This window comes from Colius striatus, chromosome 5, assembly GCF_028858725.1.
Source record: "Colius striatus isolate bColStr4 chromosome 5, bColStr4.1.hap1, whole genome shotgun sequence".
NCBI classification, from domain to species: Eukaryota; Metazoa; Chordata; class Aves; order Coliiformes; family Coliidae; genus Colius; species Colius striatus.
In genome coordinates this window covers 14,093,909-14,202,125 of record NC_084763.1, presented here as the reverse complement: position 1 = coordinate 14,202,125, position 108,217 = coordinate 14,093,909, and the positions used below count along the sequence as shown (strand labels likewise).

General features: G+C 43.4%; 2 protein-coding genes across 4 annotated transcripts; one reads left to right on the top strand and one right to left on the bottom strand.

Moving 5' to 3' along the window:
* Positions 1 to 15,628: 15,628 nt before the first annotated feature.
* Positions 15,629 to 68,080, top strand: SH3BP5 (SH3 domain binding protein 5). Its single transcript, XM_061996884.1, has 9 exons — positions 15,629 to 15,747; positions 17,864 to 17,926; positions 28,363 to 28,491; positions 49,861 to 50,025; positions 57,609 to 57,739; positions 61,441 to 61,483; positions 63,358 to 63,577; positions 65,771 to 66,031; positions 66,628 to 68,080. The coding sequence occupies exons 1-9, from the start codon at positions 15,667 to 15,669 to the stop codon at positions 66,807 to 66,809; spliced, it is 1,275 nt and encodes a 424-aa protein (XP_061852868.1). The 5' UTR covers positions 15,629 to 15,666; the 3' UTR covers positions 66,810 to 68,080.
* Positions 68,081 to 68,657: 577 nt separating this feature from the next.
* On the bottom strand, positions 68,658 to 104,221 carry CAPN7 (calpain 7). Of its 3 annotated transcripts, XM_061996361.1 has the most exons (21): positions 104,044 to 104,221; positions 99,431 to 99,539; positions 97,743 to 97,900; positions 95,407 to 95,474; positions 94,203 to 94,397; positions 92,662 to 92,748; positions 91,606 to 91,732; positions 90,760 to 90,845; positions 89,794 to 89,887; positions 88,083 to 88,229; positions 86,309 to 86,415; positions 84,676 to 84,796; positions 84,286 to 84,430; positions 82,412 to 82,511; positions 80,885 to 81,020; positions 80,363 to 80,438; positions 77,179 to 77,324; positions 76,472 to 76,534; positions 73,464 to 73,594; positions 71,566 to 71,658; positions 68,658 to 71,484 (listed from the first exon to the last, which is right to left on the bottom strand). In XM_061996361.1, exons 1-21 carry the CDS (start codon positions 104,143 to 104,145, stop codon positions 71,340 to 71,342), a joined length of 2,436 nt encoding a protein of 811 aa, XP_061852345.1. In that variant the 5' UTR covers positions 104,146 to 104,221; the 3' UTR covers positions 68,658 to 71,339. The 3 variants fall into 3 exon arrangements, with proteins under 3 accessions (XP_061852345.1, XP_061852348.1, XP_061852347.1); XM_061996364.1 differs by lacking the exons at positions 77,179 to 77,324; positions 80,885 to 81,020; XM_061996363.1 differs by lacking the exons at positions 99,431 to 99,539; positions 104,044 to 104,221 and having other exon boundaries at positions 97,702 to 97,836.
* Positions 104,222 to 108,217: the final 3,996 nt, after the last annotated feature.

The following is a 108,217-nucleotide window of genomic DNA, read 5'->3' as shown; positions in this document are numbered from 1 at the left end:
TGTTAGAAACACCTAGAAGAGAGATCATCTCATCTGAGAAACAACATAGAAGTGCAATCTCTAAAGCAAGCAGCATAGCAGAGAAAATCAGCATCTTTTGAACTTCTTGCTGACTTTTAATTGCTTGCCAGTCTGTGTAAAACAGAGATCAGACTCTTTTAATACATCTTTGGGAAGGAAGAGGAGTTTTAAAACTCCAGTGTTGTTTGTTTTTCTGCGTTTGTTTTTCCCCTTTGGGGCATACAGGTGTTTCTTCACTGTCTCTGAGCATGCTCATACAGCAATCTTGTGGCAGGGGTGGCAGCAGCAGCCTGGCTCTGTAGAAAGCACAGGCTGAGGTATCTAGTAGATATACACTTGCTCTCCACCTCTCTTTTCAAGCAGGCAGTGGGATGGCTCTAGCCAAAACAGCCCTCCAGTTAGACAGTGTAGATTTCTATTTGTGAAAAGATAAATTTAAAGTGCCTGACCAAAACCCATGATTTACTTGAAAAGTATTTCAATGCACTAAATTGTTCCAGTGTAAAGAATTCTTGTAGTTCTAAGAATAACGTTGTTTTACATAGCTTAAAAACACACCCTACTGTTCTCTTTCTACTTTTTTTTCCAAGCAGTTTCTTGTTGTAAAGTATGCAACTTTTTTAGAGAAAGTGTTTCTATTTTCCTACTGAATAGAAGAATCAGTGTTCTCTGTTGTGAAATCAGACTGTAAATATGTAACTCCTGAAAGTTTAAAGTTTATCCCTTGCATGAGAACACAAATTCCTGAGTCCAAATTTCAAAGTTTTCTATGTGTACATTTATCTTATGTTTTAAAGGTCAGGATTGTGGAGTAGTAGGAGGATAAGGACTAGTAACATCCCAGACAAGACTTCTGAGCTCTGAATTTGGTGTCCATCACCAATGTCCAAGTTCATAAAGTTTTGCTTAGTTTTAAGCCATTTATTTACTTTGTCTGTAGTTGAATTATCATAAAATAAGGAAACATATTAGTCAGACATCTGTTACCAGAGTGATTCCATCAAAGCCTAATTGCTGTAATTTTAAAAATCAGATACTGTAAGTGAAGTCTGTAGCATCCGTTTTCATCAGGATAAAAAGCAGCACTTCTTTTTGAAGAGGAATTGATCTGACTCTGCACACTTGGATACCAATTAGGAATGAATTTGCACTGTAAAAGCACAAGGAAGAGTGGGCAGAAGGTTGTACATCTCTTTAGAAAGGAACTGAAATAATAACATATGAATCGCAGAATATACGATATCGTAAACACATGCTTTTGGATGTGGGGAAGGTGCACCTGAAAGCAAGCCATAATTGGTGAAAGAGTGCTCCAGCAACAAGACACTGTGAAGTATTCATGCAATTGCATTTTGTCATGGTTTAGCCCAGCTAGCACAGCAGCGCCACGAGTCTCTCGCTCTGTGCTCCCATTCACCCCCACCCTCGTTAGGATGGCAGAGGCCCCAGCAAAATGGGAGTAAAAAGATAAGCAAGGTTGTTGTGGATTGAGACAAGGGCAGGGAGGGCTCGCTGCCAATTACAGTTCTGGGCAAAACAGACTCCAGTACTCGACTTAGAGAGGAAAGTAGGAAAGTTTATTCTACAAGAAACAGAACGGAATAAAAGCAAAAAGGGAGTAGGATGATGAGAAAATTACAACCAGCACTTTAAGATCTCCCTCCCTCATCCCTCCTTTCTTCCCGGGCCCAGCTCACTGCTCCCAATATCTCTACCTCCTCTCCACTCAGTGGCTCAGGAGGGCAGGGAAGGGGGAATGTCGTCAGTCTCTCACAGATGGGCTCTGCCACTTCTGTCTTCTCAGATGAGGATGACTCCTGGCATTCTTCCCCTGCTCCAACACGGTGTTCCTCCCCTGGAACACAGTCCTTAACAAACTTCTCTGGTGTGGGTTGTTCCCAGCAGCTGCGGCTTCTGCTGATACAGGTTCCCTCACACGGGACGCAGTCCTTGGTGAATATCTCTGGTGTGGATTCTTCACCACGGTTGCAGTTTCTGCAGTTACAGGGTCCCTCTCTCGGGACTTGGCCTCTTCTGGGCATAAGTTTAATGAGCTGCTTTGTTGTGGGTTCCTCCCCACAGTTGCAGCTGTGGATATTGGGTCCCTTCCACGGGACACGGCCTGCTCCGGCCATAGTAATAAAGAGTCCCTCCTTTGGGACACGGCCTCTTCTGGCCATAGTTTTAAAGAAGAAAATCACTGCCCCTGGCTCGGGGTCTGCAGTGAAGTGATAGGGTCCCTCCCACGGGACACGACCTCCTCCGGCCATGGTCACGATCCCTGGCTCTGGGCCTTTAATGAAGTGAATTGCTGTCCCTGGTCCGGGGCCAGCTTTAGCAAAATGAGTCTCTGCCCCTGATACAGGCTCATTAGCAAAATGAGTCTCTACCACTGATGCGGGGTCTTTAAAGGAATGAAAATAAATCTCAGCTTCACCAGTTCTCTCCATAGAATGCAGGGGAGTCTCTGCTCCAGCACACCTCCTCCTCTCTTTCATCACTGACCTTGGAGTCCACATGGTTGTTTCTCTCACTGTTCCTACTCCTTGCACCACCACCAGCCAGAGAAAAAGAAGGAGCAGAAGAAGGAAGAAGATGGAGGAAGAAACCTCCTCTTCTGGCTTCTTCTTAAAAAGTGATCGTGGAGGCATCTAATTGGCTCAGCCCCAGAAGTGGGTCTGGCTCTGAGCTGGGGAGAGTTGCGAGCAACTTCTTACAGGAGCCATCTTTACAGCCCCTTCCCCCTTACCAGAAGCAGCTATCATGTCAAACCATGACACATTTCTTATAGGTGAATGTGTGATTTGCAGAATATTTGTACCCACTTAGGTATTTTTGGTAGAGATCTTTTTTCCTCCCAAAACTGCTGCAGTTACTGCAGCCCTGTGTGAATGGCATCATTAGCTTAAAAGGAGCTTAGGATGATGTTGCTGTTTCCCATATGGATGTCAGGTTCGGTCCATTGTGTATGTCCTGGATCAGACTTAGGTACTGGAGTCTCAGCCATGCTCTGCTGTGTTGCTTTCATCTCCAGACTTGTGTGTGACTGGGATGGAGGAGAGGCTGCAGTGTTATGGTGCACCTGGGTTAGGTTTTGGAGCCAAGAAGGTGATTTTCTGTCAATAGCTTCATACCATTCTTGCTCCATCCTGCAGTTGGGAGCCAACCTCGTGCCCTGCCATGTGATGCAACAGGTGAAGCCTGGAACGTTGGACTGAAAGAAGGTGGGAAAGGTCTTCACCCTTGTGCACATGGGCTCACATGGGCAAGCAAGCTATGGCACGTGGGTGGCTCAGCAGCAATTGTCTGTGGGCATACTTCTGTCCTTCGGGAAACATGGTGGGAATTTGAGCTAGTTCTGCCATTCTTCTACGTGTCTTGGTCTATAGAAAGGCAATTGTACTCCATTATATACTTAATTTTGCATGTAGGCAAGTAATGACTAAATCCCTTGCTTCTGTATCATAATATTGTGCCTGCTGAAGGCAAAGCTATAGGCAATCCTTCCTCTCTGTAAGTGACCCGAAAGAGGTTACTCTGCACTGTCACCCTTCGTGGCTGTCCTGTCCCCCACAGCTCTGGTATGTTGGACTGGCTTTTCAGCCAGGGAAGTAGCACAGCTCACTTGAACGCAGTGGAGCTCTGCTAATGTGGGCAGTAGATAGAATCCATTATTGTTAGTGTTCCCAACGGGTGAATCCTGTCCAGATGCTGTTACTGTAGGCAGGGGATAAGAAGCCACAATTTTGTCCTTAATCTGTATCTCTGTTATGCTGTCATGGAGGAAAAGGTGAAGAAGCATTGTGCCTCTTCTCACTTCTGCTAGTATTTACTCATGGATGTGACAAGCTGTCATCTTCTAGTTTGTGTGAAAAGTGACACTTAATTTCCCTTCCCCCCATTGCAACATTGCCAATGTATTTGCTGCACGCAGATATAGATTTGTGTTCATTTCCCTAGCAGATGTCACAGTGATTCAGTGCAAAATCTGCTTGGGGACATGATTATAATTGAACTGTTCTCCAGGAAGGGGAGATGAATGCATTGGTATTTTCTGCTTCTGTTATAATACTAGAGCTTTGTTTATCAGATCTTTGATTCTGAGTTTGAACTTTCAATTTTGCACAAGAAGGAGGAAATGTGTACATTTGCCTTAAACACTTCAGAAATTCTGTAGGACCAAATATAATGATGAAAGTACCCAATTCTAAAACTTGACTTAGATCTATGCTGATTTCTATGATGAGACTCTGAATGTCCAGGCCGTACCATATAGTGCAAGCTGCTATTTCTAAGGTGTTTTGTTCAAGTCTGGATGAGATGTACTGACATATCAATGTCAATTCAAGATGATGTTTCCTGCATATTACCTAAAGGTGTTTAGGAACTGATTTTGTATTCAGCGCTACTGTGAAGTGACAGGTTTTTTGGTATTTAGGTGCAAGAAAATGTCCATGAGCAGAACGTGAATACTACTATTATTCAAAGTAAGCTTTAAGTATATGCAGGCTCCTATTACAATTTTACTGAGAATGCCTATATAATTTCTTTAACTTCAGCATCCAATTTACACAGAAAAAGCATTCTCTGCTGAGGAAGTGGCTCCAAAAGGTTTGGCATTCTTGTAATGACAACCCAGGGACACTGCTTCCCCCTTCAGCATACAAGTTAATTATATAGCTGCAACAAAATAATACAAGAGCCAAATTTAAAGAGAATAAAAGGCAATTATTAACTGCTCACATTGCTGCTGCTATGCTGTTGTTTGACAGCTATGTAATTGATGTATATGGCTGTGATATTCAATCTCCACTTTGTGTGCATGCTTGATGCTTATATATTCTTTCAGGAGTTCCCAACTGCCTGCTCTTTTCTGTCCTTACAAGTGGATGTTTACATAGCAATGCATCTCCAGCTGGCTCTTGACCAAGCCTTCTCAGGGCTCGTGGAAATACCTCTCCTTTAATGAAGTTAATGTCAGTGGAGGTTGCCCCCTTCAACCATTTTGATATCCTTGGCACAAAGGAAATTCTGTTTCCTCCCTCTGGAGGATTAGACAGCATTAAAGCTGCTCTGTCTGTGAAGATTAGCACACTGCTGGGTGGTTGTTTTTAATCCCCTTCCCCTCCTTGTGAAGGAATTATTGCTCTGAAGGTGTACCCACAAGGGGAGAGCTGTACTGCAGACTGCTTGACATCTGCTTTGTTCCTTTCTCTCTCTCTACAAAACACCTGCATCTGAAAATAATTTTAATCTCCTGCTGCTTGGAGAGGGTGTTCCTGCACCTGAATCCCACCATGCACCCCAGCACCATGCATCCCCAGCACCGTGCAGCTGCCTTCAGACCGACTGCACTGCTGCAGCCATTGCAATGCTGCGACTCCTGCCCGGTCCTGCTTGCTGAGACTGCTAAGAGATGTGGTTGCCAGACCAAGTTAAAGCAACTTTTATCTCCACATGTCAGAACTGCATTTGCACTGCTGACAGTGTTCTCAGTTTTCTGAAATCTCAGAGACAGGCCTTTTGGGTCCCAGGGTGCTGAGTGAACCCTTCAGAGTGAACACTGAAGACTTTCTTGTGATGGTGACCAAGGAGGCAGATCCATCTCCTTTCTAGTACACTTACTCTTGAGAGATTCATGTGTCAAATGTATCCTCAGAATATTTTGCAATCTGTGGATTCTTCCCCAAACAAGGGCTGGATGATGCTTACACGGCTGTCAAACACAAACCCCTTCAACTACTTTCCTCCTTATCTGCATTTTGGCTGGTGACCACACTGATTTCCTGAGCCATTCAGTATATTCACTGAAATGGTCCTGGCAACAAGCCACCCAGGCATCCTTTCTTTTCTTAGACATAGTGCCTGGACACCTCTTTTTTACAAAAAGCAATGTGAAAAGCTTAGGAAAATTGAAGCACTCTTTCAGATCAAATTTTGAACATATAAAATCCCACTGTCCTACCCAGAATGTGCCCCAGGTATTCATCACGGCTACCATCTCCAGGAAATTCAACGTTGCTGGTACCTTGGCAGCTTGTCAGAAGTGTGGATGCAGGATGTATGTATGGCTTCTGATGCTAACAACTCATTTGCAGGAAGTTACCCTCTGGGAGGATGGGAAATGAGAAGATGGGAGGAAAATGGAGGAAAGGCCAAAGGAGCTAAAAGAGGAGTTCAGGTGTCACATTTTAGATGAGAGGAACATAGTACCCAGTGTGGAGCGATTTGTGTTCACCCGCATGTTTTGCGACCTGATCTAGGTGAACCTGCTTCTGCAGGGGGATTGGACTAGATGATCTCTAAAGGTCCCTTCCAACCCCTACCATTCTATCATTCTATGATTCTATGTTAATGAAGGACAATCTGTCATGGTCCTCTTGGGCAGGATTTTCTGAAGGGCTGAAGCATGCTGCTGTATCTCTTGCTGCTGTTCTGGAGCTTGCTCCTGTAATAGGCACTGCCTGTTGCAGCTGAGAAATGGCCTGCCTGTACATGTGAGTTGGAAAAGTGCTGTTCTGATGCAGTCACTAGATGAGAAGAAAGGAATTGTCACCTTACCTCCTTGTGTCAACAGAACAAGGGAAACAAAAAACTTAATGGCCTTTTGGGATGAAAAGGAGCAGATTTTTTAGTTCAGTTACCTGGCACATAGCAATCTTATGCACACCCCACTCTGGAGGTCTAGAGGGCATCTCAAAAAAAACCCAACAAAAAAGTGAGTTTCCTGAGTGTTGCAGGGACTTCCAAGGTGAACTGCCTCACTTCTGCACCTACAAACCCTTGTTCAGTGGGATTGTAAAACTGCCCTCGTATTGGAAAGGTTTCAGTGGTGAAGAATTTGCAGCACCATACCTTAGTCTTTCCTATGGTTAAGCATGTTTTCCGTGGCAAAAGAGAGTCATCTTTTCTGAGGAGGATCAACCTACTCTAGATGGTACTGCAAAAATTCTTCAGTTTCTGCAACAGGCAAGCAAACATGACCCCAAAATGGGAGCTGAAATGACGTAGCTGCATCATTTGAACAAACACTAGTGTTGAACTGTAGCTAATGGCAAGTACTATGAACAAAAGACTCTGGTTTTGAGAGGTTTTTATTACCATAGCAAGAATTACTCTTTTTGGAGTTATGTAACTAGTGCTATGGAAATTTTAGTAAGGTTTTTTAAGGACTATGTAGTAGGGCATGGCTCCTAAAATAGGTAATTCTAGTTCAAAATGAGAAAAGGTCTTTTTCAGAACTAGAGGAACAGAGCAAGGGTGAAGTGTGCCAAAAAGGAGAGTCTAGGAGACAGGTTAAACTCAAATTAAAAATAGTGACTCTTGGGGTCTGCTTTTGGCTTTTGCTAGAAGAGTCTTTTGTGCCTTTTTGCAGTCATTTGCCTTTTTTACATCTTCATGGCTTTGTCTGAAAAGTAGATAGAACAATGCTACTAGTACAAGTGCTCGCTCAGTCTCTTACCCAGAGCTACTTCTGTTGGCGTTCTCTGGTCCTGCGTTTGCTTTTACCATCCAGGAGACACCACTGCTAGCCTGGCCTCAGAAACAGATTTTTGCTGATGTATTGAATTAATAAATTTAAGCCCAGGTTTGGAACTTGTCTGTACCTGCTGATCAAACAGAATAATTTGAAGCAGTTCAGGGAACAGTGAGACCAGAAGCATGTGATGCAGGTGTCTGTAATCCGGTAGTTCTAAAGGTGTGGTCTGTGCCTTCAAATGCCCTGAAGACTTTTTCCCCGTGCCCCAGTCCTGCAGATGTATGCTATGCTTTCCAGTCATAATGTCAGTTTGTAGAAGCTGTAAGGATATTCCCTAATCCTCAGAAGTCCCCAAAGCAGTCTTGCTGCTGCCTCTGTTCCTCCCCAGGTCCTTCAGGCAGCCCCAGCAACCTTGATGCACGCTGAGGGACCTGTGGGGAGGAACTGAGGAAGGGTGGATGAAGGTCAGCCTGAGGACTGATGTCTAATCTGGGCTGCAATGCTGAGAGAGTGCTCCTGAAAATATGTTTTGGTGGTGGAAAGTTGGTAAGGGGAAGTGAATGAGAGATGGGGTGAAACAGAGAAATGAAAATTTTCAGCTGGGGCAAGTGGACAGTAAATTCTGCTTCCAGGAGAGGCATTTACAGGATGTAAAGTTGGGGACATCAGAAGAAGGGGAAAAGGTAACTAAGGGCAAAAACAAATTAAGGAAGGAGGGGAGCAATAGGTTAAGTGATAGGAAGGCAGAAAGAAGGGGAAGGTATTAAGACTGTGGCAAAAAAAAGAGGCTAAGCTTGGATGGTGAAGGAGAACTAGAGATGACAAGAGCTGAGGGATAGGGAGCAGAGGTGAGAGGAGAACCTGTTATCTGCATTGCAATCCAAAAGTGTTTATTTAGCTCTTGGAGATGTGAAGCACTTGGTCAGATGGTGCTGGCAGCAGGGTTGTGGCAGTGAGGCTTCACAACCTGCCCTGGACTGGGGCAAGTTTCACAGCCTCGATGCTGCTCAGGGCTGCTGTTGGGCACCAAGGTGGAAATGCAGGGATGTGGCTCTGCAGCAGCCTGTCCCAGCAGATTGTGGCATGGGGGAAAGCAGGAGAGGGAACACAGATAACTGCTACTTCATCTCCTGATATATAAAGTTGGGTGCTAAAGCAGGCTCTGCTTCCCTCCTACACACAATGTGCTCAAGTGCTCGGTTTTTATGTAACGGGAAGTACCGAAGAGTATGATTTTACCAGGCAGTGGGTGGAGGGCAGAAAATCTTATTAACAGTAAGAGAGGGAGAAAGAAGCTTTGCACACAGGAAGGTCCACTTTTCCAGTGGTTTCACTTATATGAAGCTGAGACCGATTTTTTTCAAGTAGTATTATTCAAATATTTTAAAGGCTTGTGGTTTTCCACACATATCTGGAAGGAGACCCTTGAAGTATGGAGACTTAGGATCTTGCAGGCATCAAACTCAAATTTGTTAAAGTGACTCTCTTTTCTGTGTCTACATACTTGATACGGTCATATTGTCTAGCACAAGGTAAATTAGGCTACAGTGGGCCTGGAATGGAAACTAAAGAGGAGGATAGAAAAAACATTCCCTGTTTCTCCTGTCACTGCATATGAGTCAGCCAAACGTGGTTAGGAAGCAAAGAAACTGTGCAAAGACTCTTCTTAATACCTTGTTAATGAGGCTTGGCTGTGGAAGGGCCCATCCCCATCTCTGGATTTCCCAGCTGTTTCCCTCACTCAGAGGCAGGAGTTCCCCTTTGGTTTCCAGTCTCCATGTTTTGTTTCTCTAGATATAGACCAGAGTTCTGCTTTGTCTCTTTGCACTTGAGCTGATCGTGATGATAATGAGGTCCCTAATCTTTCCATAGCCATGTGGTCTACTCAGTCCCCTCTTTGAAAGCTCATTTTGACCTTCAGACCATCCTTGTACTTCAAATGTCTATGCCATTGCCCTCTTATTTAATCACTTTAGCACCTGTAAGAAACAGGATTAGGATAGGAAATCAAAGGGAAAGTTTCCCTGGATTGCTAATGCTTGAAGGAATGGTCTGAGGTCCTCTGATGAAAGGTGTTTCGGAGGCTCATGTTGTTAATATTGTGCATGCAGCAGCTTAAAATAGGATATGGGTGAATTTCCTGTCTGGCAGCAAGGTTACTAAGAAGGGAAGTTTGTGGTCAGATAGCTTTCGGTAGTCACCAGGTTGCTTTTGCACAGAGCTGTGCTCCAGCCCCCATGCATGCAGTAGTTTTACTTTGCAAGAGATAACCCAGTGGTGGTCACCTCAGGAGCACTGCCCGTGACTGGGAGGCATAAGGAGCCCCTTTTGTCATGAGCTGGAGTTACTCTGTGCTGAATACATAGAGCAGCTGTGCTGTGTGAGGGAAGGATTGTGGAACCTTTCAGCAACCATTCATGGCTCTTACTGAAGCACACCAGACACATGAATACTCTGAACAAGACACAAAGGGGCTTCACTACCTGGAGTTTCTTGTTTGGCATTATATTTTCATAGTGCTGTGTTACCTTCATCTACCAGAGTTGTGTTTGGTATAGCAGTGTGGGCTGGTGGCGAGAGGTCAGTGAAAGGATTTTAACCTTTAAATCTACCACTGAGAAACCTACTAATTGGGTTAAATAGCCACAAACGTGGAATCAGTCTGAACATTAAGCGAATGACAGATGAGAAAAATGAGATGTATTATTGCACATGGCTAATGTTGTTTGGGAATTAGAGATAGTTCTTCAAATGAATGTTTTAAGTGTGGTTTTCGGAGATGTCCAAGGATAAAGAATAAAAGATGAGGGTGAGTGTTTTTGTACTGAATAGCAATGATGTATCCACACCAATGCAGAAGCATTATTGAATTGTCAGGCTGGGTAGGAGAATGGCAATTACAACTCATTTTGGCTCTCACAAGGCACCACCTTTTGTCTAAGGCCTAACAGACTAACATGTTTGCATTTGATCCTGCTTCTGTTGAAACTGATGGGAGACTACTTATCAAGAAAAGCAAACAACAGAACTGGGAACATGAGTGGATATGTTCAACTTAAAAGGGTGCGGTATAAGGTTTTTTCCCCCGTTCAAGTATCAAGCACTGTAAAAGACATCTTCCTTATCATCTGAGGAAGAGTCTCATGTTTGTTATTTTCCAAATCTACAAAAGCAGCACGAGCTGTATTTTGGACATATGAGGAGTGGGATTGTTCTGCTTCTCTGCAGATATAGTGTTGTTGTACTGATGATTTCCAGTGGGAAATTCCACCCACCACCCACCTTGTCAAAAGACAGCTTGGAGGAGCAGAAAATAAGCCTTGTGGTGATGGTGGTTCTTTCCCAATGAAACAACAAAAAATAGGGAAATCCATCAGTCATATATTTCTTATGTATATCTCATAATACATGTGAGTGTGTATATATTTATATATAAACTATATTGTTCTCACACTATCTGTATAAAACATCATCAATATCAAGCTTCAGAAAAGTAGCTCATGGGATATAAATGTATATCCAGTAGACATTGGCCCAGCAGGTGATTTTGCCAATAATTTCTGTATTTGGTTTTTATGAAAAATACTGAGATTAGTGTGCCTAGAAAATAGATTGTACCTCTTTAAATGAGCCTCTTTTCTTTGTAGCCCTGTGAAGCCTAGAGGGTATTTTTAATCAGACTTAAATGGTGCTTGTTAAAAAGAAGTAAAATTAAAGAGTATTTTGGGATGTAGCGCTTTTTTAAAATACATTCCTTGTAGGTGGGGAAATCTACAATTGTTTGTGCTCAAATTCCATTAATGTGTCTTTGGGCACCTCGTTTGTATGTGACTTCATAAGGCGACAGCATCTTACAAACTGGTGTAAAAAAGCTAATTCATTTTTAGCTCTTCCTGAAACGCAGAGCACAACCATTGTGAGAAAGGAAATGTGAAAAATTGCTTGAGAAATAAGCCAGGGGAAGTTTTGATTCCAGCTGCTTCTGAAGTGTTTAATACCCTGCATGTGCATCCAGGGAATTTAAAATCTTCCATAAATGCAGCACAGATCCTTCAGAAAATGCGTGCGCTCAGCATCTTGTCAGAGATTACAATGTGGAGGACCATGTCTTTAAATGCACCGTGACTGTGGGTGAGATACTACGTAATGTTTAAAAATGTTTCAGACACATGTAGACCAGGAAAGCCAATGGGTTTTGAATATTGACAGAACAATGTCTTTGCTGCACTTTGGAGGAGGGAGATGGCTTTGTTTTCAAATGAGACATTCCCCAGGCTAAACTAATTTCTGGTGTAACATTGCAAAAGTCAGTCACTTTTTTTTCTCCTTAGGATTGGACTGTTTATACTTCCTCTGTGTTTGGTGGCAAGTTTTTCAAAATGAAACCGCAGCAATGCTTCAGTATTTAAAGCCAATTGAAAGTTTGCCTCTAGCATCATAAAGAAAGCAGGAAAGGTTTTCAAAGCAGAACTGTTTCTCCAGTGTTCTTGAGGAGAGGGGCATTATTCTGTAAGCAAGACTGTCTCCCAAGCTATTTTCTTCACAAAGAGAAAGAGTTCATTTGCCATGGACTGCAAATGTGCCTTCAATAATCAAGTGTGCATTTAGTCTTGAACTCTGCTAAATATTCCATCAGTGTTCAAAAAGAGGAGATACTTGTTTCTGAGGAAGGAAATGCAACTTTGATTTGTATTTTAGGCCCTAGCCTTTAATGCTTCATCAGAAGCAAGCTTTGAGGGCAAGTATGAGCAGGAATTTGAATCTAAGATGAGCTTTGGAAAAAAACCCCAACCCTTCCTTAAAATCCATTTGGAATCCACCATTATCAAATATATGTAAAATTACACTTTCCATTCACTTTGATTTTTCCCCCCTAATGGCTACCATCATTAGTATGTTTCCCCAAGCAGTTCTTCACTGATGCATACTTCTTCCCAGCTGATTTTATTTGAAATGCAACTTCCAGTTCCCTAATGTCTACTCAGAGATGTAATACCTAATCTACAAACCATCCTCTAGAAGGAGGGTGAGAATTCCTCTCTGTGCTCCTCCTTGAAAGTACAGAGGTTACTCTCTTTGCCTTGCCAAATGTTGCCTGTGCGCTGAGGACCAAAAAATGAAGTAGCACTGCTCTTGGCCAAAGCATCCCCCTTGCCCTGGAGTTTCTGTACTCCAGGATCTGGTGTTAAAGGCTGTACTCCAAACACCTGCTGTCTTGTCTCAACTCGGGGATGTGACTAAACTGGTTGTTGAAGTAACCTGGATCATAGGTCTTCCTGCACCATTACATCTCCCTGTGCTTTTTAGGTGAGCCACACCATCTCTGGCATAGCTCATGTCAAGCTGCAGCCCAGCCCAGATCTTGGCTAATTCTCTGCTGCAGCTACTTTGGAATGCCATTACTGAAAGAGCAAGCTGTTTCTTCCTGTCTAACTTCACAATACTTAGTTCAAATATTGAACAGACGGTGTTGGTCAAGCCTTGTGCAGGCCTTAGGCAGCCACCTGGGTGCATGTGGGACCTGTGGGGGAAGGAAAAAAGTCAGTAGGACTGGCTTTCTGGGAGCAGGGTGGGGCTGGGGAGGTGTCTAGCTTGTAATAGATCATGTAGGAGAGATTTGCTGGGATGAGATCACTCCTGACTTGGCAAAAGTAATGCCCAACCACCACCGTCCACAGTTGACTTCCTGTCCTCTGTTGACTTAAGCAGAGCACAAAGCTTGCCTACGTGCTGTGCAGGATTGCGCCTTGGACACTCCCGGGGCTCTGCTGCCCCTTGCATGTGCCAGTGGTTTCAGCCAAAACTGTTTCACAGGGAAGAGAAAAAACTGAGTGTGGAAACAATATTCGAGAGTCTTTTATTGATCATGATGTGTACTGAGTAGCCTCCCTTTCCCTTTTGCGTCAGTTGTTTCCCTTAAGGCCACTTTTCTGTTTATGCTTTAGTGACGTCTGCAGTGATGACAGATGTATGACCTGTGCATTCTGCAGTGATTTTTGTCTATACATAAATCTTTCTGATGTATTAGTTTGATATAAAATGATCTCAATGGCTTTGGGGCTCCGTGTGAGATTTCAGAGCCATGGGGAAAGGGGCCTGCATGTTTGCAACGTCCCTTGCACAGCGCTAAGCTCCGCAGGCAGTTCTCCCAACAGGCTCACTCCACTGCACGACTGAGGAAAGAAACAGCTTGCTCTGCCTTGATGGCAGCAGATTGATGAATTTGGCTGCAGGTTTTCTGAGCTGTGACAATCGTGAGGACTGTTGCGGTGGCAGTGGAAGAACAGGGTCCTTGTGCAAACGTTACAAATCCCTTGGGGAGTGCCTGTCTGCACGGGAGCATTTCTGCACCCCAAGCAGCGGGCGGTGCTCTGCGTGACACTGCCGTTGTCCGACTGGGCCGGTTTTGGAGGAGCACAGCACAAATGCACTAGCTGTTTTACATAGCTTTGTTTTCTGGAGATATAAGTGATAACAGTGGGATTGCCAGCATTAACTCTTCCATATGCTGCTTGTGTTTCCTATGCGCTTTTAGCATGATGCCACTACTGTGGTCTTGGCATGAGCCACAGCACAGTGGGGATGAGAGATGCCAGGGCCCTGGGAACTGCTGGCTGTGTGTACACGTTGAATTCCCTCAATGGGCAGCAGTCAAACATTTGGCTTTGACTGATTTGGGTTTGTTATTTTCCACTTTACGTCATTTCTTCTGCTGGGAGAAATGAAGATGTTGCAAACAACCCATCTGAGATTTTGCAACACCTCCTCAGTTCCTTGATTATTTTAGTTGTTGGTGTCACTTTGCATGTTTATACTACTTTCAAATGTTTGTGCCACTCTCCTCTTACATATTTTTTCCTGGTTGCTTTAGTGTTTGGAAGACACTGATTGCTTTTCTTTGTCTCCCTTTTTACCTCAGTAACACCAATTTTTATCTTCTTGCACTTTACTGAGATTGGTTTTCATCTTCAGTCTCACAAAAGAAGCTTCTTCACCACAACTAAACTTTTGTTTCAGTCTCTTTGTTATCCACACAGAGAGAGTGAGGAAGTGACCCAGTGTGGTGTGATTTGAGGAAGAGCCTCCATGCAGCCAGTTGCCACTTCTTGCCTTGTCTTGCCCGTCCTAGATGGGACACCTGGCCCATGTGCTTTGGTGGGATTGACCTCTCTGCGTCTTGAGGAAGGAAAAGACAATGCATGACTTTTTCCTTTTCAATGATGAGGGAACACTCTGTTAGCGTCTCTTACTGGTCACTGTGAGGAGGGAAGAGAAACCAATTGTTTAAAATTGTATTTCTTTGCTGCAGCTCACAGTAGGGGTTTCAGCTATGCCTGAGGCCATCGAGAGGCAGAGAGGCTGGAGCCCATCCCTGCTAGTCAGAAGGGCTGCCCACTCTTTGCCCATGGGTGTCAAGTCTGGCCACTGCCCCCATGATCAAGGAAACCCTAATCTGCAGTACTCTGCTAGCCCGGGACCAAGCACAAACCTAGTATTGGTGTTACTGACAAGAAGTTCCTTTTTACTGACAACAAAAAGACATGTCTTCGGTGTGTCTTTTTCTGCTGCATCCAGTAGGTACACTAGTCCCTTGCCTAACTGCCACACAATAGAAATTTGGGCTGCATTTGAATTGTCAAGGTTCCTGAAAGTGTGTTTATTATTTTTATCTCCTCCCTTTCTTGTCTCCTCCATAGACACATCAGCCCACGGCAGAGCATGAAAAAGAAGAAAGATAAAAAGAAAGCGGGGGACGATAAAAACCAAAAAGGGCACAGAAGGCATCGTTAGCGTTTCCCTCTGCCTGAAACTACTCATTTTGTTTTCACGCAGTGCAGTTGCGTGCACTTGATGTGCCCGGCAGGGAGGACGGCGGGGCGAGCCCCAGCCACGCCAGAACGCGAGCACTGACACCCAAAAAAGGGGCGGCAACGGGGAAGGAGGCTTTAAAGCAAAGAAAAAAGAGAGAGAGAGAGGAAGAAAAAAAGGAACCCCCACAATTTTGCGCCCGTTTCCTCCTTGCGGCGCGAATGCACAAAGAGACGCGGGGCGCTGCGGGAAGGGAGGGGTTCCCCGCGGAGGCGGGGCCGGGCGGGGGCCGGGCCGGGGCGGCCGCGGAGCCGGAGGAGGCAGCGGCGGAGCGGGAGGCGCCGGCAGCCGCCGCCATGGAGCCGGGGGGCAGGCGCGGCCGCGCCGCCGAGGAGGGCCCGCGCCCCGAGGAGGAGGAGGTGGACCCCCGCATCCAGGTGAGCGCCGCCGCGCCTTGCCGGCCTCGCCGGGGGGGCTTCGCTTTGAAATACGTTTTGACGTGTACGCAATTGTTAGAAGGAAAGCGTTTTGCTTTTTCCCTATTTTTGCTTTTTCATGCATCTTTACATCCGTACGCTTATCTGTGTAAATAGACGCAGCCACAGAAGCTCACGCACGTACATGTGTGTATATACACATGTCTGTTTGGCTGTGCCGGGCGGCGGTGCAGCGGGTGCAGAGCGGCCGCGGGTGCCTGCGCCCGGCGGGGGCGCGGAGAAGCGGCCCCGGAGCGCCCCAAGCCCTTTGTTACCCCGCGGCTCCGGGCGCTCTGCGCTGGGCTCCCCGCGCGCCCTTCCTCTCCTGCTCAACCTCCCCTCTTATTTTTGACCGTGACATCGTGACCTTGCTCGTGAAACGGGCTGACGCCCAGAAATTCATAACTAGGAGGGGGTAAAGAGACTGTTAAATTATTATTCTTTTAATATTTTTTTCGGTTTAAGAAAAGAGCTTTAACGAAAGGTGGTGTTTCCTCTCCGTGAGAGCCTTCTGAAATGCTTTTTCTTCTCCCGTGATTTATAAGCAAAGCTTTTCTTCGCCAGATCATCTCTTGACCAATTGCCTGGTGCAAACTTTAGCACGCTGTTGTCCCTGAAATGAAATGTATTTTTAGGTCTCTGCAGATTTATGGCTTTTGCCTCCAGCATTGCTGGGACAGTTCATCGTGAGTGAATATAAGCATGTGTGTGCATTCCTGAGAGGATGGATCCTTGGTGTAGGGCCCTCCTTGCTGTAATTGCCATTCTTTACTTCTATCATGAGTATTTCTTTTCCAGGACTGTGCAGAGCAATTGCAAAATCCACAAAATATTGTTATACAGAGCGAGGCCACCAGCCAAAAGCTGGTCAGTTTCTACCCTGGTTTTGAGAAGCTGTTAGTGCTTATTGCTCTAATTTTGGCCTTAGGTTCTTCAGCTTGCAAGGTGTTTTCATGTAACCAATTCACATATTGTTGTCAAAACAGTATTTTTGTTAAGTTTTCTGCTTGGTTGAAAGAATAGGCTGCTGTGTCTGCCTTCATGAGAGCCTTAACATCCAGAGCCTTCCAGTAACAGGCAATTAGGTAATTTCTGTTCGAGCCTGTGTTACATATTTGCATATCCATGTATTCTGAATCTTCCAAATCCTAGGAGCTGGAAATGCAACTTGACCTCCGTGGATATGAGGACTAAAGTGTTGCAATTAATTCCTTTCTTATTGTAACCAGAGTAATTCTTGTAATCTAGTGGGAAATGGCTTAAGTGACAATCAATTTACAGTGTTTGATTTATACCACTAAACATTTCAAGGAGGATTCTGTTACACTGGTTGAAAATTGAATAACATTTGAGTTAGAGAACACTCTGGTTGAAATTGTAGGATCTCACCTGGAGTAAAATGTTGATTGAAGAAGTCTGCTCCTGAGGGTTGTTTTTTGTGGTATGAAACTCATTAAGAATGAGCTTTGTTTTTACAGTAACTTCATTCATGCTAACACCACCTCTAGTAAATATTTATTCAAGGGATTTAACACTTTTGGTTTTGCTGTTACGAGATCAAAATGTTGGCATGAAGGCAGACTAAGTAAACATAATCATATGTCCCATTGACTGCTTGTGTTATAAAATGGTTTACCAGAATGCCTCTCGTGCTGCAAGACCTGTTTCTTATCGATGCTGTACTTTCACTGTGTGTCTCCTGTGATAGTACTAACTTTATGTCAGTCTTTTTGGGGAGGAATATGTGTATGTATCTCACTGGAAACTAACAGATACTGACTATACTGATTAACAACTGTACCTTATATTTATTTTTCGTAGTGAGGAATGAGCCAGAACGGGAAATATAGTGCCTTAAATAAAACTATAGAGCTTCTCCGATTGTTTTTCTTGCAAGTAGCAAAATAGAAGACCAGTGGCAAAGTTACTCTCAATGTCTCAAGGTTTCTTCTTTTCCCTGAATTAGTAAGCCCAGGCCTCATGAGCTCTTGAGTGGGGATGCTGAATGAGTCTTCTCAGATACTTTTTTCCCCCCTCACAATTTCTTCAAATGTGTCTGATTTTTCTTTCTTTCTAGGGGGAGCTGGAAAAACTAAATCAATCTACAGACGATATCAATCGCAGGGAGACGGAACTGGAGGTACAGAAATTCACCCTTACATCTTCCTTTTGTGAATGTTGGATTTTTATGAGCAACAGAACAGTATTTTTGAGTAGATTCCCTCCTTAATTGTGCCACTCTGGTAATCTGGCATCCAGTTATGATTTTTTTAAAGATGTGACTTGAGCTAACAGCTGGGATAGAAAGGGAGAAGGTAGAGGAATGCTGGCAGTGTAAAATCCCTATGTGGAGAACCCCCCATTGCCAAACCCTATTTTTAGGTTTTGAAACTAAACTTAGACAAGTCCTGGTTTTACAAGTCACTGTTTTAGGTTTGTGTTGTTGTGATTATAGACAGTATAAGTTTGTTTGGTCAAGAAGTCTTTGCCATACAATTACCTCCCAGGGTCTCCTCCTTGGTGGCTTTTTTTTTTTAGCTTGTCAATTTTGCCTTTTTTGTCCTTCCTTTCTGAGTAAGGAGAGAACAAAGGAGAGTTGAAGAAAGAGACTTCCTAGGTGGAAAAGGAGATTTTCTTGCACAGTTTGATAGAAAGTTCTGAAGAAATTGTTTCTGAAGCCCCAAATGTGAGCTCTACCTACTTTGTAGATGTTCTGGAAGGCTCAGCATTATGGATCTAATTAGAAATCAAAACAAACTGTCTTACTTGTGTGTCTAAATTTTCTTTTGTTAACTGCAAAACAGAGCAGGTAGAGCCAGTGGAAGTATTCACGCTGCTAAAGGAAAAGAAGCATAAAATGCTGCTTCATGTCCTAAATAATCTTGATAACATTACAGTATTTTGAATACTGTATCAAAATGTGCTGAGATTGCAGGGATGAACATACTCTAAAATGCCATCTCTTCTTCATCTTCAAACTATAAAAGTCTGTGTTGGATGATTTTTTTTGTTCCCCCTGTCCTCCAGTATGTGTGTTTTCATGAGATGTGTACCTGGAGAATGGAATAGTTCCTGGTAGTACTGTAAAATATTGGAGTACCCATGGTATGTACCAAGCAGAATATAGATTTAGGAATGTCATAAGAAGAAACCACGTCGCTATTTTCTTCTTCCTGGTTGTTTGATTTTTCTGTGCTCTGTGCCATGTAGATTGTGAGTTTATTGGTGGATAAACTTAGTGGAATGGGGAACTATTGGTTGTGGAAAATTAAACTATATTTCAGCTGTGAAAAGTATTCAGTGTTGGTAGCTTGATTTTAAATTTTGAGTGAACTTTAAAAATCTGTTTGCATCAGTAGTTTGCTAGTTTGCAACAGTATCAGTTAAATGGGCTTCAGGACTCCATGTACATATTAAAAGTCATTATAAATGTATCTTTTCAGTCTCCTTATTTCATGCTGATGTACTGAAATTGAAAGATGGTGCTATGGATAGTAGCCTGGATTTCATTATTCTTGTCATAACCTTGCACTGAGTATATATTATGAGGAGATAGAATAGTAGTAATAATGCAAATGCATACTGCTGAAGTAAGTCCCAATGACTTAAGATGGGTTTTTACTGTGGAATTACAATTAATGTGTTCAAGTATTTGTAGAGCCTGGAGACTCGTAGCTGCTGTGTGTGTGACACATGCTGAGCTCTAAAGGCCAAAAAGCTCCTGGATATATAATTGTAAATAGAAGTGTGGTGTTTCCATGTTACCTTGATCTTACATTGTTGCTTACTTAGTCTAAGAAGCATATGATGTCAGTGCAGAGAATGATTATTCGATGCTTTCTGTCTTTATATGGTCAAATGTTTACTATAGATTTGTCTGTAGTACTTACTGTAAGTGATTTTTTTCATGGAATTAAGTTGAAGTTTTAGTCTAGAAAAGAGGAGACTGAGGGGATGTTATTAATATTTACAAATATCTAAGCGGTGGATGTCAGGAGGTTGGGACATCCCATTTTTCTATGGTATCTATCAACAGGAAAAGGGGTAATGGGATGAAGCTGGAACACAAAAAGTTCCATTTAAATATAAGAAGAAACTATTTCATTGTTGAGGTGAGGGAGCCCTGGCACAGGCTGCCCAGGGAGGGTGTGGAATCTCCTTCCTTGGAGGTCTTCAAGACCCGCCTGGACACATTCATGTGTGACCTGATCTAGATGGACCTGCTTCTGAAAGGGGGTTGGACTGGATGATCTCTAAAGGTCCCTTCCAACCCCTACCATTCTATGAAATATCATCAACTGTGCTCACAGGAACACCTCCTCTTTTCATCTGAGAATCATACTGGGGTTGGAGCCATTTTGCGGTGTCACGCAACACCGTAATTTTTAATCTGCAAAGACTTTCATTACTTGCCATCTGCTTAAATTTTGAGGACAAATGCATTTGGACAGTGTAAGCGAGGCTTAATTTATAGACATGTTGATAAATGCATTTTAAATGAACTTAAGACCATTCAGAGGAAGAAAAGATATTTAAAAAAACCTCAACAACACTTGTGGTTAGAAGAAAACCTTTTCATCCATATTCTGAACAAGAAAAGAAAGCTTTGCCAAGCAGCATTTTAGTATAAATCCAGAGTTTGGAAGGAGGAGTTTAGACCTGGGATCATTCTGCTTCAAAGACTTCCAAAATCCTTGAATGCTGCTGAAAGCAAGGGCTTCTGGGAGAGCCATGCTGAGTTTGCCTTTGAAGATTTGCTATTTTGGCTGTTATTAGCTGCTTTGGGTCTCTCTTGCTACCCCTTACTAGTTCGTAGTGTAGCTGCTATTTCAAGATATTTCATTAAAAAGAAAATGTGGAGGTTTTTCAGACAGACAATGGTATTGTGTTTGCCCTATTCTTCTATCATTATTTGCTTTATCTTTTTAATATCTGGTTATAGTTTACCTCAGTGGGAAGGTAGGCAGTGTCATTAGGCCATTTACAGCTCAAGATGCTGCTTGCCAGCTTCCTGTAGCATTACTTTATGGTCCATACATTCCCACTGTTGACTTTTTTTTTTTTCCCTAGAATAATCTGGGAAAGCAATGTGAGTAGAAGGTGTATTTCTTTGAAGGAAGTTCAGAAAAAAGGGCATCCATATTTTTGAGACTTGATGTGCCCTCTGATAAGCAGGAAGAGTGACCTTATGCCATAGAAGTTTAGGCGAGCCCGTCTGGACTTCCTGTAGCTTTGCACAAGTCACTCTAAATGGGACTGCAGACTGTTTCCAGTTCCCATTAACTGGAAAAAAAAGGCTGCCAGTGGTAAATGCCTCTAAACCATGTACTTTGCTCTTGTGCCTCAGATCTCTATCTGAAAAATACAAGTAAAAATGCTGCTTTACCCAATGGAAATGTTATGGGGCTGGTATCAGTAGGAGCTTCTAGGATTTTGGGACTATATTCCTGGGTATAGCCACGGATGTGTTTGTGAACAGTGTAGAAAATGCTGGTGGTTGCTGCTCACAGAGGTGATAAGGTGGAGAATTCTGTTTTAAGTGATGAGCCTGCCTTTTTTTTAGAGAAAAAAACCAACCCTACACCCAGATTGTCAGATGATCTGTTTTAAGTTCATCAACCTGCTTTTTTTTTTTCATCTTTTAAAACAAGTTTAGCACCTGAGCGACCTGTGAGAGGGGTGGATTTACACACGTGCCATGACTTGAACAGGCGCACTGAAGTTGGCTACATCTATTCTCGATATAATTACTCATTTTTTGCTCTTTTGACCTATGCTATTAAACCCAGGAGAAATAACCTGATCTGATGATGCTCACAGCCTGTTCAGGAGCTGCGGAGGAGCTGCTGAAGGGCATAGAGTGGCTCGTAGTTACATGTTGTGTTAATGTATTGCCTGTTAATGAATCTTTGATTAGGCTTGATTTAAAATCCATAATGTTGCTCATATTAAGTGCAACACTGAGCATTACTGACACAGCAAAAGGATGATAAGGATCCTCCAAGGGATTTAACACTTGGCATTGCTAATGTCCTTGTTTATGTTTGAGGTGTCTGAGAAGAGGTGGGGGAAACATCTTGCAATGGAGATACAAGCATGTTTTGGCCAAATGCAAGTTAGAGTGGTGCCTTGCTATTTGAGCTTTTTTTCTTGTTTATTGGAAATACATCTCCATTTCAACTCACAGCAGGAGTTGCAAATGTACTTAACAAATGTGCACACTGTCTTTCCAGCTAATACATATCTTTGGCTTCTGAAAGTATATTCAGATTTAACACCTTTACCCAGGGACCCTCTCGCAGCATTAAGGGAGGGGAAATACAGCACATACCATTAAAATTACCACTGGAATCCCAGCCATCCCGAATGTGGGTTTTTTTTAGAGTTTTTGTGTTGCCAGAGCTGTGAGTTTGCCAATGTTTAAGGGGAGGTGACTGCACCTGAAAAGTCACAGTGCTACTTTCAGCCATGCTTTTTTTAAGTAGGGCCTGGTTATATACAAGTGCGATCGTTCTTGTATGCTTACCTAGATCCTCTAGTCCCAGTCCACAAGACTTTGTGTTACTTTTAGTCCTGGATTTATCCTGAAGGTCACCTTGGGTTGGTGTTGGATAGAGTCTAAGAAAAGAGATGTATCAGCTGTGGTGCTCTTTCACTTGTGAGCCTTGTCAGAATTTGAACCCCTCTCAGAAAGGGAAAGACTTTCTTATTAGAGATGCTCTTCTTACTTCCTCATTAAAATACTTGATTTTGGGGTAAAGCTTTTGATTTTCACATAGAAGAATTTAAAGTAGACTTAAAGAAAAAAAATCCTTAATCTTCCAAGTTCTGGAAAAATGGCCTGTCAGTGGCAGGAATCTCATTCTCAGCATTCCGGCTTGGATGTGGAAACATCTGTGTGTAGAAATGTCCGCTGCCTTATCAACATCCCCGTGCAACATTTTCCAGTGTCTGTAAGAATACACAGATAAGGGAGAAGCAGCTCACTGGCTGATGTTACTCCTGGTTTTTGGAGCATGATATACAAGCAGGATGAATTCATCCAGCGTTACTGGGACAGCTCATAAACTCTTTCAATGTCTCTTGTTTCCATAGGAAATGGCTCCTTTGTGTGGATTGCTTGGGTTTTTTGTTTTTTGCCTTTTACTTTCATCCATGGATGAATAAGGAAAGGCTCCTTCCTTTGCTGTGGCTCTGGAAAGATTTTGTCACTGAAGTGAGTCAAAGGGCTTTACTTGATTCAATTCTTTAAGCAGAGGTGGGTTTCTAGCCTGAGGGAGAGAGGACAGGTTAGATGGAGAAATCCTATTTTGGAAGGGGCAGCCATTGCCTTCCTCTGGCTGCTTTTCTCTACCTTCTTCTAAGACTAGGTGATCTCTAAAGGTCCCTTCCAACCCCTACCATTCTATGATTCTATGACTAAAAATACCATTGTATTTGTAGTCTCAGTTGTTACTATCTGCAAGCAGGAGAGAAGCTTCCAAATTCCAATTTGTATTGTTCTCAGATGGCAAACTAGCAGCTGTGTGGAAAAAGAGACTTTTGAGATGTTACTTAATCCCTTTTATGCACTTTGTTTTTAAAGCAGTCAGTCTGGTTTTCTTGAACTGCTCAGGCACAGAATAGATGTCAAAAATGCCATTTACCTGTTTGATGCTCTGAGGTAGGTTTCTCAGCACATGAATACGTATCTCTCAGGTGTGTTTGTAATTGGGAAGCCTGCCTGCTTTCACACTTGGACGTTGTTGATACAATATTTTAACTTGGAAGTGAGTTTTTGCAGCTGGTAGGTCTCTGTAGCAGAGGAAGGCAGATATGGATACTGCTTGCCTCTTGGAAAAAGATGAAGCCTGTCTAATCGATTTCACTTCCCATGCCCCTCTAAAGCTGGTGTAATGGATTGTTGGAGGTCTGCACACCAAATTATTAGAAAGGTCATAGGACAGTCTTTGTGAATGAAATGTAGATGAGCATGGTACTAGGATACTTCATACCTGGTTGATGCATTAAGTTCAATTTAAAAGGAAAATTGTTTGAAAATACGTGCTTCATTTGATGGGCAGCAATAGTTATTTGCTTGTCATCTGGCATCTAACACCAGCTCATCACCATCACTCACGAGAAAAGAAATCAAAAAACATACTTCATTCTCCAACAGTGTTAGTGTAAAATTGTATTTCAGTTTCCACGTTGGAAGGTGAATCTCCAAAATGATGCTGTAGAGGTGGCCTGTCAGTGTGATCCCTCGTTTGGTGCAGTAGCACATAGCTGCCCAACAGCAAGTTACTGGAAACAAAGTCTGCTTTTAATAAGGAACTATTTCAGTAAAACCATATATGAGGTAGAAGTCTGGCATGCTTCCTAAAACTGTGCTTGTGAAATCTTTTGGGGGAAATGTGCTAAGGATTTCCAGAAAGTAAGTTAGTGAGAGTGGAGCTCTTGCAGCTGTAGAACAAGATGTTGAAAACTGAAGTGCAGCTGCTCACGTGATACATTAAGTGCTATGCCTGCTAGAGCATCTCTATGACAAACGCCTAGGTAGTGAGAATCTTCTTATTAAGACTGTAACTTAAGTGACAAGTTTTGACTGGTACTTTTTTTTTAATCTTGTGACATGCATTGAGGGTAAAGTGCCTTAATCAGCTTTTGTCCAGCTTTAAAAAGATTTATCATCATCTCAATAAGCCAAGTGGGAGGAAGAAAAGATTGGAAATGTTAATCAGTCCTCTTTCAAGCTCACCTTTCTCTTTGCAAAATCAGTAACAAGGTGTTCTTAAAAATGGTCACAGAAAACTGAGAGGAAAATGCACTTTTGAATGCTGTGTGGGTGTTTGAGATGTCTTTTGTCAGATGTATTGCTTGTGTTACAGTTCATCTGGTCTGTGTGTGTTTTCAGTGCAGTGATGAGAAAAACAAGCCCGTGGTTTTTTGTGGGTTTTTTTTTTTTTCAAACAAAACCCCCAGAAATTGCAAGTGTGACTCAAAGGGTTTGTACCTCAGGCTGCATACTTGCTTTTATCAATAACTAGTGTTAATGCTGGGCAAGCTGAAATACAGAAACTGGGAGTTGAGAGCTGTACTAGAAAAGTTGCACAGCATCTGTTGCAGTGCCTTGGTTTTGCGCACGGCAGCGAGTTGCCACGAGCAATTATTGTCTTTTCCTTTCTCTGTTATCCGTGTGTGCTAAGTGAAGGTCTGAATGAAGCAAGAATTTGGCAGTGAAATAGTAGCGCTTGTTGAGAGGTACATCATGCCACCAGATTTGATAAGCAAGCTGAAGGTGGTGTGATTATCTTCCTAACACAGGTGTAAGGCTTCTGTCATGCTGGGGACCATGGATGAACTGCACTGCTGTGGCGTTCTGGAGCCTCTTGAGTTTCTGATGTGAGTTTTCTTGCAGGAAACACTGTTAAGAGGATTTATAGCTTTGAACCACTTCACACGTGGGTCAGAGTATCTCGCCGACAGTAGCATAGGACTGGTCACAGAGCAGGGAATTAAATTGTTTCCCAATTCATTGCCTTGACTGCAGGCCCATCCTTCCCATGAACCCTTTTCAAGTCATGTAAGTAGCAAGTACACCAAGCCCAGTGCTTCTGATGCAATTGCCTTGGTGTTCTGACCTCTGTGCTTCACACAGAGAGTAAAAATAGCTGCTGCACCTGTAATTCTTTCTTAAACTTCCCCAGGGGTATTTTGCATTGTCCCAGGGGCGATGACTTTTACAGATGCTCTGCCAGCCGTGGCAGGGCTGACACACTGAGCTGATCCTCTGAGTGTGGCTGCATGCCTCCAGGACCGAGCTGTGCCCCTGCTCACAGGAGATGTGGCTACAGTTCCCAGGCAGGAGCTGTGGTCGCTGAGACCGTGAGAGCTGGGTCGATTTGAATTGGTTTCTGCAGGAGCACATGTGGTTTAGATACAGTATGGGATTGTTTGCTTTTGTAGCATAGTTGGGGCTAATGAGGAGTAAAAGTGGTGCATGTGGTGTAGGACAGGGCATGGGTTTGGCATTATACCACGTCGGAGATCTTAGCATCTTGCTGCTGTGTCTGAAAGGGATGGCTGGAAACCTTTGACTGGGGGACTGTTTGCAGCAGAGTATGAGCATCTGCTTATTTTCTCATGCAGAAGGTGGCAGAGCCTGAAGGCTTGTGTTCCTGAAGGCTTGTGTTCTTGATAGTCAGGAGCCTGAGAATAAATGTCATTTGAAATCAGTAGAGTCATGGATGACATGGATATAAAATTCTGAGGTGTTTGGTTTTCATTATTGTTCTTCCCTGGAAAACATGAGGATGGTTGGACCCAAATAAAACCTTGAAATAGAAGCAGGCATCTGCTGTTGGGGGAGATGTTAAACTGGAAGTACACACAAGTATACTCTTCAGCTGAAGCTCCCTGTTCTCTGTAACTACTACTGTGTGAAGCTGTGTGAAGTGGAGCTGTGCTCATGGATAAACATGTGCATAACCATTTGCAAGAGCTGTGCCTCGGGTGCCAGTTACAGAATTAGTAACAGTTTAGTAATTTGTATTTGCTTCATCTGAGTTAGTGGGAGATTAATGGGTGCAGAAGTTGCTTTTAGTGTGACTGCTCTGTCCTTGGTGAGTTTTTTGATTTCTTTTTTCCTTTTTTTGAACTCCAGGTGGATACTGGTCTCCTTCCTGTTGGATAAGTGTGTGTAATTATTACATGAGTAAATTTGGAGTAGGTCTCTAAGCACAGACTTGGTAGTATTGTTTTCTTTGTTCCAAGGGCTTGTCCTACAAACATGGGAACTGAGTTTTTGGTGAATGACTGCACAGGGCTTTTTAAATGAAGGTGAATACATTTATGCTTTTCCTAAATATTTGCTTTCTACAACTAGTATCTTAATATGCCACTTTTCAAAGAAAGCAAAAACCAAACCTTCTTACGCTTGTAAGATTTTTTTTTTGGTTAAATATACTTCAATATTAATGTTTTAAATGCAATACAGTCATTGCAGTCTTATTTCAGTTACTTGTGAAACTCCTTTTGAGCAGTGAACCATATAGCATCTGGTACTTTTAATTGGAAATACTCAAACTTCTCTCACTGAGAAAGTCATAGGCTCAGTACTTACTGATTGAATGATACATTTCAGGCTTTCAGGAAGAAATGAGATTATTGACTGGATTGGAGTTAATAAAATAATATGTTCATGTACATTTAATTCTCCATTTTTGACCTTGTTACCCATTTGAATACTTCCTTAGAATAAACTGGTGTACCTCATGAATCTAAAGCTATTTGCATTGGGCTAAAATGCTACCAATGATGAGTAAGAATTGAGGTCACACTAAAAAGAAGGTAAAGAAGCTTTTTATTGAAGCACGTTGCTTTTTCTGTAAAAATCAATGTATTGCATTTTTTCCCACTTCTGAGGGCATAGTGGTAAGTTCCAATGTATTTTAATTCTTCCCATGAATAAACAGTTTTGCATTCTAGAAATTCTTGACAATGACAAATCTCCTGAATTAGCGCACTTCTTCAAGCCAGCTGCTTCCTGATAATCAACATGTCACTCTAGCAGTCTGAGTAAATGCTACTCTCTAATTAGAGTTGCAAAGCTTGTTGAGAGCTCACATGGCCCTTCCTCTTTGAGTCCTTAAATCCTTGGCCAGGTCCCAGCCTGAATTTTCATCTCTTTGCAATAATTCCATCGATTTATAGAGTCTGTGAGATGCTGAGATCAAAATAGGAATCGCTTTGCTTAAAGGAGTGGAAATTTCAGTGGAGCAGAGAAAATATTTTCAGTTAATTATGTAAAGAGAATGACTCATCCAGTTTGGAAATATCTGGAATTCACTTAAATGTAGTAAATAACAACAATCTAACAGGAAGTAAGTGTCCTTACCCATTGGTGGAAACCGTAGCCGTTTTTATGGCAGGAGGTCTTGCCACCAGCACCTGGAAGCAGCTATCAAAGTCAGTAGAGTGTGCTTGTTAAAGGAAAGAGGAGCACACTTGAAAGTATAGCATGTGTCAAGCGTCTGGTTCTTCCTGCAGAAAGCAGATCCTGTCCATCCTTGTTTGCATTGTGAAATGGTGTCTCTGAGGAGAACAGTCCTAGGGGTGTGACATGCTGAGGTTTAGCAAATGCTGATGCTAGCTGATTTGCCAGCCTGCTATGGGGATTTGGCCTGCCTGCTAGCCCCATTCTTGTGTTGTCTAGGTGAGATGTCTTTGCCATTGAGCTCCCTCTCAGAACTTGTTATGCTGTTGTTTACCTCCTCACTGAGCAAGTAATTGCAAACTATTCCCCTGTGAGAAACCCTGCCAGAGTTGACATCTAGCACAAGCTATTGCAGGCTTTATATAAAAGCAGCCTCTGAAAGACAGATTTGGTGTGCAGGATGCCAGCTTTCAGATATAGTTCTGGGTTCCTGATATTACCTCTGCTGAGTAATTCTGCTTTGTCCAGATGCCAGTAACTATTTTGAATGTGTCTGTGAATCTAAAAAGCAACCTGAAGGTAGCAGCAAACAGGTGGAAATAATTTTTAAAGCTCTAATCTCTATTTGTCCTTTCTTTCCTTTCTGCAACGTTCTGAAGGATGCACGCCAGAAGTTCCGTGCTGTGCTTGTCGAAGCAACAGTAAAACTGGATGAACTGGTAAAGAAGATTGGAAAAGCTGTAGAAGACTCTAAGCCTTACTGGGAAGCTCGGAGGGTGGCCAGGCAGGTGAGAACTTTCTGCCTTACAAGCTTGTGCTGGTAGTTGGAAAGCACATACTGATTGCATTGCTTTCCTGCTATTAATAATGTCAAGCATAGACACTTGGCTGACACTGGTCAATGTCTTGAGTTGCATGTCAGCTGTGTGAATCGATGGCAAAAATGTGTTTCTTCATAGACACAGCTGCACACATTCTTCAGTCCAGGAGCAGCTACAGCAGACACAAACAATCAATAGCAATAGACTAGTTCTGTTTTCTTCTCATTATCAATGGCCTTGCAGAGCAGTGTTCTTTCATGTCAGTACCTGCAATTATTTGAAAATTCAGTGTAGACTTTGCACCTCTGCTTTTTCTTCTTAAACCAAAATGCTCAGCACCTAAATGGCTGTAACTGGAAGCTGCTGGGAAGGAGTCTGGAGTGGAAGATACTTGGGGAAACCTGCAGGGTTTGGTGCTGATTAGATTAAGCAGGAATGTGCTAAATGTGGCCGTAAGGTGTGTTGATTGGGGGAGAAACTGAGCTTAGCTTTCTGGACTGTCAACAGGACCTTCCCTCCCTTGCCCCAACTACTACTTGATTATTGATAGGTGTGTGTGTCCAAGGCAGGGAAGGATGAGGCGTGGAATGAAGGTATGATCTTCTGGCCTTAGGAGAGCAGGAAAGCCTGAGAGATGTCAGGCAGCCTCTCACTTCTGGGAAAAAGTAGCTTTGAGTTGAGTGTGTGGTGGTTTGTGCAGGGTTTCTGCTTGTTAATGGTCTGTAATGAGATTTATTGGTGCCTGAAGCTTTTTTTGGGAGACAGTTCCTGGGTTCTACTTCTATTTTTCTCTTGAGGCAGGGAAAAGGCAGAAGTAGATGAAGAGTTGCCTATAGTTGCTTGGCTGGAAGGATGTGTGGGGTGGCATCTGTGGCAGAGTAGTAGCCGGGATGTGATGGTGTTCAAGGGAGGAGTGAGTGATGAGGTAGCACGTGGGAAATACCTGAGAGTTACAGCAGGACTTTGTGAAAAATAGGAAGGGGTTGAAGGATGAGAAAAGCAGTGTTAAGTGTAGAGTGCCAGAAGGCAGAAAGTAAACCCACAGGGTAAGAGAAAGGGAGAGAAGAGAATGACTACGTCCTCAGCTCAGGGCATAGGAAGGGGTGGCACGAATGCAAACTTTATCACTTTGAAAGCTGATGAAGCAGGAATTGTGTTGGAGTGTAGCAGGCAAGATAATATGTGACCATGTTCATCCTTTAAATTGCACAGCGTTGTTTTGGACCCATTGTCTCAGGATGTGTAGGGGTTATTAGGCTTAATACTTCAGATTAGAAGCAATGTGGCAGAGAGGTAAACTCTGCTTCAAAGCTCAGTAAGCATAGTATCTGTAACTACTCTGAAAGCAAACCCTGCTTGTGGGGCCTGTGGCATGTGCTAGAGATAAACCAGTAGTGAGCTATAGAGAGGAAGTTAGTAGCAAAATAAGATCAAGGAATTGTTTTTATTGTGTTAGTAATATATGCAATGAAAAAAATCCACCAAATCCTGCTTTGAGTATGATCTTGTACTTCTGTTACTATAAACAGCTATGTAAGACACAGCAAGAGTAGGATTTCAGGTTATGCTTGGAAAATTCAGTAGTAGAAATACATACTCTGCAGTACAAAAAAATCAGATGATTTTAAGGTTTGTAACATCAGGCACAGAAATTAGTGAACTTTGCCCTCTGTCCTGGAGTTGTCAGCAGATTGTGTCCTGAAAATGCAATTTTTAATTCCTTTGTCCGTTTCTACCTCTGAAGTCATTCAGTCACGCTGTTTCAAAAGTGTTTTGCAAGACCACTAAGAAATCCAAGCTACTGAAGGTCCTTAGATTTGTAGAATTGCAACTCAAGTATTGGGCTTGTTAGAGAGAACCATGTTTTTCTCACTATCTATTCTGACATCAACTAGGTTTAAATGCTCTTTACCCCAGATCTGCTGAGTTGCAACATACTCAGTTTCTTTTAATTCCTTGATAACATTCTATGGTGGTTTTTTTTTTTTTTTTTGAGCAGAGATTCCTCTTCTAACTGTTCGTCTCACTTTTTCCCATTTTGTGTTCTGGAGCTGGTAATGGAACAGCTTCCTCTTTGTCTCTGCTTAGCAGACAGAGCTGGAACATGGGCTCTGGTTTTCCTCTGGCTTTTTGTCTAAAAAGCCTCTTGAAACAGAAGATGTAAGGGCCAAGGGAAATGTTGGTGTTGAAGAACAGGTAATCTATCTGGAAACCAGGAGACTGGAGAGATTAGTACCATTGTCAGTAAAGCATCTACCTAAAGAGTTTTTCTAGTCTTACTTTAGGCTAGAAAAGTTCTGTTTAACTGGGAGCAAATTTGCTATATTAAAGGGGAGGGAAGGAGTGGATAGGGAAATACAAAACTAGAGGAATGTACCAGAATATTAATATGTTTATGTGCCAGCCTGCATCATTCTTTTATGCTTTTGATTTCTAAAGTTGTAGAGGAATCATGAGTAGCTTGATATTTTTCTATTGAAATTCATAAAAACATGTCCCCTCTCAAGAATGTCCTTCACCTTCTGTCTTTAGAGCTATTTTAGAGCCATTAGGCTGCCTCTGAAATCATAAGGCACGAGGTTCTTGGTGGTTGAAACAGCTTTATTTAAACAATGAGGGGAAAATGCATGACTGCTTGTGAGAGAAAGGAAAATGTAAATTCTAGTTTGTCCTTCTCAGTAAGAGGAAGTAAAAATATGATCTGTAAATTGAAGTCTTCTGGGAACAAAGAAATGTATAATTAATAACATCTAGTTTGGCAGAAAGGCAGGAGTTGTCCAGAGTTGCTTGCATTTAAGATGTGAGTTGTAGGGTGAGCTGCCTGGTCCAAGCTATATTTAATCCTATCGAGGAGCTTGCTTTCACTTGGCACCAGCCTGGTTCTCTCCTGGAAATACTTGTTTCATCTATTAAGATAAAAACCATTAAAAAGGTATGAGCGCGTTGATGTTGGGTCGGCAAAAAGTAGGTCCCCAACTCAAGTACTTCCCTGGAGAAGCTTTAAGAACTTGAGCCCTTTTGTCTACTCACCCTTATCCCCATCTTGTGCAATCCTGTGTTGGCAGAAGATGGTGAATTCAAAACAAATTAATTCTCCCATGCAAATGTCTTGTAGCATCTTGTTTGTGTAACATATGCCAAAGGAATTTCAGGTTGGCCTATCTCAGGGTAAAACTCTGCTTTAACAGAACATTCATCCCTTAGTGTTAGGATTTGAGTGCTTTGCCCTCTGAAGTGGTGGTACAGGGAACTGGGATGTTGTCTTTTGAGGCTGAAGTGAGCACTGACTAATATATATTCTTGCCTCTGGAGATTTCATGCAAGTTCTGCCAAGACAACTTTGTTGTGATTCCTTATTTGGTATACCAGTGGGCCTTTTCTCTTGATTGCAGGCCTGCGTTACTGTTTTGAAGCATTTTGATCCAAATTTGTTTAATCAAAGTTTAATGTATTTTTACTTGTTCTGTTATTCTTTTCACATTCTTCAATTTGTGCCATAACACGCATACTCAGTGGAAGAACCTTGGCATTTAGCAGGGGATGGTGTATGCACATAAGCAATGACCACCTTGCAGCAGCATGGGATTCCTGCAATCCATAAGGTGATCTGGGGTGGGGAATTGTGTGTTTCATTTTGGCTTTTTTTTCTTTTTCACTAGTAACCTACTTTTCTGGTTGACTAGCCAAAAAATTAGACTTTTCTAGCCCAAAGGTAATGAGGAAGAAGGGTGAAGTTGCCAGGAAACACTACTGATGTAAACAACAATGTAGGCCTTGAGCCCCTGAGGCAAGAAGTGTCTTTATCCACTGTTGACTTAGCATTTTGCAGGGCCTGGGCTGGAAAGCACCTACACCACAGTGTCTGCAATAGTGTTTTGCTCCTTAGTGACAGCAGGCTCTGGGACAGGATCTCTTACTGTCTTCTTAGCTGTATTAACAGAAGGGATCTAAGAGATGAAAGGGAGTGGATACAGGTCCCTTCTTGGGGAGGCAGGCAAATCCTTTCCCGGCCTCCCATGCCTCCCCAGTTGCCATTGCACAACAGATATAGGGCTTTGGAAGTTGAGGGCCAGGCAAATTTGAGGATGTAGGTCCACTTGAGGAGTCGCCCAGGGTGAGTCAGTCACCATCATGACTTAAGACTGCCTCAAAAAGAAAAGGAGGGTTATAGTAGTAGGTGATTCCCTTTTGAAGGGCATATTCTGTGGGACAGGGTAGTAGAAGGGAAAGGAGCCCAAGATAGTTGGTCTATATTCAAGGTTCACTTTTTCCAAGCTCAGACTCAGAGCATCCCGGTTGGTAGGAAATCAAGAAAGGGAGCCAGGAGAAACTTCTTCACTGTGAGGGTGAGGGAGCACTGGAAGGGGCTGCCCAGATGGATTGTGGAATCTCCTTCTCTGAACACATTCAAAACCCACCTGGATGAGTTCCCGTGTGACCTACTCTAGGTGGCCCGGCTCTGGAAGGGGGATTGGACTGGATGGTCTTTCGAAGTCCCTTCCAACTGTTAAGATTTCGTGATTCTTTGGTTCTGTGACAGGATGCTGTGCAAAAGCAAGAGTGATTTGCTGCATAGGTCGCTGGGCTAGAAGGAGCCAATTTTGTGCTGCTGCATGATGTGGATAAATTACTTTGTCTCTCTCAGTTCCTACATAAAATGGAGCTGTCAGGCTGCTGTGAATCTGAGTTCATTACGGGAAGGAAAAGCTCATTGGGTGAGAGCTGCCATTAAAACACTGTTGTCTGTATGTCATCACTGGTGAACCCAGGGACAAACTGAAGAGCAGGACATGCCTTTCTGCTTTGCTTCTGCTGGGAAAAATCTGATAAAAATGTGTTCCCACCCAAATAAAACTTCATGCATTTGTAATGACCTGAATAAAAGCCCTCAGAGTGTTGTTTTAATTAAGTTTTATGCTCTATTGCTGAGTGCATTTGAGTTGATGGGTTTTTTTTGCAGAATCAGTTATGTTTCTGTCCCCAGTACTTGCTCACAGTAGCAGTAGGTGCAGATGCTTTGCTCAGCTTTGGTACTGAGTTTATTTGGGAGGGACATGGTTTTGCTTTGTGATATTTCCTTCATCCTTCCCACCTCATTTAGCTTTTACAAAAGAGTGTCAGAAAACTTGCTTCAGGCAAAAATAGATGAAAGGTCTATGCTAGGTCAGATCTGTATTTCGCTTGCTAAGGGATCCATCTGTAGCAAGTGTTCAGGGAGCAGTATGTTGAAGTGTGTGCATGTTCTGCTGCTTCTTGGGTCACAGTACCTGGGTCAGTTTTACAACTAATTCTTCTTTTCATGTTGTTGGCATACTTTCTTAAGCAGCACCCTGTTATCTCAGAAGGCTTGGAAGAACATACTAGACATGTACACTGATTCTTCCCTGCTGAAGTCTAGGCATACATGAGGGGGAATGCAGGTGATGGGCAAGCAAGTGGCATTCAGCAGGGATGGCTGACCTCTCCAGTTCACTGCAACTTTTTATGTAGTAGAACTTCTTCCTCTCATCTCTATAATAGTCTTTCTCTCAGGTTATACTGCATTACCACATCTGTTTGAAGGATTCAGCTGACAGAGTAAAGAATTATTAGGATTGAGCTCTTTCAGGTACTGGATCTCCATTGTGCCTGTCTTCACAAAACGTAGGGGAACCCAGCTACTACTGGGAAATCATTTGGTTCAATTTGACCAGTGGGGTCAGAAGTTAATAGTGGGATACCAGTAGGTCAGAGTGGATGTATAGGATTCACTTCAATTAGCTTTACCTACCAAAGTGTTTAGAGTCTAGTCTAAGATAATCATTTGGGCCCTTGATCACTGATGGTAGTTAGTGATGAGAGGTAGATGCATATGAGTATCCTTCTGAAGTAACATCCTCCTTAAATACAGGGGGAGTTCAGACATCTCAGATTATTTAGCCATTTGAAAGTTGTCAGCTGAGTCCTGCATCAGGTGGATCCTGATTATCTAAAGTGCATCAGGATGAAAAGCAACTGCTTTAATCTCACAGAACAGCAACTGAGGAGGAACTGAACCACTTGATGGTGAAGGTGGGAGAGATGTAAGCAGGTAAGAGCACACTTATCTGCCAAGGAAGACTCTTCCAACTAGATAAGACTGATACCATTCTTTGCAGAAGTCAGGATTGAAGTGCCTACAAATGAATGAAACTTCCCAACGGGGCAACTGCATCCCAGTTTATAGGTGGTCGGCTTAAGTGTGGAAAGTTAGAGATGGTAACTTGGCTCAAGGGACAAAAGCTTTTAAAATTCATGTAACTTGGTGATTTGACCTGCCAATCACCTTTAAAAATTAACTAGGAACTGGAAACTGTGGTTTTGCCAGTGTTGCTTCCTGCAGCACCCAAGTTGCCTTCCAAGTTTGCTTAGTGAGTGAGAGCTAATGGGATCATGGCACCATCTGGCTCTGCTGTGGACATCAGGGCAGCACTGAGTATGGGTGACAGCTCCTGGGTCCTATCCAGGTCTTCCCTTCTGGCTCCTAGACACTAGGTGTGTTATCCATCAGTATATTGGAGGTAGCCATGTCATAAGGAATCCCCCTTTTGATCTTGCTTTTATGATCTGAAGTTCTGATGCTTATGTTTAAGACAACAAGGAGTTAAGACTCCTATCTGTTAAGCTTATCTTGGCAAAAAAGGTGGAAGGAGAGGGAATTTGAGAAGTAAAAAATTAGATGTCAGCAGAACTGTGACAGACTAGCGTTCCTGTTTGGCACCTTGCCATGGAACTAGTAAAAAGCAAAATTATTGGCACAGCTACAGTGGAACAAACAACTGACCTTTCCTGGCTGAAGGAATGTTTCTAGTTAACTGTTTAGAAACCAAAAAAACTATCTGGTGGGTTCACATTTTCTAAGTAAGGGTACAGGAACTTGAAAACTGACTTTGACAAGCCGTCTACAAATCTTTCCATCTGTTTAAGAAGAAACTGAAACACCTTGAGCAGTTGAGTGCTTTCTGTGGCTGTAGCTAGGTGCTGCATTATCACTGGCAAATGATGATTGTCTTTGCGGCACTGCTGCTAACGGACTGTTAATCCTGGCCTCTCTTACAGCTTGCTTGTCTCACACATGGAGGAGGCAGCAGAGTGATATGTGTGCAAGTACGCTTTTTATCAAATGAGAGCAACCCCTATCAATGTGGGTTCAGTAGCTGCCATAGGCTCCTTAGACTATTTCCACCTATGTTTGTGGTAGTAGAGCCAGCAGAAGGTATTTTGCATGGACATTGCTCCTCCAGCCCTTTGCAATAACCAGTCTATGCTGGCAGTGTAGGTTCTGTTATTTGTGGTCTGCCTATAAGGGTAGTTTGCCCTTTTAATGGAAGATGCTGTCGTGTAGCTGCCCCAGTGGCTCTCGGGGAGGGAGCCTCACAGTAGCATGAGGACAGTAGAGGGAAGGATTTTGGGTTTAGGAAGGTGAGGTGTATGATATGAGAAGTGGCTTGCTCCTTAGATGTGTAAATCAACCACGTAGAAGTGGCTATGATTTGTTTTTTGACTGCTCAGGCTGTGGGGTAGAGAAGCGACTTGGAGGCAGGGCACTTCCTGAAGTGAGATTTAGCTGGTGGTGGTCAAGAATCTTGTCTGAGGGGTGGAAGCTGATGTGAGTGCCTCAGTTTGCACTGGTGCAGGCCAGGCACGGGGGAGAGGAAGGGAAGCAGCACAAGCCTTACCTAGGAAGAGGCTGCTGGGGTTCTCAGAAGGGAAAGGAGACATGGGAGTTGCCACCTGGGTGATTGGGGAGGCCCATACTCTAGACAAATAGTAAGGAGACAAAATGTAGGTGAGCTGTGCAAAGTGGTGCCTGAAAGGTGAAGCAGGCAGGTTGTACCTGATGGCCTAAGGAGTTGTGTGCCCTTTTCCCTTTTCTGCTCCCTGTGGACTTGCCCTAGATCTGAACCCCTTCTTCCCACCGTCTTCCACCATCTTTCATTTTTTTTTTGGTTATGAAACACCATTAAATCTTAGGGGAACCATGTTGCTGTGACGTCAGTCCTCTTGTGAAATGTGGAATTGCCATTGCTGTGAGAAGCATTCTCAGTATATTAACATCCCTTTCCACGTGGTGTGTGGCTGGCTCTGGAGGCAGGCTCCCCTCTGAAGAAGAAATTAGCAGGGCGAGGGAATCTGACGTGGGTAATTTTATTGAGGGTGAGGAGTCACTTCCTGGACTTCCACCAGGGAATCCACTGAGTTTCGTAAGCTTTATTTCTCAAGTAGGGTGCACTTTGGGTTAAGTAAAGAAATGTTTTGCCATGCTCAAAATTTGATGGAATGCCTTGTGTGTTCTCATGTCATGTTTGCACAGTTGTGATTGAAACCTTGTGAGCAGTGAGTAGGAGTTGCTACTGTGTGTTCGGAGGTTCGTATGGCTCAGTGTTTCACTGCTGCTAGACGGAACTTGTACTTGATGCATTCTGTTTGCTCCACCTGAGTGCTTAAAATCTGAAAGCTGTGTTTTAAGTCTTGCATTATGGTTCTGTTGCATTTTCCTTCAGGCCAAAGTTGTGACAAAGCCAAGGAAGCAGGAAGCTCAGGGAGACTTACCTGGGTCAACCAGCTGGGTTTTGCCTGGCTGATTTATTAGCATCGTTATTTATTTAAAGATCTCAGTTTTATGTGTATGCTCTGTCATCTGTTCAAGCAATGTGATATTCAAAGGTCTCAAACTATCTGTCCTTAAACTGCTGAGAAGATTCCAAATTTGACCAGGCAACATTTATTAAGTTACACCAAAGATTTGATCTGTGAAGGAAAGCTGCTGAATGATGTGTTTATTTTTCCCATCAACCCTGCTAATGGAGGATAGTAGGTCAGTGTGACTGGCAGGTTTTTACCCTCTTAATCCTGAGCAGCTGGAATCTGTCCTGCGTTTGTGTACATCAACAGCTGCTACTTCACAGATGAACTGAAAAAATTCCTTACCTGATTCATATTTAGTGCTCTCTTACTTGTATTTTCTGCAGGCTAGGTGGCATCTGTAGGAAAAACAAATACTATCTTCTTGGAACTTTTGGGTAGTGGGACCTAGTTGTTAAAATACCTGAATTAGTAAATTCTGCACATATATGTTCCCTCTAAAACTTAGACCACCTGTGTCTGTGCTTTCTGTGCCTCACTGAGTATGTCTAGTTATTTTGGGTTGGTATTTATACATCCTACACTTTTGTGGTGTGAGAACTCATCTGTTGATGGAACTAATCTGTTCGTATAAGCTATTGATGCAAAAACTGTAATTGGTCTTTTCATCATTAGTAGAAGACATGCCTTGGAGGGCTCCATTACTTAAATTTGTTAGCTGTGGACTGTAAATTAGAGGTTCTTCCCTCTTCTACTTTGCAGAAGTAGAAGAAAGTACCATTTACATCCAAGTATTTGAAGAATTTATCTAGAAGAGATGAAAAAAAACTTACTCTTTTTGGTCTTTCTTCTGCTTTCTCCAACCCCACAAACCATCTATTAGTTCTTAGCTATTGTGTGTAGCAGCAATACAAAGCCAGATAGCTGTTCAACCTCCTCTTCATTAATTGTCAAGAATGTAATTATTTTGCCTACCTTTCAAGAATACTTTTTTTCTTCATATTGTGAAATACTAGAAGTGTTGTGCAAGTAGGTCTGAAATATTGGAATACTGTGGTAAGTTGGTGTAGAAGTGCCCTCTGTTCTTTGGAGTAACAAGGAGAAGGCTAGGACAGGAAAGCTTGGGGGAAAGATGCCACCTGATTTAGGCAGAAAGAGGTGGTATAGATGAACTGGCTATTACACTTACCACAGGTGCGTTAGCAGCTCTCAAAAGAGTGCTGGGATGTGAGAATAGAGATTAATTCCTTTTTCTTCAGCTGTTGTCTGAAGATTTGGTTAACATCATTTTACATCCCCTTCAATTTGAAAAAAAAAGAAGATGATACTTAGACTGTGGATTGTTTTGCATAGCTATTGCCAAAAGGCAAATCTACAGCATTTGAAAAAAATGATAATTTGAAGGAAAGATTACCTTGCTCTGGTTCTCTCTTACTGGCTCCCCTCCCAAACTTTTCTGGCCAAGTGTAAAGGCTGTTTCAAGAAACAGTAAGCTACAGGATCATCTGTTAAAAATAGCAGCTGGCATTTGAGCCCAGGTGAGTTGAGGTCAGAGTGATATCCTGTGTACCTGTTTTGTATGGTAATTTCTCAGGGATGACTGATGAAGACAGCACAAGTCTTGCAGCTTTGTGGAAGTTGTTCAGCCACCCCAATCTTTATTGTGTACAGTGGTCTAAATAGGTGGGAGTTTATTACGAAGTGATAAATGCTTATGCTAGGGGCTGCTGCCAAAACAAATCTGATATGGATGTTGGTTATTGCCTTCTGGGTGTGTTTTGTTATGACTTCTAGTAAAACAGTACGGATTTATGAGCTCATCTGTTCTTGCTGGAAAAGGTCATCTGAAGAGTCTAATTTCTCTACAGCATGTGTGGAAACAGCTCTACATTTACGCAGTTTATGTAAGAAAAATCTCTCTTAATTGCTGCAAACTTGCAGTTCCACTGGGTCTGCTTCTGATGTTTGGGTTGGTTTGGGTTGTTTTTTTTACTTGGTGAAGGCTGCTAATGGTTTGTTCCTAGAGGAGGATTTTATTGCTGTGAAATGGAGTTGAAATTTTGTCTGTCCCTGTTGCTACCTAGACCTCTCCTTCAAGGAATGGACTTGGCCCTTCATTTGTCTGGGATGCATTCAAACCTTTAAGTGAAGCAAGCCTGTTATGCACTATGCAGCCATATAATTCCACTAGGAAAAAATGCTGAAGGGTCAGTAAATTAATTATCTTCAACAGATCCCTTAGGAAAATGACTGTCTCAAAAGCAGCTGCGAGCATGCTGTCAAAGATGTGTAAGGTCAGCCTTTCTGGGCCTTTCTTCCCTGCTATTGAGGATGGGCAGTTGCTGGTGAGTGTGAGGCTTCTTGGAAACTGGGAGAAAATGTCCAGAATAGCCCCATCACCCAGGTGAAACTCCTGCCCACACACTTGGTCTTTGCTTACATCAGTATGTGTGCATGCACAACATCTGCTTTCAGAACCAGGCTGCAAATCCCTTGCCAAACCTCTGGAAACTTCTGCTTACAAACATTTGCTGCTTGGGTGGCAATTAGGTGAGACAAGGATCTGGTGTTTCTCCTGAATGTATCTGTTGTATCTGTATGTGCCAAACATTTATTATTTGGGATAGTTAAAAAAATCCACTAAGGCAGGCAGTGTATCTTTTGCAGCATCTATTTGTAGGAGTTTGTTCCTTGCTTCTATATTTCATTACAGCAAAGGACTCTGCTGCCAGGTGCAGATGAGCATGTCGAGCCTCTATAAACCTAGAAACCAGCTGTAAACCCTAGACTCGCTGAGTCACTGCTTAAGCTCTCAGAATGCAGGTGCAGATTAGGAGGAGGATTATCTTGATATTTTTGTCTCTGAAGAAGATATTTTACTTTGGAGAGAAAAACCTGGACATATTCTGTGATCCCCTCTTCCAGAAGGCAGCAATCTTATAATTTTGGCTGCAACTAACAAACAGATGGCGATGAGTGCCTAAGAAGACTGTGTCTGGATGATATTAGGATGAACAATTTGACATATTCTGGTGCCATAGATGGGTTAATTAGTGTAACTCCAAGCAGTCCAGCATCTCACAACACCCTCATGAAAAATGAGGGTAGGCTAAAAGGCTTGGTTGGTGCCTCCCATAAAATCTCAGTACCTAAGTGAGCATCATCTCCCTGCTCCTGTGAGGCCAGGAGCTGGATGAATTAAAACCAGCTAGGAGTCCAGTAGGTTACAGATGACTGAGTGCACAGTGGCTTAGAGATGACATTCTTGTCCTCGTTTCACAAGATGCTAATGTATAGGATTGATGGGAGCCACCAGAGAACAGAGAACGGATGGCAGCTGGCAATTCAGTCCAGCCCAACATTGGTCTTAAGTGTTTATGGAAATTGTATGTTTAGATATTTTCTTTCTCATTTTCTTCCATAACCCCTAAAGAAGGGAGGTGGTACTCTGTCTTTGAGGAGACCAACTAACTATCTGTGTGCTGGTAACAGAAGTAGCTACTGAAGCGAGCTACTGCCTATGCCCAGAACTTTGTGTCTTTTGGAGTATGTCTTGTGATCCTGTCTTAAGGGAGTTATAGATATTGCCTAACTTTGGCACAGAGCTAGATGTTTCTTAGAACGTGCCTCGCAGGTCTGCTCTTCTTTCCTGGGCCTTTTTATAGACTGTAGGTTTACCAGGAGAATAAAACAGAGCCAGGAGTCAGGTCAGTTCTATAACAACTGAGCTGTTGGAAGAAGAGAGGTGGATGTGCGGATGGGACCAACAAGCTCCGCACAAGAGCAAGACACCTAATCAGAAGCAGAGACTAAGGGACATCTGGTTATTGCATTCCACAGGCATTCCATTATTTATACAGCAGGGAGGAAATGGTTTGTGCTCCAGAAAAGCTTTAGCAAGGCTTACTTTCCTCTTCTTCTCCCCTTTGCCTTCTCCACCCAAATAAAAATCTTCAAATCTGCTTTTGAAAAAGTAAATTTTAAACTCATGTACAATTTTATAGCTTTTTCCATAAACAGCTTAAAGAATAGAAGGGTGTTTCAGACTCTTGAGAGACTGTATGTAATGCAAACAATCATCACAGATTAATATATAGCTCACAAAGCCTCATAGATCTGCCAAAATGAGGTCACTCAAGGCTTTGGATTTTATAGGTTGGTTGTAAGTATCTGTACACTGCCTATAGCAAGAGCAGGTTTCTGGTTTTTTACTACCTCTTGTTTCTTGTTTGGCTTGGAGTTTTTTGTCTGTAAGGGAGAGGGGAAAGGAAAGTAATCATTCTTAAAAGCAAACAAAACCTTCACCCCACTACTAGTCTCATTATTCAGGAAAATGAATGTGTGGATTTGAGAATCTAGGAGAACATTCAGCATCACTTCATTATTTCTGTAGCTATATTCTTTGGTTTTGGAGAAAGTGTAAGAAGAAATGATGGTATTTTATAACAATGCTGGTTGTATAGGACCTTTGGAGGTCATCTGATCCCAACCTCCTGCTCAGAGCAGAACTGTCACCACTGCTGGATTATGTCAATGATGGCTTTGCCAAGTCTTGGAAACCTCCTGAGATGGAGATTTATAACCTCTCTGGGTAACCTATCTGTGAGTCACACTGCCCTTCTCTGCTAAGAGAAGCTTTTTTTTTTTTTAATGTGCAATCTGAATTTCCAAGCTGCTCTCTGGCTATTTCTCCATGCTGTATCATCCAGTACTGCTGAGAAGCATTTGTTAGATTCTGTCATCTTTGCAGCTCCTTCTCAAATTTTAGCTGGCAGCCGACTACATTCCTCCTTAGTCTCCTCCTTTCTAAACTAAAAAAGCCCTCATCCTTCAACACTCCACACAGGAGTCATTGTAGGCCAGCTGTGGCCCTCTTAAAATATAGCTTAGGATGCAGTTTGCCGTATTCACAGTAAGAGTGCACCTTTTCAGGCTTTTCGGTCTTCACACCCGTTATAACTAAATCTCAGGTCTTTTTTGGCAGGGCTGGTCTTCCCATCTGTGCTGATTGTGGGTTTATTCTACCCCAGGTGCAGGGCTGCACACTTCTTGTAGAACCTTGTGAGGTTTTTCTTGGACCAGTGGTATTTCTAAGTCTGCCATTTGCCTTCTCAACCAGCTCATCTAACTTGATATCATGTGCAGATTTGCCGCGGGTGCAGCGGTGCCAGTATCAAGGTGGTTGTTTGGATGTGGGGCATATCTGGGCTGCTCTTAGATCTGTCTGCCAGCTGTGTTGAAACAGATTGAAGAACTGGAGCCAAAATAGCATCAGTCAGCGGTGAGTTACTGTGAATGCTGCAGTGAGCACTTAACTGCCTTCACCCTGTATGCTTCTGAGTTATTGAATCCACTGTGATGATGAGCAAGGCAGATACACTGTGGTCACCAAGCAGGGATGGTGCTATCCTCATCCCTGCCAGGAGCTCGTGCAGGATGCTGTGCTGCAGTCAGTGTGAGGAGGGTGATCCCCGAACGCACCCAGTGCTATGGCAGCTCTGGTGGGAGACTGGTGGAGGAAGTCTCCTGTTTTAAGGCACGTTGCCTGTTGCACTATGCACAGCAAATTAACCGTGGGATGTTGTTAAAGGAATGAGAGGGAGCCAGAATGGAAACATCTGAAGCTTGCTTCCTTCTGAATAGTGTGACTGGGACATAGTTAATCATTATCTATATGCTAGTAAGCAAGTGCATGTTTGCTGGTAGCAATTAAACTATTGTTCTAAAGACTAATGAGTGGGAGAGACATGGGTTTCACAGTAACAAAAAAGCGTCTTTTAGAGTAAAGGCCTTGGGCCAGCACGTGGTGTACTGGTGCCTTGTTCTGAGCAGCAGCTGTGTATTCCCTTCACACTGCCATTTACAGTGATTTTACAAGCAGAGATTGTTTGTGCCTTCTATTGGCAATGAGGCAGAGATGCTGAAATGCAGCGGGTGTCAGGACCTTGGCAGTGAAGGATGAGGTGGATTCACCTGGATAAATGAGAAGCCAGTTTTGTAAATACTTGAAAATAACTGATCTTTACTGATGGCTATTTCTGTGGGAAAACTTGCTGGTTGTTTTATGATGCACTTTTCATCAATTTATTGACACTTACAATCTGGTTCTTTGGTGAGGGAGGCTGGCTGAGGGGAGAAATTCTGTAGCTGGCTCAGCACCACAAAATGTACCTTCTGCATCTATTTCTGGCAGCCTGACTTGGCTGTTAGCTGTGTGCACATGTGCTCATGGTTCAGAGGCTGAGCCATGTCTACCTAAGTATATCAGATGTCAGCTAACCTCAGGGGAATGCCATAGCTGTGTTGCACCATGTTTTGGGGTTAGTGATATTGTGCAATCCTGTGTAACCAGGCAGGCAAAAAGAAAAACTGGAGATCAGAGACAATGAGGAAGAGGAGTATATGCCTTGGTCGATGTTAGCACAGAAGATTGAAGCTACTTGTGGTAGAGTGGTAAAAATCCTCTATTAGGTCAGCTGGGAAAGAGCTCTGGCTACAGTGGGGGATTGGGGCAATAAGCACTGCGTGGCTAAACCAGAAAGTGATATTCTGTAATTAAAGAGTACAGGGTTTTCTGCTTTAAAAATGGACAAGCAGATGTGTCTGTGCTAGCCTGAAAATCTGTCTGTATGCTGCTGCCAATTCCAGAAGAATGACTGCATTTTAAAAAGGGCCTGGTTTTGTTTTCTTCTGCTACGGCCTAGCTGTTTTGTTCTCATCCCTGTCTTTAGCTAGCAACTTAATGCAACTGCTGTGTACCATCCCTTCTATGCAAGGTCCCATATAGGCCCTGTGTGTAAACCAAGCAGAGGATTGCCCAGGAGGGTGCAGCTTTTATCCCTCTAAAAGGCATTTGTCAGGAGTGAGATCCTTTCAGCAGTACCAGTTTGCAGTTGTGAACCCTGTCAGTGCCCCTTCAATTTTACATCCTCGTTTATTTCAAAAATTACCATATTTGATATTGCAGTGCCCTGTTTACTTCTGTGAGTGCTGCTTCTTTGTGTCACCTCTGGGTCACTGAGATGTCTGGGGAGTTCAGGGCGGTGCCAAGGAGCCAGGGAGATCAGCAGTGGATGAGCTGGTGAGAGGAGGTCACTGGTGTGGAAGAGCACAGGGTGGGCAGCAGCGAAGAGACAACTCTTGGCCATGAGGAGAGGTAGAGAAGAGGAGACTGAATGGGCAGAGCAAGGCTCTTGGATGTGCTGCTTGTATTAGGGAAGGGATTTACTGTTGTAGGAGTCTTGTTTGTAGCAGGTTACTTGCAGAGCACTGAGTTGCAGAGGAGAGATGAAGGTAGTGGCACAAAGAGTTGGTGCTCTATGTGGATGGTGCATGATGGACTGCTGTAACTGACAGTGGGATTCTCCTTAATGGAGATCTCTGTGTCTGATTGCATTTCTCAAGGGGTCCTACTCTATAATTTACACTAGTGGGGGAAGATTCTGCAGTAGTGAAGGCATTCAATTGAGTGTCGTGTCAGAAAGCACTGATGGTGACACAATGAGCTCCCACTCACTGTGACAATGGGAGCTGTGGCATGTGTTTTCCAGTTCCCAAGGTGCCAAGGCTTTTCTCATTTTCTGTAAAGGATTTCCCCAGACTTCTTCCTTCTTCTTGCTTTTGGAAGAAGGACTTTTTTGGAAGAGAGGCTCACTTTTATAACAGGTAGACTCTATCGAGCACCAGTGATAGAGGTGACAGACAGAAAGTTGACATCATCCCACTTGTCTCCAACCTCTCTTGGAGGTTTTTGTCCTCATCCCTTGTGCTACCTCAGGGCTAAACCTCTCTCAACTTGAACTATCAGTTTGTGCTTCAAGTCAAAAGAATCTAGTTTTAAGCCATTCATTTGAATTTTGAATTCTGATCTTTTGAGAGAAACAGTGCCGTTTAAAATGAAGTTCATACACTATGTCAGGAGGTTGGATGGAGACTTCAGCTCCTGTTGTTCTCTATGGTTTGAAAAGTGCATGGAGAATGTGGCTGTTTCCTTCGTGAAACTGAGTAACCTGTAGGCTTGGGTCTTGAGAGCGTGAGAGCAGTCTGTTGGCGATGGCACAGAACAACTTCTACGTGCTGGAGGGAGTTTTAAATGAAGGGTAATTATTGAGTAACTCTACTAACTAAAAAGTGTTTGAGAAACTTTTTTTTCACCTTGGCAAAACCACAAACCTGTTGATGTTTCTCTAATGAATAATGTGTCATTCTTTACCCTAACATTTGGCTTTTTTCTTTCCCAGACTTTCAGTGAGTTGCTTAAAATAAAAGACTGTGGACTGACTTGAGATAACTGTGAAACTAAATTGCTATTTGGACTAACTCTTTTGCTTAAACCAAAATGCATTTTGTGTTCAAAAACAGTGTTTCCAAACTGCAGTTGCAGAGTAGTGTTCAACAAATAGAGCCAGGAGAGAGTATTTAAGTAGAGTTTTGCTTCAGTTTTCCATTTGCCCACACAGTTACCGGGCACGAAGCTAAATGTGGCCAGGGCTACAGGCCTGCCTATTAACAGCTTCAGATTTCAGTGTCCTGCAGATGCAAGCAGGAAACTATCTGAACTGTAAACTTAGCTTCTGGTTTTTGTGCTATAAAGAGCATTTTCGTGCTGTGCAGCCAGTTGTGCTTCAGAGGCTTCATCAGAAGCTACTAGTACTGCAAGCTACCACTAAATATTGTTTTCAGTGGGGATTTAGCAACTCAGCTCCTAATGCTCTGCAGACATTTCGTTGGCTTAGATGTGTTGATCCCTGACCCGAGTATCTGTGCCAACAGAAACTTTCAAGTACTGATGCCGTTGCGGTGAGCAAACCATGCTGTGTGTGCATTGCCCCGGCCTCTGGTGTTACCAGTGTCACCAGGAGCCACTTGCTGGTGTGGTTCTGCCTGTGCCAAGAACGGACTGCCAGTCTGTTTCCCTGTGTCTGTACATCGTTTCTTGTGTGGGCAGGCCTGCTCCTGCAGCAAGGCAGCCATGCGACTGAGGCCTTCGCTGGGCTTTGATGGCCTTATTGCCTGGGAGTTACTGAGACCTGTCTCACCCTCAAAAGGCTCTTGCATGGAAATCAGTCCTGCTCTTCCTCCCAGCATCCTCAGCACTACTCTAGAGTACATTGTGCAGGCCCTTCACAGAATCTCAAGGGTTGGAAGAGACCTTGAAAGCTCATCCAGTCCAATCCCCTGCCAGAGCAGGACCACCTAGAGTAGGTCACACAGGAACTCATCCAGGTGAGTTTTGAGTGTCTCCAGAGAAGGAGACTCCACAACCCATCTGGACAGCCTGTTCCAGTGCCCTGTCACCCTCACAGTGAAGAAATTCTTCCTTCTGTTTCTTTGGAACCTCTCCTGTTCCAGATTGTAGCCATTGCCCCTTGTCCTATCATTGGACATAATTGAGAACAGCCTGGCTCCATCCTCCTGACACCTGCCCTTTACATATTTGTAAACATTAATGAGGTCACCCCTCAGTCTCCTCTTCTGCAAGCTAAAGAGCCCCAGCTCCCTCAGCCTCCCCTCATAAGGGAGATGCTCCACTTCATCATTTTCATGGCCTTGTGCTGAGCTCTCTCCGTCAGCTCTCTGTCTTGGGACTGAGGGGCCCAGAACAGGACACAATATTCCAGATGCAGTCTCATGAGGGCAGAGTAGAGGGGCAGGAGAACCTCTCTCGACCAACTGCCCACAGCCCTTCTGATCCACCCCAGGATGCCATTGGCCTTCTTGGCCATGAGGGCTCATTGCTGGCTCATACTCATCCTGCTGCCCACCAGGACACCCAAATCCCTTTCCCATACACTGCTCTCTAACAGTTCTTTCCCCAGGGCTCTTGCTGGGGTCTTGCGTTTTGGTTTGCTTTTTAAAAATCCTATCAGAAACTATTTTTCTGGAAAACTTTTGGGCTTTGTTTGCATTTGATCCCTTACCTTGCATGGGCCAAACTTACTAGAAAAAGAAAAAAACAAAAAGCTGTGAATTTTCAGAGAATTCAGCAGAGCATATTTTGGGGAGTAAGAGTCAGACTTCTTGCTGTGTCTTTGTTTAAAGATCCTCAGACGGCTTTCCTGTGCTTGGTGGGTACCATGGTTTAAGTTAGTTAGAGGCTGAATTAAAATAATCTTTTATCAATTCAGAAGAGTTTACTGAGTGTGTTATTACATTTGATACAGACAACTGGTGTCTGGGATGGTGAGGACAGGTAATGTGGGGTTTTTTTCTTAGACTTTCTAAGAGACTGTATTAGCGATGAATTTGCACCAGGATGCTGTTTATCCACTAACATTGGCCCAAAGCTCTATGGTGCTTTGGGATGTGTAGGCCTGCACGGAAAGGAACACTTTAATGCTCTGGCTGTTCACTTAGGCTGCCCGTAGTGTAAGCTGCCTGAAAGCAGCAAAGAGCATGGTTAGATGAATTTCTCTGATGATTTTTTCCTCAGAAGGCACTTCAGAAGGAAGTGCATCAAGGACCTTGGTTGAAAGGAAATTACTGCACTGATTGTGACGACTTTGATTTCCCTCCCCAGCTAGTAGCTGAAGGACCTCTGACACAACTCCTATTTTTCCATGGTTGCTTTTCGGGTAAAGTACCTCTCTCTGTGATAGGGGGAAGGAAGTAAGAAGAACTTGTTGCTATTTCAGGACACTGTGAGGGAAATTGTGTGCTTTATTTCCTTTTGAGACTTATGTTTAATTAGGAGTCATTCTCCCCTGCCATGGGGCAGGGAGGGAAGGTTTTTTCCATTACTTTTACAGATAACTGCAGTGCCTTGAATGCTGAAGGTATTTGATGCAGATGGTGTTGAGAAGATGTAGCCAGCAGCAGAAATGGACCGTTGTTCTACTTATTTCCCATTTTTTTAACAGGGACTCAGCCACTTCCCAAATAACCACCATTTCTTCACACTAAAACATCTGCCTTTATTCATAAGACTTAGTCATCCTCAATTTAGTATTCTGCCTGTCAGTCTTTTTCTCTATTTCATTCTCAGACTCCTCTGTATATCACAACATGTAAAGTTTTATTCATTTTGTTCTGTCGATGTCTGGTCAAAGACGTTTCCCACAGGTATCAACTGGAGTGGACCTGCTTCTGCAGGGGGATTGGACTAGATGATGTCTAAAGGTCCCTTTCAACCCTACCATTCTATGATTGAATGATTATTTTAATTGGAAACGAAAACTGTTGTCACAGTGCTGGATGTTCAATTAGTTGAACGTGAAACTCAGGTTTGAAGGGTGATGTTTCAGTGCAAAATAGCTCAAAAATGCTCTTTAAATACAAATTTATGAAACATAATATAGAAAAGTTCAAGTAAAGCTTTTATTTTTGAGTTTACAAGGTATCTGTGTGTTGAGCTCAAAAGGCTCTATAGTACAGTGTAGATATAGTTAAGAGCTAGTAAATGAACACAAAAGCTTCAGAAATGAAAGATTTCTGAAGGAAAACAACGTGAAACCTCCATGTTTGAGAGCCTGAAGGTTAAAACTGCTAATCATTCAGTGATAACTATGAAAAGAGAGGACATCTCTGTCTCATTAAAAACCTTAAAGACTTGTCAGTAGTACTAAAATGCAACACTGCAGACTGCTGAACTTTGTGATGACTTTTGTCTCCATAGTACTACTGGAACCTGCAGTATAACTGGCATCATTTCTACTGTATTCACTGCTCTGTTTTTTTGGGCTGAATGGACAAGGGCTTACTGCTGCCTTAGGAGCCCTGGAGGGCTGACACTCAGCTGTGAAAAAAAGAGGTGGCTCCAGCCTGCAAGATGGGATATTGGCATTTTACTTGAGGACTGTTTGGAGCGGGATTTGGATATTGCAAGAGCCTTGTTTTAAAACCTTTAGGAGAGAGAAAGATGGTCTATAAGTGTAATGTCTCAACATTTTTTTTTTGAGGTGCAGATTAAGAGATCCCAGCTCATTGATTAGATGGCTTCTTAGCTGTGCTTAGAAGGTTGTGTGTTCTGGGGGAGTTTTTGCTCTCATGGTAAGAACCATTTGGTTCACCAAAAGATTCTGTTCTCCCCTCCTTCCATGCAGACAGACACTCAAAGGAGCTTTGTTTGAGCTCAAACTTTGTGCTGTTCTGGTGAAAGGAAGCAGCAGTTTCCAAAGGGCATAGCAGGGCCTTTATCTGTGCTTTACATACGTTGCAAATTGCCTCAGTTACTTACCTCTGTGTCTGTGTATGGGAAACTGGCTGCGGCAGTTGTCCCGGTAATAGCAAAGTACAACAGTGTCCAGAGAATTAGCAGCCACCTTTCATGAAACTTGTTCGTGCTTTACAACAATGTTAACACTTCCAGCACATTTCTTAATCCTGGTTAGTGGTGCACCAAATGAGAATCCAACCTGACTAAACTCAGGGAGTGCCATTCTCAATGTGTTCTTGACATGCAACAAGTTTGCTGTTGTGTTTTCTTTCATTATATTTCTTGGTGATTAAACCTACATCATGAAGTATTTAATTCTCAGACAGGTGCTTATTTATAGGCCATCAGCTGTGTGTTTTCTGACTACTGATACCATGAGACAGTTGATTGCAAATCACCTGTTTGGGTGGGAACTACTGCCTTAGCAGTACTGACTCCAGTACTGTCACTTCCAGGTGAAAGCTTGGGTAACAGTAATGTTGGCATTGTGGTGCTGAAGACCGGGATTAGTGTGGTGGATCTTGTAAACGTGACTGTGAGGGTTCCTTTGTCTCTGATCCCAACTTCTCTTTTTTTAGGCACAGCTTGAAGCTCAGAGGGCAACTCAGGATTTCCAGAGGGCCACTGAAGTGCTGCGTGCTGCAAAGGAGACCATTTCACTTGCTGAGCAGAGACTACTGGAAGATGACAAACGTCAGTTTGACTCTGCGTGGCAAGAGATGCTCAACCATGCTACTCAGAGGGTAATACAAACCTGCCCCACTGTCTGTCTTTCCCATATTTTGTGTTCTTTTGTGGTATATGAGGTTTAGCTTCTGAAAGACCACATTTTTGTATTGGTTCAGGTACATGTTATGTAGGAAACAAAGCTACAAAGCACTATGAAGTCTGAGGTTAAGTAATTTGGGCCTTGGGTTGCTACTGGGACAGCTGTAGTTCTCTGTCTGGCTATGCTAGGAGCTACTGCAGGAGCTCTCTAAAGGAAAAAAAATACCAACCCTATAATAGGAATAAACAGTGTCTTAAGGTATATCTACATTTAGGAGTTATGCCAGAAAAATTGCATGGGGGTGGCTATTCTTGTGTACATGTGTGATGGAGACTCTTGGTTTGGGAAAACTGGGGCTCATTCCAATTTTAGTATAACCTGTTGTTAGCATGGAGTAAGTTGAACTTTACTTGAATTTACTCAGAGATGTGTGTTGCATTTTAAGCTTGCACACTGTTCCATCCTGAATTAACTTTCAAATTCAGGCAAGGTCTTCCCTCCTTTGTGAAATATTTTTAAATCTACAGAAGAGATACATCATCTAACAATGAAAGGCAGTATTCATCTTAACAAATGACAGGAAATTTCTTCTTGACAGATGCTGTCTTTTTCTTTCCTGACTTAAAAAGGCAGAAAGGTTCTTTTTTTAACATGAAAGAACCAAAAATCAAAGTTAAAACCCTTTGTTTTGTCAGAGTTCCCTTAATATGCCAGTGATGTTGAACTTGCTATTCCAAATATGCCAGCGTGCCATACAATGTTTGGATTGTCCTGCAGTCCTCAATGCAGTAGCTCTGTTCTGTTGCAGAAGCTCCTCAGATATAAGAAAGTCTCTGTTTCAGAGGGAGTTGTAAAAACCAGCTGCCTGATGAAGAAACAGGGAACAAAAAGGATGTGGGCTCTGAGTAAGGGAAAGATGGAAAACCTGGTAAATATTAAAAAAGAAAAAAACAAACTGCAGGGTATTGTTTGTGTTACTGTCTCTGTTATCATCAGGTATTTGCAGGTCTGGTGGCGTCTGATCCTTTGGGTCTGTGCCACAACATCAGCAGCTCTTGTTTTCCCTGGTTGTTATCCCTGCTTAACATGAGCAAAGTCCAGAAATGCACATTTTCAGAATAGATAACTGAGAAAACAGGAAGCATCCAAGAGTTGCTTAGAGCACCTGCCTGCTCAGCTGCTGAGGTCAGGGGGAGATGGGTAGCGACCATCTATCAGCTGCCTCTCTCTAGCTGGGATAAGGAAAACCTGTGTTGGGGGAGTGTGTAAGGACAGGAATGCTAGCAAGCTTGAGAGTTCAGATGGATTCCTCTTTTTCTTGGCTACTGTAGGAGGGGACCCCTGTGTCCTCCTACAACCCTTAATGCTCCCCTGACAGTCTGCAAGAGGAGTGCACCTGAGATGGGTTAACACAGTGATTTAGAGCAGAAGATGGCTGCTGACAGTGTTTGGTGGAATTGTGCTGCTGGTGGTGATGTGTATCATCACAGAAGGCAGAATACCTGCTTGTCAGAGGACTGATTCAAACCATAATGTCTCTGATGGTTACAGCTGAACCTGATGGTTACATAGGAGCCTTAGGTTTATTTACTGCAGTTATAAAATCTCCTAGGCAAGGACTGGATTGTGTAGAGCAACTGACGGCTCTTTGAATGGGAAGTGTGCTACCCAGCTCATCCTGGTGCTTAAAATAGCCTAGGTAAGCTCAGTTCCCAGAAGGCACCTATCTGTACCTTTCCAAGGTAGAACATGTTTCAAAAGTTACGTAGAAGTTTGTCTTGTGGTTTTCATTGGCTATGCTGGAGGTCTTAAGGCTGGGGCTGGAGCCAGGAAGGGGGAAAATGCTGTTGAAGTCCTGACTGACCAGGCCCAGCACTAGTTAGTGCTTGTCCATGTTCACTAACTTCTTACAGGAGCAGACTGAATACTTCCTTGGTTTCAGTGCCTGCAATTGGTGAAGTGCTTAGTGTTCAGTGAGGTAAATGGAGTAATTAGGGTCTTGAGGAACCATCATAATTCCCTACCAAGCTATGAATGAAAACTGGTTGGAGATCTACTGGAACAGAAGTTCTCTTTGATTGTCACAGTGTTGCTGTTAGCTCAGATCATTAATTATTAATTACATGAAAAATGACTAATGGAACACACTGTTTCTGAAGATATGAAGGCTGAGGGCTAAGAATAGAATCCCTCTACTTGCATATCTGAAGTCACTCTTGAGGAAGTTTTTGCACGCTGCATTTGCTAGGCTTTTTGCACATATTTATAAACGACAGTTGCCCTGGGCTGAGAATAATCTGGCACTGGGCCTTGTACAGCAGTAAATCAAGTGCAGAAAAGCACCCTGTGCCAAATGTTAGAAGTGGGCTACTAATTAATTTGTTTCTCTATTGATAGAAATGTCAGGCAAGAGTAAAGTGTGTTTATTTGCTATTCTTAGGCAGAGGTAGCGGGCTCTATTGAATTAGTCTGAAGTTTGGAACAAAACCTGAGCCCTGTAGCAGCTTGGTAGCTGACAAACAGTACAGTCAAAGAGCATAAAGGAAAAGGGTAGGTAAGAGCACAACTGAGACATTTTTTGTTTTTACACAGGCATGTATGGAAATACTGTCAAGTTACTTTGTCCACATCCTTTGGGTCAAGTGCAAAAGACTTGGGTTCCATAGTACCAAAGAGGAAATGCTGTTTGCAGACCCTAGCTGGGAGGAAATGAAGTTGCATGTTGTGATTTGCTATTAACACTATTTTTAATGTGACAATCAAGTGGGTTACTGTAAACAAAGCCTCTGTGGCCACTGATACACAGAATCGTGTAATTAAGCGGGTGAGAAATGGGAGAGTTGCTGAGATTTTGCTTATCCTGGGTGGGCTGGAAGCATAATGTGTGGAGCATGTTTCTATTTGCAGAGCAGACAGGACCAGCATGAATAAGATGCAGGGAGTACAGGCTGTCACTGTGCCATTTTTTTTCACCTTGCAGTTTGAGCTGTGCTTCCAAAGGAACAATTTGTGTGATCAGGGGAACAAGTTCACTGTAAGATGAATTCTGTGTTGATTATGACTGAAATGTAGTCACCTAGCTTGCATGTAGACAGGTCTCATGAGCTTGCCAGCTGCTTGCAGAAGAGTACTCTTCACTGTTAGCCTTTGGCTTAGCAGGCTTTGGTAAGTGCAATTGGTCCTTACAATTTGGAGAATATGTTTTTTGGGAAGTGGAAGAGTGTTACCTATCTGCTAGTACCTTGAATCATAATGCTACAGTTTGGGGTGCAGAGAGCAGGGCTATAAAAGGGGCAAAGGATGGAGAATTTTGGAGGGATGAAGGAGAAGGATCTTCTCATTTATACTCAGTTATCCACAAATATGTGCAAAAGGAAAGCTCTGACAGATGCATTACCTCGAGTTTGAGATGAGCTGGAGCAGAAAGGAAGATTCTTTATGGATTTCAAGAGATATTGCTGATTTCTAATTGCTGATGCAATCTGCAGTCTTAAAAAGGTTCTGCTTTTACAATCTTTCCTGAGATATGTTCAGTTCATAAATGTGGCAAGGAGAAGAAATGTTTTGGCTCTTGATCATGAGACATTTTTAAAAAGGAAGGAATGATGGGAGAGTGAGGAGGGAGGAGACATGCTCTCTCTAGGTTTAATTTGGCTTGTGAAGCTCCCTTTGATATTACACCATCAAGTACCATCTGTCAGTGTAAAATGCGTGGGTGCTTTCATGATGGAGAGAGGAGAGATTCTTCCTGCAGATAGAAATACTTGGAGAAAAAGAGGGGGAAAGAAAAGTCTGTGAAAGAAACAACAAAAATATCCACATCCTTCTCTGCCCTAATGCCCCTGTCACTTCACCCTGGAAATTCAGGGCTTGAATGCAATCCCTTGTCATGTTGATTCTGTCCTCTTGGTTTACTGATCTTGCATTGCCTCTTACCTTTCTTATTTCTAATTGTTTGCCTAAGAGAGCCATCGGGGTTTTTGGGGTTTTCTTTTGAGAAAGGAACAGTTGTCCAGAGTAATTCTCTGGTTTAGATGCTCAGCTTTGTGTCATTTCAATGATATTTTTTTCCTTTTGCATCTGTTGCTATTGCTGAAGTTTTGAGTGGAGTCCATCTCTGACTTCAGATCACGCAAACCTTTAGAGGGGGGCAAAGCTACTTGTACAGACTTATTCCTTCAAAAGATATGCTCTGCATCGAGCTTCCTTTCCCAGACATCTGGGTTGGAAACAGAGTAGGGAAGGAATTGATTAGTAACTGTGTTGGGGTTTTTGTTTTATTTTCCAATGGGTGTATCTTGAAGCCTGTGCTGCCCGGGACAAAGCTGATCTAGTAATAAAGGACAGGTTTGGGCTACAGCAGTGTCCTGTGAACATGTGGCCATCCTAGAAGCTCTGGATGTTTTTGTGTAAGAGCAGGCACCCTTCTTGCCCCAAGGGTATGAATGCCAGATATGCTATAAGGAGGAGAGGTGTGTCTTGAGCAGTCTTAAGAGGTGTCATCCTCACTCTTGTCTCCGCCTTTTCAAGGCGATGCTGCTGTACCTGGGATAGCTTAGGAGCATGGGCAAGGCAAAGCTGGTGGCAGAAGCACAGTGACTTTTATTAGGCAAAACAGCTTATTTGCTAACTGTGACAGCATGTTTACAAGTCCACATGAGACTGCTTTTTCCCCCATCTGTGTTATTAGGTCTGATAAAAAGTACTATTTTCTCACACAAGCCTTGTTGATGGTCTTCTAACACCTTTTTAAGAGGCGCAGGATCTTACTTTGAACCTCGCAGATGCAGAGGAGGTAGCATGGTTTGCAGTCTCTGTCCCACTTGCCCTGATGGACAGCTGCTCTATATAAAGGCTGTTGGGCTTTTGTGGAGGGATGGATGATATTTTTGTTTCTTCTTGTCCAAATAACATGTTGAAATGCATCTTGGCAGATGATGGATCTCCACAGAGGCGCCTCACGGTCTTCCAGCTATTGTTCTCAGCCTCAGGCACTCACTTTGAGCTACTGTTCCAGGGGATAGGTTGTCTCTGGCCTCTCCACAGACTTGTGTGGGCAATGTGAGCATGATGACAGAATGCCCGTAGGAGAACCAGGGAGTGAAGGGAGATAAGTTCTCCCTACATGATCAGTTTCTCAAAAGGGTGAAGTGTACAACCTCGTGTTTTGTTTTGTCTGTCTGGAAAGGGTCATGAATGTGAGTATTATGTGGCTTGCAGCAAATTTCATACTTTGTCAGATATTTTGAGGCATTTCCAAGTTGTAATCCTCAAATCCCAGTCCTGTGGGGTTCATCATTGCTGTGATGTTTGACATGAGATGCGCAAAGTCAATGCGATACTGGACACCTAACTTGCTTTATGACTCTGATGCTAGTAGTACATGTCATGTGCATCATAGAATTGTTTCAACTGGAAGAGACCTTGAAGATCATCAAGTTCAGCCTTTGTCCCAGCACTGTCAGCCACTAGACCATTTCCCTAAGTGCAACATCCACCCATCCCTTAAACACCTCTAGGGATGGTGGCTCCAGCACCTCCCTGGGCAGCTGTTCCAACGCCTGCTTGATCCCAGATATCAAAGTTGATGCTGATTTTTGCCCCAAGAATTTTCTCCAACGTGAGGGACTGACATTTAATCGAGCACTGGCAATTCCAGCCACCCCATTATTTTGTAGCTTCTGGCATTTTCAAGTTTCTCTGCCACACTACAATGAAGGTGAACCAACTTCTGTGCAGCCCTTGGAGGCTGCATTTTAGTTCAAGATGCTTCCACACTAAACCCAGCCTTGTCTGACATGTTTCATTAGGGAAAGCCATGGCATCAGTGTAGCTTTTGAACAGTTGTTCAAGGTAAGAGGCTGCAGCTTGTTTTCAGGTTGCAGGAGAAAGCCTGTTATGAATTTTATACATTTTTTAATGACTTTTCTTATAAAATAGTTGAAGGGTGTTAGACAGTTGAGTATTTTATTTTTAATCTCATTGAAAGAGCCTTTGGGAACCTTTTTCTCATAGTTTAAAGTTCTGTAGCAGCTTCTTTGTTAAATAATACGTGATGTGTGCAAATGAGGGAAACGTGGCCTCCAGGTGTGACAGCAAGAGCTTCTAGTTGGTGCTGATGTGCAGTTAAGCTTTGGTGTGTAGGAGTTTTGTGCTTTCATTTAGGCATCCAAAAGGACATGACAGTTTTCACAGAAGGAACAGCACTCCAAGCAAGTAAAAATTGAACCATGTTCTTTCTTCTATTCCATGCAGCCCGAGGGCTAGGGCACTTCCAAGAAATTGGAGCTTTGAGGGCAGGGTTATTTAAAATCAAGGTGTCTCAAATACTATACCTCTCTGGATCTGAGAGCTCAGGTGCATGTTCTAGTGGTGGGAGAAAGTTGGAGCATATTGGCTTGAAGTTCTGCAGTATTTGCTTTCACAGCTGAGACTTTTCAAAGTCCAGTAATGCAGAGAAATAAAGTCATGCCACTTTTTGTGTGGATGCCTTCATAGCTGTGAGAAAGAGCCTGAGAGCTGCCTGCTTTCTCCTCATTGCCAGACCAATGGGAAGGTGGCCCCATTTTTCTTGCTTCAGGCAAACCAGTTACCTCCCTGTCTGGATCTTGACTGCATTAAAGAAAACAATCTTTTTCACTTACACCTCTGACATCTCAAATTTGCACAGTAAAAGTACCTTGGATAGATTTATGGGCAAAGCATGACTGTGGGGTACCAGCAGAGCAGCTAATGGAGGGACATTTATTTCTCCTCTTGCTTTTATAGACTCTTAATTGCTGCAAAATGTCAAGGCAGTGAGCATTTGTTTACAAAACCTCAAAGAAATGATTGCTTAAAGATTTGGCTAGCTTGTGTGCAGGGCTGGGGAAGGCCTGGGCTGACCTGCTCGGGCAGGGACTGCTGTGCATTGAGCATCTGCCTGCCCATACAGAGGGCTGACCATCAGCATAGCTTCCCTCAGCTGGGTGACGTGGGATCCGCTCGGGGCTCCAACTTCTGTGTGGTTTTGGCATTGCAACTGGTGAGTTGAGGCTGTTCTAAGAGAAAAGCTGGCTTCCTGGCTGCCTGCAAACTGTCTGTCATTGCCAGTGTTGTTTTCTGGCAGCTGGTGGTTCAGGCTGAAGTGCCTTTTGACCTTGCATTGCTGTGCTTGGTTTTCAGCCCATCTCAGAGCAGTGGGACTGCAGTGAGCCAAGAGGGGACAGAAACAGCAGCACACATAAATGGGTGACTTCTGGTGCTGCTCCACTCCTGAATATCTGAGTTAAAAAAAATGGATGATCCCAAAATTTGAGGCTCTTCTGAACTTCCCAGAAGAGATACTAATGCAAGAAGCTGCAACACCTCTGTTATAATGAACACAGTGTTTGGAAATCTCACACATTGCTGCTCCTTTCAGGAAAGACTTGCATAGGTTCATTGAAAGTAGTTTTTACTGTACCCCGAATTCCTTGGTGTGAGCTGATTGCAGAGATTCTGAAGATGCTGTTAACTGATAGAATAAGAAATGGATCATTGTGTCTTGGCACTCAACTTGTGTTTTCCCTCTTGAAGGTCATGGAGGCAGAACAGACCAAAACAAGAAGTGAGTTGGTTCACAAGGAGACTGCAGCCAAATACAACGCTGCCATGGGAAGGATGAAACAGCTGGAGAAGAAGCTGAAAAGAGCCATCAATAAATCAAAGTAGGTTTTCCATTTGGAGATGGGTTTAGTGATGAAGTCTGTGTGTGGGAGATAGTGATTTGGTGGGGATTTTCAGGCTTGTGGAAGTGTGTTGCCCTTTATACCTCTCCCTTTGGGCTCCCGTCTGCGTGTGACAGCCCCCCAGCACAGCTGGTACTGGTGTATTAGTCCTTACCTTTGTTCTCCAAGTGTCTTTTGAAGCATCTGACTTGATAGACAGATGAACTGAATGGGATATCTTTTCTGGGCATATTCATAGTCCCTTTCCAGTGCACTGAACCCTTTGGTTCTGTGAGACTTGAGGAACAGGCTCGTGGGATTCCCACAGGTGTTGCTCCCAGAACCACAGAGTGCTCTCTGTGCTTGTTTTGCAGCTCAGGATTGTTTCCAGCTGAATTCTTGCTTTCAGTTAAGAGAGCAGCAGAGCAAGTGGCAGCAAGCTGAAAGGTGCATGTCCGTCAAGACTCGGGAGCTGCCTCCTGCTGCAGCAGCGGAGCTGTGTGAGCGCTGTCCTTGGGGCAAGGGCCGTGCTCCAGAGCATGTCACTGAGCACTGAGCGTCACCCAGAAACGTGCTGGCACTTTATGTGGAGTTCTGCTCTGTTGCAGAGAAGGGAAAACTTTTACACTCAGAATCTGTTCAAAATTTTGGCCATTTACAACCAATTCTTAATCCTCTCTCTTTTTCACAGTTATTTTCTTTTTCCCCCCCCAGACTGTAGCTTGTCTAAACAATCTGCTTGCTGCATTTAGCTTTTAATTCTTCTAGCTAAAAATGACTCTTTTTTTTTTTTGGTGAAATCGGTCAGCTAAAAAATCTCTTTTGATTGGTGTTTGTTCAATTCAAGGAAGGATTAGCACTTCTCAAGGAAGATTCAAGCATGTTTGCTAAAACAGCGTGGCTTTGTAGAATGAGCTGCGTGCTGTTTGTCTAGCAGTGCACAGAAACTGTGAACAGCATCATCAGATCACCAAGTGACAAGATGCCTGTGGAGAAGAGCAATATCTGAGCTGCCTCTCATGTAATTTGCTTTCTAAGTGTTCATTGCCTTGCTGGAACTACCCTTGTAAGGCTGTCATCTTTCTTCTCAGGACAAGCTGGTTTGTACTTGTGTGTGGAAGGATCCCAACGTGTTCCTTTTTGTCTCATGTCAGGGCTGAGTGCAGCATAAGCCAGTTAAGCAGGGTGTTGTGGAGATCCTCTAATAGGGGGCGTGCAGAAATGCCAGTTATTCCAACCTAGTATTAAAATGGGAGAGATCTAATGGCACAAACAGGCTTATTGTGGATGTATTTGAAGTCATACTACACAGGGATGCTGGAAAGGTCAATAGTCTCTCAGCATTGCAATTTTCATGTAAAGGAAAATTGAAACTGAGCTGAAAATACCAGTGCTGTCAAGTGGCTACATAAAACCCAGGCACGAGGCCAGTGGGTTTGTGGCTGCTTGTACTGTAGGGTGTAACTGGCTCCTCACAGCTCATCAGGAGGGACTGGACACCGACAAACCACCCTGCCCCTCTCTCTGGCTGGAATACCTGGGCCTTTTGGGCACGTGTTGTCCATCCTCTCTCTCCTTAAACTCACAGGTAGATGTGAAGTTGCCCTTTTCCATGCAAAAATTACTTGCCTTCGCTCCTCACTTCAGTCTGGATTAAGACACTTAAAGCATTGCTGTTTGAAAGTAAGGCTGTAGCAGCCTGGAGGGAAGGTCATTTAGGTGGTTTGCTGTGAAAAGTTGATGAGTGGATGTTTATTGGGTTGTTTTGTTTTGGTTTTGCTCTTAATTTTGTTTCTGGGTTGCTTACTTGCTTGTGGGCTATGAATGTGCATATCCTGCGTGTTCTTAACAGCCATCAGATCTTCTGGCTCAGTGCCTCAGAGCTGTAGGAGAATGAACTCAACAGCATTTGCTGGTTTTTGGAAGTCACTTTCTGCTCTGGTGACACGGACAAAGTGCCTTTCACTCTTCCCATCATCAAATCAAACGGCACTTTGCGTGACCCTGCGATATCATGGGCTCAGTGACACTGATTGCAGCAGTGAAGGCTTGCCCAGCCCTGCCAAGGTTCAGTAGTTCCAGGACCCTGGAGGTGAGGGGAAGGAAGAGACCTGTGGAGAGACGAGTGCACGACTGGCAGCTGGTGTCAGACACCCGGCTCTGCGCGAGCCAGGAGTGAGGATGAGTACTGTGTACTTTGGAGCTCCTGCACTTCAGGCTGTTGGTGTCCTGCTCCTGGCTCAAGGGGCACCTTTCTTGGCCATTTCCTGTAAACCTGCTCATCAGTGCTTGTGTTTGTGTGTACACATGCATTTATACATCCTTGTACCTGTTACTTTTGTTTCACACCACACAGACACATGCTTGTTTGCTGACAGAAAGGGGACTTTGGAAGCGGATGGGAGGTTATGTTTCAAGCCTGGTTGTGCCCTCCCACTTGGCACCAGGGTAAGGAAGGGAGAGTATTAGGTCATTTAGGGTGAGTGGGTTACACTGTTTGGTCAGTCTCTCTGCTTCCCCCCATTGCTTTTGGATATGGCTGTAGGGGTCCTTCGGCTGTTGGCTCTGAACTCCAACTGTGATGTTTTCCCAGGCCTGGCCTGGCAGGACCATCTGGATAGAATGTGGCAGGGTTATACCCCAGCGAGGAGAAGGCAGAGGTGCAGTCTGACTGCATCAGTGTCACTGGAAATATCTCAGGCTTGGCTCTGCTGTCATAGTAGGAGAGTTGTTTCACAGTTTCTGTGTTCTAAGTCAACCTAGTCTTAGGGAAACTTTGTCTGTGACCACATAGTGAATTCAACCACTTCAAAACATTGCAGGATCAGTTTCACACGCCCAGGTTCTGGTGCACACTCCAAAATGTAGCTGCAGCAGGACAGCTCACAAGAGGCTTGTTGTCAGGGTGGAAATATGACAAAGGTAGTTAAAGTTTTATTTCAAATAAGCCCATATCTGACTGTTCCTCTGTCCCATAGCTTCCAGGACAGGCTCTGAGAGATGAGGAGGGTAGTGAGCCCTGCTAAAAAATCAGGTCTTTCTTTTGCTACCCAGTGTTATATCAGATGATATTGGATTATGGGCTTCAACACTTTGAAGCTGGAATGTGTGTTTTAGGCTTTGTGCTGCACCTCTTGCACCCCTGCCTTCCTGCAAACTGATAAGCAGGTTTTGTGGTCTGTGGTGGGAAATAGCCTGGGTGTAACACTGTCCTGGAGAGCCCTGCAGTGGGAGGGCAGCACAGAGCCCTCCCCTCCTCAGCCCCTCTCCTGCCCTCAAGAACCCAACACCTGCCCTGACACCCCCACATCTGGACAGGGGCAAGTCTAAGGGGAATTTACATCTGCTATGGGCTCAAAAAATAAGGGTAGCTACAGAGAGGATGCCTGTGCCTGAAACTGAGCATTGCATGAAGTACCCTGCAGAATCCAGGCTGGAAGGAATTATGCTGTCAATGCCAAAAAATGGAATTTTGGCAATTTGTATTTAGGTGAAAAGACCCATGGGAAATAGATGCATGAACGGGGAAAAGAGGAACATGGAGAGCACATGTAGGTGTTCTGTCATCTAGGCAGTAGTCCCTAGGGATTACAGTGAAACACAAAATAGCTACACTAATGCTGCTGGGAGAGCACCTCTCACTCCAGTACTCAGCATTCAGTCCCAGTGATTGTAAACAATTGTTCTTTGTCTTTCCACAGACCTTATTTTGAACTCAAGGCAAAGTACTATGTCCAGCTAGAGGTACGTATGTAATTCAGATCCATCTGAAACTCTTTACTGCTTCCAGTAAGTGCTGAAATTGCATCTGAAGTGCTCTGACAATTGTTGTGTTTCTGTACCAAACCAATTCAAAAGCTCTTGAGCAATTTGATAAGCACATTTTAAAGATAAATTCTAAGAGAGGATTTGTTTCCATGTGTGAAGTAACGTGTTCGGTGCTTACTGCCACAACCTAAGGGATACAGCTGGACTGTTTTTACTCCCTGTAGTTTGAAGTCCGTGGGGTGGGTTGGTTGGTTTGGTTTTCATGTTTTATGCATGGGACTGTTTAACTGTGCTTGGGGTGCTGTTTTCTCTTCACTGGGTGGGTCAATTAGCAGAACAAGTAACCTGCTTGCAGTGCTCAAAAATCACTCACATGTGAGCTTGTGATTTTGGGTTTGGCAGAAGTGGGATTTGAGACTTGGCTGGACAGGCTGCCAGGGCTTGTTCTCTTGTGTGTGCAGTGCCATGTGTGTGGTGCAGGGATGCCCAGCCAGCACTTGGGCCCAGCACACACTTTGCAGGGCTGGGGTGCCCTGCAGCAGTTGTGCAGGGGATGTATGTAAGCCCTGCTGGTACAGCCCACAGTCTTAGACCTGACAGGAGTGGGAGAGCAAAGTTGCTCCACAAGTTCAAATTCAGGCCTTGCCTTTTTTCCTGTTTGAGTGACTTTTGCTGCATGTGGCCCCCGAAAGCTGGGAGCCTGGTCCCTCTGAGTTGCAGGGTGGTGGCTGGGGCTGTGGGTGCATGGGGGTGTGCACAGGGTCTGAGTGGAGCACGTTGCCTTGCACAGTTGGCCAGGGGTGCAGGAAGGCTCCAGTGGTGGAGTGCCTAGGTCAGGAGGAGCCTAGCTAGAAGATTCACATCCTTTGCTGGGGATGCAAGGTGCATCCCCTACCTTCTTTGTGAGCCTGTCCCAGTGCTGCCTGAGGTGCAACAGCTCTTTGTAAAGCCTCAGAGGCTGGTGTGTGGCTTTTCCTTGCCAGGATCCTCTGCTCATCTCTCGTATCTGCCTGCATGGCCGTGGTCAGCAGCCACTGCTTCACAGGGCTGAACTCTCACCAATCATGGGCTGGGTGCCAGCCCAATAATCCCTTCTGGCTAGAGGCAGCTTTTGAGAAATTCCCCCTTCCCCATGGGTAAAGGCCCACTGTTTGTTGCTTCTCTGACAGCTGCTCGGTGCCCTCCCGAGGCAGGGTGATTGTGTAAAATACAACACAAAAGACAGCACAGGTTGCTTTTAATGTGCAATATAAACCAGAGTTGAGATGCCTACAGATACACAAGCAGTGTTTTGCCTTTGGGAGACAGAGTGCACCATGCTTTTGCCCTTGCTGTAGAGTGGGGTTTGTGGCTGGGGACATGGAACTTCTGCTATTACAGCTGTCAGGTTCTGAGGCTTTTCTGCTTTCTGGTCTGCAGGGTTAGTGATGGGTTTGGTGCTCTTACCTCTTAGGGATGAGCCACAGCCACACTGTGCCCTGCAGGCAGGGGCTGCCAGCAGACCCATAGGGGTGCTGGTGGCGTACACAGTGACACACTGTTGAGAGCTGTACCCTTGTTATTGAGAGATCCTGCATGTTGTTGGGGGGACCCCTGCTCTGTGCTTTGTCAGGGCCCATTACCACACCCCAGAGGCACTCCCAGCCCCTGGTTTGCCTTGCTGCTGTCTCCTACACAAGTGCCACTGCTTGTGCTGGGGTGCATTTCGAATAGGAAGAATCCCCTGGTACAGGCTCTGGTTTGTGTGAGCTCACCTGTGCAGAGCCCAGTCAGGTGGGCACATAATGAGAATTGCAGGCTTTGTGTCACTCCTGGTGAAAGCCCATCTCAATACCTGCCTTCCTTCTTAGCAACTGAAGAAGACAGTGGATGACCTGCAGGCAAAACTGGCCCTGGCTAAGGGAGAGTATAAAACTGCACTGAAAAACCTGGAGATGATCTCGGATGAGATTCACGAGAGGAGACGCTCCACTGCCATGGGGCCCCGAGGATGTGGCGTGGGGGCTGAAGGGAGCAATACCTCTGTGGAAGACCTCTCAGCAACGAAACCGGAGTCAGACACCATCTCCAGTGAGTACAGAGTGTTCCTGTGCCTGCTAGTAGCCAGTGGGCCTTCTAAGAAATGCTGAGATGAAGGTTGCTCTGTGTATTGTGCAGCTGGAAATCCGCTGGCTGGTGCAGGACTGTGGCTGACTTATTACACTTCTTGTTATTACAGGAGTTCACTGGATTCTTTAATGGCCAGTTTTCAAGGGCAAGGGATATGAGTTGAAGTGCATCAGCTGTTCCCTTAGCATTGCTGCTGGTTTTTGTACAGTGTTGTATGAAAGGAAGAAAATAACACCCTTCAATTTGTGCTACCAAGTTTTAAGCCAGTGATGCTGCTGTGGGTGACCTGCTGGGGATGGTGGCAGGATGTTGCAGGGCCTTCAGTCAGGCTGCTGGCCCTCCTGGCTGCTGCTGAGGCTGCAGGCAGGAACAGGCTCATCCCTCTCTTCAGGTGGCACAGTCTCACATAGGTGCAGGGACTCCAGGTTGCATGTAGTGCTGGTGAACTGGGTTACAACAGGACGGGACCAGCAGCCTGCCAGACACAATGGCCACACCAGTCTCAGCAGGGATGGTCTTGTGCATTGTGACTCATGGGGGGTTTCCACCAGGGTCCTTTCACATCTTGATTTGTTTGCTGGAGTTGAGTAAAACACTTCATCAGCAAGAGTGTTTTGGCCCTCACAGATGCCCATGTGGTGTGGTAAGTTTTTAGGTTGTGATAAGTTCCAGTTGTAGTTGTGCTTGTTGTAGGCTAGCTGGTGTCAGTGTTTCTTGCCAAGGAGAGGACTCCTGTTACTGAAAATATCTTTTTTGCCCAACCTTTTTTCTACCTTCAGCCCCTGCAAAGTTACACCTGTATCGGTCACCATAGAGTGATGAAACCACAGCCCATGAGGAGAAAGGCCACTCGGCACCCTTGGATTTGGCATCATTAAAAACAAAACAATTAGACCTAAACCACACCAAAAGGTCTCTGAGCATGAGTTTGGGAAGGTAGATGATGCTGATGTTTGAAACCTTTTAGGTCAGTTGTGCAACGTGCAAGGGCAGCTCTGCAGTCTGCCAGCACAGCAGGAAGAGGCTGAACGTCCCTGCAGTCACCACGGCGGCAGCTGCCTCCCTTTGCAGGTGCAGGGGGTGCCCGTGAGCCCCAGGCTGCCAGGGCAGCAGAACAGCTGCTCTGGGACTTCTCCTTTGGGCTGGTCCGTTAAGGCCACTGCTTTGTTCCTTCTGCTCTTTCAGGGCAGTTTTGGGCCTCTCTAGTGGAGACAGGATACCATGGAAGGTCACCTCAGGTCACTGTAGGGGCTGAAGGTCACCTCAGGTCACTGTGCCATGCTGTTTGTGGGACATGTTCAGCCCAGCTGATCCCAGCACACGCTCCTGTTGCGCAGAGGCTGATGTGTGAAAAGCCTCCTGACCCCAGTGGGACTCCTTGTCTGCTGACATCGTCTGTGTGTGGGTCCCCATCCTGCAATCAGCCAAGACTGAAAAACGTTGCATTTTAGCAAAACCTACTCCCTCTGTGTTCCACAAAATGGAACTTTTGTGAATGGATTCCTCCTCCTGTTGCCAACAGAGAGCCTGCAGCTTAATCTAGCCGGGCAGTTTGGTTTGCTTTCATTAGACATCAGGGCTGAGCAAACACAAGCAGGGAAAACGATGTACTTGGCTGGGGCTTCTTAATATTTGGTGTTGCTTGGTGATCCTCATCCTAGAAGAGGTTTTGGGAGTTCATGCTGGGTTTTAACTGTGAAAGTGGGAAGATAAGGTGGAAATAATCTTCCTTCTAATTAGTGCCTTTAATAACCAGGAGTCAGTAGTGGGATCAAGGTGCCACTGGCTACGGCAGGCACAGGGGACGTGGCCCTGGCCCAGGGTGTGTACCGAAGTGAAGTGGACAAGGGTGGCTGGGCAGGGGGCAGCAGGGACTGTGAAATTCCAAGAGCATCTTGGCTTGAGGAGCTGTAGCTGCTGTAGAGCTGGTCTTGCGAGGCACGGCTGGCAGGTCTGCTGCTCCTCAGAGCAGAGTTCATGATCCACATGTGAAATGGTAGGTTCTGGCTGTGCAGAGGGAGCAGAGGAGGAGGAGGAGCAGCCTGCGACCGGCAGTGCCTGCACCTGCAGTCGGTGCCAACCTGAGAAGCTGCCGTTGCCCGGGGAGGCGCAGGAGCAGGGGGTGGGTTTGCTGACCGGAACGTTCTGTCGCAGTGGCTTCAGAAGTGTTTGAGGATGACAACGGCAGCAGCTTTGTATCTGAAGAAGACTCGGAAACTCAGTCAGTGTCCAGCTTCAGCTCTGGCCCCACGAGCCCCTGCGAGGTGCCCGCTCAGTTTCCTCCTGCGACGCGACCCGGGAGCCTGGACCTGCCCAGCCCCGTGTCCCTCTCCGAGTTTGGGATGATCTTCCCAGCGCTCGGCCCCCGCAGCGAGTGCAGCGGCGCGTCCTCCCCCGAGTGCGAGGCGGAGCGAGGTACGTGCGGCTGCCTGCGCCCTGGCCCGCTGCCTTCCAGCTCTGTGAAGGCAGCAGGAAAAGCACCTCAGCTCCCCGAAGGCCCACAGCTGGCTCCCGGAGCTCTGACCCGCTGGCACTTCCTTGGGGCAGCAGCCCTTGCTTAACCATGGTGCCTAAAGCGTTGGTGGTGTCCTCCTGCCTGGGAGGGTTCCTGGGCCCTGTCTCGGTGGCAGGGTTTGAGGTTTCTCACACAGTGAGTGATCAGTGGCACTCTGACCATACGCATATCTTAAGGAAAACCTGAGTTTAAGTGTTTGGAGTCTTTTTAAATTGCTGTCCTGCCTGCTGAAAGTGCTTTCGGGGGGAGGGACAAAATAAGGTGCCAGAAGGAACTGTTGTGGGGGGTCAGGGAGGAAGCTCTGCCAGCCTCTGCTGAGAAACTCAGAGGAGAGGATGAACACTGAGCACTGGGGCTGATGGGCACTCTGTCCCCAGGCTGTTTCTGCCCCTCCGTTCTGTGCCCTTGGGCAAAGGCAGCCCGGTGGCACCCGCCTGAGGCTTAAACTGCAGAACAAAACCTGGGTGTAACTTGCAGCTGAATCCTTTCTTTGCAGGGGACAGGGCAGAAGGGGCTGAAAACAAGACAAGCGACAGAGCGAACAAGAGCAGGAGCAGCAGCAGGAGCAGCCCCGCAGAGGGCTTGGCTCTGGACAGCCGCATGAAGCAGCTCTCCCTGCAGTGCATGAAAATCAAAGAGGGAATATGCGCAGGCAGAAAAGCCGCCCAGATCGGCTGAGTCCTGCTCGGGCCCCGTCCTCGTTAACGGCACTGCCAATATTTACACAGGACCTCCCGAGAGGTTGAAGAACCTCGTGCCAACAATATATGCCAAATCTGAAGCGTTTACCCCGAGAGTTTAAAACTGCACTAGGAAGTCTGATTGATGTGGAGGGCTGAAGTTTTTATTCAGTCAATCCTTTGTAGGCCGGACAAGTCACCAAACGTTCCAGCCGTGCTCGTGTTTCACAGACCTTGTAAATTGTTTTGTAGCAGCCTGGCTGAAGCAATAAGGAGCGACGTTGATGCCAGCAGGGGCTCTGACGTTGGAGCCAGACACTCGCAGAGAGCGGTTTGGTGTCGGCTTTGTAGCGTGAGCTGCTCTTTACATACGGTGGGTCTCTTGAGTAGAAGCACCTGTTCTGTAAACATCTGTATCTGTGTGTATTACGCTGAAGCTGTAGGGATACTTTGTGTATGGGAAAGCTGCTGCATGCCTGGGCTGTAAGAGCCTTCACTCTTCCCTTGGTGCTCACACAAAGGGTAAAGATGAGTCACAGCTCTAAGAATGGACGCCGACACACACGGGCAGAGAGGGGATGGCAACGCTCAGCGGCAGTGGGCCCTTCCCGAGCCTAGCTTGGACTCCCAGGGTGATTCCAGTGACCAAAAGGAGTTTATTGGCCCCTTGCCCTTCCCCTTGCCCGAGAAGTGAAGTATTATTTTTCAGCACTTTAAGTGTTTTGGGTCTGAGTTTCCTTTTTTTGCCCAACAATGGGAGCGGTAGATGTTTTCAGGACAGTGACGGTAAGGGATCCGCCCTTGAAACGTGCATGAAGAAGAGGAATTGCCAGTGTAGATTGACAATGTGTTCTTAAGCTTCTCCGTAGGTTGTGCTGTGTGGGGTTTTATAACTGCTACAGGGACTTGGGATTTTTAGTGTGCCCTGGAGAAGGGGTTCTGTAAAACTAGAAAGGGCCCAGGCCTGTTTTCCTGGCAGCTGTTTAGGCAGTAGTAGTGTCTGGTAATTATGCTAGTAAGTGGTAGTAAAAACCCTAGGACTCTTTGGTTTTTGGTGGCTAAGCATTTCTAAAATGCACCATTTTATCTAAGATGTCTGTTTCTATGGTTAATTTGATGGGAGTTTTAGTATTGCCCCTGAAGTATTTTCTATTCTATGTTTTTTGCAGTCCTGTTGTATTTTGTCCCTGCCACAGCTTGTGTATCTATTCTCCAAGTTCATGTAAAATTCTTCACACTACAGTAAACATTTTTGTTTTCCACATTTCACTTTGAGTCTGTGCGAGCTGAGTCTGTCTTGGGTGCAGAAAACCCAGCCCTCTCCTGCAGCACGCTGTGCCTTCAGATGCTCACTTCCACTCAAAGACTGCACCTGGCCTTGCTCTCTTTGGTACTCGATTCCTCTGCAGTCCTTGGACAACTCTCAGCCCCTCCCAGCTCCCCCCGTCCCTGCAGATGTTTCTTCCAAACTGCACATGGGCAGAGCTTAGTCAAGTTTTCCACAGTCCCTTAGCACGCAGAGAGGGGAAGGAAGGTGTTCCCTTAGATACCACCTCTGTGCCTCATGCTGCTGAAGTTTCCTGTAAGGCCATGCAGAGCTGGAGGTGAAGAAACTCTGTGTCATGAAAACTAGATTCGGTACATTGCAGCTGTTGAGCTGAAAGAGTTTGAATCTGTATCCCCAGCCTTATCCCTTGGGAAGAGGGGAGCTCTGCCTCCAGAGGCAGCTCCCAGCTCAGGGGCTGCTTGGGAAGGAGGCCCCTGGTCCCAGCTCCGGAGCAGACTCTCGCTTGGGGAGAAGCAGGGACTGTATTAAATATGAAAGGAAAGGCAGCACCCAAGTGCCTCATTGTACAAAATGTTTTTACTTAAACCAGTTAAGCCACGGTCTGTGGTGCACACAGCAAGGAAAGGTAGCAGGGGTATTGGGAGTTGGGTATCTTCCTTTTGCAGGCTTGCCAGTCACCCCCTGTGACCTTTTCCTGGGTGATGTGGGTGTGAGTTTGGGGGATTTTTGGTGATGTTTCACCTCTCTTGCTGTCAGGCTTTATCTCATCTTGCCAGTTCTGACCAGAAGCCCAAACTCCCCGTGCTTGGGTGGTGAATTACTTTTATCTTCATGAACCTGTAAGAGCAGCTGGGAGAGCTGCCCTGGGCCTGTCCCCCTGGGCTCAGCTCCCGGCAGGGAACAGGCGTGGGCAGGATGTAGAGGAGGGCACAGGGCTCCCCTCGCTCCTTCACCAGTCAGTTAAAGGTCTCTTCTATGATCTTGCTGCAGCCTCTTGTCCTTGGTGAGCTCCAGATGTGGGATCAAACAGGCACAACTGCATGTCTGATCATTTAATGGGAAACTGCTTTTATTGCAAACTCTGTAAAAGCCAGAATTACAAATATGACAAATGTAACCCAACACACATCGCTGTGGCTACAGGTGAGTGAGCAAGCTTCCTCCAGTTCCTCTGCTGCTGGAGCTCTTTCTGCCTCCTGATGTGTGACGTGGTATAAAAATAAGCCTCTGGTGTATCAAAGTGTACAGAATCACTTCAGCTGCCTGAAGTGACAGTATATAAAGCAGGTGTCACCTGATTCTCTTTGGTATGATCAAACAATGAAAATGTGCTGTCTGACCAAGCACTGGGAACCTCTACCAGCTGTACCCAAACCTGTTTGTAGATGTCTGGCTGCTCAGACACTGCACTGATGGGGAGTTCTTTGAGAACTGCAGTTGGGAAGGTAGGTGGTGTCAGTGCCCTGTTAGAGTCAATGTGGTTTAAGCACCTGTTTGATGAAGGAAATGAAACAAAAGGGTTGTGTGTTTTCTGCAGAGGGATAATAGCAGACTTCTTATGGGAACAATGTTAGCTGACAGATATTTCTGTTGCTCCTGTAGCATTTTGTGCTGTTTCCCAATGACCAAATGGCACCTGTGCTCTAAAATAAGATGTTTTGCTGGGCAAGGTGCCAAACCACCCTGAATGGCAAATCCCAGAAGGGTTGGGGTTACAAGGGACCTCCAGAGGTCACCCAGTCCAACCTCCTGCTAGAGCAGGTCCACCCAGATCAAGTCACACAGGAACATGTCCAGGTGGGTTTGGAAACCTCCAGAGAAGGAGCCTCCACCCTCCTGGGGCAGCCTCTGCCAGGGCTGGAAGAAACAAACTTCCTACGGTTGTTCCAGAACCACCTTCTCCCCAGCTGTCAAGTGTAGTGGGATTTTAAGTCTGCTGTTTGTAGAAAGACAAAATAATACATTTTAAGATCAGTGAGGCAGTATTTAAACTTGGTGATCTTTAATCCTTTACAGATACAAATCTATAGATCTCCTAGAGGAAGAGCACCTCAAGTAGGCTTTTAAAAACATCTCTTCCTGCACTAATTCACTTCCAGCGTTTTCTTAAGAACTCTTGCCCTACTTCTGTGGATGACACTGGCCAAGTGCCCCATTCATTCAGTGGTTTCAACTACCACAAAAAAGGTACCTCTTGAAAGATGTCTTGTGTAATGGGAGAAGCTTATGCAGTTCTCACAGCTGTGGTTTACGAGGGTGGAAGGTTTACATGATCCTTCCCCTGATGGCTGAATACTTACAGAAAGAATTAAACCTTCCTTTGCTGGGCTACTGCTGGTGGATGGTTCCCTAGCAAACAGCAGCCACCTCAGTAGCTGCAGAGAACCTGGCGCAGCACCTTTAGAGGAAAGGCTTTGCTGTGCTGCCTGAAGGGGGGGTGGTGCTGGGGACCAAGCTCCTACCTGAGCCTCCCTGCACCTCCCACCCAGGGCTTACAGCCAGCAGCAGGAAAGCCACAGAGCACCTTGTGCTCTTACAGTGTGTACTGAAGCAATACAGATACAAAATAACAACTCTCAAAGCACATGTAAGGTGAGTGAAGCCATTGTTTTAGGAACAGCTACAGCCAGAATCTTCCTTTTCCTTTCCTCCTACATACCTGCCTGAGGCGGGCTGGATACATTGGTCTGGAAGAGGATGTGCTCAGCAGCAGCACGTTTACAGTTAGATGTGAGAACTAGTTCAATGCTGAAAACATTACAGATAGCAGCACAAAGATATAATTAAAGCTATTTGGTCCTGAGCCTGAAGAAGCAGAATACACAAGAATGGTTTTTCTTACATGTTTACTTTTAAGAATGAAGTCTTAAACCCATCTATACCCTGTATTTTGGGGAGAAAAGGATTTTGAGAGTAGCTTTTCTCTTAACTCATCAGACTTTGACTTGAAGTGGGGAAAAGTTGCAATTTTTGGGGTGAGTTTTGCCCATTCCTTTGATCGTGTAAGCATTTTAGCCCCTTCACCAGCCTCTTGCACAGTGCTCACTCTGACACAGAGCAGCAAATCCCACAGCCAACTGTCTGCCACAGTTAACTGGCGAACTGAGGATTCCATGCTCTTGGCCATACCTTACATTGTAGTTTCCTTTTATGCATATGTGTGGTAAGAGTTGTTCACCTGTTCTCAGGTGAGACAGATCAAAACCAGCTCCTTCCAGGGTGATGGACAGATCTGTCTCCTCACTGCAGCTGTGATACCTTCAGAGGAGTAGCACTGTTAAAGTCCAAGAAAAAGGGCCCCTCTTGTTGAGGCAGGAATGTGGTGGGGATGATGTTGTAAACTCCAGCCAATACGTTCTCCACTTCCAAGTAGCAAAATCCACACCTACAATACAAGAAACTGCTTGTTAGAACGAAGGTCTGAGGCACGTTTGGCCTGTGTCAGCCCTAGGGCAGTGTCTGGTACCTGTAGTCACCGCTGCTCCTCTTCTGAGAGCCGCAGGAACCGGCATCAACCACCGTCGAGACCGTCACGAGTTCAAACCCCACGCTGTACTGCCTGCAAGCGCCAGGGCAGACTGTTACTTCAGTGCCAGGATTAGCAGGAGGAGGGCTGCTTATTGAGAACTACCCTGTATCACTGGAAGACATCTAAAAGTTGTCACATGTGTGACAGAAGCATTGAGTCGAGCTTACTGTGACACGTGCATAGAGGCTGGAGGAAGACTGAACACATTGCAGGTTCAGCACCAGGCTCCAGGGACAGTGTCTGCCAGAAGTCTGCCTCTGCATTTAACCAGACTTAAAGCAGTTGGAAGGGACCTTTAGAGGTCACTCAGTTCAACTCCCCTGTTAAGATCGAGTCACTAATGCAACCAGGCTGCACTTGAAAATCTCCCTGGAAGGAGACTCCACACTCTCCCCTGGCAGCCTGTGCCAGGGCTCCATCCTGACTTCAAAGAGTTAAATATGTGGTGACAAAGTTCTGTGCCACATGGCACAGGTCCTGGGTGTGATCTGATCACTGCCAGGGGAATCAATGTCAGTGATCTCAGCAGTATTTCTCCTGTTGCACTCTCACTGGGGACAGTTGGTCTGCTACCTGTTAACACATGTGATGGGCACTGCTGCCCCTGTCATTCAAACTACCCAAATATGACCTCCAAGTGCAGAACAGAATGCAGACAAAAACCTGTCCCTTTAGTGGCACAGCACAGCCACACCTCTGCGCTCATCTTCCCTCCAGGAGGGAAAGAGTTAACTCAAAGAGGAGAGGATGGCTAGAAAAGTGCTGCCATGGTGTGGGGCCCACTGTCCAGCTTTGGCAAAGACAAACAGTGCCTGCAGGCAGGAGAGGCTGCTATTTGGAAGTACTGTATAATAGTAGTTTGGAGCAGATGATGAATTTTGTCAAAGGGATCTGGTGGGTGTAGGTGTCCTCTGCAGGGCACTGATATCCAGTACTTGTGGCCTGCTAGAGGCAGATACATGCACTGTCAGAGCTAAAGCAACTGCCTAGGCCATATGAGAGCTTGCAAGGGTTTGGGACCCTGCACATTAGAATCATAGAATGGTAGGGTTGGAAGGGACCTTTAGAGATCATCTAGTCCAACCCCCCTGCAGAAGCAGGTTCACCTAGATCAGGTCACACAGGAATGTGTCCAGGCGGGTCTTGAAGACCTCCAAGGAAGGAGCCTCCACACCCTCCCTGGGCAGCCTGTGCCAGGGCTCCCTCACCTCAACAGGGAAATAGCTTTTTCTTATGTTTAAGTGGAACTTTTTGTGTTCCAGCTTCATCCCATTGCCCCTTGTCCTGTTACTATGTACTACAGAAAAAAGGGATGTCCCAACCTCCTGACACCCACCCTTTAGATATTTATAAATGTTAATGAGATCTCCCCTCAGTCTCCTCCAGACTAAACAGCCCCAGTTCCCACAGCCTTTCCTCATAAGGAAGATGCTCCAGTCCCCTGATCATCTTGGTGCCCCTGTGCTGGATTCTCTCCAGCACTTCCCTGTCCCTCTTGAGCTGAGGAGCCCACAATTAGTTTTAAGAAGAAGAAAAAGTCCCTTGTACTTTCTTCCCTCCTGTGCAAAGGAGCACCTAGCTCTGCTCAGCCCCCAAAACTAAAAAGTAAGAAGGCTTCTGCTTTCCTTGCAGGCCAAAGGGTTCCTCAGTAGCAAACATTCAGGTTTAAGTCACTATTGCCTGTGACATTAGAAACATAAATAGCACTCAGTTTGAGCCACCTCCCGTGCCTTTTCTGGGTTCTCAGGGAGCTCCCCACCCTCCCTATGGAGGAGACTGACAAAGCTTTAGCAGGTGGTACTCGCTGTGTTGATGCAGGCTTCCTCTCTACAAACCTTGGTCCCCGTAGTTCAATGAGTAATGGCCCATTCTTGTCCAGCTGGAACTGATAGATGGGGTTATTTTTGTAGGTGTCTCTGAAGTTTCCACATCCTCCAGCACTGTGACCTTTCCACTGCCCGTTAACCTGAAAGAAGTTGAAAGCACAGAAAATGTTTTATCCTGAGGATGAGAGCTGCTAATTCACACACATAAACAAGACTGGAGGCTTCTCTCTCTTCAGAGGCCACTGATTTCAGTGATGTCTCCTAATTTGTACACTGCAAGTACAGACTGTGTTAAGCATTCAGAAAATTCCAGTGCTGTGATCAAAGCCTTAGATCCCTTGGAACTGTACTGTAGTTCTCAGCTTAGACTGGATAAGCAGGTACTGAGTAACTGTTTCTAGTAGATGCAATTTGTCATAGTTAGAGGAGCTACATTCCCATTTGACTACTAGACCACATAGGTTATTCTTTCCCCTCCCTTCAAACTCCTGCATTGTACTAAATGAGGACATACACCTCTCCCTGTCCTGGGATCCCTCCCTGGGAAACCGCTGCTGCCAGCCCTGTCCGCTCCCCTCTCTGCACACTGAGAAGCAGCCTTACAGGGACAAGACATCCATAAGGACAGACTCCCCAAGGACACAGACACACAAGAAGGAAAATGCTGCTCAGACTTTGAGGAACAGGCCATCTGTTTGCCAGTTCCTCCTGCTAGTCATTAAACTGAAAGGTTAGCCCTGTGAGACATGCACACAAATACATAGCTGAGATCTATTTTCCTGTGTTACTTCCTCCCCTTTCTGTCAAACCAGCAAGGAGCAATGTTTTTCTGTGCTTTATAATTTCTTTACTCCGTGTCTGAAAGCCTCAACCATGGCAAGTTTGGAAGCAAGAGGGATTCCTCCCCCCACTATCAAACCTAAAATTGCTTTGTGCTGTTACCTTGCCAGGCCACTTCTGCTGTGCTGAGCTCCAGGCAGCCCCCAGGGCTTGGTGAGCTCCAGCAGTACCCCTTGACTTTAGTACAAGGCATGTAACAGAACTTACTTTTACTGGTAAACTGTGAGTTAGTTACCCATTTCAAGTGTGGTGGCTGCTAAGCAACCACCAAATAAGCGTTAAGCACAAGCAAGTAACTTGTTGTGTTTAATCATAATGACAGAGGGGCCTTGGACAGACAGAATGTGCCTTTTCTTTGACTACTAGACATGTACCTTCAAATAATTAACAGGAGGTTTCCATGTCCAGAGGTCCTGCCTCAGACAGGCTGGTCCCCTTCAATGAGTTTTTGACCTCTCCAAGCACTCCCCCAAACTAAGCCTTGTTTTTAAGAGCTAAAAAGGACAATGGTTTCTGGAAGAACCAAACAAATCATCTCAACTGTTCCCAGGAACCTCTTGAGCCACTTCCTGCTCTCAACAACAGGCTCATTTCACAGGGCTCTGCCAGCAGCAGCAGCTGGTAGGAAACACTGTCTGAACCCAAGCACATAGCTGCCAAGCCAGCGTGTCCCCCTGCCCACACAGAGTAACGCCATCCTTGGCTTCGGCACGAGGCTCCTGGGAAATGGACTGTTCCACTGGGGCTCAAACTAGCCCCGTTTCTCTCTTCCTGAAGAAGTCACAGCTTGGACAGAAGCCTTCTGCCTAGAGTAGGATTCCTCAGGCTGTGCATGGTAAGTACAGAGTTTAAAGTTAACAGCTGCTGGCTTATTCTTTGCTAATCCATGAAAATACAGAAAAGCTACTTTATCCAGTGAAGCTCTTGGCTCTATACTTCAGCTGAAAGTGTAAGTGCAGTTCATGGTGACAGCTGAAATACAAGCAGCAGCTGAAACTGCCTGGGCTGCTGGCTTCATGTCAGTCAAGTGTTTTGCTCTTTCCCCTGCTGCTGACCCTCAGGGAGCATTTCTACATGGAACACCCTGTGAGTGTATTGCCTTCATCCTGTTTGGCACTGCGAGCCCTCACCCCAGTGATTACAGACCTTTGGGGCCTCTTTGCAAAACTCAGGAACAGCAATGTATTGTGGCACTGCCCTCCAAAGTCTGTTTGTCCCAGTCATGCAGCTGGTGCCTCTGGTTTGCCATTGCTGATTTTGTCCCAGCACAGCACAAGTTTTTCCACAAAAACCACGCAATTCTCTCAAGGGAAAACGTGCAATGCTTCTGTGGGGATTCTACTCTGCACTAGTACTGAGCACCACCTGATCTCTGCAGCATTGTTGTGTATTAGGGTATACAGGTGGTTGTTACCACAGAATCACAGCATGGTAGGGGTTGGCAGGAACCTCCAGTCCAGTCCCCTGTTAAAGCAGGTTCACCTACATGAAGTTGCACAGGAACGTGTCCAGATGGGTTTTGAAACCCTCCAGAGAAGGAGCCCTCACGCCCTCCCTGGGCAGCCTGTGCCAGGGCTCCCTCACCTCAACAGGAAAGAAGGTTTTCCTTATGTGGAACCTTCTGTGTTCCAGCTTTTTTCTATTGCCCCTAGTGCTATCACTGGACACTTACATAAAAAAGTGTTGCCTCATCCTCTTGACATCCACCCTTCAAATACTTGTAAGTATTAATGAGGTCCCCCCTCAGTGTCCTTTTCTCCAAGCTGAAAGCTCCTTATTCTGAAGGCCAGTCTACTCCACTGAGGCTTGACAGAGCAGCTGCAGTTGTAGAGCTGTGACAACAGTGCAGTGGAGCTCTTGTACCAAGTGCTGGGGAATGTTAAGGCACCATCTATACAGAATGGTTCCAACAGGGACTTTTCTGTTGGTAGGAATGATGTTAGCAGGGCAGCTCCTTACTTGGTGAGTTACATGTAACAAGTAGGGGATTGGTCTTATGCTAAGGACACTTCCATTAAGCTTTAGTTAAGAGGTCTCACTTGTTAGAAGATGGCCTAAGCTGGCATTTTTGGGCAGCAGTATAAAAACATATTTGAAAACATTGCACATGTGCAACAGAGAAAAGCCAAACCAGAACTAGCACCCAGTTACCCGTAAAAGGAAAAGTGATTCCTTACCCGTTTGGAAATGGTGTAAGGCGTAGGAATCTTGGAAAAGGTGAACTTGCACAAGGAATACACCTGTGATGTAAGAGAAGCAGCTGGTCACACATTCATCTTGCACTTTTCATAGTAAATCACGACACATTAAAAAAAGCAGAATTGCCTCCACGTTGGTTTTAGGCACTTGCTGACTATGTGCCCGTGCCGACCCTGCCTGAAACTCAACATCCAGAGCAGTGCTGTGACTAATGAGACTTACTTCTATTTAATTGCTCTTTAAAAAGGCAGAATGGAAACCATCTGCATTTTCCTTGTTTCAGTGACAAAGGGAGACATCTAACCATTGACCACACGACTCAGTGGTTACAGAGGCCGAGGACTCGCAGAGTCAAAAAACTTCAAACCTTGACTAGGACCTAAACCAGGCTTATTTTGGATACATAATAGAGAGCCAATGCTCTGTTTCTACACAGCAACTGTTAATTCTGGGAAATAAAAGTACTTTTCAGCTGATGTCATTACTAAAAATACACACACTATATTGTCTTAACTGCAAATGGAGAACGTCCTCAGTTCATGCCATGGTTCTGCTGCATCACTCCTAGCCTCCCTCCCCAAAATAACAATATCGGTCCAGAAACACACTTCTTTATTACACTTAGAAATAAAGGGCACTTTATAGTGTCATTGTTTGCATTCATTCTGAAACAAACAGTACATACCCTGATGGTGTAATGGATAGTGTTTTGTTTCTCATACTGGGACACCACTAAGGTAAATGTGTGGGGCCCTGGAGACGTCAGCTTTATCTTGGTCAGATAATGAGGACTGTTGATCCGAATACCATCGATGTATGGAGGAGGATCAGCTGAAAAAGAAAAGGATTAACACTTTTCCTCAATTAAAGCCTTGCCCCACCTTGGTAAAACTTCTTAGCCATTTTACATGAGTGAATTTTGCCAGGAAAGTCAGATTACCAGTACTAAAGTTAGATTGTAAGCAGACCTGAGTGCTCTCAAAAGAGTAAAGCTTCAAGAGTTGCTTATAAGAAGGGAAGAAAGAACCTTAAGAGCAGCTAACAATTTCAGGAGAAGTACATCACACTTGACAAGACACAAATTCTGCACTTAAAAGAGTTTAAATCCCATTACTTGCAAGAACTGATTATCCATCTCCCACTAATGTTAATACTCAAAGAAGCCCCTCTGTGATTATGTTGGAAGTTAGAGACAAAGGTATCATTGAGCACTAAAAACCCCTCTGAGGAGTCTGTTCCTTCTCCCTTTGCTGGACCGTTCCAGAATACTGAGACTTTGGCAGCTTGCAAACAAGACTTTAAAACATGTTCATTTCTTTAACTAACCAACAGGCCGTGTTTCTCTCTCTCCTGATCCTCATGATGGTTACACAGATGTAGGTGCATCCCAGTACCAATGCACATGCAGTGCTTATTGTAAACATCCCAGATAAATGAGACAATTGTTATTTGGCCTGTAACTGGTCCTTTTGAGACTTCTTTTAATTTCAGTGAAGCAGGGACAAGTTTAGCCAATTACTTTGGTATGCCCAGGGTTGGGTCCTTTTATTTTCTTCCACAAAGCCGCATAGGAGAGGGGAAAGGATTAATATAAAACAATGAGAAGCTTAGGAATGGGAAATCTCTGCTTCACTGCCAAAGGATTAACCTGCTTTGTTCTGATCTTATTTTAACAGATGGCAAAAATAACACTGCAGCTTGACCAATCTATTTCCATGGAAAAAGGTTTTAAACAAGTTTGAGCTCATGAGAGTAGAAGTTTATAAAAGACTTTGGATAGTAAGACAAAACATATGAATCACCCAGTTCTTGCTGGAGACTGTCTCTGTAAGGCACAAATGAACAATTCCCTCCATTATACCAATGTCTTTGGTTTGCCTACTAAAGAATGTTTTCAGTAAGACAGCGTGTGAAACGAGCACTGCTACAAATACCAGCAACACCAGAAGCATGTCTTGGGCTGTAAGGAGAAGCAGATGCTTTAAGAAGATCAGCTCTTGCAAAACCACAATGCTGTTGGAAGGGAGCTCTAAAGATCATCCTGTCCAAACCACTGCTAAAGCAGGTCCACCTGTATCAGGTCACACAGGAACATGTCCAGGTATGTTTGAAAACCTCCAGAGAAGGAGACTCCACACCCTCCCTGGGCAGCCTGTGCCAGGGCTCCCTCACCTCAACAGGAAAGAAGTTTTCCTTGAGTTTTAGTGGAACTCTGTGTTGCAGCTTTTGTCCATTACCTCTTGTGCTGTCACTGGAGACAACAGAAAAAAGTGTTGCCTCATCCTCAACACACACCTTTTAAATACTTGTAAGTATTAACAAAGTCCCCCTCTCAGTCTCCTCCAGACTAAACAGCCCCAGTTCCTGCAGCCTTTCCTCATAAGGAAGATGCTCCAGTCCCCTGATCTTGGTGGCCCTGCGCTGAACTGTATCTAGAAGTTCCCTGTCCCTCTTGAGCTGGGGAACCGAGAACTGGACACAGGACTCCAGATGAGGCCTCACCAGGGCAGAGTAGAGGGGGAGGAGAACTTCCATCATGGCTTCTGCAGAAAGACATCTTGGATTCTACATGGCTGGTCAACAGAGTTCACTGACCAAGACCAGAGCTGAAGGGTGCAATCCTTACCAGCCATTCCAATGGGAAAAAACAGCCACAAATTCCACTCTGGTGAAAAAAAGCTTAAAAACTCCTTTCTGTTTAACAGTTGCTATTACCTGTTGCATGAGCAGCTACCTGAATGCAACCCTGACTCTAAAAGAGGCTCCCTATTTGCAAGAGCAACAGGCCAAATCCTACCTGCCTTAGGATGTACCTTCACTGAATTATTCCAAGGAGTATTTTTACAGAAATCTCTAACTAGATGTAAAGGATAAATTCAAATATGATATGATTAGCTCTGCCTTAATGTTGCAGTGTGCCCTATCCCTTCAGCCTGGGCATTACCTTTACTTCCCGTGTCTCAGCCTATGTTTCAGATCTGTTGTCTCTCTTGAAATTAAACATACACAGCTTTTTCACAGCTACAAAGCTCCAAATGCCAAATGTCTTCACCAGTTGAGGAGAATTTGACCTATAGTGACCAAGAGTAATACTTCAATGAAATCTGAGCATCTGAATATTTGTCTTAAACACTCCATGCCCAATCCTTTGAAATATGCTGAAGTGTTCATCTGTAGCTCGAGAGTTTGCTTGGGTAACTTTGCTTAGTCAAGTTCACAGAAGCATCACCCTGAGTATTTTCATTTAGTGGAAGCCATAAACCTTTAAATAATTTCACAAATCCAGGGTCTAATTATCCTATCAGATAAACAGAAACAAATGTGCTCCCTCTAAGCATCACCCACTGCCAAATGAACAGAACAATGCAGGGAACGCTGTGCCAAACCCAGTGCCAGCAGGACCGCGCAGAGCACTCCATGTGCTTCCAACAGAGAACATGGCTTGTCCTTCAGCCCAGGCTGCTCAACAAGGGGCAATGGGTCTAAGCTGGAATAGAAGAGGTTCCAAAGAAATATAAGGAAGAATGTCTTCACTGTGAGGGAGCACTGGAATGGGCTGCCCAGAAAGGTTGTGGAGTCTCCTTCTCTGTGGACAAAACCCAGCTGGATGAGTTCCTGTGTGACCTACTTTAGGTGGCTCTGCTCTGGCAGGGGGGTTGGACTGGTTGATCTTTTGAGGTCCCTTCCAGCCCTTGAGATTCTGTGACTCTGTAATGTGCTCAAATGGGGTTAAAGGACTGGGTCAGATTGACCCCTTAGAGCAAGGCATCTAGTTTTGAAGCCAGAAGTGCCTTTCCTTCTCCACAAAATGCTCCTCAATTCTCCATTTGCTTCCAACATCACACAGCTGACAGTGGAGGCACACTCACCTGGGTAATACACTTTTCTGCCATCCGTCTTGTACACAACCATCGTAATGAATTCCCGATTGTGAGCAAAGTCATCCTGTAAAAAACACAAACCAAGGATAGTTTTACACTTGTGTGGAGCATGGCTATGGCCTGAGCAGAATCAAGTACATGTGCTACTACTTCCCCTCCCACCACCACATTGCTGATACTTGCATTTCTTAAGATATTTGGTCCCATTCTTTAAAAAGATTACCCGAGATAAACAAACCACCACTGGTTTTGCTTGTAATAGTTGAATTATTTCATTATCTTTACCATGGAGAATATGATCACCTCAAATTTTTACTCTGGGTCTGTTTCCACAGTCTTGTATACAATTTTGTGTACCTGCTGAATTTGAATGGCTACGTACACGCAGGTGTACATAGCTGAATGTGAAAATATAAGCAGCAATAAACACAGAAAGCTATGTAAAAATAGGTTTTCAGAAGACAGTATAGAACTCCTAATATAGCAAATGGAAGCAAGAGAATCAGGCACCTTATCTGTGATGTGCCTGCTGAGCAGCACCCAGACAGCAGCACCACCCTGTGGGCACTGGACCTCCAGCTTGTACTGAGGGTTGTTAGCCAGGCTGTAGGCATCCTTCACCGGGCCCTGCTTTGCCTCCCATGTACTGCAAATAATACAGACACCTTATTAGATGAGCAAGATAAGCAATATGTGCTTTGAAACTTAACTCCAAACCCTACATAAGTACAGAGCTATCCATTATCAGTAACAAAGTTAGTGCAGGCTCAGGTTCCGCAGGGATCTGCAGCAGCATTACCTAACGTGTGTGTCAAAAATGTGACCTTACGGCTCTTTTATAAGTGATGATAAAAAAATGCTGCATACAAAGAGCTTGGCTGCTTGGTATGGTGGCTGCAACCACACAAAGCATATTAAAACCTGAGCCACTAAGGAAGCCCAGGGCCAGCCAATTACTGTGATGACCACGCACACCACGTTAATATACATTAGGGGAAAAATACCTCTGCTTTTGTTACTGTAAGGCTCCCTAGGGAAGCTATGGTTAGTTCCAAAAGCTTGCCAGTTCTTTTCCTCCAGTTTCTTTCCAGTATTCAATCAATTTTTCTTTTAAAATGGTACCTATGTTTGGAAGGGCACCTGCATGAGGTGTTTAAAAGAAAAAACCTTTGCGGTATTCCATTGCAAAACGGGCTGCTGAGACGAGGAAAACAGGGTATGAAAAGCTTGCCAAAAAGTGGCATTGACTGAATGTAAAGCATGGCACAGAGAACAGGAGTGGACAAAACTACTCCTAAGTCCCCTTGACCCTCCCACACTTTCAAAACCAAACAGCATGTGTGAAGGCTGCGAAATCAAATTACCACCATCCTTACTCCCTTTTTGACGTCACTTGCCAGACTTATGTCTCTTGACTTCTATGGCACTGTGCTAGGCACTTCCCTACACAGAGGGACAATGATCACTAATGACACAAGGAAAGACAGACTTGTAGATGAGCTTTGACACTTCCATACACATTACCTCATCTTGTTACATCACCACGGCATGTTTTAGAATTCATTTGAACTAAAAGGAGGAAGGAGCCTTTACAGATAAAACTCAGCAGCTGTGCTGTGGTGAAAGTAGCCTCTGCAGAGCTAATGTACATGGGAACAGAGGGTACTGCACAAATGATTTGCAACTGGCCAGGAAAATGAATTCCAACTAAAAAACTAGGTCACTCAAGCACTGTCTGGTCAGTGATTAAAGCCAGACCGCAGGATTCTGAGGTCAGAATCTAGTTACATGGCCTGAGGTCGGCAACAACATCACAAAGGTCACTGGAGCTGTATGATGTTAAAGAGGCAGTCAAAAAAAAGAAAAGGAAAAAAAAAAAGACCTAGGCTGGGAATTTCAAAGTGTAAAGTCAGGCCCAAGAAAGCATGGCTGGAATTCAACCTCTTCAGCTCTAACTAGGGAGAATGGAAAGAAGGAAACATCGCATCAGAACATTTTCTGAGGTATCGACACAAGAGTTTTATCCCTTGGACCAACCTGTGAATACATGTAGATTCTTTAAAAAGACTTGGGTTCCAACTCAAATAAATAACATCATAGTACTGGCACAGGTCCTCCCAGGCAATCCAGAAAATGCCTAAAAGGAAATGCTGTTATTGTTTCTTTACCAGACAACTTGATTTTACTTGTTTTTCAAAAGTCTCCTGCCAGGGAAGTGACACAGCTTATCTAAACCAACATTCCTGTAAAATATAATGTCTGCACTGCCCAAATTTCTGAATTTAAACTTAATCTATAAAACAAGTTAAAACCAAGATAACAGATCAATCTCTGCTTGTCATCAGGGACTCTCTGAAACTGTCAGAACACTTTTCATTCTCAAGCACTAAGCAGAGGGTATGAGAGAATCTCTTTTACTGAAAGAGATATCATTAGGTGATTCTGACCTGCCTTCCCCTTTCCCAGGTTTCTGAAAAAAACCCACACAAACAAGTTCCCTCAATTTAACAACCTGCTTCAGCAGTCATCCAGCACAGTCAAGTATTCAATCAACATGTGAGTACCTTTGGATGTATTTCTAAGATACTTCATCCAACACCTGTGGGACTTGCTTTGCCACTCTGAGTCTGCTTCATCTTTATTACAGTCTCATGCATTTATTCTAGTTCTCCATAGCTCCCTTGATTGTAACTCCAGACAACAAGGCCTGAGAGCTGACAGATTCCTGATTAAACGAGCTCTCAGAAAGGTAGCAGCCTTAATAATCCAAGCCTCTGACACAGGCAGTTGCAGATCTTGCAGCACTAAAAAACTGCAGTCAGAATAGCTACACATTTAGACAACAAGACCAGAGTGTAAATCCAGTCAGGAGAAACAACTCCCTTAAAATTATTAAGGTGTTTTTATATAAACTACTAGATGTTACAGATATAAATTCCTTACTGAACGAATCAAAAAATAACAAGCTGATCTCTCACAACTGTCACAAAGCCAGGGCTGCTGTTCTTACATTGAAATCAGAAGTTTTTCTTACACCTCTGCATGAGGCTTATCATTAAATGCTCTGATTAAATAGGCTTGGATGCACACTGTTATCAAACTAAAGTGGCACTGAACAAAAAGGCTCCCTCACAGAGATAAACAGCAACTAGGACACTATAAATGCAGACATCTCTTTCTGAACATGAAATGCAGCTTCTGTGGAGTTTGTGAACTGTCAGCAGCCTGCTCCTCCACCAGCAAACCCACCCCCACTTCCCAGATGTTAGACTCTGTTGGGCCCTAGGGAAGATGGGACAGGGCAACACTGGGCATTATGCCAAGTGGTTTCTCTGGACAGTGACTTAGGAGTGCCCCTGCCTCAAAGACAGATATCAGTCTACTCCTACAGCTGGAAACAATGGATATCAAGATTTGTTTACAGATACATTAATGTAATGCAAGGGAAAAAAACCAAACACCTCCAGTGCAAGACAAATCTAAATAGTGATTGCAGTCAGCTTGTTGACACATATTTGCAAATGTCAGAAGAAAAACCCCACAAAAAGTCTATTCAAGTATTAAAAAGCAGCATCAGACAGCTTATGGTCAGAATGTTATCTTCACACTCAACTGAACTGTTACTTACACACCGAACAGATACTAAGACAGCAACACTTAAACAAATAGATAACTTTTTGTCAATGGACTTGACATATATTAAACAGTCCAGATTACTTAAACCCCAGTCAAACCTGAAATGACAGTTTTCAATACACAAATACATCTTAAACTTTTGGGATATTTAGCTTCTACTATTTGTTTTACTCCCCCCTTCCTTGTGCTTAAGCATTTCCTCCTACTTTCTTGCAGGGATGTACCACAAAGATGTACATGATCTGAAAAGATAGTGACTTTTTAAACCTTATTACCATTGTCTATTTTTTGAGCTGTTCTGGGATCAAAGTTCAAGTACTTTTGTAAATCTGGGGTCCAGTTCCTCGTGTCATTCTCACTGTATCGTCCCTTCCAACGCAAGTGGCTCCAGGGATTTTTCAGCTGAAGAAATCGAAGTCCCTAAAGAAATACAAAATAAAATTGCTGACAACAATTAACAAAACAATGTATCTTCTTAAGTTAATTTTTATATTTGTACTAATATGAACCAATAGCTCAAGAAAACACAGCAGCACAAAGTTTCTGGAATGACTCAGTGGAGCTCAAGACAAAATAAACTATCAGAGCAAAACAATTAGTAACTACCCCTCACAGACACGGGTTTCAAACAGGCATGTGTAAACACCTTAGGTTTTACTTGATACCTTGTATTCTCTTATATCCAAGACTGCATATGCATGTGTTGGAACTAAACCCCATTTTTCTCCTTCCTCTTCAGACATCACCCCTGTTGCTGTTGTGATAAGGACATCTCCCTTGTGAAACCTGTTCAAAAAAAAAAAGAGGTGGAAAACAGCTTAAATGAAATTTTTTGCAAGTTGCAAACTAATATTTGCCAGCCGCTGTAGCAGGATGGTGTTTACACTGCACATGAGCATGACCCTGCTTTATTAAAACTGGAATACAGGTTCTATGTAAGCAGGAATCACTCCTGAAAAAGTGGAACTATTTACTTTCAGTATTAAAGTATGGGCTTTAAGTGGAAAAGTATTATTTTCGTTCTAAATGAAAAATTAGCATTTATCAACCTGAAGTTTAATGTGTCACTTGCTAAGAGATACTCTTCACAGATCTTCAGCTGAACACAAATGTGGTTTCATCAACACTTAGCCAATCTCTGCCTACAGCAAATTAACAACTCTGTCAAACTCTCAAGATTCTGAAGGAGCTTCCCAAGACCTAAGAATGCAAATGACATGCTTCTGTATTTTTGCAGGTGTTTACACTGAAGTTGTGTCCCTCAGCATATAGGCCTTACAGGGCCTCAATTGTCAGCTCACAACAACCAAGTTCTGCAACTGTTCCGAGCTACAATTACTAACTTTGCAACAATTCCTGTTATGAAGACATACTAGCACATTTCACAGCCCATGCTAAAATCCCAGCACGCGTGCAGCATCCCAAGAGAGTGTACATGGCCACTGGACTATGGACTGACACTTCCAGTATAGCATGGGTGAACAACAGTGATGTTTTAACAGCCAAATCCCATCCTAATTGCAGCCACACCTCTAAACTGCAATATGAAAAGTTGTTGCTAACCAAATGAGAGCTCCTAACCAATTCACAAAGCACTGTAGAGTCACACTCTTCTATAATGAATGCACAAGTTTCTGTCAACAGAATATCCCCCTTCTACTGAACTGAAATGCAGCTGAAACTGCTTGTACAAAACCATTTAAAAGAAATTAAAGTACCTGCTAGCTGACATTTATAAATCACAGCTACATCTTTCACCATGAGGAGAACTCTTATGGTAGGTCTGATGATCAATACTGCAGTTTTGACAGGCTTTTTCTGCTCGTCCAGAGATTTACTGATGAGGCATAATAAATTATATCTCTGATATGATTAAAAATACCACATTCTATCTGCTTGCTAAAGACAGCAGATCAAATGCCCAAGTTGTGGGGAACGCTGAACACCTTTCATACTTTTATTATTGGTTCCAAGCTGCACTTCTCTCACACTATATTCTATTTTCTTCATCAAGAAATGGGCTACTTTTATTTTCTTCATATGTAAAGAAGTAAAATCACCACAAAAAGAGTTCCACAATACTTTACTCTTCTGTTCTACCAAAGCTACCAATACCTCATTTTTTCTTCTTCCAGAAAGCATATAGAGGTTTTATAAAGCATAATTTGTAGCAGTACCAAAATGCAGTCAAAGTATCTGTGGTGACTGTACTGTTAGTCTTGTTACTGTTACATTACAGTGGTAATGCAGCTACTACACAGCAAGCATCTAATTACTTAGGAAAGAATGAACTTCTACCTCTGATAAAGCATTCTGAAAGTACTGTCTTTATTGAAAGCTTGATTGTCAGAGTGCATAGCGATTCTTTCAGGTATCCAACCAGTCAGTGCATGGAGATCAATGTTCTGAAATGCAAGCATTCAAAAGAAATTAGAACAGGTAATCCATCTGTAAGCATACAATACCTGTACACAAGCTATAAAAGCACATTGAAAGGACTCAAGTATACACAAGTTACAGTAAAGCTGCACATATAAAAGGCTTAAGATTAAAACTATATTAAAAAAAGAAACAAAAAGTTATTTTATTAGTTTAGGACACCATTTCCAAATATCCTCACTATAAAACCAAAAAAGCTGGGAAGTGATCTGGTGAAACAAACTGTGATTTCAGAGCAAGGGAAGTGTAAGAGGATAAGCAGTCGTGCTCAGTTCTACAATCTATTTATTTCATTGGTTCACAGACTTTTAAAGCACATTCTCAGAAGCACCATTTGGAACCTTGCTATTATATAAGCATTTTAAATAATTTAAGTTTTACTTCTAAGGCTTAGGGTTTTTATTCATTTTGTGTACACATTTTTGACACTGACATGTATTTCCATAAAAAGATGCTTTAATCTCCCTATTTCATCTCCTTGAAATATCGCTCGTTCCCCTTCCTTTTGCTTTGTACTCCTCAAAGCAAAAGCAGAGATTGTAAATGCTTGAAGTGTCAATAACCAGCACTGGTGGGTGGGAACTTGAGGAATTACAAGTACCACACAGCCAGTAAGTAACCCTGATGATAGAAGGAAGCTGTAATACAGCTGAAAGCCGAAGGGGCAGGAAGGGTGGAGATTAACTGTCACAAGTCAAGCTGGTTTTCCAGATAGCAACTTACAGGATGACAAGGGGAATAAAACACAGCTAAGCTCACCAGCTTCCATCCTCCAAAACAAAGCAGCTCAACACTGACAGAAGCATACAAAAGAAAGATATGCTACATTTAACCCTTATCCAAAGCCACATTTGTCTCCATAATCATTTTTCAAGGGGTGGTGATTACCTCGTATACCCTCCGAGAATATGATCACCAAGACACCAACGAGAGTGAACAGCACCAAAAAATCACAAATAAAACTCTTTAGAATTGTAGCAGTGCAAGTCAAAATTGGAAATGCTCCCTAAGCAAGGAATGAAGGTTATGTGAGCTACTCATTTCAGTAAACTGGCCCTCTTTAAAAAAAGTAATTTGCATGTCAGCCTAGCTGCAGTATGATGGTTGTTTCTTCAGTAACCACATAAGGACTCATTACATATTTATGTAAATGGGTGGAACAATCTGATAAAACTTTCATAGATCAAAGTATTTGCTTCTTCTATAGACTAAATGACTAGCCTATTTCTTTCCTAAATGACTCTCATACCTAATGGGGGAAAACTGTCCTAGTTACTGAATGACAGTTAGAAACCAAGCTGATCAGTATTGATATGAGCAAAAAACATTTATTACTTTACCCAACACTTTCATCTAGACTCTATGTAAATACATATACTTCCCAACCAGAAGTGCCAACCCTGCAGTCAGAGAAATGAGATTAACTCTGCCCATCAGGATGTCTTGAGCATTCTGTTTTGACAGGATAAATCTCATCAAGTACAGCTAAGCATACTTGTGAAAGAAAGAAACAAAAAAAAATCCAATACTTGCTTCTCCAAGCAACTCACTTTGGTTTCGCTAAAAGGAAAATTACTTCACCAAAGATTATGCAAGTGGAATTTTTGACTCCTGGAAACAATTTAGTACTTACAGAATTTGATCCAGGAAAATCATATCCTCCCATGACCTTCATGTAAGCCTTTTCTATTAGTGATACCCATAATTCATTCTTATTGTTAGAATAAGAGCAGAGAAGTTCCCCACTATGATCAACAGGTAACTGGTCGTCTATGATTACCTGTGTGAAAAAGAAGAGAAAAACCATCATCAAGTTACAAAGTATTTTGGAAGTACTTAAAAAAAACAAAACCAAACCCTCATTAATATATGGCCTCATTAATATATGGCCTCTCAGACACAGCCAGACCTGAGCAGTACTCTCACATATGGACACCTTTATCGGTCCTGCAGTGGTTTGCCCAAGTGGAAAAGAAATTCTGTTGCCATCTGTTATTTGCATTGGTCTGTGGGGTGGCCTGCTTCCCATTCCCCTGTGTGAAACAGGGATGACTGAAATGGAGCACACACTTGTAAAGTGTGTATTGTAAAAAGTACTCACAGAAAAGTTCAGTGTAACTACCAGCATAAAAAGGGAACAAAAGCCTAACAATATTCCTCACCTAACTAGGCAACAGCATGGACTGTGCTTGGTAACTACCAGAAAAATAGTTCTTTATCTATAAGGAAACAAACTGTGAGTCGCAACACTTTCATAGTCTTTGGTTCTGGACTTAAATTTCTTCCCTCTGGAAAGCAAAATCAACCCAAAGCAGTAGTTGTGAAAGTATTAACATTTCTTCTTTAAATTAGGTAGCATATATTTGGCATTACTACAGATGGTTACTGCAGCATTTGTAGTGGTCTGAAAGAGTTTCCCAGAACGGACGTTTCAGGTTCATGTTGGCATTAGTCCCTTACCAATACAGGCCACCAACAAAGCACATCTTACACTCAAATCCTATCTGTGCAGGAATGAATAACCTTTTTCATAGAGCAAATGGCTGCCTTTTGTAAGGATGAATGGCCATTAGGAGATCTTTTGGAAAGAGTATTTAAAAGCAAGGCAAGTAAATAATTGATACTTCCCCAAAACGTTCAGATTCCGGAGTTGTGCAACTCAAAGACATTCTGGCCCTGAGGTTGTATCTTAATAATTAACAGCCTTTGAGGACTTTCTCCTTACTCTCCCACTCCATGAATACAACCACTCAACGTTTGAACTCCCATAAACATCCATCAGTCACTATAATCTGCATCACTCACTACAGTTAAATACTATATGAAAAAAAATCTTTATTACACTGGAAATGAAGTCACTTGTGAGTTTACAAAGTTCTGTCATCTTCAGGCATCTCCTCTCCTTTGTAAAAATCTGTGGTCATTTGAGTTATTCTTCTATGGTCAACTCATATCTACACTTTTCTTGAATATACCACTCTGTAAATTTTAGTTCTGTAACTTCCTCTCTAAGGAGTGGAGAAGGGGATTACTTATATACTCTATTCATAAATATGGGATCCACAACGTTGTTCCTGGATGGTTTTCATAGTTCTTTTAAGCAACATAAAGGTTTTTCAAATGAATTTAAGGTAAGGCTATTTTCATGAATGTCTGTAGAAGAAATATCTACATTCTTTACAACTTCACAACCAAAATGAGTCTCAAAGTTTAACAATTACAAATCACTTTCCAACAAAACGCATCTGAAGTTTTTGCTATGTAAGCACAGCTTCACAGGGAAGCAGGCCAAGCCTTTAAAATACATGACTTAACAGTATTAAGTTTCAAAAGAAATCATTTACCTTTCTAGGCACACCATTGATATGAAGCTTCACCATGTATTTGCCACATGGATTATATTCTGGTTCTCCTCTCTTATTCTGAGGGTAAATTATACTGTTAAAAAAAGGAGGAAATTGTGACATAAATGACCTGGCTGCACATACATTGGTAACAATACAAGTAGGATTAACCTGGTCTGTTTCTGTAATTTACACTTCACATAAATATGAAATTTTTAATTAAAGAGCAACTCAAATTCAGTAGAAATTACAATAAGGTTTTAATTTTTCAGGCCTCATTCTTGCTGCACTTTTATTAACACAATAACAAAAAGAACACAGGTAACATAATCGTTCCTCTAACAGAAGCAAGGCAAACAAATTTATCTTACTATTAAACAAACATTTTTTACATATCTGTAGTATAAGTAGAGTATTTGCCTGAATGAGAAGTCAAACATTTGAAGAATGACAGGGCAGAACTGACTGCTCTTTAAAAGAATACAAGTTCAGTTCTAACAAGTACAGCTCAAAACAAAAAAAGCCTGGAACGATGTTCACACGTTGATCTGGCAATGGGCTCCCCAGCAGAGTCTGCCAAATCTGCACCAAATTTATCACAAGACACCAACTGAGTCCAGATAAGACAGTGTTGTTAACATTAATCTACAATGAGATGCAAGATGGACCACTTGTTGCACAGCAGTTAGCAAGTAAAGTAGGAAAATAAACCTATGAAGCACTATAAGCAAAATTTCTATTAAAAACCAAGCCTTTCAACCTATTTATTACTCCTGAAAGCACATCTGAAGTTAGACTCCACTCTCTGTACATAAACCTACATAAAGTTGTTTTCCCTCTCAGAAGTGCTGAAGCCACGTGAGCCCCAGAAACATGAAGGTAAAACAAATGCTGGTTTCTACTGTGTAGAACTGTCATAGAACATAAGTGAGTCTGAAAAGATCTTAGAAAGCCACAGCTGCTTACCTTGTGATCAATTTCTTGTTATATCTGCGTTCATATGCTGCACTGATAGCTAGTGATGCCACAAAAGAACAATCTGACACTATGGTCTGTAAAGAAAAGAAAGCCAGTGAGGACATTTACTAATAACTTAGATATTGAAAGACAAATGAGGTGTGCGGAGTGACGGAAAACTATCAGTTAGTAATTCCCTTCAAAAGGGAAAAGACTTTGAACCAAGAGAAGCAAAGTTACTACTAAAAAGGCAGGAAACATATGCTTGCTCATTATGAGGCCCCTACAGAGTAAATCAGAGTAACAGTTATAAATGGCAATCAGAGGCAAGTGTAGATACCTCAGCATTCACTCAGTCCCTCCTCCCCAAAACACACTGTGTAATATAAAAGATACTCAATGGCATAATCTATTCTTGATTTTGGAAAAGCTTGAGCCATCTGCAACTTAACAGTAAGCAAGACATTTCCTCTTTTCTCAATGGGCCACTCTGCTTCCCTTCAAATAAAAATGTTTCAATCTTGACCACTATTTTGCCCATGTAGGAAATCCAGTGAACAACTCACTGCAGAATACACCTTTCCTTTTTTTCATGCTGACCTTACCACTATTTATGAAAAACAGGATTTTCATCTGTTATTCAAATTCTGTGTTTCACTTCCACTGCTAACACACCTGTTTATTCTCATGGCTATAAAAATGCACGACATCTGAAGTGATACTGTTTGCTTATTTAATCTCAAGAGAACCAAGAAATGCACTGGCACATTTGGGGATTTGTTTTGGAACAAGAAGGTCTTACATTGCCTGCAATAAACTGTTAGTAGCACACCTTTGTCTTTAAGCACAGTTTACCTGCTTTATGCTGAAACTCGATACAGTATAAATCATCGTAGGGTTATTTGTTATGTCATCGGGTCGCACCCACTTGGCAAACATTGCTTTCTGTTTGGGGGATAATGGTAACTTCCCACATTTATCACTAGATTTAAGAGAGGAAAACAGTAGAAATAAATCAATAGCAGTTCAGAAAACCTTTTCATGGTATGTCCAGTCTTACAGAGGTCTGACAGGTAATGCAAAATATGCACAGAACAACCACACAGCTTTGTATACAAACTTGTAAAACAGCTTCAAAGAACACTACTGCCAGACTTTGGGATTTTTAAGGAAAGGAAAAAATTAAAAACCACAAAATAAAACCCAAGCTGCCTTGGGTTTTATACAAGATTGGACAGAAGGGAATTCTAAAGAGCCATCTATACCAGTAGAAACTCATATTCTTTACTTTATTTCAATATGAGGAATTAACAATAAAGTGTCTTTAGCACTGAAAACATCAAATCTTGCCTGGTTGACAAGATTAACTCACCAAAACCCCACCACTGTCAAAAAAGCATCCCACAAAACCTAAAAATCCCACCAAACCCAACCTCAAACGACCAACCCCAAGGGCCTTTGCCTATTATTGCTATGTAATAGGAACATACTATTCCTCAGGAATGAAGGTCTAGCAGTTACATATCACTCTTCCCAGGATTCCTCTACAGAAGGAACAACTGTCACCTTTATTTTACAGAGGCAGAGGGAGCTAAACCAATTAACATGCAGCAGAATCAGGGAACAGGCCCAACCTGCCAGCCCAGCTCAACACTCTAAAAATGCAAATATAATGTTACCCTTACAGGCATAAAGACAAGTACAAATGCACTGTAGAACAGGATCAGCTCACATTACACAGTTTCAAGATCATGCTTGAAAAATGAAGTGGTAGTATTTAAATATCTCTGCCTGAATTGTGCTTAAAAGCATACTTGAACAATTGCAAACTCTGAAAAGAAAACTTAGACATACCAATTATGGGAAAGCTTTGAAATAAAAGCAAAAGTGTAGTCATTGAATCACACTTACGAAAAAGGCATAGGGAAGGCAAAACGTTCCCTCAGATCAACACTCATGAAAGGTACATATTCAATGCCATTAATTTTTGAAGTCTTCCTGCAAGTCATAAAAATAAATAGTTACAAAATTATCAATCACCTTTCAAAGACTAACTTCCAGAAGGCTAAACTAACCTGACACAGTGCTTCTGGAAACAAGACAGTTACCTCTTGAAAATGAAACCACCTCTTGCAGGACTTGATGGCTCAGTGACTAATCCTACAAGTACACACCTGTGGACAAGTCACCATGCCAGGACAGAAATGACTGCCAGTCATAAAGCTCTTCATAGATCTAAAAGTCACATTTAAAACTACACTTGTCTAAATAGCATTTCTTAAGTCACCTAAGCCATTCATTAAAGAGAGTACTAGGATAAATTGACAGCAATCAACAATGAGCAACACTTAGATTTCATCTCATTGGGGCAGTATTTTGGAATACTTGGTCAAACACAAGTAACAGAAACACTGTACATGTTTATTAGTATATTTTTAACTACAGTGCACAGAACTCTAAAAAAATAAGAATCATATTTAAATGTGAATGCAATTTAGGTTAAAAAAAGGGAGATAACTGAAAAAAGTATGTAAAATATTTTTAAACAAAATGATGATTAAAGACATGAAACAACTTGAAGTTCTCTTGCAAGACAATAAAAAAACCCCAAGAAGAAACAAAACAACAAAACACCCAAACCATCCACAAAATCAGAAACTTTCACTGCACAAGCACTAAAAGAGGAAAATAAGTGACATTTAGTGAGGTAGTTCTTAGTGCTCTGCAACTTTTCCAACACATGTGCATTTCTCCTTTCATGACCAAATGACCTCAAGTCCACTTAAGTCCCCTGGAGCCAACAAGCATACTAAATATTTTATGATCAAGTCGTGGGCAGTGTTGAGGATGACCTCTGTCAAGCATCACCTCTGTCACAGTCTGGTTTTTTTTATTGCATGAGAGGAGAAGGAAGATTGAAACACCTATTGGACAATGTTGAGTTTTAAGACACATTTGCTAGGATTCAAAATTCATTAGAGTAAAGGTTTTATGAATAATTTCTAGCTTATTCCACCTATAATAAAAATCAAAGCAAAAGGAACTGCATGTAATAGAAGTCATAGTCTTACAAACTATTATGCTTCCTCAATTTCCAGTGAAGTACTAGTTACATAATCTATAATATCTTTGTACCTTGGCATCTCAGAGACAGGTCTTTCATTAATTCAGTCAGGTAAGTTATGCCTAACATACAAACATAAGGCCACAAAAAATAACGCTTGAAGTCAGTTTAGAACACAAGAAATTGTGTTCTAAATACACTATGCTCTGTGAATAAATTGCAAGAATTTATTAACGTGTAAGTAATACCAGCAGTGGGGTTTGTAAGAGGTGGTTTTCCAGCCTCTGTTTATACACCTTAGCTGTTTCAACCTACTGGGTAACATGCACAAAAGGTGTGACCACAAATGCTAGTAGCACTTTGGAAAAAACCCTTGTTTTCAGCTCACCTGAGTACTTCAATCTCCTCTGCAGTGTACCTCTGACCTTGAGATTCACTAGCTTGTACTGCTCTGATCATCTGTGGTTTGTCATTCAAAGAAAAATCAGGTCCTAATGGAAAGAACGTTCTGACTGGCTGATTTGGTTTAGCTGCAGTTGACTTCTGAGATGACTTTGACACAGATTCCTTCAGTGCCTCTGCTCTGAAGCAAATGAAAATGAATTTTGTTTACAACAGTGATAGAAATATACTTATGGTTCAATTACTGAATTGCTAAGTCCATGTTCCCACATATCTTAAATGGAATGAACAAATGCCTGAGTTGGCCAACACTTTTCCTAAAATATTTTCCCATTCTGGAACCAATAAAAATGTAGCTTACAGATAAGCTGAAAAGGCTATTTTTGGCAGAACTTGTTAGACTTTTGTTGCCTTTAAATTATACTAATAGGAGAATTTATGTAAGTGTTCATTATCTGGAACTACAGAATGAGACCACTGAAACACTGACATGCATCCTCTCATGCTTTCAGGATTTGTCTAGCAGCCACTATAGCAGTAAAAATCCACTAGCATTCTCACAACCCCACATTACAGCTCCTTGAAAACTCTGTATTCAGGAGCCACATTTTGCTGCTGTTGCATGAAGCTGATTTTTAAACACACATTGAGCATTGCTGAAAGCAGCTTATACTGAAACAGCCCAACATAGTCCATTATTCAGGACCATACAGCTGATTTAAGAAGAGATACGTTGAACTTACATTTGCCTACCTTGTTTCAGATAGACTCTGCCCGACTAGATCTACCCATCCAATTAGATTACTACTGCCCAAGGTAAGTATTTCCCAGTTTCCAAGCTGTCTTCCTTATCGAGGGACACTGACACCCTGACTGTGTGTTGGTCTGAATTCATCACCTTTATAGAAGCTAAGAGTTATAGCAGACTTTTCTATCTGAAGACTGAAGCAGTGCATTGGTACTAACAAATAAACAGTTCTTTCCTAACTCCATATGTCCCAAGATTCCAAGAGGGCTGGCACAACTGCTGCTACATTCAGTGGTATAGCATCTGCAAGTCTCTTCAAGTATTCTACAGGAGCTATATCTACCCAGCAACCACACTCTGCAGTACAGGACTGACATGCTAGATTAGGAGTTCTGCTCGGAGAGCACACCTAGACCTGACAGCAAGCATTAGCAATACTCACCTATCCAGTGCTTGTCGAGCCAGCTGTTTCAGTTTTGACTGGAGGCTTGCCTCTGAAGTTTCTGTGGCCTTAAGAGCAAAACAAAACAAATTACTCATTCAAAAGACTGCAGAGGTTTTAAAAGCACAATTTGTGAAATTCCACACTTACAGATTACAGTAACTAGCTACTTTTTCCAATTCTCTTTTGAAATGAGCAAATGTATAGTTTTTTTTATATCTCTGCATAAAAAACACCCTAAATAAACAAGTAACATTTTGCTGATCCAGTGCATGTTCATAGAACAGAAGTGATACTTAAAATTCTTCAGCATGGGAAACACTGTATATACACAAAAAATAGCCAGAAGAATTAACCCTATTAAAAGAGTATAGGCAGAAAGAAGACAAATCCAAGTGTTACATATGCTACTGAGCTTAGACATGTTCCAGTTTTCCCCATAAGTCAAAAATAATCATGGTAACTAAGGAAAAAACCATAAGTTTGAATATTACTTTCATAAAATACAAACAAGATTGCTTGCGAGCTAAAAATCTTGTTCTTGCACATCTAATGCATAAAATAATCTATGACAGGGCATCAAATCAGATATCAAGAGTGCTAACTTCTCTTCCCAGCTGGGGGGTCAGCTGTGATAGTTCATACTTTTGTTTTCCTCATAGATAAAGCTAAAAAAACATGCAAGAGGTACAACACGAGTTGTGACTTCTCTGATACCCACAAGCAGGTTTCAGGTTCTAGTTTTGTACCTTGACCGACTCTCCTAGGTCGGCTAGGTCAACTGAGGAAACAGAACACAAGCTACTTCCAGCTCAAGAAACACCCTCTATAAACAACTATTTTCATGTACAAATAAATGACATTCTGGAGTGGCTGTTTGGAAAAGATTTTGAAAGATATATGAAGGTAAGCAGTGGAGATGGAATGTGTGTGGTCCTGAATAATGGACTATGTTGGGCTGTTTCAGTATAAGCAGTTTTTCAGCAATGCTCAGTCTGTTAAAAAAAACCAATCATGTATATATGTGACTATCCATCAGCTTCATGCAACAGCAACAAAATGTCTCCTGAATACACAGTTTTCTAGGAGTCAGCCACAGAACAGTATAAAAATATCTGCTCTGAGTTCTTCAAGGGTAAGTAAGAAACAAATCTCTCCACCTGAATATACTAAGGAGAAAGAGAGAAGTAAAACTTCAAGATAGCAGAGTTTCTTCAATCTTCTTTCATCCTGGGAAGAAGGAAGTTACTTTTTAACCACTCTGAAGGACAAAGCCTACAGTTATCTCAACAAAATATGCTAGTCAAGATTAAGAGATACTTCTGCAGTATCTGTACCTAATGAAATATCCAATAAAAGCAGTCTGAAATTATCTCATATAAGTCACTAACTTCAATATATGTAATATTTGCATGCACTGACACAACAAGAGGAACAGAGCAGAGGAAAAACAGTATGCTGCTGCAGTAAATTTTATGTACTAGACTGAAAATGTTCTGCTTTAACAGCTCAAGTGGAAAAACTAGAACAGTTCTATTAACTCTGGATCTGGTTACATTGTCTCACTAGTTGCTTTTAGCCTATATAAAACCAGTTTACAGAAGTCAGAGAAAAGATTTTACTTTAACATGTAGCAAAAGTTGCATTCCCCTCCCAACAACCCACATATATTTACATTATAAAAAGGGAAAAAGGAGAGAAAGAAAACTAGACTTGGTGGAGTTACATTATGATGGTGAGCTCTTCCTGTAATGAGTTAGTTAAGGCAACTGGACTTAAGGGAAAAAAAGCAGTACCTGTAGTCATATTCTTCATCATTTACATAATGACCAATTAACCCTTAAGATTAATTTCAGTGTGAATCAACTTCACTCATAAACAGCTTTAACGTTGAGCACTGAGTAAGCAAGCAGTTTTGGCATTAGTACACCGTTGTGTTTTCAGAAAGTGTTACACAAAAATTTCCTTCAGATGACTTCCTTTAATGTAGTCATACAGCTGACACATTAGCAAGTCATCTTTAGTTTTAACTGTTTTAGTGTTGCATTCACTCCAGTGCAAAAATTCACATGAAAAATGTTCCAGAATATTTCTAGGTTTTAGTATAATGCAGTTGAGGAAAAACACATAAATCACAAGTTCCCATAAATTTACATTGTTGAATAGCAATGTAACATAAAGGCTGGAAGAAACAACAACAGAAGATTAAAAAAATAGTTTTTAGAAATACAGGTACTCCATTTTTACTCCAGCCTTTAAGGGTCAGTCACTTGCAAAAGTGGAAGAATATCTTACCATCACATAATTCCACCAAATCAATCTGTGGCTTAACATACTGTTTTCAAACAGAGTTCCACCGCTTCTGTGTACAACTCTACAGCTTCTTCTGCATTGCCTTTATCATCTTCATCAAAAGCCTGTGTAACTAGGAAGTGAGCACGCTCCAAGTCCAACTGTTGCTTTGACTTCAGAGGGTCTGTGTTCTGTGACTGAACTAAACAGAAAAGAAGGTATTTAGCTTTCCACACCAGCAGATGTGTAAAAATATCCTTAACATGGTACTGAAACACCAGCAATTCTAATCAGGTGGGTAATGTCTATTTCTTGGCTGGAAGTAAAATCTTTCTAGACTTCACTAAAAACATGTTTTAAAGGACAAGAACACACCACCACCCTCAAAGCAGAGATACACTCTCAGGATATTTCTAATGCTAAATAACAGACATGAAATCTCTTTCATACTCTACGAAGGACAAGGGTGTTTCATTATGTGAAATATTGCATAATTTGTAATACACAAGCTCCTTAGATGTGCATCTCATTTATTAATGACCCAAAGAAGACAGAGTGCACCACTTTCATCAGGGCTGCTGATCCCACCAAACTAATTGAAGGACACAGTTGCTGTTCAAAGGGACACAGATAAGCTGAAGTAACAGGCTACCAGAAGCCTCAGGAAACTCAACAAGGATAAACACTGTGTCTGGGACAAGCTAACACTCTGCATGGTATGGTTTGGCGGCAAAGGGCCTAGGGGTCCCAGAGGACAGTTGGGAGATTGGTGGAAGCAACTACCACTCTCTACTCAGCACTCAGTAGACTGTATCTGGAACATCACATCCAATCTCAGTTCCCTAATGATGACGGGGACTGGAGGACTTGGCCTTTTGAGAAGGAGCTGAGGGAACGTGGCTTGTCCAACCAGGAAAAGAGATGGCTTTGGAGTATCTAATAGCAACCTGCCAGTATGGATTTGGGATCTTCCTAGGAGAAACAGAATGAGGACCAGTGGCTATGAATGGAAACAATGGAGAATTCAACTAGATTTTACATATAAAAATAAAAAACACTACAAAGAAAATTGCACCCTGAAACAGAGGCCCAGAGGCACCCAGAGTCCTTTGGTACTTTTAAGATCTAACTGGACCTGAGTAAGCTGGCCCAAAAATCAATGTCTACCCTGCTTTGAGCAGGAGATTGGTCTATAGACCTCTCAAACCCTCTTTTTGGCCAAATGATTTTGTGATTCTAATTGAGAACTGCAGGTGTTCAAAATTTGAGATTTTGGTCTAAGCACAATCACTGAAACTGGATCAAACAAAAACTCTTATGAGAGCAAAGAGCTTTTTTGCCCCTCTCAAAGTGATCAATACTACATCAATCCAAAAACTCATCTGTTTCAGATCCATCACACAGCTGAGACTTAGATGTGAGGTTCAATTTGTTCCTGATCAATTTTTGTTGCTGTACTTGATTACTTTCTCAGACTTGCTTTGCACACATGGTTCCTAATTATATTTAAACAGAAAGAATACTCACACCCAGGTCCTTAGGAAGTTAAGTATCTGCTTTGTTTCTAGTATATCAGAATTCAAATCACTCATTGTATTTGTGGTTCTTCACAAAGGACAAGAAAATCAGAGTAATAAAAAACAGAGCAAATATCATTGACACATCCCAGCACCGAAAGGCTTTCCACTCAATTAATTTAAGCGGAGGTTTAATTAGAAAGCTCCTTACCCACCTGCTGAATGGAGAGCTTGAACTCTCTCCAAGTACTCATTTATTTTTTCTTGAATATTTTCCAAATTGGACCCTGCCATCCCAGCATAAATCAAGGCTTGTGCAGCTTCCTGCAGGGAGAAGAATTTGAGACAAAGTTAATGTTTGCTGCCTAGAAAATTACTTTCCATAAATGTAGGGCCTACAGCAGTCATGAGCTGCATGAAAGCAAACTCCTACATCTACAAAAAGACTCGGAAAGTCTGCTGGAAAGAACAAGTTTCAAAATATAAATGAGATCGTGCTCACTTTCTTGCACATGGGACAACTTATTAGACTACAAAAAAACAACTCTGGAGGTTCCATAAGGCCAGATCTTAGGCCTGTCTGTGTAGTAAATTCATGGAATTAGGAGATTTTAACATTTTTTCAAGCATGCACTGAGATCAGTTAAGTAAACCTCATGAGTCATAAACTGCCCTTTATTTATAAAGCTTCAGATTTATGATTGGGGAAAAAAAATACTATTCACAAGTTACTTGCATTTAATCTGATAACAATGAAAGGAAATGGAATGCAAAGAATTGTTGCTTATAAAGATTTTTCTTTTAGTATTACTCATATAATGCTATCAAATCTGGAAAGTCTACAAATTTAAAGTTTCTTAGCTCCTCAAACGTTTTTTTAAATGTTTGTATGTACATGTAACACTGGATATTGATGAAAGTCTACTTCCAGGAATAAGCACAGGTCTTCAGCTCACAAGCACAGTATGTTATCCCCAGCAAGGTTTTCCTCCATAGAAAAAAACTCCTTCAGTTACATAAGCCATCTCTCCATTCACTAAAATTATGAAAAACACGTAAGGTTTGGCAGGGCTGTAATAAACAGTCAGAGCTGACAGAGTCTCAGAAGCATATGGAGAACTGCAATTTGTCACTCACAAAAATGAGGATAAAAACCTTACTTTGTCCTGATTATTGGCATAGAAAAAAACCCACACTTCTGTGGCAGTGCTCATCTTCCCAGCAGCAGCAGAAGAGAGGAGGCAGTCACGTAGCAGGGCTGAGTTTGTAGGAAGCAGAAGAGTAACTAGAGAGCTGCGCCACAAAGATGGTGTTCAGAGAGGCTGCTCTGCACAGGGCAAGCACAGAGATGTGGCCAGAGAGTCTCTTGTGTGCCTTATAGCCATGATTTTCGTCAAGCATAGCAGTTTGCTCCTATACATGTCTGTCTAGGTTGCCCAAGGTTACAGATGAACCTGATACACCCTGTACTGATTATCAGGATAAATTTTCCCTGACAAGCATCACAGAACCAAGTACTGCATACTGCCTGTTAACATCCATCACTAAATTACATCACATAAAATGTCCACAGCAACAGAAAACTAGAGGTACTGTTCCATTTCTATGTAGTAATTAATATACAATTCTTTTTAGCAGGGAAACACATACAGCACAGATATCTGTTTCAAGGTTGTATATATTTGTCTGTGACATACCACAAGTACAGACTGACAAAGCAGGTGCTGTGTCATAATAAGTTGTCTACACATGATGCAAAGAATAAATGTGGATTTTCAAACTAGTGCTGCAAAACCAGCGCATAACTGATGTCGCTTCTGTGATTTTGAGCACAACTGTTTTGCCTGGTTTTAAGATGTAAACAGAAGTAAAACAGTCTTTTATATATTAAGCCTCTAAATGACTCAAAGCAGCTGACAACTGCCTGCAGAGCCAGATGGCCAACTGTTTGCAGTGAGAAGATGGACATGCAATTCAGAGAAAGTATGATCTCTTTAATGCCGTTACTGTTCCTTGGCATGAACAGTGTGCCACAGCCATGCTAAGCTAACTACTGATCACCAGTTTGCAAGTTGCTCACTGCTCCTCAACAGTCAAACTCAGCAACAGTCTTCTGCAGTTTCACTGACATTACCAGGTGCACAAATACATTTCTGGCATTTCTGCAGAGCATTGGTTGCAAGTGACCCTAAGCTGGCTCACACACAGCCCTCCTCTGGGGATCTGTCAAAGCTACATGACAGGAGGAAGGAAAGAGCAGTTGCCAGCCATAGGAAATCCATTCACACAGGTCCATTTGCTGTCTATTGGCAACAAACTCAAGTATTTGCCATGCTCCATACTTAAGGTTAAGTTCTTGAATCCAGTTCAGCACCCAAGCTTTCTCACGTGCTTAGTAATTGCAGCAGTGCTCTCTGAACTGCTTAGAGTAGTTGGTAAGAAAGCTGGTTACAGGCCAAAGCTCATTTGGACTGTCAACTCCATCCTCCCATAGAGTATCCTCCAAACACTAGATGATATTTTGTAACTACTCCCGTTTAATTCAAACTTGACAGCGATTCTTCAAGCAACATCTGGAAAGTCAAACCTATCTAGACTAAGTCATACACACAGAATTCTGCTTTAACAATATGTGATGAATTTGCTTTCACTCCTGAATACGCTTGAACAGCAATGCTTTCACATGTGATCTGACACAAGAGTCAATACCCAGTCTCGGGCTGCCAAGAGTCACCTGTCTGAATACCCAAAACCTTAGCACCAATTGTGATTCAGAGCTTTCCTAATGCTGGAGAGTGCTCACGGTTGTGCTGCTCTGTGGTCTAGCTTTGCACACCAAAAATCCTTGCCTAGATTACACTCAGTCTTGGTACACTTCAAGCTGCACATGACAGATAGGGATGCGAGTGAGAAAGATTTTTCCTTACACTGTACAAAACTGTTCATGAGTGATTCTTTGCATAAAAAGATGGTTTGTTTTTGATGAGTATTTGATAATTTCTTCCAGATATACTGAGAAATATACTGTCATGAAGTGATTTAATTACACTGTGAGTTTTATTATGGATAACTACAACTTATGCATATACTTTATAAACTTATTTCACCCTACATTAACAATCACATCTAAAAAAATAGATACTCTTATGCTTTCATATTTCCATGCACAGGCCACCATGATAACACCACTATGCTTTTTATACATTTTGAAGACACTAATACTCATTAAGTAAAAAGGCAGAGCTCTTAGTAACTTAATGGAAGAGAATTATTTTGGCAGGAGAATGGAATATGTGGCATGAGTAGTCCAATGAGGATAAACATAGGCTTCAAAGAAATCCTTTCTTACAGCAAGAAGTAAAGGCAGTGTGACATGGAAATTTAACGTAACTTTGCAAAACATAAATCTAACAAAGTGAGACAACTTACACGGGTGGAAAATGCATAATGGAATATCTTTCATACAAGGAAAGACTGAGGGAACTGGGGCTGTTTAGTCTGGAGAAGAGGAGACTGAGGGGAGATCTTATTAACATTTATAAATATCTAAATGGTGGGTGTCAGGAGGTTGGGACATCCCTTTTTTCTACAGTATCTAGCAACAGGACAAGGGGTAATGGGATGAAGCTGGAACACAAAAAGTTCCACTTAAATAAAAGAAGAAACTATTTCACTGTGAGGGTGATGGAGCAGTGGAACAGGCTGCCCAGAGAGGTTGTGGAGGCTCCTTCCTTCGAGGTCTTCAAGAACCACCTGGACATGTTCCTATGTGACCTGATCTAGGTGACCCTGCTTCTGCAGGGGGGTTGGACTAGATGATCTCTAAAGGTCCCTTCCAACCCTACCATTCTGTGATTCTATGAAAATGGTTGTACAGAAGCTACTAAGTACTAGCAGTCTACGATACTGAGTGAGACATTGAATCAATCTCATCACACCCATGGTTACACCAACCCAAAGCTGTATTGAAATAATTAAATTGGATGCCTAATAGAACATTCATGTGTGGTTAAAAACATGGCCCTGGCAGCCAAAGCTAGCTCACTGCTGAGCATCTTGCATTTCACCACGTACTCCTCTACTTGTTTGATGACTGATTATACAAGAGAGTTTCTTCAGCTGCACACTGAAGAGCTACAGTATGCCCACTCGTGGCTCTCCAAAATGCCCAATGCTTCCATCTCCAACATAAAACTGAATAGTCTTTCAGGCCTGACAGAGGTTGGGAAGAGGCCAGGAATGAGAGTGGAGAAACAGCGCGCCAGAGACGTTTTTAGATAGGTTAAGACGAAGCCTCTCCAGAAGGACCGAAAAGGTTGTGTCCCCAGGAGCTGTAAGAAGTGCCCAGTATCCACTTTTCGGGCACCGTGGCTGTAATGCTACTCCTAAGCCCGATAGTAAACAGCAGCACAGGGCAGTACTTGGCCCCACCTAAAAATAAAACGCGAAATACATTTCGCAACGTACCCTGAAGGCTTCTCCGGAGACAGACAAAACTTTCCACACGCCGCCTTCCGCTTACTTCTCGGCTGGAACCGCCACATCCTCCGCAGGCCAAGCGGCAACCCCGTCCCCAGAGCCCAGCCGCGGAAAACGGGGAGCGGCAGCGCTAAGCCAGCGCAGCTCTACCTGCCGGCAGGGCAGGGCCGGGCCGGGCAGGGCCGCACGGCCGCGGCGGGCCGCCCCTCCCTCTCTCCCACCTCCGGCGCTCTGGGGGCTGAGGGGAGGAGCGCAAACCTAACAGCAGCTCAAAGGCCTCAGGGCGGCAAAGGGGAAGAGAACACCGGCTTCCTATACGAACCGGCGACACTCCCCAAACCTGTCGTACCTTGTAGTAGAAGACCGCTTCCTGGTAGCGCCCGCTCTGGTCCCGCTGTACCGCCAGCTGCGCGAACTTCACCGCGTCCCGCTCCAGCGTGGTGGCATCCATGGCCGGCTCTCTCCCGCTGCGGCCACCGGCGGCAGCTGCGGCTCCCCCAGCCCACCCCGCCACCGGCTCCGCGGCGCCTTCCCCCGCCTTCCTGACCCCGCCGCGGCCGCCGGCCCCGCCCCCATCCCGGACGCCTTCTCCCTGGCCACGCCCACCCGGCCCCGACCGCGGCTGCCCCGGCACCCGAGGCTGGCCCCGCCCCGCCCCGCCCGGGCCCGCTCCGCGCATGCGCCCCGCGAGCTGTTTGGGGTGGGGTTGGTGTGAGGCGTGGCGGGAAGGCTTTAGACCGCGCGAGGGAGTGATTGCGCGTGCCCTGCCGCGCGTGGCGGGGGGGGCGCCTGCGTTTGGCAGGCGCGGCGTGGGGCCGCGAGGCCGGCTGTCAAGGGGCCGTGAGGCGGCGCCAGGCGGGCCGTGAGGCGGCGCCAGGCGGGCCGGGAGGCGGTGCCAGGCGGGCCGGGAGGGAGGCGGGCCGGGAGGGAGGCGGGCCGGGAGGGAGGCGGGCCGGGAGGGAGGCGGGCCGGGAGGGAGGCGGGCCGGGAGGGAGTTTCCAGTGTCTATCTCACATAGAGATAGGTGTAAGGTAGAAAGTGAGTAAGATAAAGTTTGAGTGTTTGTGGTGGTTTAGCCCTGGCTGGGTGCCAGATTCCCACCAAGTTATTCTATCACTCCCCCTTCCTAAACTGGACGAGAGAGAGAAATATAATGAGAGCTTTGTAAGTCAAGATAAGGATGGGGAGATAGCTCAGCAATTAGCGTCACGGGCAAAACAGGCTCAGCTTGAGGAGAAATGTTTTGATTTATTAATGAACAATCAACATAAAGGGAGGTAAGAAATAAAACCAAATGTTAAAACACCTCCCCCCACCCCTCTTTTTTCCCAGGACTCTCCTTCCTTCCCCCCTCCATAGTACAGAGGATGGGGTTTACAGTCAGTCCAGTATAGATGGACTTTGCTGCTGCTTCTTAGGGGGAGGCCACCTCATACTTCCCACTACTACAGTGTGGGGTCCCTCTCACGGGAGACAGTCCTTCATGAACTTCTCTAACGTGGGTCCTTCCCATGGGTTCACTACACACTGCTCCAGCATGGCAGCTCCTCACACCCCACCCCAGCATGAGTCATCCACTGGGAGAACAGTCCTTCGGCTACTGACTGCTCCAGCCTGAGTCCCTCACAGGATCACAAGTCCTGACCACCAACCTGCTCTGGCATGGGCTTCTCTCTCCCCAGGTCCTGCCAGGAACTTGCTCCAAGTGTGGGCTTTCCACAGAGTCACAGGCTCCTTCAGGCATCCACCACTCCGGTGTGGGCTCCTCCATGTTCTACAAGTGGGTCTCTGCTCTGCAGTGGTCCTCCATGGACTGCACGGGGACAACCTGCCTCACAATGGTCCTCACCGCAGGTCACAGGGGAGTCTTTCTTCCAGGGCCTAAGCACCTTCCTCCCCTTCTCCTCACTGACCTTAGTGTCTGCAGAGATGTTTTCACAGTCTCATTCCCTGTTGCTACTGCAGTTCAGCAACTATGCAACAACTACTCCTTCTCAAATACATTATTCACAGAGGCATTGTCTTCATCACTAATTGGTCAGACCTGGGTCACCTGTGGGTCCATCTTAGCACTGACTGGTGCCAGCCCTATCAGCTCCCGGGGAAGCTTCTGGTAGATTTTTTTTTAAAGAAGCCACCCCTGTAGCTCCCCCTGCTACCAAGAACCTGGCCCAGGCAAAACCATTACACCTTGTTGGTTAACTGGGATAGTGTTATCTCTCTGCTTCTGTGGACAATACTACTTTATGTCTAGTCAGACTACAGGTAACTTCTTTCTATTTTTATAGTTCTATATACAGCAAGACTGTGATACAAGTTGTCACTGCTGTAAAATAAATAATAAAATTAATCACTGTATTGGAAACTGAGTAAAATAAGCACCAGCTAAAACTGAGGCATGTGACAGTTAATATTTTAGAGACTTGGGCAGACCTTAAGACTTGACAAGAAGATAAGCAGGCTTAACCTATGAATTAGCTTATGAATGCCAGTTTCATGGTAACTTGTAGATGCCATTTTTAAGTGGTTTCTTGTGATAATGTAGAGAAATGTTGCCTATATTTTTATCTGCTATGTAGGAGCAAATCCTTACATCTATATTTGTGGGCCTGCTTTGGTTGGGCTGTTCCGGTTTGTGTATGTTCTCCGATGCATAAAATGTTTTCTTAAAAGTATTGTATTTTCTGGGCTGAGCCCTTGTCTATTGATTATGTTAAACTTTTTCATTACAAAATTAAATTTTCCTCGATGGAAGGCTTATGAATCTAAGCCTAGACCCCTGATTTCTACTAATGGAACTTTGATTAAGTTAGGAAGGAAGGTAAAGCACAGCTGAAAATAAAGCCTCTAACAATGTAAATGGTATTTTAATTATTGATATGCTAGAAAGTACTTCTGTTGATAGGGATTTGAATAGATGAAGCTATTGGAAAAAAGTATTAAATTATATTAGACCACTAGATGTCCATCTACTGTTATATTAAAGCTAAAAGTTTTTCATGATTAAAAGAACAGAAATTGAACAAACACGTGTTTAGTTTGCCTCTGGTTTGTCTGAGAGTGTGGCTGAAGTTGCTTAGTTCATTTTGGTTTTGAAGTTTTCTGAACTTGAACACAAGGATTTAAATTTGGTTTTGCAGTCAAATATCCAGTATCCACACTGGCCCAAAGTTTGGAGTCCCACAGTCCTCCAAAGACTAGAGAAACAGCAGTATGAAATACTTGTGTTACTGTGGTTATGTAGGTATTTCTTATTAAATAGCACTCTTTCAGCAGAGATTGTTGCAGTCCTCCAGAATTTCTTAAATTAACTTCTTACAAAAAGTACTGCAGTTCTCTAAAAGTTCTTCCTTACACAGTTAAAACACCATCTCTCAACTTTATAGGCTGTAATTTGTGGCAGCTGTTTGGAAGTAAATGGTCATGGTGATAGGGAATGTGATCCTAACTATGGAAAGAAGGAAGAAAAGTGCAAAACATATGTTGATAGCAACAATATTCTTCACCTTCATAGTTAATAAGCACACTTCTTTTGGGAATTACATCTCCAGATTCTTACTTCTAACTGCTGACTGGGAAAAGAAGCTTAATATTGAAACAAAACTTTATATGAAATAAGTTTGAGCAGAAGGCACCAGTGACACTGTGAACTGTTGTTTTAACTAAGAAATGTCCACGTGCTGTTTATGCATTTATATAATTAATTACATGCATCGCAGTCTGATGTCATCTTGTATAAAAAGTAAGAAAAATTCCTGCAATGAGTTATGGCAGGGTGTTATTTTTCAATTTACTCAGCCTTGGGTTGATGAGTTCTGAATTTAGCTATTAGAAAATTGTAGAAAATGTTAAATCCTAACTCGGTTGCAGTCCTCTCCCCTCTACTTAGATTTTGGAGATGAGTTTTGTAGTTTTAGAAGTCTATGGAACTTGATTTTGGTTTGTTGGAAATTTGGTAACATTTTAAGAGTTGCAGTGTTGAGGAAGCAGAGCCAGAACCTTTGTTATGCTTTCTAAAGGAAACTAATATAAAGATGTTATGTATTGCACTAGGGAGAGGAATAGAAGTTTTGTTCATTTTCACACATGTGAGCTGCAATGTGTTAAGTCTTCGTGAGTGTATTGAATTGAGATAAAATTTTGAGTCTGTTGAAAACTTGTCCCTAGCAAAGTTATTTTTTTTTAGGGACTGATGGGAGAGACTAACTGTGCTTGCTAAAGGTGTAGCTGGAATCATTTAGTGTCAAAATAAATTTTTAAACAATTGTGATAGCAATAGTCAGTACAATATAATGAAATATGATTCCTATATTGTTATTCACTTATTTATGTTGACATGGGATTGGAAGAGTTACTATATTTACCAAAAGGTATCTACCCTACTGGAAATGTATCGTAGTTTAGATCAGTTTTTTGCCATGATCTCTCTTCTCTGACTTCTTATATTACAGTCACTCTACTTTTCAATGTTACTTTTCTTCATTCAATAAATGAATTGGAATAGATAAGTATTTACATCAATG

Coding starts and splice junctions, on each gene's coding strand:
- SH3BP5 (XM_061996884.1), top strand. CDS start 15,667: ATGGAGCCGGGGGGCAGGCGCGGCCGCGCCGCCGAGGAGGGCCCGCGC. Junction 57,740..61,440: donor AGAGCCATCAATAAATCAAA/GTAGGTTTTCCA, acceptor GTCTTTCCACAG/ACCTTATTTTGAACTCAAGG. Junction 66,032..66,627: donor CGAGTGCGAGGCGGAGCGAG/GTACGTGCGGCT, acceptor CTTTCTTTGCAG/GGGACAGGGCAGAAGGGGCT.
- CAPN7 (XM_061996361.1), bottom strand. CDS start 104,145: ATGGATGCCACCACGCTGGAGCGGGACGCGGTGAAGTTCGCGCAGCTG. Junction 86,416..88,082: donor ATTTTCCTGGATCAAATTCT/GTAAGTACTAAA, acceptor CTTGCATTTCAG/AACATTGATCTCCATGCACT. Junction 71,485..71,565: donor AGGAGCAGCGGTGACTACAG/GTACCAGACACT, acceptor CTTGTATTGTAG/GTGTGGATTTTGCTACTTGG.